General features: G+C 47.1%; 2 protein-coding genes across 2 annotated transcripts; both read right to left on the bottom strand.

The window, feature by feature from the left end:
- Nucleotides 1–34277: 34277 nt before the first annotated feature.
- CCDC34 (coiled-coil domain containing 34) lies at nucleotides 34278–51143 on the bottom strand. Its single transcript, XM_064163857.1, has 6 exons — nucleotides 50844–51143; nucleotides 46576–46708; nucleotides 45330–45437; nucleotides 38674–38832; nucleotides 35528–35669; nucleotides 34278–34743 (listed from the first exon to the last, which is right to left on the bottom strand). The coding sequence occupies exons 1-6, from the start codon at nucleotides 51029–51031 to the stop codon at nucleotides 34529–34531; spliced, it is 945 nt and encodes a 314-aa protein (XP_064019927.1). The 5' UTR covers nucleotides 51032–51143; the 3' UTR covers nucleotides 34278–34528.
- Nucleotides 51144–56004: 4861 nt separating this feature from the next.
- On the bottom strand, nucleotides 56005–140884 carry LGR4 (leucine rich repeat containing G protein-coupled receptor 4). The gene is made up of 18 exons (XM_064163856.1): nucleotides 140212–140884; nucleotides 105183–105254; nucleotides 87588–87659; nucleotides 85870–85941; nucleotides 74088–74303; nucleotides 73000–73071; nucleotides 71224–71292; nucleotides 70598–70669; nucleotides 70440–70511; nucleotides 69785–69853; nucleotides 68894–68965; nucleotides 68217–68282; nucleotides 66080–66151; nucleotides 65108–65179; nucleotides 64712–64837; nucleotides 63294–63415; nucleotides 62355–62429; nucleotides 56005–59253 (listed from the first exon to the last, which is right to left on the bottom strand). The coding sequence occupies exons 1-18, from the start codon at nucleotides 140394–140396 to the stop codon at nucleotides 57977–57979; spliced, it is 2853 nt and encodes a 950-aa protein (XP_064019926.1). The 5' UTR covers nucleotides 140397–140884; the 3' UTR covers nucleotides 56005–57976.
- Between the last annotated feature and the right edge of the window lie 2974 nt (nucleotides 140885–143858).

Genomic DNA, 143858 nt, shown 5'->3' with positions numbered 1-143858 from the left:
CTCAGTCAAGATGTCCCTTAAAGTCCCCAAATATGCCTGAAACATTCCCCTTTATTGTTAACTCTAATGGCCTACAATCCCTTCAAGCTGTGTGCTCCTCAGCTAGGATAAACAATGTTGTGCCAATGGTTGGCTGATGAAAACCTCTAGAAGCATACCAGGAGCTTAAAAGGGAGACACTGTAATTTTGGGGAGGGCACTCCTCCCTGGGAATTACTGTTCTGTTCACATCCCACCATGCCATTAAGAGACACCACTCCAATACCAGCAGTAGCTGCCCTATGGCTTGTTTACAACAAAGTGCATTTGCTAAAGCATCACCACACCAACATCACTACTCAATTTCTACCCCCCACTACTATACATCTCTCAGAGCTTTGCTAGAGGGCAGGGATCCATCCAGAGGGAGCTGGACAGGCTGCAGAGCTGTGCTCAGGCCAACCTCAGGACATTCAACAAGGCCAAGTGTAAGGTCCTGCACCTGGGTTGGTGCAATCCCAAACATAACTCGAGGCTGGGTGGGGAATGGCTGAGAGCAGCCCTGAGGAACAGGCCCTGGGGGTCTGGGTTGATGCAAAGCTCCACAGGAGCCTGCAGTGTGAGTGCAGCCCAGACACAACCCTGTGCTGGGCTGCAGCAAGAGCAGTGTGGGCACAGGGCAAGGGAGGGGATTGTGCCCCTTGGCTCTGCTCTCCTCAGACCCCACCTGCAGTCCTGGGGGCAGTTCTGGAGCCCCCAGCACAAGCAGCACATGGAAGTGTTGGAGCCAGTGCAGAGGAGGCCACCAAGATGCTGAGAGGGCTGCAGCAGCTCTGCTGTGAGGCCAGGCTGAGAGAGTTGGGGCTGTGCAGCCTGCAGGAGAGAAGGCTTGGGGGAGACCTCGGAGTGGCCTTCCAGGATCTGAAGTGGGGTACAGGAAGGGTGGGGAGGGACTATTGACAAGATCTGGTAATGACAGGAAGAGGAGGAATGGATTTGAACTGGCAGAGGGGAGATTGAAACTGGATGTTAGGAAGTTGTTTGCAGTGAGGGTTGTGAGACACTGGCACAGGTTGCCCAGGGAGGTTGTGGCTGCTCCCTTCCTGGAGCTGTTCAAGGTCAGATTGGATAAGGCCTTGAGTGACCTGTTCTAGTGGGAGGTGTCCCTGCCTATGGTGGGGGTTGGAACTGGATGAGCTTTGAGGTCCCTTCCAACCTAAACCATTCTATGGTTCTGTGATTCTGTTACGCACCACAAAAGTTCCAGAGAGCCCTGGAATCTTCCAAAGAAGAGAGCAATCCAACAAGAGCACCCTTGCCCAGTACAGACACTGCTAAGTTCTTCCTAGGTGGCTTCCTGGAAGTTCAGGGCATTCACATCCCCTTCCAGACCACAGCTACTTATGCACCAGTTGACATTTTCCACTCTTAGAGACCAGTGTCTGGAAAGCTTGCCCCTAACACTCTGTTGTGAAAGCTCTCTCCTGGCTCAATGTGATCATATTTTTACAGCTTTTTTTTCTGTGGCAGTTTATAACATTACAGACTCTGACACCTACCTCATGGGAAACGCACTTGCAGCTGACACCCAAAGCAGTGCTCAGGGCATCGTGACAAGAGATGATCCCATTCCTCTTCCCCACCTCGCAGATGACTGCAGTACATGGCTGATTCTGTGCAGAAATGGAGGTCAGGATGAACCTCAGGATGAACCTGAGGGAAGAGACACTGGTCGGGCTGCTGGTCCCACTTTGGCTCCCTGGGGACCAGCTCTCACTAGGGGTTCTTAAGCATCAACATAGAATCATAGAATCAACCAGGTTGGAGGAGACCTCCAAGATCATCCAGTCCAACCTAGCACCCAGCCCTAGCCAATCAACTAGACCATGGCACTAAGTGCCTCATCCAGGCTTTGCTTGAACACCTCAAGGGACAGTGACTCCACCACCTCCCTGGGCAGCCCATTCCAATGCCAATCACTCTCTCTGCCAACAACTTCCTCCTAATATCCAGCCTATACTTTCCCCAGCACAACTTGAGACTGTGTCCCCTTGTTCTGTTGCTGGTTGTCTGGGAGAAGAGGCCAACCTCCACCTGGCTACAGCCTCCCTTCAGGTAGTTGTAGACAGCAATGAGCTCTGCCTTGAGCCTCCTCTGCTGCAGGCTGCACACCCCCAGCTCCCTCAGCCTCTCCTCATAGGGTTTGTGTTCCAGGCCCCTCACCAGCCTTGCTGCCCTTCTCTGGACATGTTCCACCACCTCAACATCTCTCTTGAATTGAGGGGCTCAAAACTGGACACAGTACTCAAGGTGTGGCCTGACCAGTGCTGAGTACAGGGGCAGAATAACCTCCCTTGTCCTACTGCCCACACTGTTCCTGATGCAGGCCATGATGCAATTGGCTCTCATGATGCTATAGCATCAACATGATGCTAGAGCACAAGGAGCAGCTGCTACTTTTCCACATCCCCTTCATGAAGTGAAGGGAGGAAGCTACAGGTTCACTCGGTGACTTCTGGCACCGGCTGTCTCTTTCCACAAGGATAACTGGAGCGCTGGGTGAACCAGGGAGTTGGTAATATGAGATAAAACACTTTAGACAGTGCATATGCTTCTGATCAGGCTTGCTTGGACTGCACTCCAGGGCTGTCATTGTTGCAGAACAAGGCTGCTCTGTGTTTATTTGTGGTTGGTAACGTGGAGTCAGCTAATGGTCCCAGCCAAAAGGCAGGACCATACCGCATTGAGCGCTGCTCTCTCAAACCCTAAGCTAAAACGTTTGTCCTCTGAAGCTTGTACAGGAGACAGGCAGTGGAAGGAAGGAAATGATATCTCTGTTTTGCTATGGCAACTGATGGAGTGGGATGTTTGTGCAGGGTCACATAGGAAATCTGTAGCAAAGCCAGAATCTGAACCTACATCTCCCGCGTGCGATTGCGGCACCAGCGCAACAGGTCCTTCCTTCCTCTCAGACATTTGGTATCTGACTTCTAGCTGAGGGCTTGAACCCAACAACATCAGCATGGAAAACAAGCCCTAAACAGTCACATTGAGAACCCTCTCCACCAGCAACTGGTAGCCAAACATTCCAACTACATTTCCAGACCAGGAGAGCATACTTAGCTGTAAAACCAGAGACAGCAGCTGGACACAACCTAGCTGCGCTTGTAGTTAGCTGTTCCACCAGAGACAGCAGCTAGGCACAACCAAGCTGTGCTTGTAGTTAGCTGTTCCACCAGAGACAGCAGCTAGACACAACTTAGCTGTGCTTGTAGTTAGCTGTTCCACCAGAGACAGCAGCTAGACACAACCTAGCTGTGCTTGTAGTTAGCTGTTCCACCAGAGACAGCAGCTAGACACAACCTAACTGTGCTTGTAGTTAGCTGTTCCACCAGAGACAGCAGCTAGGCACAGCCTAGCTGTGCTTGTAGTTAGCTGTTCCACCAGAGACAGCAGCTAGACACAACCTAGCTGTGCTTGTAGTTAGCTGTTCCACCAGAGACAGCAGCTAGACACAACCTAGCTGTGCTTGTAGTTAGCTGTTCCACCAGAGACAGCAGCTAGGCACAACCAAGCTGTGCTTGTAGTTAGCTGTTCCACCAGAGACAGCAGCTAGACACAACCTAGCTGTGCTTGTAGTTAGCTGTTCCACCAGGGACAGCAGCTAGGCACAACCAAGCTGTGCTTGTAGTTAGCTGTTCCACCAGGGACAGCAGCTAGGCACAACCAAGCTGTGCTTGTAGTTAGCTGTTTCACCAAAGACAGCAGCTAGACACAACCTAGCTGTGCTTGTAGTTAGCTGTTCCACCAGAGACAGCAGCTAGACACAACCTAGCTGTGCTTGTAGTTAGCTGTTCCACCAGGGACAGCAGCTAGGCACAACCAAGCTGTGCTTGTAGTTAGCTGTTTCACCAAAGACAGCAGCTAGACACAACCTAGCTGTGCTTGTAGTTAGCTGTTCCACCAGAGACAGCAGCTAGACACAACCTAGCTGTGCTTGTAGTTAGCTGTTCCACCAGAGACAGCAGCTGGACACAACCTAGCTGTGCTTGTAGTTAGCTGTTCCACCAGGGACAGCAGCTAGACACAACCTAGCTGTGCTTGTAGTTAGCTGTTCCACCAGGGACAGCAGCTAGACACAACCTAGCTGTGCTTGTAGTTAGCTGTTCCACCAGAGACAGCAGCTAGACACAACCTAGCTGTGCTTGTAGTTAGCTGTTCCACCAGAGACAGCAGCTAGACACAACCTAGCTGTGCTTGTAGTTAGCTGTTCCACCAGAGACAGCAGCTAGACACAACTTAGCTGTGCTTGTAGTTAGCTGTTCCACCAGAGACAGCAGCTAGACACAACTTAGCTGTGCTTGTAGTTAGCTGTTCCACTAGAGACAGCAGCTAGACACAACCTAGCTGTGCTTGCAAGGCTCCATGTCCCGTGTCCTGGGAGGCATCTTTCTGAGCCTGGAAGCCACCCACGAGGCAAAAAGGCAAAGCTTATTTTCCTGCTGTATCACAGAGCTAAGGGAGGCAAATTCAGACCTACTTCTGCTGGCAGGAAGAGCTGGATGTAGCTCAGGATGTTGTTCCACATCTCTGCTGCTTCTCTGTTCACTGCTCCTATCGTTGCTTTCATCACAGAGGTCTTCAGACATGACTTGTTCTCTCCCAGAGCACCCTGACAGTCACACTCATTTGGGGGAAGGTTTGCAGACGCAGTGTTGGCAGGGCTGCTGTCTTTTGGCTGATGTTGAGCTTGTACAGAGCAGGCTGCCAGTTCAGAGAACAAGAAGACTAACAGAAAAGACAAAGAGCAGAAAGGAGGGAGGAAAAAAAACACCAAGAAAATGGATAGCAGCAGATACTGTGAAATTGATAGCCTCAATTTGCTTAGATGTTATGGGAATGGAATACTGAGATTCATGAATGCACAGATGAGAATGGGAAAACGTGAGCTGGATTTAACCCACTGCAACCATAAAACTGAATTTGGATTCTAAGATCATAGAATCATAGAATCATAGAATCAACCAGGTTGGAAGAGACCTCCAAGATCATCCAGTCCAACCTAGCACCCAGCCCTAGCCAGTCAACCAGATCATGGCACTAAGTGCCCCAGCCAGTCTCCTCTTGAAGACCTCCAGGGACGGTGCCTCCACCACCTCCCTGGGCAGCCCATTCCAATGCCAATCACTCTCTCTAGCAACAACTTCCTCCTCACATCCAGCCTAGACCTCCCCCAGCACAACCTGAGACTGTGTCCCCTTGTTCTGTTGCTGGTTGCCTGGGAGAAGAGACCAACCCCACCTGACTACAATATCCCTTCAGGTAGCTGTAGACAGCAATGAGCTCTGTCCTGAGCCTCCTCTTCTGCAGGCTGCACACCCCCAGCTCCCTCAGCCTCTCCTCATAGGGTTTGTGTTCCAGGCCCCTCACCAGCCTTGTTGCCCTTCTCTGGACACCTTCCAGCACCTCAACATTGAATTGAGGGGCCCAGAACTGGTCACAGCACTCAAGGTGTGTCCTGACCAGTGCTGAGTACAGAAGAAGAACCTCCCTTGTCCTGCTGCCCACACTGCTCCTGATGCTGGCTAACAGGACAAACCCTAGCATCACACACAAACTAGCACAGCAAATCCTACCCAGGGAACTCAATTAAAGTGCATCTTGCATTGTTTTTACCCACTTAGCTTTTGCTACTTGTCTCTGAAATGCAAGACTTGCAATTTGCACCACCTTTTACAATGGAAGTTCCCCAAACCTGATCAGGTAGGTGCGTGGGGCAAAGCACCACTTGTTCTGTGAAACAAAATTGTTGCTCCACAGCCAGCTTTGCTGCCTGCTGGCCTAGGAGCACAGCTGCTGTAACAACATGGTTATGTCAATGCTGCTCAGTGGTTGTTGGAGAGTTTTAGACCCCTCCCTTCCCATTCCCTCACTGCTTCAGCTTCTGTCGTGTAGGGCACATAGACCTAAAATAGGCTTATACATGTTCTGTCTTGCCTGGACATGTGGTTCTGCCCACACCAGAGGTAAACACATTAAAGGGACACAGTACACCTGGCACCAGAAAGTCTGTCCTGCCCAGGGCTGAGGTTGTGTGATGTGGTTGTGTAAGGTGCAAACACTTGGCTTGTGCCTGCCCAGTGCAGTGCCCCAGGTTGTGTAAGATACACACACTTGGCTTGTGCCTGCCCAGTGCAGTGCCCCAGGTTGTGTAACGTGGTTGTGTAAGATACACACACTTGGCTTGTGCCTGCCCAGTGCAGTGCCCCAGGTTGTGTAAGATGCACACACTTGGCTTGTGCCTGCCCAGTGCAGTGCCCCAGGTTGTGTAAGATGCACACACTTGGCTTGTGCCTGCCCAGTGCAGTGCCCCAGGTTGTGTAAGATGCACACACTTGGCTTGTGCCTGCCCAGTGCAGTGCCCCAGGTTGTGTAAGATACACACACTTGGCTTGTGCCTGCCCAGTGCAGTGCCCCAGGTTGTGTAAGATACACACACTTGGCTTGTGCCTGCCCAGTGCAGTGCCCCAGGTTGTGTAAGATGCACACACTTGGCTTGTGCCTGCCCAGTGCAGTGCCCCAGGTTGTGTAAGATACACACACTTGGCTTGTGCCTGCCCAGTGCAGTGCCCCAGGTTGTGTAAGATACACACCCTTGGCTTGTGCCTGCCCAGTGCAGTGCCCCAGGTTGTGTAAGATACACACACTTGGCTTGTGCCTGCCCAGTGCAGTGCCCCAGGTTGTGTAAGATACACACCCTTGGCTTGTGCCTGCCCAGTGCAGTGCCCCAGGTTGTGTAAGATACACAAACTTGGCTTGTGCCTGCCCAGTGCAGTGCCCCAGGTTGTGTGATGTGGCTGTGTAAGATACACACACTTGGCTTGTGCCTGCCCAGTGCAGTGCCCCAGGTTGTGTAAGATACACACACTTGGCTTGTGCCTGCCCAGTGCAGTGCCCCAGGTTGTGTAAGATACACACACTTGGCTTGTGCCTGCCCAGTGCAGTGCCCCAGGTTGTGTGATGTGGTTGTGTAAGGTACACACACTTGGCTTGTGCCTGCCCAGTGCAGTGCCCCAGGTTGTGTAAGATGCACACACTTGGCTTGTGCCTGCCCAGGCAATGCCCCAGGTTGTGTAATGTGGTTGTGTAAGGTACACACACTTAGCTTGTGCCCAGTGCAAGGCCTGTGCTTTTCCCAAATTAGGGAAAAGCAGGCCTGTGGCCTTTGCCTATTATGGTATGCTTTGGCTAAGTGCCGAGCTGATTGGTCATTCTGGTGGCCAAAGGACCATTAATCTCAGCCCACACTTGGTAAATAGGGGTACACAGGTAAACAAAGTGCTCATGCATGCCTGCCTGCCTGCCTGCCTGCTTGCTCACCTGCAGTGTTCACCTGCAGTGCTCATCCACAGTGCTCACTCTAATGCCTGCTTAGCTGCTATTTGCCTGTGCTGTCTACTTTTCTTTATGGAGACAGAGTCTCCCATGGGCTCCCAGCCAGCTGTGCACACCTGCACACCACTGTGGTGAGCTATCAGGGCCAGATCCTGTATTGCCTGCCTTTATCTACAGAGCTCAGTCTCTTGTGCAGCTCTGCACCCCATTGCACGCCCCCTGCCTTAGCACTGCCTGGTAAGCTCCACTGCTGTGAGTTACCAGGAGCAGACCCTGGATGTCTGCATGCAATCAGCCTGTGTGGCCAGCGTGACACCGTGCTGAGACTGCACAGCATCCTGCACCTGAAGGTCCTGCCTAGGAATCCCTGGACAGAGCATCCAGAAGAAGCCAGGAGAACAAGTCAGAGATCATCTGCAATTTCCCCTGAAGCCAGGAGGATTCCAGCCTCGACACCCGCGGGCAGAGTCCCCTGAAGATTGGACACTGGCATAAGCTGTGACATAGCCCTGGAGGGTGATTGATAATTAATAAGGATTTGTGAGTAAATGCTTTAATGCCTCTGTAATCCTCTGCTGCCTTCTGCCATAGAGCAGGAAGAGCTTGGGCCCATCTTCTGGGCAAGCAGCATACTGACCCCAAGCAGCATTTGGCCGTGGGGAAAGTCCTCTCTCTGTTCATAGTTTGAATGTTTGCTAGTGATTAACAAGTTACTGCTTGATGTTATTCCCAGAATGTCTTCCCTAACCTGTAAGAACAGATACTAATATTAAAATTCAGTGGTTGGGGGTGGTGAGAGTTCAGAACATTGCAGTTAATAAATTACCTATTTTTATGGGATATCATCTCACACCAATTAATTTTCCCCCTCCACGACACCTAGCCCAAGACGTGGGCTTCTTAAGCTCTTGTCTCCTGGACGTCTCTGGAGATGCAACTCCTACAGCTTGGGGTGGAAAAGGTGGCCAGAGAATGAGGCCAGAGTCCAGCAGAAACCTTCCTGACAGGAGGTGTTTGACTGCTGGTTAAAAAAACAATACAATTCCATCAGTCCTTCCAAAATCCATCTCATGACAAACAGTGACCAACCCAGCAGCAGTCCAGGCTCTTGTTTTCACAGCAGGGAGTGGGAACCAGCCAAATGACCAAAGGGATGGAGCTGATTTGTTGGCCTGCCCTGCTACTGAAGATTTCAAGTGAAGATTGTCATGCAAAGCAAAACCCTCAAAACAGATGGATGAGAGGAATGTGGATTCACTGATTGTCCTGGATGCACTTTTGGAATCTTGTGGCTCAAGAAATCAACGTTTTCATGCTTGGAAGGTGGCAGAAAAGTTCACAGGAGCAAACCTGTGTGCGAAGCATCACACCGACCTCGCAGCTGGAAATGCAGATGGAGCAGAGGGTAACACAGTTAACAAAAACCCAAAGTGAGAAATGTTTAAACAGGGGAGCACTCTGTGGGCCCACACAGAGAAAGGAAAGGGTGCTTGAGGACAAAAGGACATTTTGACACTACTTGCAACAGCCTTTCCTAACAAACCAGCTCATTTAGGCAGCTTTACATAACCCTTTAAAATGCCTTTTCTTCGGCTATTTTGACATGCCTTTTCCATTAACGGAATTGGGAAGTGCAGGCAGATTAAAACAGTCCCCTCGGGCTATCCTAGGGAATGTTCTTTCCACTTCCACCATTGGCTCAGCTCCACCCACCACAAAACCTGTAGTCGGAGAAGCAGAGCAAAGAAAGCAGCAGGGAGCTTGTGCAGGCTGCAGGCACCTAAAGCAGAGCGTGCAACAGTCTGCTGCTGGAGGCTTGTGGTGAAGGGTTGCACAGGCCTCAGAATGACTGTGTTGGCCTGTTGCTAAGCCCTCATTTGAACAGAATTGTGGCTCAAAGACCTTCAATCGAGGAGTCAAAGCATTGCTCCCATCCACCTGCATGACTACAGCCGCTGTCCCAACCGCTGTTCTTAGCTGTGGGAAGATTTACTCCCCTAGAGGGGCATAAGCTGGAAACATGAGCTGTTGTTGTGGGAAAAGGACCTTGAGTTGAAACACTGTGAGCACCCTACGCACACCTGCTGGAGGCTGACCCCTGCCAGCCCCTGGGGTGGCACCACAGGTTGTTTTGGTAAAAAATAGCCTATCTGTGCCTTACACATAACTTTGAGCCAATCGGTATTGTTCACTTGTGTCAGCCCAAGTCTGGCTGGATACACCTCTTCTGGACACTATAAAAGATATTGCACTGACTTAATAAAGCACTTGCTCTTGCTCTTGCTCTTGCACTTGCTCTTGCTCTTGCTCTTGCACTTGCTCTTGCTCTTGCTCTTGCTCTTGCTCTTGCTCTCGCTCGTGCGCTCACACACACACACACGGCACTCGCGTTGTACTGATCGCACGGCTCGGCACGGTTACACAGCCGACTCATAGTATCACAGTAACATAGAATCATCAGGGTTGGAAGAGACCTCACAGAGCATCAAGTCCAACCCTTTACCACAGAGCTCAAGGCCAGACCATGGCACCAAGTGCCACGTCCAGTCCTGCCTTGAACAGCTCCAGGGACGGCGACTCCACCACCTCCCCGGGCAGCCCATTCCAGTGTCCAATGACTCTCTCAGTGAAGAACTTTCTCCTCACCTCCAGCCTAAATCTCCCCTGGCACAGTCTGAGGCTGTGTCCTCTCGTTCTGGTGCTGGCCACCTGAGAGAAGAGAGCAACCTCCTCCTGGCCACAACCTCCCCTCAGGTAGTTGTAGACAGCAATAAGGTCACCCCTGAGCCTCCTCTTCTCCAGGCTAACCAATCCCAGCTCCCTCAGCCTCTCCTCGTAGGGCTGTGCTCAAGGCCTCTCCCCAGCCTCGTCGCCCTTCTCTGGACACACTCAAGCATCTCAATGTCCCTCCTAAACTGGGGGGCCCAGAACTGAACACAGCACTCAAGGTGTGCTCTAACCAGTGCAGAGTACAGGGGCAGAATGACCTCCCTGCTCCTGCTGACCACACCATTCCTGATGCAGGCCAGGATGCCACTGGCTCTCTTGGCCACCTGGGCACACTGCTGGCTCATGTTCAGGCGGGTATCAATCAGCACCCCCAGATCCCTCTCTGTCTGGCTGCTCTCAGCCACTCCTAACCCAGCCTGTATCTCTGCATGGGGTTGTTGTGGCCAAAGTGCAGCACCCTGCACTTGGAGCTATTGAAGCCATCCCCTTGGACTCTGCCCATCTGTCCAGGCGGTCAAGGTCCCGCTGCAGAGCCCTTCTGCCCTCCAACTCAGTCACATCTGTCTCCAGCTTAGTGTCATCTGCAATCTTGCTGGTGACTGACTCCATGCCCTCATCCAGATCATCTGTGAAGCTGTTAAAGAGGATGGGGCCCAGCACTGATCCCTGAGGGACACCACTAGTGACTCGTTAGCTCTTCGATCCGCGTATCGCCAGTTTCTGGACCCGGCACTCAGCTCAGCCCGTACCCGCGGAGGCTCAGACAGTGCACTCTAATAATCCCTGAACTGTTCCAATCCGCGATAGTTGGGACCTCCAGAACTGACTATGGCCAGTGAGTAACTGAAAACGTGAAATAAGCCAGAATAATATCTCAATAAGCCTACTGGTGGAACTCTCAAGCCACAGACTCTCTTCCTAAATCTTTTCAAACCTTTGCTAAATTCCTAACTTGTTGCACTTAAACATTCGGTAACAGCAATCTCGCAAACCGCTTACAGAGAACTTGTGTGGGGTAGTTGCAAACAGGTTTGGGGAAGGGGATTTCGAGTGTTTATAATATTCAATCTTTACATTCTTTCAAGTTCGGCCTCGTATTTCATTCCCCCAAGCCCAGACAAGCTCCCTCCGAGACAAGGCTAGAGAGCACAGTGGTGGAATGCTGGCATTCAGAGCACTTCCAGCATGCTTACCTGGAGGTCAGCCTGGGAAATCCGAGAGGTTTTATGGAGCAAGGCAGCCAGAAAGGTGCACAGGCAAGAAAGGTGCATGGGCTGCAACCTTTGCATCCCCTGAGCTCCTCAGACAGAGGCCAATATCTGCCCATACCATACATGCTCATCGCTTCTGTGTCACTCGTGACTTTCAGTCCCAAAATGAGGCTGGTTCACCTTCCCAGTCCACTTGGCCACCAATATTTTGCCAGTCTGCACGCAGCAGCTGTTGCAAGAGAAGTTATTGTCACATGCTGGATGTTAGGAGGAAGTTCTTCCCATAGAGAGTGATTTCCCATTGGAATGGGCTGCCCAGGGAGGTGGTGGAGTCACCATCCCTGGAGGTGTTCAAGAAAAGACTGGATGAGGCACTCGGTGCCATGGTCTGGTTGACTGGCTAGGGCTGGGTGCTAGGTTGGACTGGATGAGCTTGGAGGTCTCTTCCAACCTGGTTGATTCTATGATTCTACGCTCAACAGTACAAACAGTCCCAGCAAAGCAAACAGCTCCACCTCTGCTGTAAGGCACCAAGATTAAACTTGGGAATGCAAAGCAAAGTCTGCTCCTAAACCTCAAGAGTTAAAATAGGGGGGAGGAAATGAAACATGATTCTTCAGTGGCTGTGAGACACTTCTCCTGTAGAACTACTTCTTCTAATCATCAGCAGTTAAGGGACTGGTTTGAAATCATTATTAAGCCAAGCGTTCAAGGGCTTGTTAGGGTACCAGACGTTTATACAGCCAGCTGTGTTACTCCCCAGTAATTGTCCTCTTTACTGTGGGTACAAAAGAAACTAAACTTTACCTTTTCACAGCAGCAGGACTGCTATTAGAACTGAGGAAAGGCTTGTTAAAGCATGAGCCTCTGGGATGATTTCTTTCAAAGTCAGAAAAACCAGCTGGACAGCTATAGATAGACAACACAATCTCACTAGCAGTAATCCTTAGATCCAGTAAAATTAAGACCTAACCCCAAGGATCTCACCTGAACAATAAGGGAGATTAGGTTTTGATCCCATGCCCCTGATGCTCATTTGTCACCCCATATTGCCTGGCAGTAAACAACTAAAGGCAAGTCTTGGGAGGCTGATAGGAGAGCAGGGAGCTTCATGCCTAGCAAAGATAAGGAAAGTATATTGTTTCCTGTTTAGACTGGACATGAGCTTTGTATAATTATCCTACCAGTTGGGATTAACCGGGCAATTATCCTGGCAAACAATGGGACATTGATGACAGCCAAACAAAGGCATCTCAGAGCAGCTCCTTTGTCAGCGCTGCTGCCAGCCGGAGCCCCTCGAACCGCCTGGGTCCTGGCTGCGGTCCCAGCGCTATCAGCCCTCGAACAAGGGCTGCACAGTTCCAGGGGCAGCAGCAAGGGAAACAGTTTTCCTAACCTGTCAGCTTTTAAGAAGTCAAACATTTTTCCAAACCACAAAAGGAGTTGAGAATTTGGAGGGGAAAAAACGCCCACAGATCAAGCCTGTGCAGCAGAACAGACTGGGTGGAGAGAGCAGCTTTGCTTTCCACGCTTCTGAAACGCTTCCTTCAGACTCTGACCTCCTTTATCTGAGTGAAAGCAGCATTTCAGCTCTGGAATAAGAGAAAAGACAGAGAGAGAGAGAGAATGGCAGAATGGAAATGTCAAAGGGCCAAAATCCCCTGTAAGCAGGCAACACATCTCACTGAGTCTTTCTTGGCAGCAACTTCAGTTCAGTGAACTGGCTCCTGTCATCAGAAAGTTTCTGACCAGCAGCAGCCAGTGGTGCACACAAGACAAAAGAGTAAAACAACAGCACCGTTCCCATGACTCTATTTCTAGCACTGGGGACTCTGTTCGGGCAGACACTGTGCTCTGGGCTAGCATCTCTACATCCCTTGCCACACCAGACCGAAACAAAGCCTGAGCCACACTTGCTGCAAGCACCAATTCCCACATTAGGTGAACCCTCCAAGCCCGAGCTGAAACCCAGCACAGTTTCTAGGAGTGAAATGAATCATTCCAAATTCTAACCCTGACCTTGTGCATTTCCCACCATATTTCAGAGGCATCTGAAGATGGCTCTGAAATCACAGAATGTCAGGGGCTGGAAGGGACCTCAAATGATCATCTATTCCAACCCCCCTGCCAGAGCAGGAACAATGCTCTGGTGCCTGCTTGTCCCTTGTTAACTCAAGAATCCTAAGACAGCAGAATCTTAGACCCAGTTCATAGAATCACAGAATCAGTCAGGGTTGGAAGGGAGCACAAGGAGCAGCCAGTTCAAACCCCCCTGCCATGCCCAGGGACACCCTACCCTAGAGCAGGCTGCACACAGCCTCAGCCAGCCTGGCCTCAAACACCTCCAGCCATGGGGCCTCAACCACCTCCCTGGGCAACCCAGTCCAGGGTCTCATCATCCTCATGGTGAAGAACTTCTTCCTAACATCCAGCCTGACTCTCCCTACCTCCAGCTTTGCTCCATTCCCCCCACTCCTGCCACTCCCTCACAGCCTCAAAAGTCCCTCCCCAGATTTTTTGCAGCCCCCTTCAGATGCTGGCAGGCCACAAGAAGGTCCCCTGGGAGCCTCCTCTGCTCCAGACTGCACAGCCCCAACTCTTTCAGTCTGTGCTCACAGCAGAGCTGCTGCAGCCTCTGAGCATCCTCCTGGCCCTGCTCTGGACACTCTCCAGCATCTCCACAGCCCTCTTGTAATGGGGGCTCCAGAACTGGATGCAGGACTCCAGGTGGGGTCTCAGCAGAGTGGACTGCAGGGGAAGAATCTCCTCCCTGGCCCTGCTGCCCACACTGCTGCTGCTGCAGCCCAGGCTCTGGTTGGCTTTCTGGGCTGCAAGTGCACACTGCTGGCTCCTGTTGAGCTTCTCCTCCACCAGCCAGTCACTGCCTGGCCAATTATATTTAGCCCTCAAGCTTTCTCTCCTGTACAGAGAAAAGGGCAAATTCTCCTTCTCTGAACACAGCTGAAAACATTGTGGTGTCTGTGGAACAATTTACACTGACTTTTTAAATAGCAACAATCTGAAGTACACAAAACCTGGAATCTTGAGACAGTGATTCAATACCCATGGCAAAAGTGACCTTTGCAGTCCCTTCTGTCTCTATAGCAATATCTACAACCATCATCTTGAAGGAGACCAGGGCTGAGAACATCCATTAGCTATGCAAGCTCCAGATTGTCCATGGCCAGTTGAACCACCCCCCAGTTTAGGAGGGACATTGAGATGCTTGAGCGTGTCCAGAGAAGGGCGACGAGGCTGGGGAGAGGCCTTGAGCACAGCCCTACGAGGAGAGGCTGAGGGAGCTGGGATTGGTTAGCCTGGAGAAGAGGAGGCTCAGGGGAGACCTTATTGCTGTCTACAGCTACCTGAGGGGTGGTTGTAGCCAGGAGGAGGTTGCTCTCTTCTCTCAGGTGGCCAGCACCAGAACGAGAGGACACAGCCTCAGGCTGTGCCAGGGGAGATTTAGGCTGGAGGTGAGGAGAAAGTTCTTCCCTGAGAGAGTCATTGGGCACTGGAATGGGCTGCCCGGGGAGGTGGTGGAGTCGCCGTCCCTGGAGCTGTTCAAGGCAGGATTGGACGTGGCACTTGGTGCCATGGTCTGGCCTTGAGCTCTGTGGTAAAGGGTTGGACTTGGTGATCTGTGAGGTCTCTTCCAACCCTGATGGTACTGTGATGCTGTGATACTTCACCTCTGCTGTGCTGTTGTCTGGAGCAGGAGATAGAAAATGTTTACTGGTGCCACTTCTCAAGCAATTTGAAGACAAGCATGTAGAAATCAGCACAGATGCTGTCAGACAGCTTCCAAAACTGATGTTATTGGTACTGTACACCTCAATCCTCACACATTCAAACTGCAAGTATGATGAACTCTTGAATCAAGTTTCAATTTGGAGCAGAGTAACAGTGATGGAAGGGATGATTTTTGCAGTAAAACCAACTCTCATCTCCTGATATCATCCTGAGTATTTGAACAGACTTGGCTACACCAAAACAGTCAAACAAGTTGAGAGCACACCTCTGCCATTGGAATGGGCTGCCCAGGGAGGTGGTGGAGTCACCATCCCTGGAGGTGTTCAGGAGAAGACTGGGTAAGGCACTTAGTGCCATGGTCGAGTTGACTGGCTAGGGCTGGGTGCTAGGTTGGACTGGATGAGCTCGGAGGTCTCTTTCAACCTGTCTGATTCTATGATTCTCTCTGCATCATGAGCAGCAGACGTTCTAGGAGGTGCAGGAGGCAGTGGAAACATGATCCTTTCTGTCACCTCACCATCTTCCCCTAGCTGGCCCTGCCTTCCATGGTTCTAGAATCATCCTGTAGCTTCTCATGAAGGATTTCAGTCTTTCAGTGGCCTCTGAGCACATTGCTGTGAGAGATGATGGAGGTCTTAGGACTGTAGAATCAGACTTCTGTTGGGTGCTTGGTTTGCAGTCTCAAAGGCTTAAACAAAGCCTGACACATTCACCAGTCTCTCAGGACTTTGCACCCACAGTTCCTTATACCATAGAATCATAGAATCATAGAATCAACCAGGTTGGAAGAGACCTCCAAGCTCATCCAGTCCAACCTAGCACCCAGCCCTAGCCAGTCAACCAGACCATGGCACTAAGTGCCCCATCCAGGCTTTGCTTGAACACCTCCAGGGATGGTGCCTCCACCACCTCCCTGGGCAGCCCATTCCAATGCCAATCACTCTCTCTGACAACAACTTCCTCCTAATATCCAGCCTAGACCTATCCCGGCACAACTTGAGACTGTGTCCCCTTGTTCTGTTGCTGGTTGCCTGGGAGAAGAGGCCAACCCCACCTGGCTACTATGTCCCTTCAGGTAGTTGTAGACAGCAATGAGCTCTGCCCTGAGCCTCCTCTTCTCCAGGCTGCACACCCCCAGCTCCCTCAGCCTCTCCTCACAGGTTTGTGTTCCAGGCCCCTCACCAGCTTTGTTGCCCTTCTCTGGACATGCTCCAGCACCTCAACATCTCTCTTGAATTGAGGAGCCCAGAACTGGACACAGCACTCAAGGTGTGGCCTGAGCAGTGCTGAGTACAGGGGCAGAATAACCTCCCTTGTCCTACTGGCCACACTGCTCCTGAGCCAGCCCAGGATGCCATTGGCTCTGTTGGCCACCTGGGCACACTGCTGCTTCATCTTCAGCCTACTATCTACCAGTACCCCCAGTCCCTTTCCTCCTGGCTGCACTCCAGCCACTCAGTCCCCAGCCTGTAGCACTGCTTGGGGTTGTTGTGGCCATTTGGTGTTTTCTGTTTTTATGTGCATTTATCTCTACTCTTTCTGGCTGAAAGACCTAAGCACACATTCCCGTGGGTCTCCCATGCCCTGTAACGTTTCTGCATCAGCAGCTCAGAGTCTTTACCCATCCACAGACACACAAAATGCAGTTGTGTCACGCTGCCATTTCACTCTGTTTTCAAAAGCATTTTCAGGAACGAGTCTGAGGCAAACAAATGCTCCCAAGTATTGAGCAGCTCCTGGTTTCCCAAATCCCACCACAGCATTTTGAAGGCCAATCTGTAAGCCCTGAGGCAAGTGTTCAGCACTGAGCCAACAAAGGAGACACCCACTCCTGCTAATGCTACTGCTATGTGACCATTTCAACTGTCACACACGTCTTGAAGTGAAGTCCTTGGAAATGTTACTCTTCCTCCCCCCAGGCACTCTGACGACAGCCTACATTTGGTGTACAGGTCTTCAGCCAGAGGTTTGAGGAAGTTCTTACAGTAAAAAACACAGAAACAAGAAACCCACCAGTTTCAATGATGAGCCACAGCTGGGGATCATTGGCACCAGAAGGGAATCCCTCTCCCACTCCATGTATTATTTATCACAGTATCACAGTATCATCAGGGTTGGAAGAGACCTCACAGATCATCAAGTCCAACCCTTTACCACAGAGCTCAAGGCCAGACCATGGCACCAAGTGCCACGTCCAGTCCTGCCTTGAACAGCTCCAGGGACGGCGACTCCACCACCTCCCCGGGCAGCCCATTCCAGTGTCCAATGACTCTCTCAGGGAAGAACTTTCTCCTCACCTCCAGCCTAAATCTTCCCTGGCACAGCTTGAGGCTGTGTCCTCTTGTTCTGGTGCTGGCCACCTGAGAGAAGAGAGCAACCTCCTCCTGGCCACAACCTCCCCTCAGGTAGTTGTAGACAGCAATAAGGTCTCCCCTGAGCCTCCTCTTCTCCAGGCTAACCAATCCCAGCTCCCTCAGCCTCTCCTCGTAGGGCTGTGCTCAAGGCCTCTCCCCAGCCTCGTTGCCCTTCTCTGGACACGCTCAAGCATCTCAATGTCCCTCCTAAACTGGGGGGCCCAGAACTGAACACAGCACTCAAGGTGTGGTCTAACCAGTGCAGAGTACAGGGGCAGAATGACCTCCCTGCTCCTGCTGGCCACACCATTCCTGATGCAGGCCAGGATGCCACTGGCTCTCTTGGCCACCTGGGCACACTGCTGGCTCATGTTCAGGTGGGTATCAATCATCACCCCCAGATCCCTCTCTGTCTGGCTGCTCTCAGCCACTCCGACCCCAGCCTGTATCTCTGCATGGGGTTGTTGTGGCCAAGTTATTAGTTATCAAACTAATCACTAGCCAGGTGGGGGTTGGCCTCTTCTCCCAGGCAACCAGCAATAGAACAAGGGGACACAGTCTCAAGCTGTGCCAGGGGAGGTCTAGGCTGGATGTTAGGAGGAAGTTGTTGTCAGAGAGAGTGATTGGCATTGGAATGGGCTGCCCAGGGAGGTGCTGGAGTCACTGTGCCTGGGGGTGTTGAAGCCAAGCCTGGATGAGGCACTTAGTGCCATGGTCTTGTTGACTGGCTAGGGCTGGGTGCTAGGTTGGACTGGATGATCTTGGAGGTCTCTTCCAACCTGGTTGACTCTATGACAAGGAGCAGTTTAGCCACTTGCAGCCCTCTTTGCTCTAAACTTCAAGCAATTCAGCGACAGTTGTTCTGAACCAGTTACTATGGGCTACAACAACACTAACTGCCTCGTTTTCCTTTTTGCCTCTGTCCTACCCCACAACCCACACCAAGTTTTGCCCTCTCCATTACCCACCACTTAGCTGCACTCTCCTTAGGTTAAACAGCCACAAGCTGCTCCCTTCCTTTCAGGTGCTCCAGTCTAAAAGCCATCCCAGCCCTCAGCCTCTGCTAACTTTACAACTTGCTGGATTTTTCTTGAAATGTGCCTATTCTTAAAAGCCAAACCCATGGAAAAACAACTGAACCCAAAGGCCATGTGCTCAGGGCCAACCATAACACACAAGAGCCCTAAAATAACAGGAGAGATGCTGCGGTAACGCCTGACCTTCTGAACCACACACAGGGGCTGAAGCAAAACAGCCCAGAGTCACCTCTTAAATGGGGCATGCTAATAGTTTATTTGCAATGCAGAGGAACCCAGTTTGACTGAGCCATGGTTTTAAAGCTTCAAGGACTTGCTTTAGATGCCAGAAATTACTTCACTTCTGGCGTGAGCTTAAGCAAGGTCACGGTTGAAGTTTATCAGCTTATATGGTCAAAATGGGTTCAGCAGGCAGTTTCAATGGCTGCAGACACTCCTGCTTCTCTCCTGTCATGTTTCCACCTCAAAAAGGTGAAAACCTACAGATTTTCTGTTGTAAACATCACTGAAACACAGAATTTTTCCAGCTGGCTTGAAACCAGCAGCTCAAATATTTTTGTTTGTTTGAAGTATGCAGGCAAGCCACACTTGAGCAAGGAGTTTCTTACAGAGATCATAGAATCACAGAATCAACCAGGTTGGAAGAGACCTCCAAGATCACCCAGCACAACCTATCCCCCAGCCCTAGCCAGTCAACCAGAGCATGGCACTAAGTGCCTCACCCAGCACAACCTATCCCCCAGCCCTAGCCAGTCAACCAGAGCATGGCACTAAGTGCCTCACCCAGCACAACCTATCCCCCAGCCCTAGCCAGTCAACCAGAGCATGGCACTAAGTGCCTCACCCAGCACAACCTATCCCCCAGCCCTAGCCAGTCAACCAGAGCATGGCACTAAGTGCCTCACCCAGCACAACCTAGCACCCAGCCCTAGCCAGTCAACCAGAGCATGGCACTAAGTGCCTCACCCAGCACAACCTATCCCCCAGCCCTAGCCAGTCACCCAGACCATGGCACTAAGTGCCTCATCCAGGCTTTTCTTGAACACCTGCAGGGATGGTGACTCCACCACCTCCCTGAGCAGCCCATTCCAATGGCAGAGGTGTGCTCTCAACTTGCTTTGACTGTTTTGGTGTAGTCTGGAGAAAAGTAGCCTGAGAGGGGATTGGATAAATGTTTATAACTATCTGAGGGCTGGGGGTCAGGGCAGGGGGAGGGGGGGACAGTCTCTGCTCACTGCTCCCTGAGACAGGACAAGGAGCAATGGGTGTAAGCTGCAGCACAGGAGGTTCCAGCTCAACACAAGGGGGAACTTCTTGACTGTAAGGGTCACAGAGCACTGGCACAGGCTCACAGAGAGATTCTGGAGTCTCCTCCTCTGGAGCCTTTCAAGGCCTGTCTGGATTTGTTCCTGTGTCATCTGAGCTAGACTGTATGGTGCTGCTCTGGCAGGGAGGTTGGACTGGATGATCTCTTTGGGTCCCTTCCAACCCCTGACATCCTGTGAGCCTGTGGACTGCCTTCATTGACATAAATAAGTATGACAAAAACCTGGAGTGAATTAATTCCTGAATCAATAAACTGATCAAGCTAATTATTTTCCCTATGGGCCTGGCAAACACAGTTCAAGCAATCTACTACCAATGGTTTCAAATACATCAGAATTGCTTCTTGAGGCTCATAAAACAAAGAGCAAGCAAATTAGTCCAGAGAGCAGAACCTCTGACATGCTGCCAGACAACCATGTGTGGAAGGATCCACAGGAAAGAGGCAATGCTGACACATGAATCACATTTGAGAAACAGAAACACATTCTTTCAAGCTGAAGAAATCATCATCATAAAGTAATGAAGGCTTTAAAACTACATTTTCTATCAGTGTACTGTAACAGGGTCACTATAAATTGCCAGGGTTGGTAACAACGAGAGGAGCTCAGATTGCTTGAAACTAGGAAATTAGGTCAGGTTCTCTTTTTGGTCTTTATCGTGCAGGGTTCTGCACTTTGGCCACAACATCCCCAAGCAGCACTACAGGCTGGGGCCAGAGTGGCTGAGAGCTGCCAGGCAAAGAGGGAGCTGGGGGTGCTGGGAGAGAGGAGCTGAAGAGGAGGCAGCAGTGCCCAGGTGGGCAGCAGAGCCAATGGCATCCTGGGCTGGCTGAGGAGCAGTGTGGGCAGCAGGACAAGGGAGGTTCTTGTGCCCCTGTGCTCAGCACTGCTCAGGCCACCCCTGGAGTGCTGTGTCGAGTTGTGGGCTCCTGAATTGCAGAGAGCTGTTGAGGTGCTGGAAGGTGTTGAGAGAAGGGCAGCAAGGCTGGGGAGGGGCCTGGAGCAGAGCCCTGTGAGGAGAGGCTGAGGGAGCTGGGGGGGTGCAGCCTGCAGAAGAGGAGGCTCAGGGCAGAGCTCATTGCTGCCTGCAGCTGCCTGCAGGGAGGCTGTAGCCAGGTGGGGTTGGGCTCTGCTGCCAGACAACCAGCAACAGAAGAAGGGGACAGAGTCTGAAACTGTTCCAGGGCAGGTCTAGGCTGGCTGTGAGGAGGAAGTTGTTGTCAGAGAGAGTGATTGGCATTGGAATGGGCTGCCCAGGGAGGTGGTGGAGTGGCTGTGGCTGGAGGTGTTGCAGCCAAGCCTGGCTGGGGCACTTAGTGCCATGGTCTGGTTGGTTGGGCAGGGCTGGGTGCTAGGTTGGGCTGGCTGAGCTTGGAGCTCTCTTCCAACCTGATTCATTCTATGGTTCCTTTTCTATATACGATTTGTTATTAAGCTAAGCAAAGATGCTTTCACCTTGAACACAACAGAGAGCATATCTTGGGTGTGCACCACATGTCTGTTTGTTTCCCTATGTATATTCCAGTAAGAAAAACACTCTTTCAAAAAGCAGCAGCAGGGCAGGATTGGACATTTTCTCTCTTCTTTTTTAAAAAGAAGTCTCTTCCAATCAGACTATTCCAATCCCTGTTCCATTTAAGACTATCCCAGCAGAGCACGAAGGTCTTAGAGGGAATTTCTGTATGCTAGAACCCCTTGAGAACAGGTCCCTCAGCCTTTACTCCTGCATTGGCCTCTTCTCCCAGGCAACCAGCAACAGAACAAGGGACAGAGTCTGAAGCTGTGCCAGGGCAGGTCTAGGCTGGCTGTGAGGAGGAAGTTGTTGTCAGAGAGAGTGATTGGCATTGGAATGGGCTGCCCAGGGAGGTGGTGGAGTGGCCGTGGCTGGAGGTGTTGCAGCCAAGCCTGGATGAGGCACTTAGTGCCATGGTCTGGTTGACTGGCTAGGGCTGGGTGCTAGGTTGGACTGGATGATCTTGGAGGTCTCTTCCAACCTGCTTGATTCTATGATTCTATGATTCTTGGTTTTCATGGCTCTGAAAGTATGACAGAACATCACACCTCAGTTCTTTGATTCCATGATTTCATGCAGCAGTCTGCTGAGACAGAAGCAGACCTTGTATGACCTACTGGCTGGCCTCTTTGCTGGTCAGCCAGCCTTGACCTGCTAAACTGCTTAGGGTTTAATTGCTTGGTTTAATTGTTTACATTTGACCTGGTATTGTCAGATTTTTTTGCTATGCTTTTTGTGATGGTGTGAGAAAGTTTTGGCTTGAAAGAACAGGGAACCCCAAAGCCCCCAAAACCATTCCATGAGATGAAACCAAACCTGAGGAACCTGTGGTTTTCCTGTTCCTCCAGATACAGTTGAGGAAAGGGAAGTCTGATTTGAACCAGCAGGTGACTTCTCCAAACTCATCCACTTTGAAGCCAGCAGGGCAAGGGAGGGGATTCTGCCCCTTGGCTCTGATCTTCTCAGACCCCACCTGCAGTCCTGGGGGCAGTTCTGGAGCCCCCAGTACAAGAAGGACATGGAACTGTTGGAGTGAATCCAGAGGAGGCCATGAAGATGCTGAGAGGGCTGCAGCAGCTCTGCTATGACAACAGGCTGAGAGAGTTGGGACTCTGCAGCCTGGAGAAGAGAAGGCATTAAGGAGGCCTTGGAGTGGCCTTCCAGGATCTGAAGGGGGCTCCAGGAAGGCTGGGGAGAAACTATTGATAAGGTCTGGTAATGACAGGATGAGAGGTAATGGGCTTAAACTGGCAGAGGGGAGATCTAAACTGGCTGTTAGGAATGAGTTCTTCCCAGTGAGAGTGGTGAGACACTGGCACAGGCTGAGTGTGGTGAGACACTGGCACAGGTTGAAGGTGGTGAGACACTGGTACAGATTGAAGGTGGTGAGACACTGGCACAGATTGAGGGTGGTGAGACACTGGCACAGGTTTCCCAGGGAGGTTGTGGTGCACAGAAGCACCCAATGTGATCAAAGATCACATTGGGTGCTTCTGTGCTCCACAACCTCCCTGGAGGTGCTCAAGGGCAGGTTGGATGAGGTCTTGAGTGACCTGTTCTAGTGGAAGGTGCCCCTGCCTATGATGGGCAGTTGGAACTGGTTGAGCTTTCAGGTCCCTTCCAACCTCACCCATTCTACGAGGCACAGCAAAAGCTGATCCCGTCAAGGGAAGGCAGCACTTAAAACCCCTCCTGAAAGCAGACATGAGCTGTGACCAGCTCTTGATGTTGCAAATCAAGTTGTGTTTGAAACCCATGACACAGGCTTTCATCCCTCCCCTCCCTTCTCCAGCAACGGGAAGAACTTGTCTTCCCAACAAGCTGGATTCTAAGCTGTGCCTCAGGCTGCAGTGAGTCAAGGTTTCACAGGGGGTTGCTGGAGCAGTTCTTTCCTTTTGCTTTGTGGGGTTTGGTTTGGGTTTATTTTTCCTTCCCCTAAAAAGCTACCAGAGCCATTTCAGGCAGACTTAAAGTGAAGGAAAGTTAACCTTGTTTTCTAACTGGTAAAAGAGAGGAAAGCATTTACCAAGTAATAGCTGCTCTGTAGACAGTATTTATTTGTGCAGGATTGGATCACAGTATCAGAGTATCAGAGTATCACAGCATCACAGTGTCACAGTATCACAGCATCACAGTGTCACAGTATCACAGTATCACAGTATCATCAGGGTTGGAAGAGACCTCACAGATCATCAAGTCCAACCCTTTACCACAGAGCTCAAGGCCAGACCATGGCACCAAGTGCCACGTCCAGTCCTGCCTTGAACAGCTCCAGGGACGGCGACTCCACCACCTCCCCGGGCAGCCCATTCCAGTGTCCAATGACTCTCTCAGGGAAGAACTTTCTCCTCACCTCCAGCCTAAATCTCCCCTGGCACAGCCTGAGGCTGTGTCCTCTTGTTCTGGTGCTGGCCACCTGAGAGAAGAGAGCAACCTCCTCCTGGCCACAACCTCCCCTCAGGTAGTTGCAGACAGCAATGAGGTCTCCCCTGAGCCTCCTCCTCTCCAGGCTAACCAATCCCAGCTCCCTCAGCCTCTCCTCGTAGGGCTGTGCTCAAGGCCTCTCACCAGCCTCGTCGCCCTTCTCTGGACACACTCAAGCATCTCAATGTCCCTCCTAAACTGGGGGGCCCAGAACTGAACACAGTACTCAAGGTGTGGTCTAAGCAGTGCAGAGTACAGGGGCAGAATGACCTCCCTGCTCCTGCTGGCCACACCATTCCTGATGCAGGCCAGGATGCCACTGGCTCTCTTGGCCACCTGGGCACACTGCTGGCTCATGTTCAGGTGGGTATCAATCAGCACCCCCAGATCCCTCTCTGTTTGGCTGCTCTCAGCCACTCTGACCCCAGCCTGTATCTCTGCATGGGGTTGCTGTGGCCAAAGTGCAGCACCCTGCACTTGGAGCTATTGAAGCCATCCCCTTGGACTCTGCCCATCTGTCCAGGCGGTCAAGGTCCTGCTGCAGAGCCCTTCTGCCCTCCAACCCAGCCACATCTGCCCCCAGCTTGGTGTCATCTGCACACTTGCTGATGACTGACTCCATGCCCTCATCCAGATCATCTATGAAGATGTTAAAGAGGATGGGGCCCAGCACTGATCCCTGAGGGACACCACTAGTGACAGCTGCCAGCTGGATGTGGCACCATTCACCACCACTCTCTGGGTCCAGCCCTCCAGCCAGTTCCTAACCCAGCACAGAGTGTTGCCATCCAAGCCATGGGCTGACAGCTTAGCCAGCAGTTTGCTGTGGGGGACAGTGTCAAAGGCCTTGCTGAAGTCCAGACAGAGCACATCCACAGGCTCCCCACAGCCACCAAGCAGTCACCTGAGCATAGAAGGAGATCAGGTTGGAGAGGCAGGATCTGCCCTTCCTAAACCCATGCTGGATGTTACAACTGGTTGCAATTTCCTTTACTGGCAAAGTGTGGGGGGATGGGGTGTCTTTTTTTTTGCCTCTTTTATTGTTTTCTTTACCACCCCCACCCCCACCACCTTTTTTCCCCTGCTGACCTTCTTGTGGCCTTCCAGTATCTGAAGGGGACCTACAAACACCTGGGACTTTCTAGGCTATCAGTTAGTGGCAGGACTGGGGGGAATGGAGCAAAGCTGGAGGTGAGGAGATTCAGACATCAGACATTGTTCAGCAGGAGAGTGGTGAGAGTCTGAAATGGGTTGCCCAGGGAGGTGGCTAAGGCCCCATTCCTGTAAGTGGCTCTGTCCAACCTGCTCTAGGGTAGGGTGTCCCTGGGCATGGCAGGGGGGTTGGAACTGGCTGTTCCTTGTGCTCCCTTCCAGCCCTGACTGATTCTGTGATCTTTTTCCCCCTCTTTTTTTTTTCCCTCTCTGAAAGGGCAAGCACTTCTGGCTTAACAATGTTAATTCCAGGCATTCTTTGAGCTGGGTTTATGCTCCACCAGTAAGCTTTCGTTACAGTTTTCAGCTTTTCAGAAGGTTCCCTCTGCCAAAGTGCACTTAGCTGCCTAGCAGAGCCTGCTTTTAACTCACAGGCAAAAACAACAGTGTGGCAGTAAAGACAGAAAGAAAATTAAAACAGAGTCATGGAAAACATGTAATGATCTGGCTGCTAGATAGCATTGAATGACCTCTGTTTGAGCCAGTGCCTCTTGCAGCAGTGGACCATCAGTGCAGCTGAAGCAGTACTGCACACACCAGGTGAAGCCAGGCAGCTGAAAGGCTCCCTTATCACTTGGCTGTACAGTGTGACTCAGCCTCCTATACCCTGTTTGCTAGCTGAAAACACACATAGGAATCAAGAGTGCTTATTTATCAAAGGCAGCAGCTTTCAGACACACTCTGACTTCATCAGAGAGAAGCTACTTACCTTGTCCCAGACCTCACAGAGTCAGCCTACCTCAGGGACTTTAAGTCAAGCTCTGTGTTTTCCTCACAAGGCAGCACTCTTTGCCCCACTGTATATTGTCCCCAGGTTAAAGAGCATACTGTGCAATTCTACAGACTATACACAGCCAGGCAGGTTATTTGTTGAGATCATGATTCAAAAGCTCATGGTTATTCATTTCCCTTCCTTTTTGGATCAGTGCTGGGCCCAGTCCTGTTCAATATCTTTATTGATGATCTGGACGAGGGGATTGAGTCCAGCATCAGTGAGTTTGCAGATGACACCAAGCTAGGAGCAGCTGTGGAGCTGTTGGAAGGTAGGAGAGCAGGCAGGCAGAGAGGGAGCTGGGGGTGCTGGTAGAGAGGAGCTGAAGATGAGGCAGCAGTGTGCCCAGGTGGCCAAGAGAGCCAATGGCATCCTGGCCTGCATCAGGAACAGTGTGGCCAGTAGGACAAGGGAGGTTATTCTGCCCCTGTACTCAGCACTGGTCAGGCCACACCTTGAGTGCTGTGTCCAGTTCTGGGCCTCTCAATGCAAGAGAGATGTTGAAGTGCTGGAAGGTGTTGAGAGAAGGGCAGCAAGGCTGGTGAGGGGCCTGGAACACAAACCTGTGAGGAGAGGCTGAGGGAGCTGGGGGTGTGCAGCCTGCAGCAGAGGAGGGTCAGGGCAGAGCTCATTGCTGTCTACAACTACCTGAAGGGAGGCTGTAGCCAGGTGGGGGTTGGTCTCTTCTCCCAGGCAACCACCCACAGAACAAGGGGACACAGTCTCAAGCTGTGCCAGGGCAGGTCTAGGTTGGATGTTAGGAGGAAGTTGTTGTCAGAGAGAGTGATTGGCATTGGAATGGGCTGCCCAGGGAGGTGGTGGAGTCACCGTCCCTGGAGGTGTTCAAGAAGAGACTGGATGAGGCACTTAGTGCCATGGTCTGGTTGACTGGCTAGGGCTGGGTGCTAGGTTGGACTGGATGATCTTGGAGCTCTCTTCCAACCTGGTTGGTTCTCTGAGTCTATGATTCTTTTTGTGCCAAGGAGCCAAAGCAACACGAACACTGAGCCAGCTGTTTCTCACGTGTATCAAAATACACACTTGCTACGAGTCCAAGGGAAGTGCATTTGAAATCTTCATGCAGACAAAACTCTGATTTCATACACACTTCTACTCCTGAAAAAGTTCCAGGATAAAACAGAAGGCAAACACTTCGTGGTGTCAGAAGGAAGAAAACAACAAACAGAACCCTGGGTATACTTTGTAGATTGCCTCATTACCTTGTGAGGGGTCTCTTTTGTCTACCTGTGATTTGCTCTAGAACACCTAGACTGCAAACTCTTCTTATACAGGCCACAAACATCAACTGTGATTGAATATGTGCAAAACTGAAAGGAAACAGTAGCATAGTTCTGCAATACCTGCATTACAAGGACAGTCAAAACACTGATTAATCCTCTTTCTTTTCCTACCTGTCCCCTCTGGTGAGCACAGAGGGGAAAAACAAGAGGCAGTGCACAAATACCAGTCCCCACCCATACATCAGTATCCTGCCAACCTGCACCTCCTTTGGTGTGCAGCTAAACCTTCACTGTGATTTAGATGCCAAGGGACATCATTGTAAAAATAATCAGGGCTTTAGCATCAGCAGAGGAACTACATTATTCCAACTCAATCCTTTCCCCAAAATGTCCTTCAACCTGCATCCAAAGCTAAGCTAAAGCTGTCCTTACCAAGATCAAAAGCCTAAAGTGTTGTCCACTCAGCATTCCACTCTTGACATAAACTCATTTTTCTTACTATAAGCAAAAAAAATAAACCCAGATTATTCTGATGACAAAAAAAAAAAGAAGTCATCACTTAACAGATTATTTCCATGCATCTTTTCCCACAGGTATTCAGGTGACTGACCCAGTGACCACTGAGGATGTTCAATCTCTTCTGCTGGAAGTATTTCACTTGACAAATAGAAGTAGAAGTTGAAGATCAGAGACTGAACCGGACACTTTCTAGGCTAGTGGCTTTGGAATCCTTCTTTGTATTCTATAAACCAGAGAAAAGCTTCAACAGCACTGTCTGAGGGGGCAAGGACAGTAAATTAATGATAAACCACAATTCAAAACACTGAGCCAGTGTACAGGGTTAACCCTCCAGGGAGAGTAACCCTGAACCTGGCCCTAGGTGGTCTTGCCCCTTCCCCGGGGGGGGGGGGTCTGAACACCACCAGAGGGTGGTTAGCTCACTCTCCCTTCCTGTCCCATAAAAGCAGGGGGATTGCCTGTTTCACTCTCTCTCTGCATCTCCCTGCATACCAGCATCACCATCTGTTCCTGGGTTCTCTTTATTCTACCACGTGGCCATCACACAGGAGGGGGACAAAGCCATCACCATCAGGGATCAGTGCTGGGCCCCACCCTCTTTAACAGCTTCATAGATGATCTGGATGAGGGCATGGAGTCAGTCATCAGCAAGTGTGCAGATGACACCAAGCTGGGGGCAGATGTGGCTGGGTTGGAGGGCAGAAGGGCTCTGCAGCAGGACCTTGACCGCCTGCACAGATGGGCAGAGTCCAAGGGGATGACTTCAATAGCTCCAAGTGCAGGGTGCTGCACTTTGGCCACAGCAACCCCATGCAGAGATACAGGCTGGGGTCAGAGTGGCTGAGAGCAGCCAGAGAGAGAGGGATCTGGGGGTGCTGATTGATACCTGCCTGAACATGAGCCAGCAGTGTGCCCAGGTGGCCAAGAGAGCCAGTGGCATCCTGGCCTGCATCAGGAATGGTGTGGCCAGCAGGAGCAGGGAGGTCATTCTGCCCCTGTACTCTGCACTGGTTAGACCACACCTTGAGTCCTGTGTTCAGTTCTGGGACCCCCAGTTTAGGAGGGACATTGAGATGCTTGAGCATGTCCAGAGAAGGGCAACGAGGCTGGGGAGAGGCCTTGAGCACAGCCCTACGAGGAGAGGCTGAGGGAGCTGGGATTGGTTAGCCTGGAGAAGAGGAGGCTCAGGGGAGACCTTATTGCTGTCTGCAACTACCTGAGGGGTGGTTGTGGCCAGGAGGAGGTTGCTCTCTTCTCTCAGGTGGCCAGCACCAGAACAAGAGGACACAGCCTCAAGCTGTGCCAGGGGAAATTTAGGCTGGAGGTGAGGAGAAAGTTCTTCCCTGAGAGAGTCATTGGACACTGGAATGGGCTGCCCGGGGAGGTGGTGGAGTCGCCGTCCCTGGAGCTGTTCAAGGCAGGACTGGACGTGGCACTTGGTGCCATGGTCTGGCCTTGAGCTCTGTGGTAAAGGGTTGGACTTGATGATCTGTGAGGGCAGAAGGAAGCCCTGGCTCAGGCAGGTCACTGCCAGCACACACAGCTCCAGCAGATCTGTTACATGAGCTCATCAAGCTCTGGCTTACAAGTAGCTAAGCTTCCTGCCCTGCTGTCGTTTTTGGAGCCCTATTATTCAGTGTGTTTGTGCCTATTTAGGACCAACTCAGGAGATATTTTTTGCCTGCTGTTGTTGTTCTGTTTCAGTGGCTCTTCTCACTCAGTGTTGTGCTCAGTGTTGAGCTCTGTGGTAAAGAGTTGGAAGTGACAATCTATGAGGTCTCTTCCAACCTTGGTGATACTGTGACACTGTGATACTGTGATACAACTGGGTTGCATTTATACCATTTTGTATTTGCTATTTTTCCTTCCCTATCCTTTGTAACTTCCCTACCTCAGATACCTCTTTAAGTCATTGTTAAACTTTTCTTTTTAACTTCCAAATCGAGTGAGATTGATTTATTTGGGTGTGCTTACCTTCCTCTCTCTCTCTCTCTCTCCTTCTCATCCCTCTCTTTTGGGAAAGGAGGGGGAAGAGGGAAGGGCACTCTACAAATTGTTATTGGTTCTACCCAATTTTTCTGAGTCTCTGGAAATCTACATTAGAACTGAGACAAGCAGGCAGGAAACACATTGAATATTTTAAGTGACTGCAAAACGTTTGAACCTGCTTACAAGAAGATTATGCTTTAGAAGTATCAAAGTGCTCAGGGTAAGTTGGAAGGTGCCATGCTGCTCCAAAACACCTGTTGTAGCTCAAGTGTTGCACAACCCTGATTAGCTTGCCACGGGAAAGGTGATCACAGATCAGTGTGATCAAAGGCAATACCACAGGGACTCCAGACCATTCAATGTGAATTATGCCATAGACCTTTACTGATCATTTTGCTCTCAATAAATACCCTCAGCCACAGGGCACACACACACACATTAGCATAATGTGTAATGCTAGGAGCAGCTGTGGAGCTGTTGGAGGGTAGCAGAGCCCTGCAGAGGGACCTGGCCAGGCTGGATGGGTGGGCAGAGGCCAATGGGATGAGATTGAACAAGGCCAAGGGCAGGGTTCTGCACTTTGGCCACAACAACCCCAAGCAGCACTACAGGCTGGGAATGAGTGGCTGAGAGCAGCCAGGCAGAGAGGGCCCTGGGGGTGCTGGTAGACAGTAGGTGGAAGATGAGGCAGCAGTGTGCCCAGGTGGCCAAGAGAGCCAATGGCATCCTGGCCTGCATCAGGAACACTGTGGGCAGCAGGACAAGGGAGGTTATTCTGCCCCTGTACTCAACACTGTCAGGCCACATCTTGAGCTGCTGTGTCCAGTTCTGGGCCCCTCAACTCAAGAGAGATGTTGAGGTGCTGGAAGGTGTCCAGAGAAGGGCAACAAGGCTGGTGAGGGGCCTGGAGCACAAATCCTATGAGGAGAGGCTGAGGGAGCTGGGGGTGTGCAGCCTGCAGCAGAGGAGGCTCAGGGCAGAGCTCATTGCTGTCTGCAACTACCTGAAGGGACATTGTAGCCAGGTGGGGGGTGGCCTCTTCTGCCAGACAACCAGCAATAGAACAAGAGGACACAGTCTCAAGTTGTGCTGGGGGAGGTCTAGGCTGGATGTTAGGAGGAAGTTCTTCCCAGAGAGAGTGATTGGCATTGGAATGGGCTGCCCAGGGAGGTGGTGGTGGCACCATCCCTTGAGGTCTTCAAGAAAAGCCTGGATGAGGCACTTAGTGCCATGGTCTGGTTGACTGGCTAGGGCTGGGTGCTAGGTTGGACTGGATGATCTTGGAGGTCTCTCCCAACCTGGTTGATTCTATGATTCTATGGTGCATTAACCAGACTAATTCCTAAGAAAGCAAGGCTGCCTGCAACACAGCTGACCTCTTACTCATCATATGCTCCTCTATGGCCTCTTTTGATCCACTTTGCTGCTCGTAGACTTCAAACCCTGAAACACGTGTGAAAATCCACTGTCAATTACTGAAAGGCCATGCTACTTTACAGAGCACCTACACAGTAATTTGCAAAGCCACTAAAAGCTCAGTGATGTGAGATGTGACGCTGTGAGGTCAAACATGACACTCTGGTTATGAGAGATGAAGAGGAGGAGAGTTTGTGAATCTTAAGAAGCAGCTGGGATTTGAAGTGGTCTGTGAATTCTTACAACCAGAAGGTCTGCAAAACCAAAGGGAAGAAAACAAGCTGAGGTTGGGTTTTGTATCACTTTTAGCAGCACAGACCTCAAGATGCAAGATCTCAGATTGTTTCAAGGGAGTAAGTTGAGATAACAGCAACTTGACCTACTGTGAAATTTCATGAGCAGAGAAATCCAGGAGAGAACTTAATAAGGGACTAGGAGAATGCTGGTTAAGCTACAACAAAGTGTTAAGATTTTATCTGACTAACATCTGAGAAAGAATGGTATAAATGAATTATCTGCCCCAACAGCATGAAATCAGCTTTCTGTAGCATACAATCTGCATGGCCCAGGCTGTTCTGTGGAGTTGATATCTTGTTGGAAAAAATCCAAGCAATATTTCTCTTTTTTATTCTGCAAAACCATTCTGCTGCTTGAACTGGAGCCAATATGTGCACTCATGAGCTATCCTTAACCTCACTTGTAATTTAGTTAGGCCAGAACTGCATTTACAGTGCTGTGGATAAGCTACAGCAAGGGCCTCGTCTTGAAGCTGTTATTTTAGGTGCAGCAAGTCCACTTAAAGCTTCCTGTCTCCTAATGCAACCTTGTGCTGATTCTGAAGACAGAATAAACCCTTCCACAGAAAGTCTGGTGGAGGAAAACCAACACCAGCTTTGCTTGAGAGGAGAAAAGAACAATGGCTTTAGATGTCTGTTGGTATTCTCTAAGATCTCTAAACCAGAATTCCAGTAAGGACTCACTTCAATTACTCTGGCTGAGGCATCTGCCTCCAACATCTACTGATACAATCCCCTTCTTGGACCAAACACAGAATATATCTGGTTGAAAGAGACCTCAAAGATCAGCACAGTAAAGATTCAGCCCTTCGGCCTGAGTGCAGACAGGATTGTCCTTCAGGGTTGCACGTTTGGGTTAGCACAGGAACTCTATTGCACTGCCACTTGTCACTGTTCAAGCCAGCAGAAATCCTGTCAGAGATGTGCTGCAGCAGAACCAAGCCACAGATTCTTTCATACTCTGTTCATGCCTGGTGAATGTGGGGCAGGCTGTGGATGTAGTCTACTTGGACTTCAGCAAAGCCTTTGACACTGTCTGCCACAAGAAGCTCCTGGCCAAGCTGGCAGCTCATGGCTTGGACAGATTCACTCTGTGCTGGATCAAGAACTGGCTGGATGGCAGAGCTCAGAGAGTGGTGGTGAATGGTGCCACATCCAGTTGGCAGCTGCCACTAGTGGTGTTCCCCAAGGATCAGTGCTGGGCCCAGTCCTGTTCAATATCTTTATTGATGACCTGGATGAGGGGATTGAGTCCAGTATCAGTAAGTTTGCAGATGACACCAAGCTAGGAGCAGGTGTTGATCTATTGGAAGGTAGGAGAGCTCTGCAGAGGGACCTGGCCAGGCTGGATGGGTGGGCAGAGGCCAATGGGATGAGACTGAACAAGGCCAAGTGCAGGGTTCTGCACTTTGGCCACAACAACCCCAAGCAGCACTACAGGCTGGAGACTGAGTGGCTGAGAGAAGCCAGGAGGAAAGGGACCTGGGGGTACTGATAGACAGTAAGCTGAAGATGAGGCAGCAGTGTGTCCAGGTGGCCAAGAGAGCCAATGGCATCCTGGCCTGCATCAGGAACAGTGTGGCCAGTAGGACAAGGGAGGTTATTCTGCCCCTGTACTCAGCACTGGTCAGACCACACCTTGAGTACTGTGTCCAGTTCTGGGCCCCTCAATTCAAGAGAGATGTTGAGGTGCTGGAACATGTCCAGAGAAGGGCAACGAAGCTGGTGAGGGGCCTGGAACACAAACCCTATGAGGAGAGGCTGAGGGAGCTGGGGGTGTGCAGCCTGAGGAAGAGAAGGCTCAGGGCAGACCTCATTGCTGTCTACAACTACCTGAAGGGAGGCTATAGCCAGGTGGGGTTGGGCTCTTCTCCCAGGCAACCAGCAATAGAACAAGGGGACACAGTCTCAAGTTGTGCTGGGGGAAGTCTAGGCTGGATGTTAGGAGGAAGTTGTTGGCAGAGAGAGTGATTGGCATTGGAATGGGCTGCCCAGGGAGGTGGTGGAGTCACCATCCCTGGAGGTCTTCGAGAGGAGACTGGCTGGGGCACCTAGTGCCATGGTCTGGTTGACTGGCTAGGGCTGGGTGCTAGGTTGGACTGGATGATCTTCCAACCTGGTTGATTCTATGATTCTATGATTCTATGGCAAGGTATAAAATCCCACCAAGACCTGAGCACAGAGCTGTGTGTCCTAAGTATCATGTACAGACTTCTGTGAAGCCCATGTTCTCCTGCTTACCAGAAACCCACCTGACACCTCGTGGAGTCCAGACTTCCAAGAGAACATAGTAAAATTAATACAAACACACAAAAGGGAGGACTGTATCAACCATTACAACTATCCTCTGCCTTTAAAACAAACCTGCAGTGAATCAGCAGCTTTACCTACTTTAGAATATGAAAATAACCTAAGAACAGCATTAAGAGAACATTCTGGTAAGCCTTTAGAAGAGCAGCTAAAGTGGTGAAGTGCCTTGAACACCAACTGTGTGAGCAACACTCGAGGGAACTGGGGCTGTGTAACCCTCAGAAGAGGAGGCTGAGGTGAGACTTTATCTACCTAAAAGGAGGTTGGAGTGAGGTGGGGGCTGGCCTCCCCTCACATGCAACAAGAGACAGAGAGGAGAAACTGGCCTCAAGTTGTGCCAAAAGAGGTGCTGGTTGGATGTTAGGCAAATCTCTTCACAGAAAGGGTTATCAGGCGCTGGAACAGGCTGCTCAGAGAGGTGGTAGAGTCACCATCCCTGGGGTGGTTTAAAAGTCCCATGGATGTGGTGCCAAGGGATGCAGTTTAGTGGCAGTAGCAGTGGGATTGTGAGGTCTAGACAAGCAGTTGGACTTGCTGATCTCAAAGGTCTCTCCCAACCTCAATGGTTCTATAGTAGTGGCCTTGATAAAAGATTCTGTTGTTTTTTTATGAGAGTTGCATTAGCTATCTTTACTTTATTTATGTATTAGAATAAATAGGAAGAAACTATTAATTAAATGCCACATTAAAAGTCAGCAGTTTGTAATCCATACGCCCCAGGACAATATTCTGGAATACTGTTGCCCAAAAGAATCCTTACACACCCAAAAGAATTCCTTCAACAACACAGAGGAAAGCAAGAAATAATTCTGTGAGGTTTATTGGTATTGAGTTACAGTCCCACTACAACTGGCTAAATTTCTTTACTACTAAATTGCAACACATAAAAATAAAACATTACAAAGCTGATTGCTGAGTGAGCTCTAAAAACCAAACCCACTCACAAAAAAATACTACTCACAAAAAAGCAGGCTGTTCTGGACACAAAACTACATGTGCATTGATATTTATGGGCCAGTTCAGTCAGGATTGTAAGAATAGCTTTGTTTTCTGTATTACAGCTGCTTTCTGTGCAAGGATCCAACACAAAGGTTGTTCTTGGGCTTATAAATTACTATAGGCAAAGAAGAACTTGACTGACAAGATACAGGTCTCTTACTCTTCTTCATGGCAAGAACACTGTCTTCCTTTGGAGGAGGCACAAGTACAGGTTTCCATGGAATGGGGTTACAATAGGCTGGAGCTGGATACCAATTCCCATCACCACGCCCTAAAACGTTTAGAAAACACACATAACTAACCGAGAGTATTTAAACCACAAGCTTTACAATGCAAACAGGTGTAGCAATCACCTGGCCCAACCAAGAACAGCAGAGACTTTGGAGGAAGAGAGCACAGGCACATCACATCATTTACATGCTTCAGAGTCAGAAATCTGCCATCTCAAAAAGGACAAAAACTAAGTGGGGCTCGCAAAACAGATCGACAGCATTCTTTTGTCTTTAAAACAAAGCAGGATTACAGAAAGCAAGAAGGTGTGATGCAGGAGCAGAGGAAAATGGAAAGGAAACCTGAGCTCAGAACACAGGTCAATTTCCACAGCTCCTTTTTCTGCCAGTCTCTTATTAATCTTTTGTGTCTTACAACTCCAGCTCTTTTCTAAGGGGGATTCAAGTGTGATAAGGTGGCAGACACCTTCTGTAACATGAACTTTACAAGCATGCTAACAGAACTGATTCACTTCACAGGAACCAGGAATTGCTTTTAGTGATCTCTATGCCTGCCAAAGAAAATGAGATCAAAGTAAATTACAATTTGCTATGCCACTTTATTATCTCAAACAATAGAATTTTCCTCCTAAGCAATGTGAAGGGCTATAAAAATAAGCAAAGGGTTTCCAAGTAAAAGCTTCTCTGACTTACTCCACACAAGATATTCGTTCCAATGTGCTGAAATTAGCTACTGATGAACATCTTAAACAGGATCCATTAGACACAAGAAGATGAGAGGGAAGGAACCACAAAGCAAAGTCAGTACACAGCAGCAGTACAAACCTGTAGAATTCCCATGTGGGAAGCCATAGCCATTTAAAACAGGGCGTGGTTTATTCCTAGCATTATGAAGCCATTCCTTAAAGACCTTCTCTGACCTTGCTTTCTTCTCCTGCAGCTCAGCTTCCCTTTCTTTTTCTTTTTCCTAAAAAGAAAAACCATCTGAGATACTTATAGACAATGCCCTGTCTGGTAGCCACAAGCTGATAAATAGGTTCCCAGATTGCTGCATGCATTTGAAGTGTTTTCAAGTGCAAATACTTTTTTTCTGACAACAGAAAAATTGAAAATAAAATGAAAGACACCAACCTCCACATTAATCCAGTAAAAGGTAAAAGCTCTGGAAGACTACATGTAGAAGAAACTCTTAATGCAGTGGGGAAATGACCAAGGCCTACTGTGTTGCCATTAACCCAAAGAGGTTCTCATTCACCCACATTCTCACAGCCCTATATCAGCCCTGACTGGGATGCCTCCAAGTCTGCAGCAGGCTTGGAAAACCATTCATCAGAAGTAAAACCTGTAGGTATCACAGTATCACAGTATCATCAGGGTTGGAAGAGACCTCACAGATCATCAAGTCCAACCCTTTACCACAGAGCTCAAGACCAGACCATGGCACCAAGTGCCAAGTCCAATCTTGCCTTGAACAGCTCCAGGGACGGCGACTCCACCACCTCCCCGGGCAGCCCATTCCAGTGTCCAATGACTCTCTCAGGGAAGAACTTTCTCCTCACCTCCAGCCTAAATCTCCCCTGGTGCAGCCTGAGGCTGTGTCCTCTTGTTCTAGTGCTGGCCACCTGAGAGAAGAGAGCAACCTCCTCCCGGCCACAACCTCCCCTCAGGTAGTTGTAGACAGCAATAAGGTCCTCCCTGAGCCTCCTCTTCTCCAGGCTAACCAATCCCAGCTCCCTCAGCCTCTCCTCGTAGGGCTGTGCTCAAGGCCTCTCCCCAGCCTCGTCGCCCTTCTCTGGACACGCTCAAGCATCTCAATGTCCCTCCTAAACTGGGGGGGCCCAGAACTGAACACAGCACTCAAGGTGTGGTCTAACCAGTGCAGAGTACAGGGGCAGAATGACCTCCCTGCTCCTGCTGGCCACACCATTCCTGATGCAGGCCAGGATGCCACTGGCTCTCTTGGCCACCTGGGCACACTGTTGGCTCATGTTCAGGTGGGTATCAATCAGCACCCCCAGATCCCTCTCTGTCTGGCTGCTCTCCAGCCACTCTGACCCCAGCCTGTATCTCTGCATGGGGTTGTTGTGGCCAAAGTGCAGCACCCTGCACTTGGAGCTATTGAAGCCATCCCCTTGGACTCTGCCCATCTGTCCAGGCAGTCAAGGTCCTGCTGCAGAGCCCTTCTGCCCTCCAACCCAGCCACATCTGCCCCCAGCTTGGTGTCATCTGCACACTTGCTGATGACTGACTCCATGCAGTACAGACATAGCATTTGGATTTAAACCAAGTTTAGTTGATCCTGTGAATATGGGTTTAAGAACATACATGCTGAAGGATGTATGTGGTTTAAATCTGTTTGATGACTTCCCTTTTCTTGGGTTTCATGGTCCTTGTGCTGCACATGTCAGAGACTCAGCAGAGACACAGAATCACTTTGTTAAGCAAAAAAGGAACACCACCAGCACAGAATATTTAAGTGAGTTATAATTAAATGGGAAATTATGAAACATTGCAAAACGAAGGTCATTAAGGCCTGCAAAGTGATCATATATAGCTTAAGCTATTTTAAAGTTAGTCCAAATACATTATTATATGCACTTGTGACATCCTTACAAGTGTGTTCTGCACTTTAAGAACAACTGCTGTAATTACAGGGGGAATAAAGATAAACTCCTCTCTCTTCAACCCTCCTCCACATTCAGCTACAACAACAATGTAGTAGTTCTATAATGTTACAAATTCTACTGAAAAATTATCCTGCAATTTTAAATAAATGAAAATACAACCAACCAGCTTCACAGATAAGGTTGTGAGGAGGTTGTAGGCAGGTGGAGGTTGGGCTCTTCTCCCAGGCAACCACTGATAGAACAAGGGGACACAGTCTCAAGTTGTGCTGGGGGAAGTCTAGGCTGGATGTTAGGAGGAAGTTGTTGTCAGAGAGAGTGATTGGCATTGGAATGGGCTGCCCAGGGAGGTGGTGGAGTCACCGTCCCTGGAGGTGTTGAAGCAAAGCCTGTCTGGGGCACTTAGTGCCATGGTCTGGTTGACTGGATAGGGCCGGGTGCTAGGTTGGACTGGATGATCTTGGAGGTCTCTTCCAACCTGCTTGATTCTATGATTCTATGATCTGGTCATACATTTCATGACCATTACCAATATGTGATGTTTCAGAGGAACTGTGGATGATTCCTGTAAAGGCAGCCTCGTGAGAGCATTTGTTCCAGTGAACTAGAAGACCTCAAAGCCTGTGTTTTAGGAAGCTTACAATAAGAGGACCTCTGAAGCTCACTATAAAAATACTGAGTGATTCATTTGAAGTAACATTAAAATTAGAACTCCTAGCACCAGGTATGAAGCAAAATGCTTTTAATCAGAAATCTGTGCAACAGTGGAGCTGGGAGAAAAATTTGCATAATGATGACTGTTGTCTGTCTGGGTCAGCCTGCAATGGACTGAGTAACAAAGGCACACTCTGTGCTTTGAGTTTCTCTTTCCCTTATCACAATTTCAGTGGATCCAATGGACTGAGTAACAAAGGCATACTCTGTGCTTTGAGTTTCTCTTTCCCTTATCACAGTTTCAGTGGGTTTGCAAAGACTCTTAACAACAACCCATTAATGTGCATCTTGCTTTGCTGACCACATCTCAACATCCTCAAGGCATGCTACAAGTTTTGAAAGTTTGAGCCACTTGATAAATTCTAAGCAGATTAAGCAACTAATTCTTCACTGAGAGAGTCATTGGGCACTGGAATGGGCTGCCTGGGGAGGGTGGAGTCGTCGTCCCTGGGGCAGTTCAAGGCAAGGTTGGATGTGGCACTTGGTGCCATGGTCTAGCCTTGGGCACTGTGGTAAAGGGTTGGACTTGATGATCTGTGAGGTCTCTTCCAACCTTGGTGATACTGTGATACTGTAATGCATTTAATGCACATCAAGTAATCCCACCCAAATAAATGACTCATTGATGAATACCTTCTCTTTCTTCTTCTTCTCTGCTTCTTCAGCTCTCTTCTTCTTTAACCATTCTTTATACTTTACTTCTGCCTTTTCTTGCAACTGCATTTTTTCTAGTTCCCTTGTGGCTTTTTCTGCCATTTCTTTGCTCAGCTTTCGTTCCCTTTCCCTCCTTTCCTAAACAAAACAGACCAAAGAAACAGAAGAGAAACTTTTCAGCGTATTTCCATGAGCAATTATTTTGAGGAATACAGTTCATTCAATGATGTAATTCCAAATAAATTATCATACCCCAGAAAAAAACCATTGTGCTGTAAATTATTTGAAGACAGAACTTATTAACTGCTAGGCTCCATGAAAACATAGTTTTAAACATATAAACTTGTCACAAAATAAGAAGATAAAAAATTAATTTTAGGACTGCTAATGCTATTAAATTTGCTACTGTCCTATACACACAAATATTTTTAAAACACTTCAGACACTTCTCAAAATTGCTGAGAAACAAGTAAGAGTTGCAGCTATTGACAGCAGTGTGGTAGTTGGACCTTTCAGAGATCCAAAGCAAACCACAGTTGCAAAGAGAACTCAGGCAAACTGCCCCCTTCTAAGAGCTATAATCTCTGAGGTGTTTCTTCACCTAGACCAAATGTCACTGGTGCTGGAATGTGTCCAGAGAAGGGCAACAAAGCCAGAGAGGGGCCTGGAACAGAAACCTTATGAGGAGAGGCTGAGGGAGCTGGGGGTGTGCAGCTTGGAGGAGAGGAGGCTCAGGGGTGACCTCATTGCTGTCTACAACTACCTGAAGGGAGGTTGTAGCCAAGTGGGGTTGGTCTTTTCTCCCAGGCAACCAGCAATAGAACAAGGGGACACAGCCTCAAGTTGTGCCGGGGGAAGTCTAGGCTGGATGTTAGGAGGAAGTTCTTCCCAGAGAGAGTGATTGGCACTGGAATGGGCTGCCCAGGGAGGTGGTGGAGTTGCCTTCCCTGAAGGTGCTCAAGAAAAGCCTGGATGAGGCACTTGGTGCCATGGTCTGGTTGACAGGTTGGACTGGATGATCTTGGAGGTCTCTTCCAACCTGGTTGATTCTATGATTGTTGGGGTAATCTCTTGTCAAACATCCTCATCTGACCTCACAAAACCATGAGCCAGTAACTACATTATTTCACTTCTAAGGCATTCCAGGGAACATCAGCTGAATCTGTTCTGCAGCACAGGGGAAGTGAGCAGATACGAATGTGGTCCAACGCACAGTCTGCAATGTAAGACTTCAGAGAACTACAAAATGATGGAAGTATTACTAATACCATTTCACAACACTTTGTAGGGCCTGCACATCTGATCAAATTCTTACAACTAAGACCAATTGATTTCATTCTGGGGAAAAAGTAAAGTTGAGGTTATGAAATGCTTTCACAAAGAACAGAAGCAAGATCTCCTTTTATGATCAGGTTACCCGCTTGGTGAACGTGGGGCAGGCTGTGGATGTAGTCTACTTGGACTTCAGCAAAGCCTTTGACACTGTCTGCCACAAGAAGCTCCTAGCCAAGCTGGCAGCTCATGGTTTGGACAGATTCACTCTGTGCTGGATCAAGAACTGTCTGTAAGGCAGAGCCCAGAGAGTGGTGGTGAATGGTGCCACATCCAGCTGGCAGCTGGCACTAGTGGTGTTCCCCAAGGCTCAGTGCTGGGCCCAGTCCTGTTCAATATCTTTATTGATGATCTGGGCAAGGAGATTGAGCCCAGCATCAGTGAGTTTGCAGATGACACCAAGCTAGGAGCAGCTGTGGAGCTGTTGGAAGGTAGGAGAGCCCTGCAGAGGGACCTGGCCAGGCTGGATGGGTGGACAGAGGCCAATAGGATGAGATTGAAGAAGGCCAAGTGCAGGGTGCTGCACTTTGGCCACAACAACCCCAAGCAGCACTACAGGCTGGGGACTGAGTGGCTGGAAAGCAGCCAGGTGGAAAGGGATCTGGGGATACTGATAGATAGTGGCTGAAGATGAGGCAGCAGTGTGCCCAGGTGGCCAAGAGAGCCAATGGCATCCTGGCCTGCATCAGGAATGGTGTGGCCAGCAGGAGCAGGGAGGTCATTCTGCCCCCGTACTCTGCACTGGTTAGACCACACCTTGAGTGCTGTGTTCAGTTCTGGGCCCCCCAGTTTAGGAGGGACATTGAGATGCTTGAGCGTGTCCAGAGAAGGGCAACGAGGCTGGGGAGAGGCCTTGAGCACAGCCCTACGAGGAGAGGCTGAGGGAGCTGGGATTGGTTAGCCTGGAGAAGAGGAGGCTCAGGGGAGACCTCATTGCTGTCTACAGCTACCTGAGGGGAGGTTGTGGCCAGGAGGAGGTTGCTCTCTTCTCTCAGGTGGACAGCACCAGAACAAGAGGACACAGCCTCAGGCTGCACCAGGGGAAATTTAGGCTGGAGGTGAGGAGAAAGTTCTTCACTGAGAGAGTCATTGGACACTGGGATGGGCTGCCCGGGGAGGTGGTGGAGTCGCCGTCCCTGGAGCTGTTCAAGGCAGGATTGGACGTGGCACTTGGTGCCATGGTCTGGCCTTGAGCTCTGTGGTAAAGGGTTGGACTTGATGATCTGTGAGGTCTCTTCCAATCCTAATAATACTGTGATACTGTGATCATACAAAAAGCAAGTAAATATAGGAAAAGTGGAAAAAAAAAAGCCCCCCCCTCCCATACCTACAATTACAAGCAGAAATAGACTGAAAACCTTTCTAAAGACTGCAGTTAAATGGCAGGGAAGCCTCTCCAATTATATACCTTTAATCACAATACTTCAGGTGAGTTCAGTTACTCTCTAGGCTGACCCAAAGTTAAATTAAGTTCTATGTAAGCAACGATCTGCCGTGCACACTACCATGAAAGCTTGAAAACCTGCTGTTTTCTTTCCAGTGAGACATGCTTAAGACAGGGAGACTCCCTGCACAACTGCAGACTTTGCAGCTGGCTAGAAATTGTTCTGCAGACAAATCAGAAGCTCTTCCTCTTTCCTGCACAGAGCAGCTTTTCCTTCATAGAGTTAGCGTACACCACATTCCCAGCTGCTTTAATAACCTGGTTCATGTCAAGTTCCTGTCACCCTGCCTTTCCCAGCTTCCCCCTATTCTCATTATTTTCCCTTATACAAGCCCATCAAAAATGCTAGGAATGTGCATATTAATGTAGATGTTTTTCAACCTTCCCTTCACTCTCCTTCCATGTATACGTGGGGGGAGGGGAATGATACAATTCGTTTATGCTTGCTGCTGTCAGATTGGGTTTTTAACATGCTCTTTGATCTTGTGTTCAAAACAGACATGATCTATTCACTAAACCACTAGTAAATTCACACACACTTTAAAATATGATTACAGGTATTACATAAATTAAGGTATTGATTGTAAAACACCCAACTCCTCAGTGCAAGAAAGGCTCGTTCTCCTGCCACCCCACCCAAGCACATTATTAAGGAGAAAGGATAGAAATCTACCCTGCAGCTTGACTGCTCTGGGCTGTGATCCTATCACAGCTTGGAAGCTAATGAAGCCCGAGCTAGGTCAGTACTTGAAAATCTCCCACCCAAAACAAATCCATCTGTCCCACAAAGATGGTGACTCAGTAGACAACGTGTCTGAGTCAGTACCAAACTGATGTCTCATGGGCAAAAGTACTGACTTGTGAAGAAAATTCAGACTTAACTATACATGGAGAACCAGCAGAGGAATTTAAAATTTCAAGCAGCATCCCATTTTCTCCCTGACAGAAGGTAGAAAATATCAGTTGGAACAAGGTGAACTTTAAGGACCTTTCTAACCCAAACCATTCTATGAATCTACAAATAAAAGAAGTGAAACCGTCAGTGAACAAAAACAGTGCTCAAGCTTTGCTTCCTAAGCTGATCCCTAAAGAATGAAATTTAACAGCCAGAGCACCACAAGTGACATGACCATGCATCAAAATGCAAGAAAACTGGTTTGGCATACAGAAAACCAGCAGAACTCTTTCATGAACACACATTAATGACACAAGTTTATCTCACACTCACAGTATGAAGATTTTTCCACCAGTGTCTCCTGGTTCTGGATGCTTAAGATGAAGGCAAAGGTTTCATGTAGGCTCAAGCATCCCTTCCATTAGTACTCAGCAATGACAAAAGGCTACAGACATGAGACAATAGAGCTAACAGCCCACAAAAATACTACCCACTGCCACACAAGGTATTTCTGCAGTCTACACACAAGGCTTACACTCAGCAACTGGTGAGCGCTTCATGCCTGTTTCACAGAATCACAGAAACATCCAGATTGGAAAAACCCTTCAGGATCACCAAGTCCAACCTATAATCCTACTCTACAAGATTCACTTTAAACCATATCCCTAAGCACCACATCCAAATGACCTTTAAACACATTTCACTGAGGAATCACAGTATCACAGTACCACCATGGTTGGAAGAGACCTCACAGATCATCAAGTCCAACCCTTTACCACAGAGCTCAAGGCCAGACCATGGCACCAAGTGCCACGTCCAATCCTGCCTTGAACAGCTCCAGGGACGGCGACTCCACCACCTCCCCGGGCAGCCCATTCCAGTGTCCAATGACTCTCTCAGGGAAGAACTTTCTCCTCACCTCCAGCCTAAATCTCCCCTGGCACAGCCTGAGGCTGTGTCCTCTTGTTCTGGTGCTGGCCACCTGAGAGAAGAGAGCAACCTCCTCCTGGCCACAACCTCCCCTCAGGTAGTTGCAGACAGCAATAAGGTCTCCCCTGAGCCTCCTCTTCTCCAGGCTAACCAATCCCAGCTCCCTCAGCCTCTCCTCGTAGGGCTGTGCTCAAGGCCTCTCCCCAGCCTCGTTGCCCTTCTCTGGACACGCTCAAGCATCTCAATGTCCCTCCTAAACTGGGAATTTTGTCTCAAGGAGCATATTTTGATGCTTCTAGGATGAAACTGATCAAGTTTTCCCAAATAGGAGATATATACACACTCCCCAAGAAAATCCTAGCAGCCAGCAGTGCTTATGCAGCTAACCCTACAGCTCATGTGAAACCTCCTTTAACACCTTACTGATCACTGACCTGCCATATTTATCCTTCAGTCTCTGTCCAGATCCACAGCTAATCTTGTGAACATTTGAAGTGGTAAGGCCTGGGTGGCACAAATGTTAATATCCCAAGGCTTTTGAGTTCAGTTTGTTCTTGATTTGAGTGCAGTTTACAGAAAACACTAGCGAATGAATCATCTGATTTAAATGAAAATCAGATTACTTTTGGTAAAAGCTTGGGACACAGCCTAAGGATGACCTTATCCTTCCAAAATATAATCTGACAAAGTTGAGACGTGAATATATTTTTTCCACTGCCCTCTGGATTCATACAATCACCATAAAAAGACCTCCTGCTCCCATTGGCAAGAGAAAAGCAGCAGTTAATCAGTAAATCCACAAAGAAAAAGGTCTTTGGAAAACTCAAACAGGTAGAGGTGGTGGCAGGCAGGGGAGAACAAGAACTTTCACTGTTTTGAACTGTGAACAATTTTAACAGGCAGCCTGAACTCTTTCAAGCCAATGAACAGTTACAGACACCTACAATTTAATTTGCATTTCAGAAGAGGGAAATGACATTTTTTGTGCTGAATAATAAATCTGCTTTTTGCTGTGTATTTTAACAGGGGAAGACCTTTGCTATATCATAATAAATGCTTAGAGCAGGCTTGGTTTGGGGGTGGGTTTATGCCAATCATCCAGGCAGAAATGACTAACAGCAGGTAGGTTAGACCCAAATGCAGCTTCCTCTAGTGCTTCTGGATGAATGTAAAGCAGTCCTGAAATCACACAAGGTCTGGAGATCTAGTCCAGCTGGTGTTATTGGGATATTTTTAATTCATTTTCATCTGATTTTATTCAGAACTGAAGTACAGAAGAGTAAGCAACTGGTATTGCTACAGACTGTAAGACAACAAATGCACATGTCCACAAACCACCAGAGGCTGAAGAAGCCCAAGCTTCCCAAACATTCCCATTTTTGCCACTCAGTACATGTCTGCTTTGTGCAACATGGAGCTGTACAGTGCCCCACGGAAGTCAGGATTCTGTCTGCTTCTAAGCCTGGACTTAGGCATTCATCTTGAGAGAGCTTAAAACATTTTTGATCCCACTCGGAAATTACTTTCTGGATGAAGGAATTCCCAGTTGCTAACTGTGGTCTACTGAGAATTTCCTGAATGTGGCCTCACACCTCAATTATCCTTCTAAGCTTTACCACACCATTTGCTAGCCCACAGTAGTACTTAACTAAATCCTCTTTCTGGCTCTCCTTGGTCTACAAGACTTTGCAGACAGCTAAAACGTACACTTTACCCAAAATGCTCGGGCACTGAACCTAGGAAGTCACAAAGTTGGGCATGCAGAAGACCAGAACCTCAGCTATAATTAGCAGAAGGCTACTACACAAGATGTAAGCCAATTGTCAGTTATCTGACTACTCAGAAAACAAATCTCTTTATTCTTTGTGAAGTCTTGAACAATGTATAACTGGGTTGGAGTGGCCATTTTCAATTAAAACACTCTTTGATGCAGCAAACTACAACCATGGTTGTCCAAACAGCTGAAGTATATTTTACACAGGTTTATTCAAGAGTAGTACGTGTTAGAACATTTGCAGCCAAAGCAATACTTACCTCCTCCCTTTTTTTTTGGGCCCATTCTTTGTGCTTCTCTTCAGCTATTCTTTTCCTCCTTTCACATTCTTGCTTTTGCTTCATCTTGTCAAGCTGTATATTCTTTTTCTAGTAAAGGAAAAGCATACAGCCTCAATTTTGTAGTACCTGCCTACAGCAATACCGTCAATACTGGAAACAGTGATGTAGTTAGCTCAATGGAAGCACTGGATTTGGGAATTATCCTTTCATTAACATTTTTTAAGAGATGGATGACAGCACAGAAGTAATATGAAATACAATCAATGGAAATGTGTTGGGTTTAGAATACAAACTGGAAATGTGTCTTTTAATTAGGCTTCAGAAGCAATTCAATGCAACAAATTACTCCTCAGCTTAATGAATCAGAGTCATATACCCCAAGCTTAACAAACTATCTTGGTATTATGCTGACTCCAAAAGACTGTTTCAAAACCTTCTAGTGGTGAGTACATGAACTGCTTGAGGTAGCCCGTGTAAAACAGGTCTGTTTTAAACTGTATTCACTTTATCTGTAAAGTGAATCACAGAAAAGTTAGGACACGCTCAAGGTGAAAAAATAAATCAGTAACTAAAGTGAGAAATGATCCAACTTTGATGCAATTGTTGTAACCACTATCCAACAGTTCCAATTTGATTTTAAACAACAGTAGTATTTTATCAACTGCAACTACAAACATACTAATCAAGATAAGATACAGCTCTCTCCATTCTTCCCTAGCCCCAGTATTCAGCAACTGTTCATTTGCAAGGGGGAAAATAGACAGAAGTAGTGGTGGGGAAATGCTGTGAAAGGGAAGCTTACCCTGGGAAAGGGCATGAAACAGTTGTGTAACTACACACTAAGTGGATAACAACACTGGGCCTTATATCTAACCCAGCAACTTGGCACACTTACACCCAGCACACGCTCTGTCGTGTTTTACTACCTACATGCAGGCATATGTAGCCATGATGAAAATCAAGGTACTAATTATATAGCTATATTTTAATCCTTTAAACTCAAAACCATTACCTGATAGTTGCACAAAGTATTGTACAGTACCACTTCAATGAAACATAACATTTAGCAAAAGAGAAAGCATGTAGCATGAATGATGTCAGCAGTGTCATGAGGTCATGGAGACCCAAGATGCTAAAACATAATGGATAGACCAGAAGCAAACAGATGATGCTGTGCTTGCTATCTGTTACTAGACTTAACACCAGCCCAGCTGGATGGATTCACCTCTGCAGCTCTAGCTTGTAACTGGGCACGTAGCTCCTTCTCTTTGCCAATGAACCATTCTTCCCACGGTGAAAGATTAGCTTTCAAAGGTGACTCTTCTTCCCTCGCTGCTACTTCAGAGTCTTCAGCCTTTCTGAATTAAAAACAAGAAATGCAGAAGAGGATTATCTGTGCTACTGTCTTTTAAATGATGTCCCTTTTATGGTATATTGTGACAATGACATCTTTTTTCTTCTTGCTTAGTAGACTCCTTAATGGATAAATATATTTTATAGCACACCTCTGACTATCCCCCTTTCATTCTACTCATTGAACTCTAGCTTGTTAGTGGGCTTTTTCCCCTCTCTGTTCCAAACTGCAGAAGATTCAAGGACTACTTTGCATGAACTAAAGAAAATCTAAACCAGAAACACCACTATCACCTTTCTCCTTGCATGTGAAACCCAAGGGAAAACAGAGATTTAACATTAACATCCTGTCCTTGGTCACAGAGAAGCTCCATGGATCAAATAGCCTTCAGCACAAAAACCTAACAATCAAGAACATTTTTCTTGTTTCAAGCCCTATAGATTTGGTTTCACAAACATGAAGCAACCTCTGCATTAAGGATCCACTCACTCTAAGAGGTAAAGTTTTCCACCCTAAAAAGCTTTCACAGGAAACACACTTAAGAAATATGGCTTGCATACAATACCTGGTGATATTATAAAAGGTTCTATTAGACTTTTAATAGGATACCTTGCATAAGTGACTCATAACTTCTTCACTCATGAATAACACAGCAATCCTAGCCTCAGGTCAGAAATATCCTCTATAATATTCGATGGATGTACTGTCACATAAGACAACCAAAACTGAAAACATGCCAATATATTTCTTTGGGAGATTTTCCTACCTTATATGGATTTTCTTTTCTTAACAACAAATCAGTTGAAACTTCACTTCAGGATTTAATATGGACGTTAGGGTTCTGAAAACACCTACTTATATACACACTTCACTAAGGTAGGTTGTTCTGTTTGCTGAATTGAAGCTACAGAAGATGCATCCAAACACATATGTTAATGTTCCTGAAATAAATCTTTTGAGCTTATCTGGTTTTCATCAATACAGAAGCATTACATCTTCACACCAAAGAGCAATGCTCTGTTGCAAAAGGTTTCACATCCCAGTAACATTTTTAGAACGTACTTCTGTGATGCAAAGCATTGGGGGGACAGTATCAGTGCTAAGGAATTTTGTCCTGCTCTTTTCCATTACTGCTACTCACATTTGTGTTCACCAACGTCTCTGTTCGCTGCTCAAGCCATGACATGTCCAGGGAAACTGATTCATGTTGAAAGTGACCTGAAAAGGGATTCTTTCCCCAGCCCCCAGCTCCCTTTACACTATGCTGCCACAGAGATGTGACACAATGGAATGGACAGGAGACCCTGGCACGCTGACAAGGCAAGGACAGAAAGCAGCACCAGCCAAGGTTACTAAGCTCAGCATTGTCCAACACATTCTGATGCACCCTATATAGCTTTTATGCTACACTGTTAACAAAGACCAACAATTCATCAGTTTTAAAGCAAGAACACATTAAGAGATGCAACTTAAGAATGCACAAACAAAGAACCCTCTGAAACTTTATCAAAGATAAGGAGAGAAGTACTATGCATACAAATTCAAGAAAGCAACACCAGTTTTGTCCAGACTTGCTATTTTGGGCAGGGATTTTTTTTCTTCCTGCTGTACATGATTTGCATTATGACACCTTGTACTAGAAGAATGCTGATGCAAGAGAAGGTATGAACTAATACACAAAATATTTACTACGTATTTGCTTGTCATTACAAAGCTCAAGCTGTTAAGTTCTCAAAAAAATAATTCCCAGTAGTAAATTTTAAAACTTATACAAGGAAAAAATAACAGAAAATAAACTTGAAACAGAGAAAAAAAATGTAAAAAGAAACATTTCTTCTCTTCTGCAGTGCTGTGTCTAAAGCTCTCTGATTGTGCCAGAGGACAGAAAGGAACCCAATGCTTTCCCTTGTGCCATCCAGCCTGCAGTCGCACCCCCCTGGCACAATGATTCTGTATCTGGAGCCACACACAAGCCAAATTTGATGGGACCATCTTAGAATCATAGAATCAAGCAGGTTGGAAGAGACCTCCAAGATCATCCAGTCCAACCCAGCACCCAGCCCTAGCCAGTCAACTAGACCATGGCACTAAGTGCCTCACAGAATCATAGAATCAACCAGGTTGGACCTCCAAGATCATCCAGTCCAACCTAGCACCCAGCCCTAGCCAGTCAACCAGACCATGGCACTAAGTGCCTCACAGAATCACAGAATCAACCAGGTTGGAAGAGACCTCCAAGATCTTCTGAAATGCTGGCTTGTTCACAGCTATGACTCTCCTCTGAATAGCTACAATAGCAACCTACTTCTAGTACCACCTTCTCAAGGGCACACTTAAGTACCTTAGACCAAATGAGGCACACTTGGCACTAGAACTGAAGCCTGACAAAAAGACCACGGTTATCATTTGCCACACACTCACTTCAGTCACACCATCAAACCTAACGCTGATCCAAACCAAGAGAACAACGATGCCTGACACCAGTTGCCAAGGCCTTGTTTTCAGCCTTTCTCTTTCACAAGTACTGCTTTCCCCACGTTCAAATGTCTGCCTCCAGCTCATCTGTGTGGAGCTTTAGGAGGACAACAACAAAAAGGCTCTTTGAGGGAGCGTGTGTATAGGTAGAGGGGCAGTGGCTGTGTAAGATGTGCTTTTGATTATACTTTTGGGAACTTGGCAGCTACACGAGGAAGCTGCTACAGGAACATCTGGCAGATGCTTATTACAAGACAGGATCAGTTTTATTCAGATACAGTGTCTGCATAAGTTAAGTATATATTGTGCCCAAGGAGTTTAAGGAGATTGGTTCAGCTCAGGCCCTAACAAAGGTCATCTCTCGTTGTATCCTACTGCTGCCAGGGAATACTGCAGCAACAGGCCCGAATACTGAGCTGTTTCAAGTGGCATCTCAAGCTGCAAAGAAACTACATCGTCTGAACTGAGTGCTGCTCAACTTTGGGGTAAGTAAACAAAAACTGCTTACTGGGAAGAAGAAAAGGAGAAATAACAGAAAAGGTATCACAGTATCATCAGGGTTGCAAGAGACCTCACAGATCATCAAGTCCAACCCTTTAGCACAGAGCTCAAGGCCAGACCATGGCACCAAGTGCCACGTCCAACCTTGCCTTGAAGTGCCCCAGGGACGGCGACTCCACCACCTCCCCGGGCAGCCCATTCCAGTGTCCAATGACTCTCTCAGGGAAGAACTTTCTCCTCACCTCCAGCCTAAATCTCCCCTGGCACAGCCTGAGGCTGTGTCCTCTTGTTCTGGCGCTGACCACCTGAGAGAAGAGAGCAACCTCCTCCTGGCCACAACCACCCCTCAGGTAGTTGTAGACAGCAATAAGGTCTCCCCTGAGCCTCCTCTTCTCCAGGCTAAACAAGGTGAAGTCCGAGGGGCCATAACTGGCTATTACCTGTTTTCTCTCTGAAGTCTGTGTTTCTGACTGCATGTGAATACTGTCCCTGGACTTCTGGCACCTCCTTTGCAGCTCTCCAAAGAAGCCTGAGACCCCTACCAGACCGCTGCAGCTGTGCCTTCCTTAGCCCAGTGGCACTTCCAGCTCGGTTTTTAGCTAGCTGCATGCCCCATCGGTTGCTGCACAGATCTGCTAAGCTCCCAAGGCAAAGGTCGTGTTCCAAAACGAGACAGGCACTGCCTGCTCCTCTCTCTTCTCTTTTCAAGGGAAGAATAACGCTTATTTACGCTCCTGTCAAGCAGAGGTCCCAAGGGAAAGAAGACATCTTTAAGTTTGCATATAATGAAAATGGAATTCAGCCACAGAAACAAGAACTGTGCAATGCATACACGCAGAACTGGCGCTGGCTATAGCTACACACGCTAAGCAGTCTCAAAGAACGCTTATAAGGGTGACGGGAACGGCTTTACCTCTTTGAAAGATACCTATAAGCTGCTGACCTGAGCTTTGCATTCTACAGGCACACAAAACCAATCAACTGCCCGCTGAAAGGAGAACTGCAGCTTCCCAAGGCACCCTAACAAGGGAAGCTGCCTGAAGCGTTTAGCTGTCCAAACAAGTTTCTCAGTGAAACCATCTTCCGTCCCCAGCAAAGGCCTCAAGCGGAGTGAGGCATCCCCCAACTCCCTGCTCGACTCCAGGCCCAGACGCAGGAGTTACCTATCGCCTCGCTGGCTCCGGGGCGCCGCCGCCCGCTCCTCCTCCTCGCTACTCGGGGAGCTGGGGCGGGACGCGGAGGAGTGCGGGGAGCAGCCGGAGAGGCTGAGGGGCTCCTCGGAGATGGAGGAAGCCGACGAGCTGAAGCGGGCGGCCCTCCTCCTGCCGCGGCCCCCGGCACCGCTGCTCATGCTGGCGAGGGGCACCCGAGGGAGCAGGCGCTCGCCGCTGCACAGCCACCACCGGCACCCACCGCCGGCCCGCACCGGCCCGGGCTGCCACTGCCGCCCCGCCCGCGCTCCCGTCGGCCCCCGCGCTCCCGCAACCGCCGCCGCCGCCACGGCAACGCGGACGCGGAACCGCCAAGCGCCTGGGCCGCCAAGCGCCTGCGCCTGAGCCTGCGCCCTGCGCACAGCCCGCGGCCCGGCCTCCGCTGGGGCCGCTCGGAAAGCCACAGGGCGGGCACGTTCGGAGCGAAGGACAACACAACACGACACGACACGACATGACATCGTGTGTTGCCTCTCCTCTTACCGGCCTGCCCAAGGTGCCCAGCCAGCGCCGCAGCCACGGTGCTGTCGTTCACACAGGCGAGACAAGAGCCCAAGCCACTTCCTAACCCCAACTGCAGAGACACGGCTGCAGGGCACGGGCACAGCTCCTACGGCCAGGGACAGGCTGACAAAAGGGGATAAGCGGCTCGTTGCAAGGACATGCTTCATGGAAAAACCTTCGTTCTGTCACTTGGGTGCCGGTGACGGTTTGGGTGTTCCACACCCCCCCCCCCCCCCCCACACACACACACTCTATAAATCACCCAGACTAGACTCAGCCAGCTCTGGAAATACGAATGAAGCTTGTATTTACAGCTGGCACAATACACAAGCAGATATTTACAGTCTACACAGTTACAGACAGAAATAGACAAGGTAAAAGGTAATACAGAAACACAGCTCCCCTCCCAGAAACCTGAGTCCCCAGGAGGGGCTCCCAACCGCCCCTGCACCTTCCCCCTGCCCCTCTCAACCTTACCCCAGTCCCAGGGAAGAATGGAGGTTGGGCCAGGGGGTTAGGAAGCAAAGTGGATTAGCCCCAAATGGAGGGTGTGTTAGAGAGATGCAGCTCAGCCAGCAGCCCCAGTGAGAGTGATGGCGAGAGTGTTAGCTATGGTTTTGCTTCTTGTTCCTGTACTTCTCAGCAAGGCTGTGAGCGAAGCAGACACCACTGTTTTCTTTCCACAGCCTGTCATCTAATTCTTCTCACCAAAACATTCCAGCCTGCTTCAAACCAGCACAGTGCCGTGATGGGAAAAGGTCCCTGAAAAGCATTTGCCCTGGCAAGAACACTGCTAAAGCCTAGAGGCAAAATCGAGGCGGCACAGGGAAGCACGGAACTTGCTGCGAACAACTGAGCGCGGTGCATAAATCCACCTGCACCCCCATGGCTGTCGCCACGCTGCAAACCCAACCCAGCTTCTCAACAGGGAAACCACAACACTGCACTCAGCCTTGCAGTGCCGACTGAACCAGCCCCATCACAGGCTATGGAGCAAGCAATTACTGCTGTCTGGAAACAAGGATAAAATCAGAGCGAAGCGATACAGCCACAGAGCTGCACTTTGTGTCTGCTCGGTGCTGCCAGTCAGCGTGTCTGAGCATCCTGCTGCTCCTGACAGATTGCTCACGAGTAATCCCTAACTGCCACGCACGGTACTGGGAAACCCGTTTGACACAGAAAAGGATGTCAGGAAAGCAATGTTACAGGTAGCAAAACGTAGGAATTACTCAGATTCTAGGCATAAATCACTAACTGCCTTGATGTGTCGAGTCTATGAAAGGTTCCTCTCTTCTTGAGGAAATAGTTGGATTTTAGAAATGCAGCTGGAATCCAACCAGGTCAGTCCCCAAAAACGTAAGAACCACCAGAAGGAAACCACTCAGAGAACCACAGAACATCAGGGGTCAGAAGGAACCTCAAAAGATCTGAGTCCAACCCCCCCTGCCAGAGCAGGATCACCAAGAGCAGGTCACACAGCAACACATCTAGGCAGGTTTTGAACGGTTCCAGACAGACTTCACAACCTCTCTGGGCAGCCTGCTCAAGGGCTCTGTTACCTTCACAAAGCTTTTCCTTCTGTTTGTGTTGAATCACCTCTGCTCCAGCTTGCACCCACCGCCCCTCGTCCTGTCATTGGACACCACTGAGCAGAGCCTGGCTCTGTCCTCCCAACACTGCCCTGCACTTCATCAACATGAATGAGGTCACCCTTGGTGCTCCTCCAAGCTAAAGGCACTCAGCTCCCTCAGCCTTTCCTCCTAAAGGAGATGTTCCACTTCATCATCTTCACGGCTCTATGCTGGACTGCTCAGTTCACTATGCATAACAGTACCCAAATTTAATCAAAAGAATCAGCTAAGAAAACTTTCAGTTGCAAGGTCTAGTTCCACACTTGCATTCGAGAACACAGAAAAAGTATAAAAATAATCCTACTGAAAAAAAAACCCTAAAACTTATTTAGGGAAAAAAAAAAGACTTGGACACCATGCCATAACCTTGAAAAATATAGATCTTATTTGTAACCTGGGGGGAAAAGAAGAAGAAATTAGTAAAAGTAAATAAACAGAATATTTCAACCAAGTGTGAGTCTTCAGATTTGCAAGCATGGGGGGAACTGGTGCAGCGGGTACAGGAGTGAGGATGAGAGCTCCTTGGCTCAACGCTCAGTGTCAGAGCTGAGCAACCACAGCCTGTACTTGTCTGCTGGGCTGTTCCTGTGCCTGCATTTGAAGTTCTGCTCAGCTGGTGGCTATGAAGTCTGAGAGGTCCTGGACTGCTTGTCTGCCTTTATGGCATGCTGGCCTGACTTCAGGTTCTGTGGATTGCTAACCTGCCTTCTACTTTCAAGGAGTGCAGCCTTAAGATGAGAACTTCTCCTTTGGTTGGGGCAATGTACAAGGATGTGTCCAGTTCTGGGACCCTCAATTCAAGAGATGTTGAGGTACTGGAACATGTCCAGAGAAGGGTGACAAGGCTGGTGAGGGGCCTGGAACACAGCCCTGTGAGGAGAGGCTGAGGGAGCTGGGGGTGTTAAACCTGGAGGATGCTCAGGGCAGACCTCATTGCTGTCTACAACTACTTGAAAGGAGGTAGCCGGGTGGAGGTTGGTCTCTTCTGCCAAGCATCCAGCAACAGAACAAGGGGACCAGTCTCAAGTTGTGCCAGAGGAGGTATAGGCTGGATACTAGAAGGACGTTTTTCCACAGAGAGAGTGATTGGCATTGGAATGGGCTGCCCAGGGAGGTGGTGGCGTGGCCGTGCCTGGAGGTGTTCAAGAAAAGCCTGGATGAGGCACTTAGTGCCATGGTCTGGTTGATTGGATAGAGCTGGGGGATAGGTTGGACTGGATGATCTTGGAGGTCTCTTCCAACCTGATTCATTCTATGATGTATAAACCACATTTGTCTTAAAACACCATCTTTTCGAACCATTAGCAGGATCGCCAGGCAGCTCAGTTAGTGTTAGGTGGCCATCAGAGCCCTCCTGCTTTTGAACAGCCCTGGCCTGCTCAGCTAGTTTACACTTCTTCATGAAGTTCTGTCCTCTTTTAAGCTGTCAGTAACAGATTTACTTCCACATTTCTGGGCTGCAATTTTTAACACATGTAGAGGCTATGGTTTTGTTACTGGAAACTTGTGAGACACTTGCTCTTTTCTTACCCTTAAGCCTAAGTAATTTCCCTACAGGGAAATTTACTTTTATTTACTATAGTAAAGGCCACAGTGACCATTAACTAATATTTACTGGGTAGAAGCTAAAGGATGAATCATAGAATCAACCAGGTTGGAAGAGACCTCCAAGATCATCCAGTCCAACCTAGCACCCAGCCCCATCCAATCGGCTATGATATGGTATTAGTAGTGTAGTGCCAGGAATGCAACAGGCAGAATGTGTCCATTTGCCTTCCACGTTCTTACAGGACACAAGGGTAAACAAAACAGTCATCAGTGATGTGTTACCCCATTTCAAATTCAATTAATTTCCTTATTTACTGAATTATCTTCAACAAAGAGTAAATCAGCCAGCTCCTCCTGCACCCTATGCAAAAGGCAGCATTAAAAAGCTAAAAATAAACTACTTATACAAGCAGTGAAAGATCAAAAGCACCTATGTAATTAAAAAATTACTAAACTGAGAGTACATATGAATCAGGCTCTGCATTGTGCTTTTAATTAAAAATATTACCCTGTAAATTAAAACTGAAGGCTCAAAAATAGTAATAGATGTCAGAAGAATTCTTGGGAGTAAAGCGTCTCTGTGCAACTTTGAAACTTCCAAGTAATGACTAAACCCAGGGAATCCTACTCATCTGCAAAAGAGAAGAAGAAATAAATCCATGCTCAAGAACATTGTTTGAAATCAAGAGCTGGAATTCCTTCCCTCCCAACCTTTATTGTTCTCCTGTAGAAGGCCACACTTTGAGTACTGTGTCCAGTTCTGGGCTCCTCAATTCAAGAGAGATGTTGAGGTGCTGGAAGGTGTCCAGAGAAGGGCAACAAAGCTGGTGAGGGGCTGGAACACAGACCCTATGAGGAGAGGCTGAGGGAGCTGGGGGTGTGCAGCCTGGAGGAGGCTCAGGGGTGACCTCACTGCTGTCTACAACTACCTGAAGGGAGGTTGTAGCCAGGTGGGGTTAGGCTCTTCTCCCAGGCAACCAGCAACAGAACAAGGGGACACAGTCTCAAGTTGTGCTGGGGGAAGTACATGCTGGATGTTAGGAGGAAGTTCTTCCCAGAGAGAGTGATTGGCATTGGAATGGGCTGCCCAGGGAGGTGGTGGAGGCACCGTCCCTGGAGGTGCTTAAGAAAAGACTGGATGAGGCACCTGGTGCCATGGTCTGGTTGACTGGCTAGGGCTGGGTGCTAGGTTGGACTGGATGATCTTGGAGGTCTCTTCCAACCTGGTTGATTCTATGATTCTACAAGTATTTGTGTTAGAAGTACTCTCTTCACCTGTGACTGGTTGGCCAACAGAGGGAGGGCAGAACAGACTGGGACCCCTACAATGGCAAGAAATCCCCCACAACCCTCAGATTGTTAATAGTCCCCACACCAAAGTCATCACCTATGTGACTTTCCAGGGCACACCAAAAACATTTCAACTCAAATACAGTATGTAACAAGATCTTTAATAAAGAGATTGCTTTGTAAGAGGGCAAAAGCTTCTCTCAAGTATTTAACCTCTTGCATGCCAAGAGTCAGACCATAAATCCACTCGCACACTGGAAGCTTTCTTACCTTGCTGGCAGCTTTTCCCCAAAACTCTCACCACAGTGTAGTGGAGAGCAGGTGGCACATTACTTAGGCTCAGTAATTTTACATGTGCACAACCTTCAGCCTTGACTTTTGAAAAACAGAGATTGAATAACAATCAATCATTCATGTACCCTTTATTTGCTTTCAGTGAAACATACCATGCTAACTGCAGATGTAATATTCATGAGTCTAAATAGCAGAATTAACGACTCTGGGTTGGTTTTCTTCTCCTTTTGTTTTTAAGTGTGAATGTTTTTGGCTTACAAAATTGACAGCATACAGCAAATAATCCTCCCCTACTTTGTACAAACTACATGATTTTGATATACAAGGAGTCTAGGTTTATTACAGTGACAATATACAACCATGTCTATTTACAATGCAAAAAAGTATATAAACCACTTTTTAAACATTCTGCTACTGGCAGCCACTATTGTTTAGGAGGTAGCTTTAATTAACAAAATGAACTGAAGCCACATTTCCCATCATGTGTTCTATCAAATAATTTACAATACAAAGATAAAAATTCATTGTTATGAACAGTATATACAGTTTAATTCTCAAAACAGCAATCTAGCTTTAAATCTTAACCAGAATGTCTCCAGAGGAACTGGGATGGCAGTGGATTTGCTTTTGATTTAGTGTATTGTTCAAGAAACAGGTATGATTACTGCATTGTGGCATTCATAGCTTTATAGCAATCAGATTTCAGACTCAATATCTGATAGTACTTAAATCACTTGGGTCTCAGGATTCAACTGGTTTAAAGATACTGCACTGATTGACATGAAAATCAGTGACTACACAGAGTGTACTTCACTCGGTTGGAAGGATGCTTCTCTTTATTGCAAAATTGCTTTCTGGTTTCCCTCCATTTGCTAAAATCTCAGTTTATTCCTAGGTATTACTGGGGCACTGTAACATTCAACAGACTGCAGAGTGTTAGGCGATCTTTCTGGGAAGACTTGAGCTGTAAGCACTGGCAGCACTGCTATGCACTGATACTCCTTCCAGCAGTGTGACCCAACTGCATAACACTGAAGAATCTTGCTGTGGTTCACCTGAAGTAACAAATCATCACTGGAAGAAAATGAATGTGTTCAACCCTATTATTCCTGACAGCTGGCAATAGGCTTATTTCATAGTCTGCAGATACTGTGGATTACAAGTGCTTTGTTGTAACAAAACCTTTCAGTTCAAATACAAAACAAACACAGCATTCCTGTATTGCTGTCACAGTTATGCATGGGAGAATGAATCCCTTTTTTTTTTGGCCCTGCAGTAAAAAAAAATCATCCTGAGATTCGATGCTGAAGACACTATACAAAGCTAGCAAGAGAGGTTTGGGGTTTTTTTTTGCTTAATTATAGAAAAGTCACATTTAAAAATAATTTCTTTGATATGAAACAACTGTCCTTTATATTGTGCTTTGGCAGAGGGGAAAAGAGAAAAATAAAGGGGGAAAAAAAAACCAAACAACCCCAAACCAACAGAACTTACCTTGCCAACAGCAGAAGCAAAGTACAACGTGGAACCACACCATTACCATGTAAAAAACTGTATAAAAGGAACCACCATTGCGTGGAGAGAGCAAAACTATGGAGTAACAAATTTGGTGTACAAGTTGTTTACAGTCAGGGTGATGGATTTAGTTGTTGAATTCTTTCTAACTGTATGGCTCAAAGAAGTTCCTGCCTGCTTCCCTTCTTTACCAGTGATGCTACACGACCATTACAAAAGTGCTTCCTGCTCCGAAGGTCCGAACAGGCAAGGGTCTATGAAGCATCGCAGCTCTCTATTATCGCAGCTGATGGCCCAAGGCCTTCAGTCTTTAATCCTGGGGATGTTGTAGGCATAGCGAACCAAAGGGAATCCCCGGCTTTGGTAGAAGCAGGCGCGGCCACAGGCCTGCACCTGGTCCGAGCTGTCCGACACGAAGGAGTCATCCTCGTCCGCGTAGTCGGAGTGAGCCGACTGGGTGCCGCAGTCCGACCAGTAGCCGTCCGGCCTTTGGCAAGGCACCACTGCCAGCGCGGGGCAGCTGTGGGACTTGATTAAATGTTTACAGGGCACGGGCTTGGACAAGAGGAGCGACTCGCAGCACTCGCACACGGCGATGTTCCCCTGCAGGTGGCTGTACACGCCGCAGTCGTAGTAGAAATCCTGCGGCACGCAGCCTCCTTGAGCGTTGACGGCGATCGCTACCGCTCCGCTCTTCCTGGTCATGTGGCGCCTCAGCAGCTTCCAGTCTTCCTTGAACTTGGGGTTGAAGAACACATAGAGAACCGGATTCAGGCAAGCAGGTAATGGGAAGAAGATCAAAGTGACAGACTTCATGATTTCAGGGCTGATAGAAATGGCGGTGATCAGCGGCGCAAAGGAGAAGAAGGCGACGGGGCAGAAGAAGATGCAGTTGGTGAAGATGAGCCAAGCCACGTGCTTAATCATGCTGGACTGAGAGTTTTCAGAGAGGTCCTCCTTTTCCAGGTTGCAATACAGCTTAGTGTAGATAACAGCCATTAGCAAAAATGCTAAGGAGTTCAGGAGCACCAGAGTTACTGTGAAGCCTAACGAAGGTGTTTCTCCGGTGGGGAAGGGCAAGCAGAGGGGCGACGCCGAGTACTCCGCTTTGTAGAACAGCGGTAAGCATCCGGCTACCGCAGCGCACAGGAAAGCAAACACTGCTGCCACCTGAAATTGTTTGTGGTGATTGCTCTTCCCCTTTTTGATGATCTCCTTTGCAGAGAAGCTCCGTTCAACAGCTGCCAGCATCAGGAAAAAAATGGCACTTTCTGACGAGAAGACTGCAAGAAAGCCAGCAACTCTGCAACCACTGCCGGTCTCCCACCATATGCCAAATTCAGCAAATCTTCCCCAGGAGACAGCATCCAAGAAGGTTAGAATACCAGTATAGACTCCCATAAATAAGTTAGAGACAGAAATCAGGCCTATAAACAGTTTGGAAGATGGCAGTGGAGCACAGGATGCAAATATCGTTAACATCACGAGGAGGTTGAAGAGCAAAGCCACCAAAAAAATAAACCAGACAGTCAGTCGAATCATCCAGCTGCCCAATAAATATTCACATGGCTTAAAAGCACCTAGAAGAAAACAAAAACAGAAGGACAACCAGTTTAGGGGGAGGGGGAAAGTAATAAATCATGCCTTAATAAGCAAGATTTTCAAAAGGTATTACAAGAACACTCCTCATTAATTCCTGAATAGAGTACACAGCTGAACTGCTAAATAGGTCAGTCGAAAGTAAACCACTCTGGCTCAAACTATTTACTAATTAATTATGCCTGAAATAATAATTACTGTGATGAATGGTCACTTGAGCATTCTTTGTATAAACAAGCTAGCTAAACAAACTTAATTACCTTGCAGCTGCTCAAAATAGCTTTTATGAGTGCCAACTAAATGAAAACATAGAATCAAGCAGGTTGGAAGAGACCTCCAAGCTCATCCAGCCCAACCTAGCACCCAGCCCTAGCCAATCAACCAGACCATGGCACTAAGTGCCTCATCCAGTCTTATTTTCTTCAGATTTCATGCTCTGTAAAAAAAGCTGGTAACAAAACAAAAGCCAAATGTTCACAACTGACTTCTAAGGGCAAAGAATTTTTCAGAGGTAACCTATTCTCTCAAAAAATGCCTTCTGGAGTAACTTTTGGTCACAAGGAAGCATCTGTAAAACAGCTGACAAATTCGATTTAATCAGTTTTAATAGGGACAGGAATTCACTGCAAGCCCTCTCCCCTACCCTCAGCACTGAGAGGCACTGTGGACTTGGAAAGTCAGATAAGGAAAATGATTTTTTTTCCCTCCTCCTTCTTTTTGACACTTAAAAAAGCTTTAATAATAAAAAATGTCCAAGAAGCAAAATAATATGGGGCGAGACAAGGAAAAGGTCACTACTACTGCTTACCTTTCTCAGTGCTATTTATTCCAGAGGGCAATCCCACTGATTTTAAGCAAGAATTAGAAGAGTTTAACCTTTCCTACACCCCCATTAGGCACTGCTAATTGTCTGAAGCATAATAGCTGGGGATCTTTGCCTGCAGTCAGGCACTCTGGGAGGTGAAGGCAGAGCAGAAAAATGCCAAACTGTGCTGCCACCTCGGGCTGGAGCTTCCAAGCCAGGTTCAGCCCACAGCTCCTGTCTCTGTGCAGCTTATGCCCACTCTTTAGGCAGGTGAAAGGCAACTACAACCCATTCCTGTCATGGGCTGGAACAGCAACTGCAGAGAATGATTAAATGTCAGCCCAAAAATCTCCCAAAGGCCTAAAGCAACTTCCAGAAATGACTGAACTGACAAGTTAAAAAGAGGTCCTTTTGCTTAAGCAAGCAAGCTTCTTTCCTGGAAATGGTGGTGCTACCTGGATTATCAGACCAGCAAAATCAACTCTTCTTTTGCAGGTATTGCTGAGCAAGACATCCTTGCCAGAGTAGTTATTATTCCTACTACATTCACACAGCATGACCATACCTGCTAAGACGAACCAATTTTAAAACAATTTCCCACTTAGGAAATTTAGAAGTATCAACCCTATGCTTCCAAAATCAATTTGCAGTCCGTTTCTTAGTAGCTGTACAGTAAAGTATCTTTAGACAAACAACATCCATCACACTTCGCTGTCTTTCTCCCAAGGTCTTGCTGTCCTCAGAGTTAAAAGTTGCCCTCTCTTGCTAATGTCCCTGGCCCAAAGAGGGAAATTCATGCTCAAAGGATGAGCCTCACAGCTTTCAGTGCTACACTACCTGAGCAGCACTGTTCAGCAATGCATCCCTGCCATTAGGCAAAGTGGGAAGTGGATCTACGAGATGAGCAGTGATTCCGAACTTACATGGTGGGTGGAGTGCCCTACTTATGACCAGGCGACAGCATGGCATAGAAAACAAGTTGTTAGTTTGGGAGGGACTGGTGAAAAACAAGGCAAATTGTGAACTTGTAAAACAAGCTCTTCATTCCTTGCAGAGCTACAGCACCTCTGGCATGGGCAAAAAGAGCTGAAGGCTTTAAAATTTAACCCTTGTACCACACCACCTGAATTGACATTCTGTGAACAGGAGATTAAAAGCAAATAAGCAGCACTGGTCAAATTAGCTGTCAGATCATGTACAGTTACATTAGGAATTGATTTGACATTCTGACCACAGCTTTTTTTGGCTGTGATCAAGAAATCCTTGTGATGTTCTGTACACTACAGCTGGAGTTAGACCAAAAGATGAAGAGAGGCAAGATTTTCATAATGGATATAAAATACCAGTTGAGGGGAAGAGAACAAAACAAGACTTGGACAAACCCCTGCTCATCCAGAACCCCACTGGAAGCATACTGCTCCCCCACTGATGTGTTTTATGCTAACAGGAGGTACAAGACATAGAGAAGGAAGCCTCTGGAAGAGCCTGTGGTAAAGTCAAGAAAGTAGCAGGCACCACAGCAAGCACTTTAGGACCTAAGTGGAAACGTGTGTGGAAATTTGGAGTTTGAGGAAGATAAGCAGAAGGGCAGTAGCAAAGCTGCCTAGGAATGAAAAACATTCATTTGCAAGACTGAAGACCTTCAGCAGTCCTGGACTGTTCAAGGCTGAATTGAGTAGTTCTGATGTGCCAGCAAGACTCTTACGGCACAAGTATCTGTAGCAGCTACTTGTAACTGCTCTCTGCTTTCAGTTAATGCAGGTATAGCAGGGCTGGGTAATATCACATGAACGTTTCTAATCCTTCTCTCCTGCAAAAGCAACCAGCTTAGTTAAACCTACCGATGACAGCAGTTTGAGTTCAGCTTTTAAAGCACAGGCTGACTTCTCACAGAGAGATGAGCATTCCTACAGTCTGCTCCACGGACATTGCTCTGGCAAGGCTAACAGAGAATTAGGGAGCAGTGCATTAAACACAGCAGGCTCCAAATAGCACTGCTGCAGTCCTGATTGTTCTGCTTATGGAAACAAACTTGGTCTTTTTTTCCTAGCATAGCTCTTCAATATAGTCCTATGTGTCTAAAGCTCAGCCAAAACTCTCTGATTGCTCATCCAAAACAACACTGACATCAAATGAAGTTTCACCCAAGCATTGTAGAATTTAATCTGCTGTGTGCAGAATGACTATGAGGAATGAAACTTGTAATCTGCAGACAGCTATTTGCATAACACCATGCCTCAAGTTCACAATGTGGCTAGAGCACATTACAAGATTTACCTGTTGCTGGTGTACAGTGAATAATAGTTTGTCCCAGTTCCTCGTTTTCCTCATTTCTTAGAACATCTGTGTCAGCTGTATCCAAATGAAAATGAAAAACAGGTTAGTTGTAGGAAGGGGAAAAAAAAAAAGGTGAAATGCAGTGAAGCTGCCTAGGATGGAAGCAGTGCTTTGAAAGATCAAAGGTCTAACACTTCAGCAGCATTCGAGCCTTTGAGAAGCGGAGCCGATCTGGTTTGCCGCAGAAGGTGGCTCTGTGCAGAGATCGCTGCAGCAAGTCGAGTTACCACTGACAGTCCCAGCCACTCACGACGCTTGAAAACAAAGCAGCAACACCTTTCATCACTGGGGAAAGATCTCTGGGCCTTGGAGAAGACAATGGAACGAGCCCTTTCTGAGCAGGAAGGTAAAAATACCTTGAAACATTTTCTGCTGTGGCTGCAAATGACAGAAGCAGTACTGACAGCTTAGAAGGAAAAGAAAGGAAAAAAGGATTTTAAATATACTTTTTTAGAAAAGCCAAACCAACAGAGAAATCTTAGAGACTCATCACAGAATGGGCTTAGATGGGAAAGGACCTTACAGATCACCTACTCCAACACGGGCAAGAACTTCTCTCAACTAAGCTCAAAGCCTCATCCAACCTGGCCTTGGACACCTTCAGGGAGGAGGCATCCATAGCCTCCCTGGACAACCTATTCCAGAGGTTCATCACTCTCATACTGAAGAACCTCTTCCTTATACTGTCAGATAAATCCATTTCACATGTTTAGAAGAAACATGGCACTGCCAATCTTGAAGTAAGTGCTAAATACTTTCAGAGACAGCTTTTGTGTCCCTATAAAGATATAGGTCTTGCACCTTACCTTATTCAAAGACAATACCCAATTTAGTCTGGCCCAAAAGAATGCTGCCAGTTCAGTAGGATGACACACTTACCTTTCTCACCATCCACCAAGGCACCTTGATCTTGGTGACTGGAGTCTTCAGCATTAGAGTTTAAGTAAGAATCACAACCCCAAAATGCACAGCACTGGTAAGCATATGGTACAGAGAGGGACCTGAAAAACAGGCAGAAGAACAAAGTGTTGCTCACCAAACTTAAGATTACCATCTACTGAAATCATTTCAGTGGCACACTTAAGTGCTAAGAGCAAAGCTTTTTGTTTGGCACAGTTGCTTACTTGTTGCTAACATCCAATCTAAATCTCCTCTAATCTCAAACCACTGCCCTCATCCTGTCCCTGCAGGCCTTTGCAGTTTCTCTGCAGCCTTCTTGTAGGCCTCCTTCAGGTACTGGCAGGCTGCTCTTAGGTCTCCCTGGAGCCTTCTCTTCTCCAGGCTCAACAAGCCCAGCTCCCTCAGCCTGTCCTCTTGCAGAGGTGTTCCAGCCCCCTGATCATTTTTGTGCTCCTCCTCTGGGCCTCTTCAATCGGGTCCTTGTCCTTGCTGTCTTGAGGGCTCCAGAGCTGGAAGCAGTACTGCAGATGAGGTCTCAGCAGAGCAGAATAAAGTGGCAGGATCACCTTTCTTGACATAACTATTATTATAGTGAGGCAATAGCAGGCCAGAAGCCTTTCTTTTCTGGCCTAGGTTAGAATACTTACTACTGTCACTATTATCTACAGTGCAGACTACCAACTGTTGACCATTGTTCCTGACTTCTGTTCTCGTAAGCATTTAAGAGGAACGTCTGTCTAAGGGAGTTCTCAAACAGATCAAACCCTACAGCCCAGTCTGTTTCCACAGGACTGCTGAGGCCTGACCCTAACAGGACACAGATTCCTGCCTTTGGATGAGTCAACAGGATCCTCATCTCCACTTTTATCATCGGACAGTACGGGAAACAATTTTTAACTGCTTCTCCATGTGCAGGAAGAGCTCTGAAAATGCAAAGCAGGTAATCACTGTCTGATCAGAACCAACTTCCCATTGGAATGATTACTGTTTCTCTTCTCCTTTGCCTCCAAGAGCAAACAGCACCCGTGTAAAGCACGGCGGCTACGGAACCAGACACCTGCACGCCTGCTCCCTTTTCCACGCTCCCAAAGGCAGATGTGCTCAGCTCGGTAACAAATGGAATCCACCCAAACCACCGCTCCAGAGTCAGATGATATCTGCCTGAAAAGTGGTGAAGGGGAAACATAAAAGGTTCCAAGAAAGTTGCCTGCTTATGGCTTCCACACCAGCACAGTCAGACAGATGCCCTTTCATATACGCCACCATTAAGGCACCAGAGGACTCCACGGGCGTGACCATTTGTCACGATTATTACCTACACTGCCTGCATTTATTGTCACAAGACTCACTACTGCCAAAATAGGAGAGGCTCTCTGTGGTGCTATCTACCAACATACCGGAGCTTTGCAAAGTTCTTTGCTGCCAAAGCTTCTTTCATCTCGGAATTGCCTGCAAGTTTAAGCTGGTTCAGTCCACTCAATCCTTCGCTTGGAACTGAAGTGAGTTCATTGAAACTCAGGTCTCTGAAACAGAAACGTTATGACAGTGTGACAAGAAGGAAGTTTGAAGATCCTAAAGCATACATCTCCTTCAAGTAGAAAGGCTTCTAAAGTCTCATACTGAGGCTGTGCTCTGTCAAGTGCCCACCAGTGCAGCAGACATTTAACATATATTCAGCTAGTGAGAGCCTTCTTGATTGATGAAAGGCACATATTATTTTAAGCTAAAAATATTTACTATCTCAGCAGTTGAATGACAGAAGAAGAGATTGCTGCACAAAACAACCTACTTACAGGTTAACAATAGCTCCAACAGTGGTGAAAGCTTCCTTGTGGATCTGATGGATCCGATTCCTACTGAGGTCACTGCAGTGAATATGAACATGATTATTTTAACAGGTTCATCCAAACTCTGCAACAGCCACTGGACTGGCAATCAGGCTAAGGTGGGAAATCCCTCATGCCTTTCCCAGAAAAGCTGAACAACCCTTCCATTTCCTCCTCCTCCCCAGTCAGACAGCTGCACTAGCAGCCAGATCCCCTGGTAAGCAGCTGTGTATGCTGCTTCACCTCATGCCCACAGAGAATCCACCTCCCATTTCTGCATCTCTTTCATTCCTTCCTGGTATCAGCAGCTCAACCTGTGCTGCAAGGCAGAGGCTGGCATCATCCATTCCCAAGCTGGAAGTGCCAAGGGGACCCCTTCAGTGACAATCACAGCTGTGGCAGGGCACGTTGGCAGGGGTTGGGGAAGACAGGGAAAGGGCAAGCAGAAGACCATCTGCTTTGTTGGCTTTCAAAATCCAGCTCCAGCTCCTGGACCACTGTGATTTACATTATGACATTCCTTCTACAACACCTGACAATTTGTGGACTTCTCTGATCATTTCAGTGTTCCTACATAATCTTCATATAGCTTTAGACATAAGGGGAGGAGATAATTTTGTTTACTGGTCTCTTCCTCCTGAAGAAAACAGAGAGGATCTCTCCAATGAATACAGTGTAACAGAATCATGTGGTAATAATATAGTGCAAAATAGCTGACTACCCAAAAAGTCTTTTCTTTCTTTATAGGTTAGAAAAACAAGATGGGAAACAGAAAGCAGGGGACTGAAACTTCAGCTGCTCCTGTCTCTTGCACATGGTTTATTTCTCCTTATGATCCAGCATATCTGGGCTTCTGCCATCAATCAGATTTAACATCAGTTTACATGGGAATCAAGAGCATTATCTTGCTTTACTCAAAATGCAGCTATGTGCACTTACAGGATACGAAGAGCAGACAGTCCTTGAAAGGTATCTTCTGTGATTTCATGGATTTGATTATGCTGTAAGGAACTGCAAAGTGAAGAAGCAGAAACAGAACTTCATTGTCTAACTGGCTTACCTTTAAACCAAGGGATAGCTCACTGCCTGCTAGTACACAGATTTAACATTACCAGTGGCAAGAGCTTCCTCTTAAACCAGGACAACCCTGCAGGCAAACTGTTTAAGTATGTTGTATTAGCCATGTTAATATAACCATGAAGCTCTTTCCTGGCACCTCTGCCCAGTCTCAATTCAGAACAAATGTAATTTAGAAGAGTCCTTAAAGTGCAGAGTAAATTATTTTCAAGCTAAAAGTAACACTTTGTGAACTTTGAAGAGTCACACTGAGATGTAAAACCAATCATACTTCATTCTGCAAGGAACCTTTAGGCATATTCTGACCCTGGGTGCACTCTCTTTACTAAAATATTGATTTATGAAAAGAAAACGTTGAGAAACACCTCAAAAGCTAGTGAGAAAATTATACTGCCAGTTCACTGCCTCCCTTGACAATGAATCATGTTTATAGGAGCCCAAAGTTATCCAGAGTGTAACAGCAAAGCATAACTGAACGTGAGAAGTCCATCAGCCTCGCTCTGTTTAAAGGGGAGAGAAGTTTGAGTACAATGGAGGCAGGAAGAGGAGGGACACATGCAGGTGGAAAAATTTTGCACTATCATAGAATCAAGCAGGTTGGAAGAGACCCCCAAGATCATCCAGTCCAACCTAGCACCCAGCCCTAGCCAGTCAACCAGACCATGGCACTAAGTGCCTCATCCAGGCTTTTCTTGAACACCTCCGGGGATGGTGACTCCACCACCTCCCTGGGCAGCCCATTCCAATGCCAATCACTCTCTCTGACAACAACTTCCTCCTAACATCCAGCCTAGACTTCCCCCAGCACAACTTGAGACTGTGTTCCCTTGTTCTGTTGCTGGTTGCCTGGGAGAAGAGGCCAACCCCACCTGGCTACAACCTCCCTTCAGGTAGTTGCAGACAGCAATGAGCTCTGCCCTGAGCCTCCTCTTCTCCAGGCTGCACACCCCCAGCTCCCTCAGCCTCTCCTCATAGGGTTTGTGTTCCAGGCCCCTCACCAGCTTTGTTGCCCTTCTCTGGACACATTCCAGCACCTCAACATCTCTCTTGAATTGAGTGGCCCAGAACTGGACACAGCACTCAAGGTGTGGCCTGACCAGTGCTGAGTACAGGGGCAGAATAACCTCCCTTGTCCTACTGGCCACACTGTACCTGATGCAGGCCAGGATGCCATTGGCTCTCATGGCCACCTGGGCACACTGCAGCCTCATCTTCAGCCTACTATCCACCAGTAGCCTCAGGTCCCTTTCCTCCTGGCTGCTCTCAGCCACTCAGTCCCCAGCCTGTAGTGCTGCTTGGGGTTGTTGTGGCCCAAGTGCAGAACCCTGCACTTGGCCTTGTTAAATCTCATCCCGTTGGCCTCTGCCCACCTATCCAGCCTGTCCAGGTCCCTCTGCAGGGCTCTCCTACCTTCCAACAGATCAACACCTGCTCCTAGCTTGCTGTCATCTATGTAGAAATGAAGTTTAAGAAGCTTTAAAGCAATGAAGCAAGGGAAAGCAAAGACATGTTTTGAATGTGTCTTACAGAGACCAGCAAGAAAAACATTTCACACAAGCATAGGCTGATGGCTGGGTGGGAACTCAAGAAGAGTTGTGAAGAGGTAAGAGACAGGAAGGAAAACATAAATGCTCATTCCATTTGTGCATATAGCAGCACTGCTATGAAATGCTACTATCACAGGACCCCTGTGTCCTTCACTCTTTTTTTGTGCCCTAGCTAATTGAGGAAAACACAAGTAGTTGAGTGTTGTTCAGCATATGCCTCATGCAAGAGGGTCATAGTATCTCTCTCTGTCCTTAAACAGACAAACTTATCATGGGATCACAGGATGTCAGGGCTTGGAAGGGACCTAAAGAGATCATCGAGTCTAACCCCCCTGCCAGAGCAGGACCACACAATCTAGCTCAGGTCACAGGGGAGTGATCAAGTTTCTAGAGACTTTAACTCTTCAAACTAAGGAGGTAGGAAAAGGTAACTAATACGTATTTCTACTTACATTTCTTCCAAGAAGTGGCAGCCTTTAAAACTTGGGAGGTCTTTTATACTGTTATAAGACAAGTCCCTTCAAAACAGAAAATGAGAGAAAGGTGATTAATTCAGCTCGTTTCTGCTTGAAGCATCTAATTACTGGCAACCATGAAATGGATAGGCAGGTTGGACGAGGCCTGGAGCAGATGAGTCTAGCTGAGATGCATCCCTTCCCATGGTGGGGAGGTGATTTCTGAGCTCCCTTCCAACCTAAACCATTCTGATTCTTCTCTTCTCTCTTGCTTTTGTATTACTGGCCTCTTCCTAACCCTCATCTCCATTTCTCTTGGTTGCTGATGCTCTCCCCTGCATTCCCAAACACAAGTCAAAGCACTGTAACAAAACACTTCCTTAACCTCTGAACATGGGTGACCACTTGTGTGTTACGGAGTGGTGGTAGAGTGAGTTTGGAGAGGCAAAAGCTCTTTTGCATCAGCAACCTCACATGCATTTTATAACACAGAACAGAAATACAGTGCATCTCTCTTAGGAATACAAGGCATTACATCATCTCTGCTGTGAGTTAGGAAGAATCAAGAATCAGATTTCCAAGTCTAAGCGAACTACCAGGATGAGCAGTTCTGATCAATGCTTTTGCTTTAAATTAGGTTTAATTTTAATTTGCTTTTTGATGTGGATACTCACAGAGTTCGTAGCACCTTTTGCTCTTGACACAGATTACCAGGAATGCTGCTTATCTTGGTCCCTGTGAGAGTCCTGTGGGAAAAAAAAACAAGCATACACATAGAAACGTTTGCCTTCTTGACAGGCCACGGCATCACAAGCACATGGAAGAGGCTGAGGGAGCTGGGGGTGTGCAGCCTGCAGAAGAGGCTCAGGGCAGAGCTCATTGCTGTCTGCAGCTGCCTGCAGGGAGACTGTAGCCAGGTGGGGGTTGGTCTCTTCTCCCAGGCAACCAGCAACAAAACAAGGGGACACAGTCTCAAGTTGTGCCAGGGGAAGTGTAGGCTGGATGTTAGGAGGAAGTTCTTCCCAGAGAGAGTGATTGGCACTGGAATGGGCTGCCCAGGGAGGTGGTGGAGTCACCATCCCTGGAGGTGTTCAAGAAAAGCCTGAATGAGGCAATTAGTGCCATGGTTGACTGGCTAGGGCTGGGTGCTAGGTTGGACTGGATGATCTTGGAGGTCTCATCCTACCTGGTTGATTCTATGATTCTAATAAGGATGGGGTCTCAGCTGTCTGGCTGCTAGAGTCACCCATCCAAATCATTTTTGGTTTGGGTTTGTTGGTTTGATTGGTTGGGTGGGTTTTTGTTTTGCCTTTGGAAGAGGTTACATTTTCTGGGTTTCAGTTCTGCAAGAGGTCAGTATCAGCAGCATTTTCATAAGCTGTTCTCAGCTTCTCCTATAACAAAGTGATTCAAAAGGCACCAAGGAAAAGCTATATAATGGCATTTAGTGACAGGAAGAGAACACATCTCCAGTTGCTCTCTGGATCAACTAATCACATTTCAATCATTTCAGAGAAGGCAAACCCAAGAAACTGCTGGAAATGGTTTCTATAGAAGTTACTCACAAGCTCTCCAGATTAACAGTTCCTGTCAAATTAGGAAACCACTGCACCATGCTGGCACCCCGAATGACCCTAAAAAAACACCACCAAACAGGAAAATTAGCTGTAAGTTATTATGCAAATGAATTGTGACATTCAGTCCTGCTATCAGGTAGGTATTTTCACTAAGGAGACATTCTAACTGAGCAAAGTCATTTGCTTAATAAATTACTCCACCAGCAGCAAATAACATCAAGCTAGGAAGAGTCATATCAACACAGGTATGAAAGGGGCATGAATTCAGAGGCAGTTTGTAGCTCAGTTTGAAGTCTCACTCATCACCCCCAGAACTGGTATCTTTTGAGAGCGTGCATGCACTAACCTGCAAAACATTCTCACTATGTACATCCCTGTTCAAAAACCTCTTAGGACATACTGCAGTTCAAGTAAACCTGAGCACTTGGCCTGAGGTTATGAGTCTTATGCAAGGTAATGAATGTTAGAAAAAAAAGCTGTAGCACACATTTACTGGAGCTTCTTAAGAAACTGGATAGCCACAACAACCTTTATTAACACTTCCTGAAAAAAAACCATAAGCTAAGGCTGTCAGAAAATGTAGTTATTTTGAGTTCTTTGCTCTTACCCATTTATTTTACTACGTAGCTGAGAGGATACTCACAGGGAATGCAGGTCTGACAGATTCTGAAATGCTGAGTTCCCCACAAAAGACAAAGGATTATCATACAAATGTCTGGGAAATGAAAAACACGTTTCAATGGTTGCTCTTACAGTCACTGTCTGCTAACAACTAAAAATAGATGCAGGAAAATTACTTACATCGTTCTTAGAAGGGGGTTCCCTGCAAATGCACCATCAGGAATTATGGAAATGTAGTTACTGTGAAATCCCCTAAAGATATTAACAAAGAAAACAACCACCACTTAACAACATACTGCCAGCAGATTCAACCAATAGTCCTTCTCCCCACACCTACTCAATTCCCAAACCCGCAGAGAAACAGGACTAAGTCCAAGTGTAAGAAGAACTTTCAAAGTATGATTTCTGTCTACTGCACATCAGGTAAAACTGAAAACATTTCTGTCCCCAACATCATCCTGTGCTTCTCCTCCTCCTCCTCTCTCAGGGAGGGGACAAGGAAAACATGTGTCAATACTTCATTGTGCTACTGGAGGCCAAACCCAGCTCACGATTAAGATCTACACTAATGGTTCTCCTGAATAAATTGCTTGCTTATATAACTCCAAAATCATCTTCAGTGGGTTCCCTTCTCTAGCTGATGATTACATTTTCCTTTAATTACAGCTTCACTTAGCAGAAGTTAATCTGATATAGATCACTGCATAATGAGATAAGCTTTCATAAATTCAGGAATTTGTTCTTTTATTTATGAAAGGGAGGGGGGAAAAAAAGCCCTGCTAACAAGGGAGAAGAAGAATACTCACAACTCCTTTAGATTTGGGAGTGCTTTTATGGCTTCAGGGAACTCTACCATGTTATTATAGTTTAAATCCCTAGAAGAAACAAAGCAAGGGAATTATAAAACTCTTAATAATGCTCACGAACTGTCAATATAATTTTTAAAACAACTCAATGAAAGTAAAAAGTTCTCAGAGCATCTTTAACCACTTTCACTTAGATGTGCTCTTCTGATACTTTATATGCTTTATAACCAGCTAATAACTTAGGCAAGGTATTTAATATTATCCAGAGGATTATTCATATTCAGTCAAATGAAATTTTCTTACAGCAAGGCTCAGTGTTTTTTCAACACCTCACAGATTTGTTTCTTAAACGGAATTTACATGGAAATGAAGGAAAGTGCCCAAGTTTTTAGAATAGAAATGACCACTTGACTTGCTGAGAACACTTTTCTTTCAGGTTTTACTTAACAAACAGTGACTGAGCCATTAAGTAATAGCAAAATCAATTCTAAACACTAAACAGAAGCAGAGGGAAATCTCACCACACCAAACCAGTACACGGTGGTGATAGGGATCTGCTGAGATCTCGGTTAACTGCCACCATCCCAGCAGGAATGTCAGGAGCTGATACAGCCCTTTTTTTTTCCTGCAAAAAGGACTCTTTCTGAGCAGCAAAAACATTTTGACAACCTTACATCACTTGTACATATTTACAGAGCATCTAATTATTACTTGAGGTTCTAAGGGAATGACAAGACAGTTGCAGTAAGCAGCACTCCTGAACTCATCCAAACTCCTCATGTTAACAGAGGCTGTTGCTGGCTTGCCCTTGCCCTCCTTCACTTGTTTTATCCATTCAGCATTCTCTTGAGCATTACAAAAGGTAGCACTAAAGGAGATACTACTTATTAGGCATTCACTGAGTGAGCCAGAGAATGAGGAATTGAAGGAAATGAGGAATAGAATCCAAGTGGCTGAAAGCCATTCCTTGCCAAGGAGGCACTTGGAAGGTGAGGAGGACTGCAGAGCCAGGACCTGACCACTGCAGCTTGGCCAGTTCAGGGAGGAGTATGACTTGTTAGTAGGGACAACGGGTGAGGGGAAGGTGATGCTTCCTGACCCCATCCCATGTTTCTGTCCAAAGTGGCACAAGATTGACTGTTTCAGATAAACCAGTACATCTCATCTTAGCATTTGCCAGCAGTTGAAGTGAAATCAGGTGAGAGGCTAGGAACCAGAAGTTAGGCTGTTTGCCACCAGCCTGAAGAGCATCGGTTCGGCAGCTGCTGGGATGCATGAGCAAGCCTCCTCGGCTGCAGTAGCGCCTGTGCAGCAACGGGAGGGGCAGTGGAGAAGCAGCCCACCAGAGCTCTCTGAGAAACCTCCCATTCTCACACACCACTTGCAGCAGTGTATTAATCCTACAGCAAATCTGAGAAACAAATATTTGTCCCTTATCGCCCAGAGGGCCATTCAACCACTTCTGATCTATCCACCTGACTCAGTGGTGTGCTATGCAAAGATACCCGAGCTACATCAGGGCTGAGAACATTAAGAGCCACATCCTCCAGCATGACATTTCACCCAAGCTAATATTTACCTGCTTCTCAACATAGTTAATTAGTTTTGGTGGAGCACTGCACTGATAAACAGCCTTCAGTCCTGAAACCCGAGCTGGACCTAAAGACCAGTGGCAAGCATTGTGCAGTGCAAAATCTTCACCAGACCAGGCAGATAACCTTGAGTAAGCTGGGAATGAGACACTGAACAATACATTACTTTAAGAATCATACTCACAAGGTTTCAAGGTTGTCCAATCCATCAAAACAGTGCTTTCCTATAGTTTTTATTTTATTATTATGAAGGTGTCTGAAAAACAAAACCAAAACCAAGCATGAAAACAAGTGAAAGCTTCCACAGGCAATTTGCCACATCAGAAGACATTTCAATGGAATCAAGATGGTTAAATGGTTCAGAACAAGCATTGCATGGGGTGGACTACGCAGAAGAATGTCTTCCACATGGACACAGTTCACCCTTGTATAGGAATAGAACAGATTTCCTGCAGTTTAGACAACCTATTTTAAACCTATCAAGGAATCTGACAAAAAACACACTGCTAGAACCTCCAAACACACTTTAAATATATAAATCAAATTAATTTCTTATATTAATCCTTGGAGATATTCGAGACTACATAAAAATAGGTCTGTAGACAAGAGAAGACTCCAGGGGGACCTTAGGGCTGCCTTCCAATACCTGCAAGAATCCTACAGGAAGGCTGGAAGGGGACTTTCCATAAGGGTGTCTGGTGACAGGACAAGGGGGAATGGTTTTTAAGCTGAGGAGGGTAGGTTTAAATTGGATCTTAGGAAGAAGTTCTCCAATACGAGGGTGGTGAGACTCTGGAATAGGTTCCCCAGGCAGGCTGTGGATGCCTCCTCCATGGGGGTGCTCAAGGCCAGATTGGATGACGCCCTGAGCAGCCAAGTTTAGTTGTGGAACGTCCCTGCTCACGGTGGGGAGGTTGGAGTAGATGATTTCAGAGGTCCCTTCCAACCTAAGCCATTCTATGCTTTTGTCCTTTTCACATCTCTGAAAGCTTTCTCTGACAACCACTAACTTGACCTCATTTATTAGCGGAACGAGAAGGTGAGAAAATGTACCTTAGTCTCACTATGCCTAACCTGCTTCCTGTTGAATACAGCCTTCAGCAAACCTTCAGGCAGGTAATACAGAGAGCAGCAAATCTTGGTGGTGGTATAGGCTGTTACTAGACAACTGGGATGAAACCTAACAAAAGCCCAGGTGCAGTGGCACACTACGTTAACCAGAACCGAGTAAAGAATCCAAGCGACCTGTGAAACACGGTCACAGATACTCACAGAACAACGAGACTGGAAAGGTTGGTGAATGCATAGTCAGGAATGTGTGTTATTTTGTTCAGAGCCAGAGTTAATGCTTGCAGAGAGGGGAGATTGCTCAGAGGGTAGATGGGAACTTCTGTCAGGCTGTTGTCATCCAACCAAAGGTGACGCAACTGCACCAGACCCTCGAAACTGTCTTCTGGTATGGCAGTGATGTGGTTAGCATCTAAACGCCTACATTAAAACAGGGAGAATGCCCACAGTAAGCTTGCAAGCTCCAGCTAAGGACACAAAAAATCGAATCAGCAACTAGACAGCAGTATCAACGATGCAGCAATTCAAATGTCACTCCTGAGTCATTTATTCTTTAACTTAAATATGCTTTATCAAAACCATGACATATTGCAAAGTTTGAAGGTTCACCCTTTCAAGGCAAATGAAAAGGCCACCCCCATCTCCCCTCATACAAAGTCTCACACAAACCTGCTTCACAGACATTTTGAATAAACATCTTAACACCTTCATATGCTTATAACTAACCTAAAGTCAATTGGTACCTCTACAGACATCTCCCCTGCACAAACCCCCCAGTTGCTAATACTGGAAGTAGTCTTTATATCGGTGGCTTGATAGTCTATCAAGATGGGGGAGGCATAGGCTGGATGTTCAGAGGAAGTTCTTCACAGAGAGAGTGATTGGCATTGGAATGGGCTGCCCAGGGAGGTGGTGGAGTCACTGTCCCTGGAGGTGTTGAAGCAAAGCCTGGATGAGGCACTTAGTGCCATGGTCTAGTTGACTGGCTAGGGCTGGGTGCTAGGTTGGACTGGATGATCCTGGAGGTCTCTTCCAACCTGGTTGATTCTAGGACTGCAGAGGCATTTACACTTTGTTGTGTGGTACTGCTACACACCTGCTTTAGAGAGTAAGATTATTAAGAGCAGCTCTTGAAGCAAGTCCGGGTTATGAATCATCCTGACACACACAATGTTACATCACCAACTAAAACTGACAGATCTCTTTTTCTCTTGCACCTGATCTTATCCAAATGCTTGAATTGAAAAAGGAGAAGACAAGCTTCATCAAGAACTACTACACTCCATCTCTTTCTGTAAGAGTTACTGGCTTACATATTTTGTGGCTTACATATTTCCAGTGATTAGCAGAGAGTCAGCAGCTGAATTTCCACGTGACATGAAGTCAAGAAATGCATCAAATTAAGCAACACATACATCAGTGCAAGAAGTTACAGAAGTGTCTGCTGTCAAAAGCTGAGGTGCCTATAGTTCTAAAGGTACACATCAAAGATCTAATTCCCATGGATCACATGCTGGCATCCCCTTATCTGCCCCATGGTTTGACAGGTGTGCACACTACGCTCTACGAATGCTTTCAGGCTGCACTGAGACTGCAGCCTTTCAGAGAAATTGTCTGATGATAATAAAGACAAAATGGGGGGGATGAGGGGAAAGAGGGAAAAGCCTGAGGCTCTGTTTCAGAAAAAAACCCAACTAGAAATTACCTGTCTTTCTTCTCTCCTGAATTCACACACCTCCCTGAAGATCAAAGGAATTATTTTCCAGTGGAATAAACATATCCGAGTCTTCTCCAACTAATCTGCCTGCCTCCTCCCCCCCATCCCTCCCTGCTTGGCTTCTTTAAGAGAGGCAGCCTCTGTCCCTCTGACTACTTGCCTGCATCCATACCTGGACCTTCAATGTCCTCCTTGCTAAATTCCATTTAGCCTAGCAGACTCTGGAACACAAAACCACAATGAAGCCCCAAGCCCTGCTCCTCCTGTCACACCATTTAAGCTTAAGATGAACAGAGGAGGTTGTGGAGTCACTGTGTTGGAGGTGTTCAAGACAAGACTGGATGAGGCACTTAGTGCCATGGTCTGGTTGACTGACTAGGGCTGGGTGCAAGGTTGGACTGGATGATCTTGGAAGTCTCTTCCAACCTGGTCGATTCTATGATTCTATGACTGCAGAGGCATTTACACTTTGTTTTGTGGTACTGCTACACACCTGCTTTAGAGAGTAAGATTATTAAGAGCAGCTCTTGAAGCAGGCAGGGAGAACAAAGAAGGTCATGAAGAAGATGAATGACCTTCATCCCTAAATTGTTTTGCCAAGATCTGTCCCCCAGTGCAGACAGATCAAGTACCCAATTAATTCTGCATATTAACCTGATGGCAGCCCACAGCCATCAGCCATCCAAGTCTGTTGTGCTCATCTCCTGCTCATGGCAGTGAAAGGGAGGAGGGGAAGAAGACCACCAACAACTGTTGTCCTTGAGTAAGGAGGTCTGGAAGGTGAAAGAGGACACTTCCTTGACTCTGTCACTTCGTTGAAATTTTTGGCATCATCTCTACAAAGGTGGTGTCTGAATAGAGCTGAAAGACATTAGCAATGCCAAATCATAAAGGCAAAGTCAAGCAGAAAGACAGGACATCATGCTGTGATTATTTGTGTGTCTCACTCTCATTTACATAGTCACTTCCTGGTCTCTGTGTCTGAAATGCACATAATGGAGCATTTTGTGAAACAACAGAAAAATAACCCTAATCTATTTGACAGCTTCCATGCAATATTACAAGTAAGGACCACACCTTTCTTTCAGAAAAGGCCTAGGGTGATAGGATGAAGAGCAATGGTTTGAAATTAGAGGCGATTTATCTTGGGTGTTAGGAGCAAGTTCTGCACCATGAGGATGGTGGAACACTGCAACAGGTTGCCCAGGGAGGGAGTTGAGGTCCCATCCCTGGAGATATTCAAGGTCAGGGTCTGAGCAGCCTGACCTAGTGGAGGATGTCCCTGCTAACTGCAGGGAGGTTGGACTAGATGACCTTTGTAAGTCCCTTCTGACCCAAACCACTCTATGAGTCTATGATTCCCTAGCTCCAAGAACTAGCAAAGTACAGTTAATAGCCGTGCTTGGAGTGAACTGTCCCTTGCCATCAAAGTGTTAACGATGATGTTCTTCAGATCAGAGCTTGCAGCATGTACATTCCTTAATCTTTCAGAAGCTACTCCAATTCTAGCTTCCCTATAGGCATTGGCTTGTGACAGACCTCTGCATTTTAGCCTATAAATTCAGAGTTCACTTGTGGAGCTGTCATCTTCACTTTTATTACCTGTCAGGTTCCCTCCTCACACAAACTCCATCTCCACAAGAAGACAGAGCAGGAGGCTGATAGAAACTTCTACATTCATCAGCTCTTACTGAAGTATTTGACATATTGTTAAAACAAGTGAAGAACACAGCAACTTAAAGGTCTTCAAACAATCAACTCAGCTTTAAGGAAACTGTTAAATTAACATGAACTCTAGGCAGTTCAAATGAATGAAGGTCCCAAAGCCTGAAAGTCCCAAAGCCTAACACACACATAGATGATTTTGTAATATTCACATAAGAATACAAAGAAAAATAGCATGCAGACTCCAACATATTTCAGACTTTCATAAAGGTTTCCACCACAGACAAAAAAAAAATGGAGAAACCATTGAAAAATGTCCTCGTTGCTGGGGCATTGGGAGCTTAACCAAAAATACAGCACCCAAACTTGTCAGCCTTTCCTCAGGGTGTGCTAGCAGCCAGCCAGGCCCTTTCCTCCTCTGCTCTCAGCAGCAGTCCTGCACCACACAAGCAGGGTCACCTCACAGCCAAGCTGTGAAATCGGCACCTTGGTATGACTGCAACTGATCTTGAGGGATCAGGAACATGATGGGGAGAGCTGGGCACAAAGATCAGTAGAGGGAGGGGGGGAAAAGACCAGACTGTGTTTTGTACTCATGCCATGGTCTCTCCAGGCATGTTATGGTCAACTCATTCTCCTGGGAAAAAGCACCAACAGCATAGCATGCCTGTGGCTATCACTGTAAATGCTCCCCAAGGAGCCTGGCCACACTACTCATCTTGAAACCCACCTGGATGCTGTGGATATGAGATGCATCTCATAAATGTCATCTTGGTAATAATTACCCCAAGTAGTGCTACAGGCTGGGGACTGAGTGGCTGGAGAGCAGCCAGGAAGAAAGGGACCTGGGCCTACTGGTAGATAGCAGGCTGAAGATGAGCCAGCAGTGGGCCCAGGTAGCCAAGAGAGCCAATGGCATCCTGGCCTGCATCAGGAGCAGTGTGGCCAGCAGGACGAGGGAGGTTATTCTGCCCCTGTACTCAGCACTGCTCAGGCCACACCTTGAGTGCTGTGTCCAGTTCTGGGCTCCTCAACTCAATAGAGATGTTGAGGTGCTGGAAGGTGTCCACAGAAGGACAGCAAGGCTGATAAGGGGCCTGGAGCACAGCCCTGTGAGAAGAGGCTGAGGGAGCTGGGGGTGTGCAGACTGCAGAAGAGGAGGCTCAGGGCAGAGCTCATTGGTGTCTACAACTACCTGAAGGGAGGCTGTAGCCAGGTGGGGTTGGTCTCTTCTCCCAGACAACCAGCAACAGAACAAGGGGACACAGTCTGAAGCTGTGCCAGGGCAGGTCTAGGCTGGCTGTGAGGAGGAAGTTGTTGGCAGAGAGAGTGATTGGCACTGGAATGGGCTGCCCAGGGAGGTGGTGGAGTCACCATCCCTGGAGGTGTTCAAGAGAAGACTGGATGAGGCACTTAGTGCCATGGTCTGGTTGACTGGCTAGGGCTGGGGGATAGGTTGGACTGGATGATCTTGGAGGACTCTTCCAACCTGGCTGATTCTATTTTAGTCTGCTCATTCTGAATGCACTGCCACACATTTTGTTAACACTATTTGCCTGAGAAGAGGACTGCAGCTTTGCTCTCTGTGCCTTGCTAGCTCTCCTCTATGACCACGCTCAGCCTTCCAGGCTTCAGCAACTGGAAGATTTTAACAGCCTTGAACTAACAGCAGCAATTTAATGTTGATGGTAATAAAAGGGGGGGAAAAAAAATCCCTCCCAACTCTTGTGTTAAATCACTTCTGCTCAATAGCAATCATTAAAGAACTTTGCTCTTTAAAGTGCTCCTTCAAAAACCACAATGAAATCACTCACCACTAGAGTAGCTTTTTAGGTTTTGAAGTTGAGTACTGATAAGCCTGGTACCTCGGAAATTCACTACAATGCAAGGCAACAACCCCCCCGTGTTAACAGAGGCACTTTACACACTCGGCGCCTTGGCTCACTGCATCTCGGGTGTTGAGAACATCAATGCGAGGACTTGCTTTGCTCAAAGACATATTTACAACAGCTCTCAGGAACTAGTCATACCTGCCAAAGCTTTTTTTCAGCCACCAGAACTGATGTACCAGTACATCTATTCCTCCATTGAAACACTCTGTGCTAAGAACTGGCTGGAGGGCTGAGCCCAGAGAGTGGTGGTGAATGCTGCCACATCCAGCTGGCAGCTGGCACTAGCAGTGTCCCTCAGGGATCAGTGCTGGGCCCCATCCTCTTTAACATCTTCATAGATGATCTGGATGAGGGCATGGAGTCAGTCATCAGCAAGTGTGCAGATGACACCAAGCTGGGGGCAGATGTGGTTGGGTTGGAGGGCAGAAGGGCTCTGCAGCGGGACCTTGACCGCCTGCACAGATGGGCAGAGGCCAAGGGGATGGTGTTCAATAGCTCCAAGTGCAGGGTGCTGCACTTTGGCCACAGCAACCCCATGCAGAGATACAGGCTGGGGTTGGAGTGGCTGGAGAGCAGCCAGACAGAGAGGGATCTGGGGGTGCTGATTGATACCCACCTGAACATGAGCCAGCAGTGTGCCCAGGTGGCCAAGAAAGCCAGTGGCATCCTGACCTGCATCAGGAATGGTGTGGTCAGCAGGAGCAGGGAGGTCATTCTGCCCCTGTACTCTGCACTGGTTAGACCACACCTTGAGTGCTGTGTTCAGTTCTGGGCCCCCCAGTTTAGGAGGGACATTGAGATGCTTGAGCGTGTCCAGAGAAGGGCGACGAGGCTGGGGAGAGGCCTTGAGCACAGCCCTACGAGGAGAGGCTGAGGGAGCTGGGACTGGTTAGCCTGGAGAAGAGGAGGCTCAGGGGAGACCTTATTGCTGTCTGCAACTACCTGAGGGGAGGTTGTGGCCAGGAGGAGGTTGCTCTCTTCTCTCAGGTGGCCAGCACCAGAACGAGAGGACACAGCCTCAGGCTGTGCCAGGGGAGATTTAGGCTGGAGGTGAGGAGAAAGTTCTTCCCTGAGAGAGTCATTGGACACTGGAATGGGCTGCCCGGGGAGGTGGTGGAGTCGCCGTCCCTGGAGCTGTTCAAGGCAGGACTGGACGTGGCACTTGGTGCCATGGTCTGGCCTTGAGCTCTGTGGTAAAGGGTTGGACTTGATGATCTGTGAGGTCTCTTCCAACTTTGGTGATACTGTGATACTGTGATTTAAGACGGTACCAGTCAGACCATACAAAGCTTGTTGCAAGTTACCCACAGAGGATTCAGCTGATCTTTACCTGCACACTGTGTAACTTCCACCCAAGTTTCTGATCATTTTGGTTTGAAGTATTTCCCTGCTCTGTCTTTTTTTTCTTTAAACATTACCAATTCCTTAAGCAAGCCCAGACAGCTTAAGAAAAGAAAGGCTAAAAACATCCCAGAGATTCCTGAAGCTCACAAGAACTACTCATTCCAAGAAAACCTTCTTAAAGGTGTACATGGCACAAAAAAGAATTACTCTTGTCACTCATCAAGTTCATGAGCAGTACATTTAAACTGCTGCATAAAGACCTTTCAGCACAAACATGCTCAGGACAGCTCTTGCATTCCATTGTTTGAGAAAATGCAAGGGAGAAAAAGCACATTCAGCATATTTCTATTTGTGTTGGGTTTGCAGGTTGAAAAGTAAATGTGTGTCTGTCACGTTTGGGTGCCTACAGTTTAATCCCATAGTTTAACAGAGTCACTTGAGAGCTGGTCCCCTTTAACAGGCAACTAAAAAAAGAAAACCAACTTTGGAGACAACCACTGAAAGTTGATTAGGTGAATGATAGAGTCACTAAGGTTGGAAAAGGCCTTTAAGATCATTGAGTCCAACTGTACTGCAAGTACCATGACCACTGAACTGTATCCTGAAGAACCACTTCTATGCACTTCTCGTGCACCTCCAGGGATGGCAACTCCATTACATCCCCACACAGCCTGTTCCAATGCCTGACCACTCTCTCCGTGAGCAAGCCTTTCCTAATCTCCAATCCAAACCTCCTCTGGCACAGCTTAAATCTATTTCCTCTTGTCCCATGACTAGTTACTTGGGAGAAGAGATCAACACCAGCCTCGCTCTAAACTCCTTTCAAGAAGCTGCAGAGAGCAATGAGATTTCTCAGCCTTCTCTTCTCCAGACTAAACAACCTCAGCTCCCTGAGCCACTCTTTGTGTGCCTCGTGCCTTTTCCAACCTTAGTGACTCTATCATTCAACTAATCAACTTTCAGTGGGTTGTCTTCACCGTTGGTTTTCTCTTTTAGCTGCCTGCTAAAGGTGACCAGCTCTCAAGTGACTTCAAACCCCTTGCCAGCCTTGTTGCTGGTCTCTGGATTTCACTTGGGTATTGGTTATTTCCTATAAGTACAGAAGTAACTTGATCCACACAGGGAATCTTTCCTGAAGAGCAACAAAGTTGGAAATGCAAGGCTGCAGCAGGCAATGTGCTGCAGCAACTCCTTTAGATGTGTCCTGACTGACTGGCAACGTCTCTGTCCTCTCTCTTTACATAGAATCATAGGATCAACCAGGTTGGAAGAGACCTCCAAGATCATCCAGTCCAACCTAGCACCCAGCCCTATCCAATCAACCAGACCATGGCACTAAGTGCCTCATCCAGGCTTTTCTTGAAGACCCCCAGGGACAGTGCCTCCACCACCTCCCTGGGCAGCCCATTCCAATGCCAATCACTCTCTCTGGCAAGAACTTCCTCCTAACATCCAGCCTATACCTACCCTGGCACAACTTGAGACTGTGTCCCCTTGTTCTATTGCTGGTTGCCTGGGAGAAGAGGCCAACCCCCACCTGGCTACGATGCCCCTTCAGGTAGTTGTAGACAGTAATAAGATCACCCCTGAGCCTCCTCTTCTCCAGGCTAAACACCCCCAGCTCCCTCAACTTCTCCTCATAGGCTTTGTGCTCCAGGCCCCTCACCAGCTTTGTTGCCCTTCTCTGGACATGTTCCAGCACCTCAACATCCTTCTTGAATTGAGGGGCCCAGAACTGGACACAGTACTCAAGGTGTGGCCTGACCAGTGCTGAGTACAGGGGAAGAATAACCTCTCAATCCTGCTCTCATTTCTTTCAACCCCACACTTTGGGATTCACTTGGGGTCCATTAGGAGCCTTGGCCACGCTGATTCTCTCACCCAAAAAATATAACCACATCCCAGGGAGGCAGAAGCTATCACAGATGAGTACCACACTGGCATGATCCCGACACCCACAATTTGGGAATCTGGCATAACAATGTTGCTGCAGTGCTTTGAACTACTGCTGCAGAGCAATCTATCATTGCCTGCTTGTGGGCATGTGTGCACATGTGCAGGGACAGTAACTCAGCAATTACAGTAAATTGCCTCTGATGCATTAGCAGCTATTGACAGGCTTTCCAAAAAACAACTCCTGGATTTGGTGGCAAATGCCTGCTAAAATTAAGAGCAATGAGGGGGGTTTGAGTTTAAATGGAACACATTTCTCCTTTCCAAAGCACATGAAAGGCTCTGCTTGAATTACACAGCTCCAGCACTTGTCACACGCTGAGGGCTGCACTAGAATATTCTGTGCTATAACTTCAACTTCATAGGTAGCTGGGTTTCTGGGGCAAATAAAAGCAACCCCAGAAGCTGCTGTGGTTTAAAGAACCATTTGATAAATCTCCATATTCAGAATGAAAGCTCAGAGGGAAAAAAAAGTCACCACAGTCACTTTGCGTTCAAGCCCTTCAGCAAGTGACCCTCTGAAAGAGCTCTGTGGTCCTGCCAGGCCCTGCAGAGGCTGCTGGAGCAGCACACCACTTTACATCCTCCAGCTCTCCCTGCAACCTTTGGATCATCAATAAACTTCACCACCATCCTTTTCAGAGCTAAAGCAGGAATTACACCACTTTGTTACTTGGTGCTAAGGCAAACACACCGCTGACAACGTGTGGCAATTGAAACGCACTGACGACTACTGATTGTATTTGGGAGGCTCCTGAATGTTACATCTGCTGCTGCCAAAAGCTCAAGCCTTCTGTTTCAGTAGTGCAGACCCACACTCCTAGATACCACAGCTCTTGCAATGCAAGGATACATCCTGCCAGACAAACTTCTCCAGGGAGCCAGACAGCAAGTTTCCATCAGTACAAGTCATTCATTTTGCTGCATTTCACCTCCATAAACAAGGACTCTATTCTAACTCTCTTTCAGAGCCCAGGGCTGGGAAAATATCCAATACAAACAGAAAATAAAGAGCTGTCCTTTAGTATCCTGAACCAGGCTGGCTGTTTTCCAGCTGTAACATAAACACTGGAGATCATGAAGCTCCTGCAACCATCTTCTCTATTTCCACCCAGGTATGCTCACTGGGCTCCTTAATACATACGGTGTGGCAACCACCTTCCTACGCAGCCAGAAACTGCAGCACATCAAGAGAGAAACCTGATAGTTCTACAGGAGTTGCAAACCAAATGATCATCAATACACTATAAAGTTTTATGAGCAAGTAATTTGTGTCTTTAAGGGGAAAAAAAAAAATTCCCCCTAAAGCCTACTTCAGAGCAAACTGGGAACCTGCCAAAAGAGAGTCAATGAGGCGATGTTTAAACTTGCAGGTTTTGGATGGAGATAATATATTCAGGAGGCAGAAGCAGGTTTTCTAACATGTATTCTGCAAAGAGTTATTTGTTTCAGAGGAAGGTCACAGCAGCTCAGGAGCTTTAAATCCATTTTTGACACCAATTCCTTTGGGAAAACAAAACAAAAACACTAACAAAACCACACAAAAGTCCCCCAACAAAGCCACAACACAAGCAAACACTTTTTCCTTTTCAAATGAGTAAAGGAGCACGCTGACACTTAAGCTTCCATGCTCAAAACACAACATTCAGCTTAGTCCTACACTGCTTTGCAGAAGGTGCTCCTTACTTTAGGAGGGGATATGCACAAGGACACTCATTTGATGAGTGATCCCAGAGACTGAAAGCCTCTTCTGAAACTTAAGACAGAGGCGTTCTAATGAAGTAGACATAGCATAGGAAAAATGCTTTCCACTTCTCACTACACTTGTCTCAACCCCCATTTATCCTCAAATTGCTGCCAATTCTAACAAATTATGGGGACCTTGCAATGCAGACAGACATCCTTCTTGAGAAGAGAGGGAAAGATCCCAAAGACTGATCCACATAAAGAAATAGAAACCTTTCTGAGCTTCTGATGTTGATGACTTCCAGACAGGATTTGCCCACCTTGTTTCCAACAGCTATTCAGTCTCCATTTGGTTCTCACCAGAAAGAGAAGCAGCAGCTTGTTACTTATTAACCTAATTTCTTCCTTGTGCAGCTTTCTAAAATTGATAAAGTTCAGCCTTTGCCTATTTAAGGGGTCCCTTCCAACCCCAAACATACTGAGATCTGTGAGATCACAGTATCACAGTATCATCAGGGTTGGAAGAGACCTCACAGATCATCAAGTCCAACCCTTTACCACAGAGCTCAAGGCCAGACCATCTGTGTGCCCCCAAGTTTGCCGTCACACACAGGAGATGCTCACTGATAAGCAGCCCAGCAGAAGCAGGTCCATGGCTGCCCTGGGAGGTGACCCATCCCTGTACTGTCCAGCTTCTCGCTTCCCAGAGGGATAATCTGCAGCCAACCTTGCTCTGCCCTGTGCTGCTTAACTGGGTTTTTTTCAGATGGAAAAGGTGGGAAACTCAGAGCAACTGTGAGAAAGAAATGGCCAGGATCCAAGTCTAGGGAACACAGACAGCACCTCTGCAAGAGTTGCACAACACTTTGCAGAGCTGTTTTGCCAAACTGATCTTTTATGGGTGGTTTTTTGTTGTTGTTAGTTGGGTTTGGGGATTTTGGTGGGGTGAGGTTTATTTTTGGGGGCAAAACTATTCCATCATCTGATGCAACACCAAAAGAAACAAGAACTTCGCCCAGAAACCTTGATTTTGGCACAGAGGGAACAGATAATATGCCCTCTCTCTCTCTCTGAAGGAAAGAGGAAAATTTTTGAGGCCCTTCCCCCCTCCCCCTCTCATCAGTGATAAGCATCTACCACCTAGAGAGCTGTAACTAGCTATTAAGGTCTGCTTAAGATGCTTTATAAAACATAATAAGCCCTGAGATAGTATAAGCACATATGAAATACCTCATAAGCAACTAGCAATAATGGCTGAGGTGTTCCTAACTGTCTGTGTGATTTCAACACCTTCCAGTAAAACCAATACTATGCATGGCTCAGGCAATGCTTCTTCCCAGAATGCCCTTTTCCTCCTCCAGATACAAAAGACTTGAGCATGATTCATTTTTTTTTTTGCACAACGTTTTAAAATTGCTTAAACACCTTAGGACATGCAAGAAGGATGATAAACGTTTAACTTCACCACCATGGCACTTATACAGCAATCTTCTACCTGTGTTTGGGTTTTGAAAGAGTTTGGATTTGGGTCACCCCACCAAAAGATGACACAATTCCTCGTGAACTTTACTTGGGAAAGTTTGTTCCAGCTGCAATTGCAGCATCAGAAAGGCCAGGTACTAATGTACATGCACACAGTTATACTTCCAACCTCTGTAGAAAGAGGCAAACGTGTACAAAGTGACTGAAAAGTGAAACCTGAAGAACACAAGACCAAAAGCAAACTTACAAGGACTGCAAACCGCTTAATCCTCTGATGGCCTCGTTAGGTACAGTCTTCAGCTGGTTGTTCTGCAGGGTTCTGTAAAAAGCCACTGTGTCAGTAAAGGAGACTTTTGACAATAATCTTTATCAACAGCAGAGGTAACAGGTCTTATAACAGCTTCACAAACTTCCAGTGCACATAAAACCATGCAGGATTATCAAGAGCAGATAGCCAAAGGCAACGATGAAACAAGAAAAATGCTCTATTTTGGGGTTATGTACAACTCCTTAATTAACTGCATCCATTTGCAGAGACATAAGAGGATGAAATTCCCCTGGGAACTCCCTGAAGAGGTGGAATAACTTAACACCAGTACAATCTGCTACAATGAATGATATTTGATTCTGTTTCTTGTGAAATCATCCCCTCTGTGCTACAAAATACACAAACCTCCAGCTTTAACTAAAGCTGCCTCAATGTGCCAAGCATCCACAGTGCCATTTACAAAGTCTGTTCACAACTACCCCCCCTTGGGACACAACACTGAAAAGACACAGCATGAAATTAGAGCCCAACTGATTTCAGTTGCACTGGGTTTGGGTTTCCCCACCCCAAGAACTTTTCTCCCATGTTCAAGAAGAGAGGGGATGAGGCACTTAGTGCCATGGTCTGGTTGACTGGCTAGGGCTGGGTGCTAGGATGGACTGGATGAGCTTGGAGGTCTCTTCCAACTTGGTTGATTCTATGACTGCATGCTGAGGAGGATGACCATAACTGAGGCCTCACACGTTAGAAAAACCTTACTAGATTGTGGTGCACACTGAGGTAAAATGCAAGTGGATGAGTAAGTTAACTGTTAATTGAGATCCAAGTCCCACAGTTTGCAGGAGCTGCTAGAATTTCAGGGCATCTCCAACGCTGAGCATCCCAGTGGAGGTTCCTTTGAGAGACTTGATGCTCTGCATTAACTTTACAACAACATCACATGAAGCAGTACTGCAGATGGGCAGGTTTCTCTTAGCTCTTCCTTGCTTATGCTGTCTATGCTTTGTTTGTTTATGTGTTTGTTTTTACAATTCCAGGCTCCTTTTCCACTATGACTGTAATTAAATCTCTTTAATTATCTGTTACCATACAAGCAATTGGCAACATTTACATGAGCATAAATGCTACAATTTCTGGATACACGTTTTTAAAAGCCCAAATGACAGAAAGCTCTTTTTAATCTTAGCTATGGAGGAAAAAAACACCAGGATGTAAGAAACAGGGCACACAGTTATGACATGGGGTGGTTATTTATTTATAACCTTATTTCCTAATAGTAAGTTATTTTTTGCCTAAAGAAGTACCAAACTTCAAATTATTTCCATCACTGGCAAAGGACCATTTAAAATCTAAGTATTAATGCTACCTGATAATGTCAGGGCAGCTCACAGTAGATCAACTGAGGGAGTGGAGAAGACAAAAAGCTTTACATGTCCTTTTAAGGAGTTTTCCTTCCTAGGATTCCTTTGCTCCAAGATACACTTCAGAAGTGTCCTAATGAAAGGCAGTAATTACAGTTCAGTGGAGTTCTCCACTGATCATCATCATCATCACTTACAGTAGTACAAAAACATAACTTAAAAAGACCTGTAATTTGGAGGGGGTGGGAAGGGGGGCAAAACATTTCCTCCAGCCTAGTAGTGAACAGGCTGACTGTGAACTAAGACAGCTAGGAAGTTTAAAACCAGATTACTTACAGAACTTTGAGCTCTTTCAACCCAGCCAAGGCCTTTGGATGGATAAAAGAAAGGTCATTGCCAGCCAGCCGCCTGGAAAAGAATGGCAGTAATAATTTCAGTCACAAAATACAGTACACTTTTGCAGCCACCTAACAAGGAAAACCACTTTGCCATATTCATCATCTTCCAAGTTTTCAACAGGTTGAGTCACTGCACGTTTTTAACAGTGAGAGCACAGCCTCATGAATATACTTTTGCAAACAAGCTAGGAAAAACAACTCACAACACAACGTAGAATGATGAAGCATTTGCTTATGGTACCAGGCTTGAAAAGTGAGTTTACCAACTATTGACACGATCCTCCAACTTGCAGCATTGCTCAGCTGAAACACATGCTCTGCTAGCCATCTGGTTTTAATCTACACAGCAGTTTCTAAAGAAACTAGCCAGTCAAGGGAAAATGACTGGATGCTAGCACAAGGCAGGGGAAAGTTCCTATGCAAATCCTGAATCTGAAGGCAATATTCCCAAGGAGAGGGGATGCTCACAGTGCTGACAACTGACAGGATGCCTGCTGACATTACTGAGACAATGTCAGGAAAATTCCACCTTTTTGCTCAGCTATTTGGACAAACTTTTCAGGAAAGAAAACTGTTTTGGTAGAGGGAGAAAGGAAATAGGATCCTCAGGCGCACTCCCTCAATCTCAAGATCTTGGCAGTTTCAGACTTGGACTGCTAGGCACTAACACAAAGTAAATGGTGAAAACCACCATGCTATTAGAAGTAATAAATACAGGAGATACTGCAGAACACAAAGCAGGAAAGCAGAAACAGGGGCCCAAACAGCTGCTTCCAAATAGCTTATTCCCCCTTCCCCCACTGCTTTTTTACTTCAGCCTTTTTCCCCCACTCTATCCTGCCCAGCAGCCCCTGTGTGGTCCCACTTTTGTTGCTCTGCTAATAGTTGTGACAGGTGATATTTTGTGAAGACAGTAACTAGGAGCACCTGGTAACCCAGAACTGCCAAAAGATGCCCGCATTTCAGCCCAAGAATTCACTTTCTGACTTGGTTTCACATCCAAGATGAGCAAAAGCAATGCTAGAGAAGGCTGCACAGTGAAGTCATCTGGTGGGAATGCCATGTACAATACAGAAAGTGTTAAGCACTAAAATAGGCAACGAGCTTTAACAAAGGTTACAGAACATCAAACCCCACCTCTGCTGATACAGTGCACCGTGAAGCAAGTCAGCCACGCCAAGAGGAAACCAAAGAGGCAAATGAAGGGAGTAACAAGGCCATCTGATGAACCAGTTTGCCAGAACACTGCACATTATTATGCTTTTATCTCAGTCTCTACTTCTAACTACATTAAAGAGATTACCCAAAGCATCTGATGCTTACGTGAATCAATCTGCAACAGAACTAACAACTCAGTAGAATTCTGTGTGCTAGAGAGGATGCTAGTCATGGTTATCAAACCCATCTGCCAAAGGTGAGGAAGAAAAGGATGGCTTCTCAGGAACAAGAAGGTGACAGCAACAGCAGACACCATCTGACTTGAAGAAACTGTATTGTTTGTCGAGGTAAATCTTGGTATTAAGTCCTTGCATTCTCACTCACATCCTAATCACCATAGCTACAGCTCTGATAGCACTATTACAGGCTCACAGGATATCAGGGGTTAGGAGGGACCCAAAGAGATCATTGAGTCCAATCCCCCTGCCAGAGCAGGACCATACAAGCTAACTCAGGTCACAAAGGAAGGCATCCAGACAGTCCTTGAATGTCATTGATGAAGATGCTGAACAGCACCGGACCCTGCACTGATCCCTGGGGGACTCCAGTGGTTACAGCTCTCCAGCTGGGCCAGGCACCACTGATTACCACTCTGAACTCTGCCTTGAAACCAGTTCCTAATCCACCTCACTGTCCATATGCGTAAATCTCAGCTTAAAAAAAAACCACCCAAACATCTCCTGATGGCTGAGGAAAGTTTTGTCTGCATGACTTGTGAATGACCAAACAGCCCCGAAACCAGAAGAAAAATAAAACAGATCAATGTATACTTAGTCTTGCAACCCTCTGTTTGCAAACAACCTCAGGACTTCAGAGCTGTGATAGGATTTTTTTTCCAAATACTTTGAATTTTTTAAGTGAATGAAAAATTCCAGATGGCAACTAAACATTCCCCTAAGGTTGGTTTTGTCAGTAGCTGCCCAAATCAGCTCTATTGCGGGGGGGGAGGGGGTAGGGAAGTCAATGTGGAGGAAGGTTTGCAGTATTTCATTGCTTGTGTTCATCCATTTCCTAAGCAGCTCTCTGTAAACAGAAATATTGATGAAAGAGGCTGGTGTCTATACCAGAGAGCAAGTGATCTGCTAAACACATTTCCTTTCAAATAAAACATCAGAATAGAAATCCTTAAATCAAGCAAAATTTAGCTTAGGCTACAGAGCCACATGGTTTTGGCACTCAAACACTACTGCTGATGGCCTGGTACATGTGCGTCAGGCAGCTCTGGCTGCAGCTCTGCCAAGGTTCCCCATTCACTGGGCTGGTGCGTGGCTCCTCAGGCATCTGCTCTAACTACTCCCTCCCCCTGAGGAGGCTGGGGATTATGATTTGTTTTAAAAAAGGCTAAACTAAATCTTAGCTAAAGAGCCTCCCCCAACCTCACTGAGTGTCACTGATACAACCTACAGAGCCCTGGAAACAAAATCCAGCCGAGCCAGAGCACGGCTTGCGTGACTTACCATAGCAAGACTTCTCCTACCTCAAGGCAACTCCTGTTTGTTCAGCCTTTTTGCAACCAACCAACAGAAAAAAAAACCCCAACAACTTTGCAATTCATTACATTTCCATTTCTCCTCCATCTGGCAACCCTCCAGGAAACAGGATACAACTAGCCAAGTGTGCAAAGGCTTTACTAATCAGATTGCTAAACATACATTTATCATTCCTGTCCCAGCCTTGGGGAGCGAGGCTGCTGCTTAGCAGGCTTCAGCTGCAGCTCTCCAGCAGGCAAAGACCAATGTAGCACACATCACTCTCCACACACTTCCCTCTGCTGCAGCATGCAGCACTAGGGAGGGTGGGATGACTTCTCTTTACAGAACAAGGTTCATTTGAAAGAGAAGAATGAAAAATGAAGAGCATTTAATACACGATGTATAAATGAACATGCCCCTGAAACAGCCCAGTTACATTTCCCATGCTATCTCCTTTCAGCATGTCTCATAGTCACTTTCATAGGGGATGTTTAAAATAATCAACAGTTTAAAAGCACTCTTCTTCTGCCTCTCTCATGCATGATAAATGAACTAAGAAAAATTACAGCTTTACTGAGCCCCAAACTCCAGCACAACAGAAAGGCAGCTTCATCTTGCAACAAGACTCAGTAACCTGCTTGCAGCCATCCCACGGAGGGACAACTCTACACTGCTACAGAACTACCTGAAGGCAACTCCTATGGCTGAATACACATCTTTCCCTTCATTTTGAGTGAAAACAGCCTCAGAGACCTGGCTTGAATGCCTTTCTGTAGTTACTGAGTCAAGGTGCATCACTGTTAGTTAGAGCTCTTTCTCCAAAGGGCAGAGGACTGTAAAACAGATTCATCCACTAGCACAGTAAAGACTTAATTTAATAGGCCATTGTAAAGCTCCCTGCTATGCTCCAGGCCACACAAAACTTAATTTGCTCTCTTTTTCTTCTCAGGGTACACAGACACAGTAGGAGGCACCATCTGAAGTGGGGTGTAAATGTGCATCACACTGATCAAGAGTTTTCCTGAGTCACAGTCCACTTTGTAAGGAATGAGATACAGGCAGGGGTCGGAGTGGCTGGAGGGCAGCCAGACAGAGAGAGATCTGGGGGTGCTGATTGATACCTGCCTGAACATGAGCCAGCAGTGTGCCCAGGTGGCCAAGAGAGCCAGTGGCATCCTGGCCTGCATCAGGAATGGTGTGGTCAGCAGGAGCAGGGAGGTCATTCTGCCCCTGTACTCTGCACTGCTTAGACCACACCTTGAGTCCTGTGTTCAGTTCTGGGCCCCCCAGTTTAGGAGGGACATTGAGATGCTTGAGTGTGTCCAGAGAAGGGCGACGAGGCTGGGGAGAGGCCTTGAGCACAGCCCTACGAGGAGAGGCTGAGGGAGCTGGGATTGGTTAGCCTGGAGAAGAGGAGGCTCAGGGGAGACCTTATTGCTGTCTACAACTACCTGAGGGGAGGTTGTGGCCAGGAGGAGGTTGCTCTCTTCTCTCAGGTGGCCAGCACCAGAACGAGAGGACACAGCCTCAGGCTGCACCAGGGGAGATTTAGGCTGGAGGTGAGGAGAAAGTTCTTCCCTGACAGAGTCATTGGACACTGGAATGGGCTGCCCGGGGAGGTGGTGGAGTCGCCGTCCCTGGAGCTGTTCAAGGCAGGACTGGACGTGGCACTTGGTGCCATGGTCTGGCCTTGAGCTCTGTGGTAAAGGGTTGGACTTGATGATCTGTGAGGTCTCTTCCAACCCTGATGATACTGTGATACTGTGAAACTCTGCCCAGGACTGCAGGTTCTTTTCCATCAACCCAGCCAGCTTGCAGCAGAATGGCACCTGTAATGTGTGACCACATTATATACATTCCTTCTAGGTTGGCAACTGCTTAGTGCTGAACACTGCAGTTCTCTGGTTTTACTTTAAAAAAAATTAGTTTCAATGGAGTGAGATTTCTTCAAAATTGGATCAATTCATAGCCAAAATAATTTTCAGCATAGCAGAATAGGGCATATGGAGGACAACATATTTCTCCTTCCCTGTTCTATCTAGGTGAGCAATACCCTCTAATCACTATTTCAAATGACACAGGAAATGATCTCCAGATGTAGAAGCCACTTTGTTGTTATTACAGAAATCAGGCTACAATCTGGCTGGGGAATAATCTGCCTTAGACTCTCATTCCTGAAGTACACAGCAAACATCAGCTTCCTGCACTAGAACTCTTCTGAAAACAGCAAAAAAACTGTCTTCTCTCTTCTGGGAAATTAAACCTTCTGCAATTATGAATTTGGCAACCTGCATGTTAACCATGCCAAGTTAATCACTGCTGTCACTCCAAAATCAAGGAGGATGTCCCAGGGATACATTTTTGTCTGTAACAATTAAAACCATCACTCTCACTTTGACGGGAAGGAACACAATATTCTTGGAAACCTCTCTGCTTGCCTTGCATCCCAGATGGTGGTGAACCTCAGGTTCCTTGAGTAAAGAATTAGGTCTCCTCTTATTCTTCTCACCAAGTGGTGCTGCTGTGGGGGCTTTTTGTTCCTCTTGGTCACATTCTGGGATCCTCCTAACCTTACCTGCCCCATCTTGTCTCACATAATAACACATTGTATACTTTTTCCAATCTGTTATCTGCAAACTTCATTCCTCACTGAAAATTCAAACAGTGACACAGCCTGTGATCCTGCCAGGTCACAATAAATCACCTGGTTTACTCTATTTCTACATTAGTTGCTTTTTCCTGCTAAAAGACAGGACTCCTAATTCAAAATCTAGTGAAGGCTGAAACTTCCACATCCCTTGCAGACCATTCATCATTGCCTCTGCCCACTCAACATCTCCTTTTAGCTCTCCTACTTTTACCTACCTATTTTCATGCCATTTGAAAATATTCCATTGCTTCCCCACTTGCACTTTAGTAATATCTTGATTTTTTTTGCAGTCTTATATCAAAGTATTCTGCTGTCCCTACATGCCTGTCTCTGACTTCAGCTTTCCCAGGGTTCTTTGTGCTTTCTATACAAACCTTTATTTTGCTTCACGTTCTTCTGCAACAGAAGTAACCTCTGTAAAGCTTTACAGACATTTGCTGGCCATCATGGGTTACATTTTCTCATACTTCATGCTCCACTTATGGCAGAAAGGCAGTCACACTTTGGAAGAGAATTCTGTTTTCTTAAGAGAAATAGCTGTGTGCTACAATTCATTCACTGAGGTTTGAAGCTTTATGCAAGAGGTAGAGCCATTTGGGGCATGCTTCTTCCCCAGAGCAGAGCAATCCTGCCTGGCAAGGACCTAGGCCTGTGCAGAGAGCTCCAATCCATGCAGGGCAGCTGCAGAAGTGGAGAGCTGGTAAAATGCAAGCCATAAAGCAGGACCGAACTTGGCTTTGCTTATCTCTGACCAGCAAACAGCCCCTCTGGGGCTTTCAGCTGCAGCCTGCTGCACCTACGGATCACCTTCAATTCTTCCATGCTGCTTCAGCAGAACTAAAGGAATATTTTCTTTTGCTGCTGCTAATGGAAAATGTGTCTGTCCCCTTCTCTCCTTGCAACAGTTTCAGCATTATACAACCTCAACAGCTATTTATAAAGTCTTATGTAAGCCAAGACACACCAGGACTGAGAAAGCAAGCCTGTAACTACAACCAGCACTGAATGCACCCACTCCATCCAGCCCAGCAGACACTCCTCAGCCTCAGCCTTGCCTTTCCAGCCACTGCAGCTTTCTCAGACTTACACTAACTCCAAGGTAACAGCTCATTTTCAAAAGAGATTCCTAAACTGGTTGACTAAGTAAAGTCTAAAGCCTGCCCTTGAGTCCTACAGGTAAATGATCAGCACGAATCAGCAGCACGCACTGCAAGACAAAATATGGCTCCAAGGTACTGTTCTTCATGGACACTCAATACTCAATAACAGGGAAAAAAAGGATGAAGGGCTTTAAAGAAAGCAAGCATTCCCATCCATGCTAAATATGCTCCACCACCCAATTTGCAAACAGGATCTGTGCTGGGGCAAGGTCTCCTGGAAGTAGAGCCTGTAAGTTACAACACACATGCGTGGAAGCACACAGCATGGAAACTGACTGAATCTGTGTATATTTGGCAATTCATTCCCAGTTTTCTAATCATTTCAGATACATGATGACAGAAGGCATCAAGACACAGGTTTTTGGGACAACTCCAGAGAGAATGACCTCAGAGAAGTGGGAGTAATTTTCAATACAACTCTTTGTTTGCCATGTAGGTCAACTGCTACCTTTCTCCAACTGAAAAAAAAAGGGGCAAATATTTTACCATAATCACCTAGAATTTCAATTCTATAAAGGAAGGGCAGGAAAATTAGTTTATATGAGTACTGTTTACTACTTCTGTGCCAGGATACAATTTGCTGATGCTAACTAGGCAAGAGTACCTTAATCCTCACCAAAAAGAGATAACCAAAATACAACCACCCAAGAAGAGGGGAAGAAAGGAGGCAAAAATTACTTCATTCCAATACTTGAAGGGATCCTACAGGAAGGCCAGAGAGGGAATTTTCATAGCAATAGGACAAAGGGAAATGCTTTTAAGCTGAGGGAGAGTAGGTTTACACTGGGTCTTAGGAAGAAGCTCTTCATTGTGAGGAGGGACTCTGAAATAGGTTGTGGATGCCTCCTTGTTCAAGGTCAGGTTGAATGAGACCTTGAGTCTGGTTGAGAGATGTTCAGCCTGGAGAAGAGGAGGCTCAGGGGCAACCTCACTGCTGTCTACAACTACCTGAAGGGAGGCTGTAGCCAGGTGGGGGGTGGCTTCTTCTCCCAGGCAATCAGCAGCAGAACAAGGGGACACAGTCTCAAGTTGTGCTGGGGAAAGTACAGGCTGGATGTTAGGAGGAAGTTCTTCCCAGAGAGAGTGATTGGCATTGGAATGGGCTGCTCAGGGAGGTGGTGGAGGCACCATCCCTGGAGGTGTTCAAGAAAAGCCTGGATGAGGCACTTAGTGCCATGGTCTGGTTGACTGGATAGGGCTGGGTGATAGGTTGGACTGGATGATCTTGGAGGTCTCTTCCAACCTGGTTGATTCTATGATTCTATGTCATTGCCCATGGCTGGGAGACTGGAGCAGATGACCTCTGAGGTCTCTTCCAACCTAAGCCACTCTAGGATTCTGTGATTAATTCCTCACTAGGGGTTCTTATGATAGCACTCCGATGACAGAGCATATTCAGCTCACACTCAGAGTATGGAGATAATGCATTTGCCTCCAATGTACAGGATTTGGTGGTTCTGCTTTTTGTTTGACTGTCTGAGGTTTTTTGCAGAGCTATGTGTGACTCCTCTCAAGACTCAAGCCTGGAACTGGCTACCTGCTCCCTTCTACACCTACAATCCAGTTCCTAAAACCAAAAGGAGGTGGTGGACTGCACTGTGCAATTACTGTTTGGGAGACTCTACCTGGAGAGCCTGAGAACTTCTCAGATTACCACTCAGCCTCCAGAAGTTTCTTATCTGGTTTATAGTTCAGGTAGCCCCAACCCAGCAGCTCAGGTAGCATAACAAATTCAGGCTTGTGAGACGGGTCTTGAAGCGTAGCACCACAAAGTGCAGCCTCCAGGCCATCGAGCTGAGCCAGCTCCCGCCTGCGCGCGCAGGGGCAGAGAACGCCGAGCACCGAAACTCAAAGACAAGAGATAAGGCAAAATTTTAGTGCCTTCTGAAAGTACTTGCAGCAGAACGAGCAGCCTTGGGTTCCTTAGACACAACCATGCTGACTTTGGAAATGGACATGTGGGAACAGAAACTGGAAAGCAGCTTCCTGGGTTTCTAAAAGCAAATGGAACTCGCTCAGCCTACCAGCATCTGCCCCCCAAACACCAGGGGAAACACGCAACTGGTAAGCACAGCAAGAACCTTCCAGGCTACAGAAATACTATTCTTGTACTAGCAAGATTGAAACTCAGCCAGAATCAAACTGATTTAGCACTCACACAGATAAGAAAACATTAATTAAACACAGGTTGGCCAACGTGTTTTTAAACAGCATTTAGCATCTAGTGCAGACCGAGATGATGTTTGAAAGTATCTTAGCTGACTGTGGTTAATTCTACTTGGGAGTCTTTGCCTAAAGGTTTGGCTTGACTAGAATTTGCAGGTGCGTGTTATAACATGCCAGCAGACTCTGTAAAGCCCCAGCACACATAAGGCAGCAAACACTCCTAATGTATGCTAGCTGGTCAAGTCAGAGCTTAGGCTCTCAACTTGCTGCCACATGTGAAACCTACACCTTGCATTTTCTTCATCAGAACTTCACCTCTTGGAATTCAAGCTGGAGCAACTGAGGAAATTGCCTCCTCCAGCTGTTCAAATGATGGGAGCTGGCAGATGAAGAGCACTCATCGGCTTCCTACCCAACGTCAGCTGGCTCCTTCTGAAATACCAACAGAAGAGGTCTACACTGTCTTGATAACAAAGCAGCCACAGAGAGCTCCTGGCTCATTCCTCAGTTTCTGCTGGTGGTGTTGAATGGACAGATACTGTGTGATAACATCCCTAATCACACCAGCTAGTTTCATGAAAGGATGCTTACAGCCTCAGTTACTACATGCCAGGTAACTTAAGGCATCAGCACAGCTTTTCTCATGAAGATTCACCCTCACCTTGCCCTTTGGAGCCAGCTTCTCACCACAAACCCTCAGACCACTCATGTTTATGAAAGGGACAGGAATTGCACACACCACTTTGGAAACACTACTTAAAAAGACCTAGCACCGAAGAACAAAAAACTTCCTTCCACCAAATGGACCACAGCCAGGTGAGGAAAGACTCTGCATCCCAAACTAACAGCTCACCCCTGGTGGCCCTGGCTGAACTCCAAGACATGTCTTATTCATAAAATTCAAGTCATAAAATAGACAGAAACTCCCTCTCCTTCCCCAGGGATAATACAATTAGTGCTGATGCAGAAATCAGAAGGCAGGAGACCATCTAAATTCCACACTGAAACAGATACTACAAAAGCAAGCAGCTGTGTCATTTCAGCCAGGTGGTCATCTTCAGCTGCAGGCAGAAGGAAAAATAACTCTGAAGACATTTCCCTTACTTCCTGATTACAACCTTATGGCAAAGCCACCTCGTTTTCACTGGCAGCATTAATTAATCCTTACGTTCCAGAGGTAGCCTTTGGCAATTAAAAGCCATGTTCAGAGACTGGCTGAGGGGGGAGCAGGGTGTGTGCCATTTAAGCAGCATCTCCTAGCACTGTAATCAGCATGGATACAATTAACAGTCAAGCAAATTCTCAGCTGTACCTTTTTTTCTGTCTCTCTTGCTCACTATTCACTCATCTCTCAAAAAGCAGATTAGCATTGTCTTCCAGGAAAAAAAAAAGAAAGCTTCTATTGATCTAAATATATTTTTATCACTCTATTTCCTTAACCATTTTCACCAGCCATTAAATAAAAACCTTAATAAAGTTTTGCCCTTGACTAATAAAAAACATACATAAATATATACAGGAAGGCAGTGTCACAGAAGAGAGACTGTTTCACATCATAACTGAACAAAAACCAGAAGAACAACAGACCCTGACAGCAGATCTTGGCATCAGCATGCATCTGGAAGGTAATCCAGTACTGCTCTCTTGGTGCTTTCAGGAGGGATTATTTTCCTTGCAGTATTACTGGGTGTGATATTGTCTTCTGAACCACAACAGAGAGCAGAGAACATCCTCTCTAATCATTGCAGGAGGCCAGTGGCCTGACCCAAAGCTGACTGGGTGGGCAGTGACTGGCATCGCTCTTTGGACCATCACAGGCAACTGACAGACACAGCAGGACAACCTTGCTGCCTTCTGCCTCCCTGCCACCTCCTGCATGGACTGACAGCCAGCCAAGACCTTAGCACCCAAACCTTACCCACTGCTGTAGGGCCAATAAGATGACAACACTCGAAAGGGTTAAGAGTGGGGATCCAAACAGGGTTAGGAGGTCATTAAGTCATTGATGTTGAGGTGCTGGAAGGTGTCCAGAGAAGGGCAGCAAGGCTGGTGAGGGGTCTGGGACACAAACCCTATGAGGAGAGGCTGAAGGAGCTGGAGTTGTTTAGCCTGGAGAGGGGGAGGCTCAGGGCAGAGCTCATTGCTGTCTACAACTACCTGAAGGGAGGCTGTAGCCAGGTGGGGGTTGGTCTCTTCTCCCAGACAACCAGCAACAGAACAAGGGGACACAGTCTCAAGTTGTGCCAGGGCAGGTCTAGGCTGGATGTTAGGAGGAAGTTGTTGGCAGAGAGAGTGATTGGCATTGGAATGGGCTGCCCAGGGAGGTGGTGGAGTTACCGTCCCTGGAGATGTTCAAGGAAAGACTGGATGAGGCACTTGGTGCCATGGTCTGGTTGACTGGCTAGGGCTGGGGGATAGGCTGGACTGGATGATTTGGAGGTCTCTTTCAACCTGGTTGATTCTGTGATTCAAGGAGACTTTTGCTTTATTCAATTGGTTCAAGTTTCTGAAGCCAGACAGGAAAAGTAGCCAAGAATAAAAACCTATTTTTATTTGCTTTCCTTGCTGAGAGATCCTTTTGAATTAATCCAACAGATAGGGTGAATGGAAACCATACAGTTAAAAACCTTCTCCCTGCTTCAGAGAACTTCAAATATGAGAAAGCACTGCAGCTTTTTGTAAGAACATCAGAACACAACCTAGCCTGGCTCTTCCAGTTAAGAATTCACCCTGCCTTCTAAAAACACTGCATTATCTAACTGTATTTCCCTCTTCTATAAATACTTGAAGGTGTGGTTAGAAAACTGTGGCCAAGTTCCTCAAGGATTTTTAGTTTCCCCTATCATGTTCAGGGCTGCAGCATATTTACATTAACATTTTCTGGAGAATACACTTCATTAACTGCTGTGGCAAAACCCTTGGTGGTCTGCTCCTTGCTGACTCTGGCAATTGCCATTTCAATCATTTGCAATTACTTCCAGATGAGTATCAGTTACACAGAGATGGAGAATTTTTATAACATGTATAAATAGTGCAGGAATCCTACAGACATATGATAAGTGTGCTATGCAGTGACACACACCGTGAGGCTGTGAACAGGGGCATGGAGAGCACATAGCCTAGCAGGCAGCTTCTGCCCACAGACAAGCTGGAACCCCTTTGCTTGTACCCACAAATAGTAGTATCTCAGAAGGTATGAACAATGAATGCTCAGATTAAACCTGCAATTTCATAGAATCAACAGGTTGGAAGAGAACTTCAAGCTCATCCAGTCCAACCTAGCACCCAGCCCTAGCCAGTCAACCAGACCATGGCACCAAGTGCCTCATCCAGGCTTCACCTGAACACCTCCAGGGACAGCCACTCCACCACCTCCCTGGGCAGCCCCTTCCAATGCCAATCACTCTCTCTGCCAACAACTTCCTCCTAACATCCAGCCTAGACCTGCCCTGGCACAACTCGAGACTGTGTCCCCTTGTTCTAGTGGTGGTTGCTTGGGAGAAGAGCCCATCCCCACCTGGCTACAACCTCCCTTCAAGTAGTTGTAGGCAGCATTGAGGTCACCCCTGAGCCTCCTCTTCTCCAGGCTAAACAACCCCAGTTCAACTGCAAGGGAGTTAGCTCCCTAAATGTTGCCATGTAGTGTCATTTCAGATGCCTCTTCCACCTGGCCCCAAGTGCCACTGCAGACAGCCATCTCCTCTCTGCATCAGGCCTGCAGGTCTCACACAGGTGTCTCGGGTAGCCCAGCACACCTCAAAGCAGCACAGCTCACCTCCTTTGTGGTGATGTAGAAGGCACCTTGTAACCAGCAGCCAGCTTTCTCAGGCTGGTGCACTGCTTCTTGCACGTGGATTCACTAGAGCACATTTTAGGGCTCAGAAACTGATCCTCTGAAGCCTCTCCAGACTCCCAGATAACTCAGTGCAGTAAGGAAATGCCAACCCTCATTCTCTACAGCTCCTACTGCATTTATTTCATCCCAGCCCCTTCGTAGCTGCGCTGTGCAAGATTCAGTTGCCTACATAACACTTCTAATTGCCTTCCATTTACATGCAATTAAATCCTGTGATACTGTTTTGCAACATTAATTAACTAACTCTGTCAGTGACTAATCTCCTGGAGCATCTGACAAATGCCAGGGCTAAAGCAGGGTAGGGAGATTGGGGCTGTCTCCTGGACAAAGAACTACCAGGGTCCATGGTGGTGTGGGTCCTTACTGCATTCCCATCAGTCTGTGGGATTTTTGTTTGCTTCAGACATGTAATTCTTGGAGAAAGTTCTAGATGGAAAAGTCATTTCCAGCACAGATGCCAACACCATTTGGCTTGTCTCTTTTTCTTTGGTATGGAGGCTCACACCCAGGTTTCTCTGCTGAAAAAGCAACTTTGCTAGTGCCTAGCAGTCAGAATTTGTGTTTGGCCAGCTATAAATAAAAGTCAGCCAGGAACAAAGTTTGAAAATCATTTTAGGGTGGAGAGGAAAAAAATGTGGTTGGACAGTGGGAAGGAAGTACAACCCTTTGGTTTTTTAATGTCCACAAACTGCAAAAATTTAGACTCAAAATTTTCTGTGCTCTGTCCCACTGAGAAAAAGGACCAGGCAGAACAAAGGGAAAATGTCTCCTGGCTGGTGCTGGTCATTTCTATTAAGGAGGGAAACTGCTGGGGTTTGTATCTACTTTACTGCATTATATTCCCTCTAGGAAGAATGTGACCTGAAGAAAGGGACCCTAGAGATGACTTGTGCACAGATGACCACAATCACATAGAATCATAGAATCAACCAGGTTGGAAGAGACCTCCAAGATCATCCAGTCCAACCTAGCACCCAGCCCTAACCAATCAACCAGACCATGGCACTAAGTGCCTCATCCAGTCTCTTCTTGAAGACCCCCAGGGACGGTGGCTGGAGAGCAGCCAGGAGGAAAGGGACCTGGGGGTACTGATAGATAGTAGGCTAAAGATGAGCCAGCAGTGGGCCCAGGTGGCCAAGAGAGCCAATGGCATCCTGGCCTGCATCAGGAACAGTGTGGCCAGTAGGACAAGGGAGGTTATTCTGCCCCTGTACTCAGCACTGCTCAGGCCACACCTTGAGTGCTGTGTCCAGTTCTGGGCCCCTCAATTCAAGAGAGATGTTGAGGTGCTGGAAGGTGTCCAGAGAAGGGCAACAAAGCTGGTGAGGGGCCTGGAGCACAAACCCTATGAGGAGAGGCTGAGGGAGCTGGGGGTGTGCAGCCTGGAGAAGAGGAGGCTCAGGGCAGAGCTCACTGATGTCTGCAACTACCTGAGGGGAGGCTGTAGCCAGGTGGGGTTGGGCTCTTCTCCCAGGCAACCAGCAACAGATCAAGGGGACACAGTCTCAAGTTGTGTCAGGGGAAGTCTAGGCTGGATGTTAGGAGGAAGTTGTTGGCAGAGAGAGTGATTGGCACTGGAATGGGCTGCCCAGGGAGGTGGTGGAGGCACCGTCCCTTGAGGTCTTCAAGAAAAGCCTGGATGAGGCACTTAGTGCCATGGTCTGGTTGACTGGCTAGGGCTGGGTGCTAGGCTGGACTGGATGCTCTTGGAGGTCTCTTCCAACCTGGTTGATTCTATGATTATATGACTACTGCAAAAATGTTGGGTTTGGGTTTTCTTTTGTTGGGTTGGGTTTTTTCCCCAGAAGTTTCATGAACATATCAAGTAAACATGCTAGGGAAGATTTAAAGGTTCTGAATGCTCACATCAAATTCTGAGCTTAATGCTAGCCTATTTTTTGGTGAAACTGAAATGCTGGAATTTAGGGGGGCAATGAGGAACGTGTAGCAAAATGGCTCTTAGGCAATAAGCACAGCAGATGATGGCTGAAGGCTCTGCCTTTTCTCTTTACCTCCTGCCACACCCCAGGGTTTATGGAAGTTACACAATATGCACACCCACCAGTTAGGTTTTATTGCTTAATTACTTGGGGGGGGGGTAAGAAATGAAGCCTCCCACAGCTATCTGAAGTTGGGAAAACAGAATTGTTTGTGGGTTTTTTTTCCAAGTTTTTGTGTCAAATATAAGTAAAAAGAATTTGGGGGAAAAAAAAGGACTACAAATACAGTCTAACAAAAGGTAGAAAGTATATAGAAGGATCTTGATAGGCTTGAGAAGTGGGCCAGTGACAACTGTAAGAGGTTCAACAAGTCAAAGTGCAAGGTCCTGCATCTGGGTCATGCCAATCCCAGGCACAAATGCAGGCTGGGTGCAGGGAGGGTTGAGAGTAGCTCTGAAGAAAGAGACTTGGGTGTATTGACTGATGAGACACTTGCCATGGGAGGACAGTGCCCTCAGGCAAATCGTGTCCTGAGCTGTATTCAAGAGGAGTGTGGCCAGCAGGGCAAGAAATGGGATTCACTCTGCTCTGTTAAGACCCCACCTCAAATACTTTCTCCAGTTCTGGTGTCTCCAGCATAAGAAGGGCACAGAGCTGTTGCAGCAAGTCCAAAAGAGCCCACAAAGATGATCCAAGGGCTGGAGCACCTCTGCTAAGCGGACAGGCTGAGGGAGCTGGGCTTGTTCAGCCTGGAGAAAAGATACTTTGGGCGACCTTAGAACTGCCTTCCAATACCTGCAGGAACCCTAGAGAGGGCTGGGGAGGGACTTTCCATAAAAGTATCTAGCAGTAGAACATGAAGGAATGGCTTGGATCTGAAGGAGAGTAGGTTTAGACTGGATTTTAGGAAGAAGGTCTTTGGTATGAGGGCGGTGAGACTCTGGAATAAGTTGCCCAGGGAAGGCTGTCAATACCTCCTGCTTGGAAGTGTTCAAGGACAGGTTGGATGAGGCCTTGAGCACCAAAGTCTAGTCGAGAGGCATCCCTGCCCATGGCAGGGAGGTGGAGGTAGATGATCTCTAAGGTCCCTTTCAAGCTGAGCCATTCTATGACACAGGAGATGTTGGCTTATATATATATTCTGAGCCAAGCAACACTTTCCAGGCTTCTACCTGGTTGGTCTTCTAATTAGCTTTTAAAATTGACTACTTAAGACACAGAGCCTCTCTTCAACTGTGTCTATTATACACATGCACAATCTGAAACTCTGGTAAACCTTTCTTCCTTCATGAGGGATTCTCAACTATATTGCACATTTAAGCAATATTGAAAACCAGTGGGGATAAACCAGACCCTGTTGAGCATGAAACAAGATATCACACTCAATTCATTGGACATAAATAAGCTCAACTGTGCTTCAGAATTGTACTGATCTGAGTCAAAACTACTTAAGAACCAGGGAAAAATGGAGCTGCTGAAGTGTATTAGTAATGGTAGATGCTACATTAGCAGGACATAAGGGAGATCAAAATTTTAAGGAGGTAGATGACCTTATTAAACCAAGCAATGCTGCTGGGGTGTGAGGAGGAAAACCAGAGCAGCTTTCAGGAATGCAAACCCTTCCCTTCAAGGGCAAGTGATCCATCTCTTATCAGTTTCTCAACAGCTTTGTTCCAGTGAACTACAGCGATCACACTGGTTAGAGCAGATCACTGGAGTCAGAAGGGCTTGGACTTTATCTGCAGTTTTACTGCAGGGTTCATTTATCCTGATGCCCTCCATAAATGGCTTTCATTCTTTGCTTCAGTTTCCTCATCTGTAAAGGCAGAAGAATGCTTCCCTGCTTCCTAAGGGTTTGCCTGTTTCAGGAAGTGAGCTGTTCTTTCCCCAAGGTGTATTTATTGAAACAATCTCCCCCAGTTCCAGCCTAACCAAAGTACAGCCTAACCATGGATTTCAGCTGCTCTTTGCTGTGAGAAGCACTACACTGATATGGAAAATGCAAAAAACCACAGCAAATTGCTTTTGCTTATCTACTGCTTATTCCTGGAAGTTCTCAGTGCTTTCTGGCAAGGGTTGAACAATTACCCCTCTATTCATTAATATGTGAAGGGTGAGTGTCAGGAGGACAGAGATAGGCTCTGCTCAGTGATGCCAAATGATAGGACAAGAGACAATGGGTGCAAGCTGGAACAGAGGAGGTTCCAGGGGAACATAAGCAAAACCTTTTTGCACTGTGAAGGTGACAGAGCCCTGAAACAGGCTGCTCAGAAAGGCTGTGGAGTCTCCTTCTCTGGAGACATTCAAAACCTGCCTGGATGCATTCCTGCTGTGGCAGGGCAGCTGGACTTGATCTTTTGTGGTCCCCTCCAGTCCCTAACATTCTGTGACTCTGTGTGACTCTCTGCTAAGGCGACTGAGGCACTCATAAGTCACTTGTCACACAATACTAAAGTAGTAACTGAAAGTCAAACCTTCCCTGTTTGTTGACTCTGAAACCCATTCTAATCTAGGGTTATGCTGCAAAAGGTTGCTTCAACTTTATAAAGGCATCTCAGCTAAGACTTCAGCCCAGCAAAACACAAGTTGAACACAATGCACCTTAAAAAAAATAAGCCAGAGGAACTAAAACCAAGAAGCTCTGTACTACAGAACCTGAATTTGTGATGCAGGTCAGGATGAGCTTGTGACCATCTGCAGCCTCCAGGGGCAATGGAAGCAAGCTGCTGGGTGAATGAAACACCACACATTTTATGGAACTTATGCAATAGCTATACTGTAGCTCCTTTAGAAACAATGGTACTTCCATACCTGCCCTGTTATCTCTGGATAGCATTATAATTAGTGTGTGTCATCACTCTAGCCATGATTAAAATAATTACCCTAAAAAGTCCCTTGTAAGTAGCATTTACTGTTCCGGTTTCCAAACACGTACATGAGTTTTTGTTCCCTTTATTTTAAGTGTAATTGCTTTCTGTGTTCACAGCTCAACACTGTCTTCCCACCCACCTTCCATTTTACAGAGTCATCTGGTGTTGTAGCAGAACTTTTAATGTGTGTGCAACACTTACAGCTCTTCCAAGTAGGGGAAGTTCTTGAATGCATCCTCTGGTAGCTTTGTGATGTTGTTCATGCTGATATCTCTGCAGAAGGAGAAAAAAAAAAACAACACAGATTGATCAATAAAGAGGAAGGGATTTTTACACTTCAGGGAAAATGGGAGAAAAAGCCTAATCAGATGGTATGAGAGCAGAAAAACCTAGCATCACACATTAACATCTCTTCCTAGAAATGTACATGCTACACTCTCATGGAATAGAATCACAGAATCAGTCAGGGTTGGAAGGGACCACAAGGATCATCTAGTTCCAAGCCCCCTGCCATGGGCAGGTGTGCTAGTTTGAAGCAAGCTAGAATGTTTTGGTAAAAGAACTAGATAACAGGCAGTGGAATGAAAACAATTAATGTCAACTTCTCTCACAGTTACGCTGAGAACTCTGGGAAGAAGAAAGACTTTTTCTCCATTTTGTCCTTCACTTCTGCCTTTGCCTTCAGACCTGGTCACATCTCATTAACCCTGCTCCTACTAACCTTGCTCCCTAACCTCTTGGCTGCACCTCTCTTCTTCCTGAGAACTGGGGTAAGGTTGAGAGGGCCAGGGGAGGTGTTGGGGTGGTTTGAGAGCCCCTCCTGGGGACTCAGGTTTCTGGGAGGGGAGTTGTGCTTCTGTATTGTTTATCCTTTCTTTATTTCTGTATATAATTGTATATAACTGTATAGATTGTAAATAGCTGCTTGCAAATTCTGCTAGCTGTAAATAAATTGCTTCATCTCTATTCCCAGGGTCCATCTGAGTGAGCTGGGGCAAATACAAAGTGTGGGGGGCAGGTAAGAGCCCAAACCATCACAGCAGGGCTCTCAAAGCATAACAATCTGAGAATCCAGCAGCAAAGGCCTATAGAATGGGAAAGTTGATAGCAATCTTTCCTGACACCTCCAAGCAAAAAAAAAACTCCTGTGAAACTAGAGGGTGTAGCCCCACTCACACATGGAAAAGGCTCTACAGTACTGTTATCCCCAGGATTAAACGCTCCCAACTTACACATGGCATTACCACTGTAGCACAGACAATTAAGACTGTTTTAAAACCACAACATATGCAAAAAATATTTTAAAAAAAGAAGACCTAAATTAAAAAAAAAAAAAAAAAAGACTGACCACCCACCAAGCAAATTTTCATCCTGCAATGTCTTTAAGAAAGAAAACAAACCAAAGAATATATGCATTGGGACTTTATTAAAGGGCTCCTGGCAAATGCAGCTTCTGGAACAACTGACAAGAGTAGCAGCAACGTGTCCTAGCTCTACCACAGCTGGGTTTTTTTTTCCCCTACAAAAGCTATAGAAGTCCTCCAGGTAATAGTTTTAAGCAGATTTCACTCTCAGGCCGTGAGCAGAGACAGGCTGGCAGCAAGTGCTTACATGATAGGTATGCAGAAGTGCTCAGCTTGTTACTTTCCAAAGGAGCACTAAGTGGCAAAGCGGTGCCATTGCCTCAGTTCACACCTACATAACCATTGCAGATAATCCACTCCTAAAGCAAGCTCTTACTCAAGGTGAGTAAAAGTAGCATGAAAACAGTTCAGTTTGATAATTACACTAATAACTGCCTAACAGTTCATGACATAACCCTTGACTGCCTGGACAGATGGGCAGAGGCCAATAGGATGGCATTCAATAGCTCCAAGTGCAGGGTGCTGCACTTTGGCCACAGCAACCCCATGCAGAGATACAGGCTGGGGTCGGAGTGGCTGAGAGCAGCCAGACAGAAAGGGATCTGGGGGTGCAGACTGATACCTGCCTGAACATGAGCCAGCAGTGTGCCCAGGTGGCCAAGAGAGCCAGTGGCATCCTGGCCTGCATCAGGAATGGTGTGGTCAGCAGGAGCAAGGAGGTCATTCTGCCCCTGTACTCTGCACTGGTTAGACCACACCTTGAGTGCTGTGTCCAGTTCTGGGCCCCCCAGTTTAGGAGGGACATTGAGATGCTTGAGCGTGTCCAGAGAAGAGGCTGGGGAGAGGCCTTGAGCACAGCCCTATGAGGAGAGGCTGAGGGAGCTGGGATTGGTTAGCCTGGAGAAGAGGAGGCTCAGGGGAGACCTTATTGCTGTCTACAACTACCTGAGGGGTGGTTGTGGCCAGGAGGAGGTTGCTCTCTTCTCTCAGGTGGCCAGCACCAGAACGAGAGGACACAGCCTCAGGCTGCACCAGGGGAGATTTAGGCTGGAGGTGAGGAGAAAGTTCTTCACTGAGAGAGTCATTGGACACTGGAATGGGCTGCCCGGGGAGGTGGTGGAGTCGCCGTCCCTGGAGCTGTTCAAGGCAGGACTGGACGTGGCACTTGGTGCCACGGTCTGGCCTTGAGCTCTGTGGTAAAGGGTTGGACTTGATGATCTGTGAGGTCTCTTCCAACCTTGGTGATACTGTGATAACCCAAGTTCTTACTTTCCACTTGGTTATTGCATTTCCCCCTCCTGCCTGTGAGATGTAGTTTGATGAGCAACTCAGTGCAGCTCACTTGTACAGCCCTCTCGGCTTCCTTCTGCTTGACATCTTCCACACGCTCTCCAGAACCTATGTGCCACCTTCACACATATTTTGGGTGAAAAGAAAGCACACAACATCAAACCATCCCCTTCATCTCACCCTCAGCAAGTAACACTGAAGCTCCGACACGAAGATCTGAAGGGCTGGTAACTGCATGCAGGACAGCAAATTTTGTTTGCCATCTAAAAAGGTAGACTCTGGAATAAAGCATCAGCCCTTGCCTACTGCTGGGGCAGAATTTCTTAGCCCATCCACAGCCATCACTGGTTTTCAAACATCTGCCTCAACTGGGGTTATCACTTCTGATAAGGAGGCAGAGAAAGGTCTATTCAGCTTCTTCCTGCTATACATGAAGGGCACAAATCCCTGAAGAACTATTCTGCAGCAGCAAAAACAACCTTCATGAGAAACTACAGTTTCATGTTCAGGATATCTTCCATGTCTCCCACCCACGACAGCACTAGGTGATGAGAATGGGCGCCCAGGGATGTAGTGTAGACTCCATCCCTGAAGGTATTTAAAGCCAGGCTGGAGGAGGCTCTGGCCAGCTGAGGCAACCAACAATAGAACAAGGGGATGCAGCCTCAAGCTGTGCCGAGGGAAGTATAGCCTGGATGTTAGGAGGAAGTTGTTGGCAGAGAGAGTGATTGGCATTGGAATGGGCTGCCCAGGGAGGTGGTGGAGGCACCATCCCTGGAGGTGCTCAAGAAAAGCCTCGATGAGGCACTTAGTGCCATGGTCTGGTTGACTGAATGGGGCTGGGGGATAGGTTGGACTGGGTGATCTTGGAGGTCTCTTCCAACCTGGTTGATTCTATGATTCTATCTGGCCAATGGGTAGGGTGTCCCTGCCCGTGGCAGGGGGGTTGCAATTAGATGATCCTTGTGGTCTCTTCCAACCCTGACTGATTCTATGACCTTAGGAAGTGCAGAGTAAGACCCCTAACGGAAGCAAGGAATATGCAGAAGGGTTGATGATGCTTCTAAAGACATAGTGTCTTGGAACATTTGTGCCTTCTTTCATGTTGTGACAAACCCAATATCATGTTAGTACCTTATAACTTACCAAAAATGCTGCAGCAGCTAATTAAACCACTTTTTGCAAGAGTACCCATGTTATTCCTCCATCTGCCAGACCATAATGTCTGATGCAGCTCATTAAAGTAAAAAAGAAGTTTCCTTATTTATACTAACAACAGAATGCACTAAAAAACCACTCTCACAGTTACTGGGGGCAGGGGGGGAAACCAACAGTATTTTTTTCCCTTATAGCAGTTGGCAGTGTCAAATGATGCCAGAGAATTTGAGATGAACAAATAGCTGCAACCAGTCTGCTGTGCTGACCAAGCAGCACAAGCCCCCAAGCCAGCACTGACAGAACATTTCTCTCACATCAAATCTACATGTAACTATTTCTTTAAACGTTTACTAAACAGCAGCCCAAAACTTCACTCCTCAGACCCCAGCGTAAGCCAAGAGAGGATTACTCCTCAGCAGCTGGGCAGAGTATGCTAACCTAACTCAAGAGCAACGGAGATGAAAATCAGGTTCAGCACATACAAATCAAGCCCAATGGTGAAAGAAGACCAAGAAAATCCACTGCAGCACCTCCTGACTGAGCTCCAGAAGGAGCTGAAGGGGAGATGATTTATGCCTGAACTCCACAGCCCACGTGCTTTCAGAGGTGCTTTGTGTCTCGGCAGCAGCCTGGGTACCAGGAGATGCTGCAGTTGCCGTGGGGGACATTTTTCTTCTTGTGCAGGAAAATAAAGAAAGGTATCAGATACATGAATTGTCAGCTGTCTGCTCCACAGGGGACTGCAGCCTTTATTCTCCCTACCCTCATAGACATTTTTCAAATTGTCATCAATGCAAACGTTTCACACAACCAGGCCAAGCCCTATCCTGTCCAAAGGGATACACATCCCCTTCCAGTATCAACTGGGAAGCATTTACTAAGAGGGCAGCAGAGTAAGAGAGGAGTGGAAGCCCTGCACAAGTCCTAAGCAACAATAACCTGAGTGAGAAACCCACAGCTCTATCAAATCCTTGCCCAGATGATATGAACCCCTGCTATTACCAAAACCATGTTGTTAAATGGTGGCAGTGAAAATAATGGAAACCACCCAGACACACAAGACGGCTCTGACACCCAAAACTGACATCATGGTGGCTTTTGAAATGTCAGCTTTGATAACCTGGGGATCTGAAATTAGGAGATGTCTTTGCCTGTAGCTCCAGGTGCTAGCATCGACAGTTTCAGGCACCATGCCTGGAGGTGTTCAATAAAAGCCTAGCTGAGGCACTTGGTGCCATGGTCTGGTTGACTGGGCAGGGCTGGGGGATAGGTTGGACTGGATGAGCTTGGAGGTATCTTCCAACCTGGTTGATTCTATGAATATGCTCTCTTTCTCCAGGCACTACTAAAGGGACACGACAGCATCCAGATGGGAAAACTGAGGGCAGCTGTGCTGTGGTTTCACGCTGTAGACTCATCAAGAAAAGGAAGGAGAAGCCAGGGGCAGAGCTGCACCTTTCAGCAGTTAGCCATTAACCAGGCTTATCTGTACTGAGCAGCCAGGCTAAATCTTCACTTGCTAACCAGCTTTAACCGAGGCAGGTCGGGGCACGATCAGGCAAGGAGCTGGCATCGAAACCAAACAGATGAGCAGCCCAAGGTGGTAACCTCTTTAGCAAAAAGGAGGCTGCATCTCAGGGCTAGCATGAATCACAGTCACAACCAGTTTCGCCATTTCAGGCAGGAGCGATGTAACAGCAGAATGTAAACAGCAGCACCCTGCTCCCTCCCGCAGCCCCAGCGCTGCCCTGCCAACAACAAACACAGCCCTCACTCTGGGGCACAAGGTTTGTCTGCTCCCACCAAGGTGCTACAGAAAACAACCAAAACTAACCAACCGACACAAATGGCAACAAACAAATAGGGAAGAAAACTAAAGCGAGAAACCCTATGAGGAGAGGCTGAGGGGGCTGGGGGTGTGCAGCCTGGAGAGGAGGAGGCTCAGGGGGGACCTCATTGCTGTCTACAACTACCTGAAGGGAGGCTGTAACCAGGTGGGATTGGGTTCTTCTCCCAGGCAACCAGCAACAGAAGAAGGGGACACAGTCTCAAGCTGTGCCAGGGCAGGTCTAGGCTGGATGTTAGGAGGAAGTTGTTGGCAGAGAGAGTGATTGGCATTGGAATGGGCTGCCCAGGGAGGTGGTGGAGTGGCTGTGCCTGGAGGTGTTCAAGAAAAGCCTGGATGAGGCACTTAGTGCCATGGTCTGGTTGGTTGGGCAGGGCTGGGTGCTAGGTTGGGCTGGCTGAGCTTGGAGGTCTCTTCCGACCTGGTTGATTCTATGATTCTAAGAAGCTTGAAGAAACCAGCTAAAAAATGTTATTACACCATGCCAGGCACTGCAGAGACTAATTTTTACAGGACAAAGTTTTATAATCAAGCCAGAGTACTCCAACAGTCATTTGTTGTCTTCAGACAGCTTCAAGTAGATCCCTTCAGGTTATTCTGGCAGTTATTTTAATCTTTACTCCCAGCTCAGTTTGCTCTCACCCAAACACACACAAATATCTTTAAAAATACTTGGACCTATACTAACCAGCAAGGACACTACAAAACCCTTTGTTGGAAGCAGGCATTAAACTTGGGAGAGGAGAGTGCCTTTGCTGGACACAGTAAAAACATACAGCACAGCACTTCCTCTCTTTTAAACCACTCTTAAAGCACCCAACAGTAGAAGTTTCAGAAACCAAAACCAGGCAATATAATTCACTTGAACTTTATCATACTCCTCCTGTGCAAGAATTCCAGTTCCTGATGAAAAGGTTGGGGTTTATTTTTACTTTAAGGGTTTTTTTTACTGTAAACCAAAGTCAAACTTCCCCAGACTTCAGGATGAGCAGAAATATTTCTTCTCCTGAATGACAACTTATTCATTCTCTCACATTTAGGAGAAAAACAACACAACATACAATAATTTTTGCTTATCTTTAGGAAGGGGCTGCAGTTACACCACACATCAGTGATATGTCACAAAGGAGAATGTAGAACAAACGCCCAGGTTGGCAGAGCATCTCCCACTGGGCATGGAGAGCTTCCTCTCTCATTTTAAAGTATTGCCTCTACCATCAAGTAGCCTGATCCTTGTTAGCTTAACCCCAATCGTCTTTCTTACCAGTGGGATCCTGGCCAGCAAAGGAGAGCTGACTAGAGATGACAGAAATGCAAGCATTGTTGTCCCTTTCCCCTGTGAGAATGAAAGCTACAACAACAAAGCAGGACCACGAAATGGGAAACAGACTTCCTGTAGAGGCCTCAGAAGGGATAGGCAAAAATGATAAGTAAATTAGTCCAAGATATAGGCAGAGAAAGAAAGCTAACGATGGGCATGGAAAACCAGATCACCCTCCCTGGACTGAAGGACATTCAGCTGTAGCAGCCCTACTGCTCCCCACTGCATCCTGCCAACCAAAAGCTGTGCACATTTGAGACAGAGCAATCTCCCTGGCTACACAGCTCGGAGGTGCTGGCAGGTCTCCTAAAACACACAGGAGATGCTGAGGCTACACTTTCTACCCTGCACTGCTGCCTCAGCTCTCAGCACTTGGATCTGCACCAAACTGGGGGCACATACCCTTCCCACCACATTTCTGCCCTGCACTCTAATGACCTAAAATATCCCATGTTATTAAAAAGATCTTAGGCTGCAAAAAAATTAAGTATCTAGCTACAGAACAGGAAAATTAAATCTGTGGCAATCACATTGGAGAGCTGGAACAGATGATCTCTAAGGTCCCTTCCAATCTAAACCATTCTTCTACTATGCCAGATCAGCTGTTTAGAAAATGGAATCAAAATATTCCCCTGTGCTTCCCTGCACATCATTAACAGATGTAAGGCCAGAAAGAAGTCAGCTCGTTTCTATCTTTTATGAAGCTTATACAGGAAGGGGAAGAGGGAAGGGGAGGGAGGAATAGAAAGAGGGAGAGAGAAAAGTGTCTGTTGAAGGAAAGAAGATCATGTTTCAACAAGGCACCTTTAAATCCTATAAAATACTCCCTCTGAGCAAGCTTAACCTGTTTGCTGATAGATAATAGCATGTAATACTGTAGGCTCCATTCAGTCTTTTCCAAGGTCTGGGCCCTCTGCCACCGAGTTGTTTAATTATAACACTTACAAAATGATTTAGGCAGAGCTATCTATATTTGAATAAAGCCCTCCTACCTACTTGTACAAAACCATTAGGTAAAAGGTCTTCATCTTAGGAAAAATTCCACAGGTAGGAACTCCAATCCAGCTTCAGTAGTGCTAGGAAAAGCTGGAGCTGGAAATACTTTGAGAAACTACACTAAGTCAGGACACTGCAAATGCAAATCAGCAAGACACTGGCAAAACCTCAGCAACAATTAGCCACCCATTAGCACTGGGGCCGTTGATACATGGATAATGTCCTGATGAACATCAGTGAGGATCAGTAAGAAAAAGCAACACATTTCTGTCTTAGTATACCAGACCAACAACTGTTTTTTCAATTATCCCAAAGACTGAGTAGAAAAAGAAGTAGATGTAGCTGTGAAGCGATGGTCACTGCTTCAGATTTGGTCCAGGAGGCATTAACCAGAGTAACTGCCCAGTGGTGTGGCTGCAAACAGAGGAAGAGGAGCTGAAATAAAGTCCAGGTTTGACCAATCTACTTTGTAACTGCAGCATTATGGTCTTGAATGCACACTTTGGGTACAGGGAGCTGGCTCACTTGATGAAAGCCATGTAATTGTCAACCAAACTTTCACCTGAGCAGCCAATGTCAGGGAGGACCAGAAGCTGAATTACAGCCCTGGTTGAGGTCTACTTTCCCATCCAGCCAGTTCCTCTGGGATGAACATAGAAACCACCAAAGGGACAGAGTAAATTAGTTTGCATGAATACTGTCCCACATCTTACTCACGTTCAGTATGCCACAAAAGCACAAAAAACACAAAGAATCAGAAAGGAAGTTCTAATGAAATTCCTTCAATTAGAAAAAGTACAGCCAACGTGTTGTGTTTGTTGTTATCAGGAAGATAGGGTAAAACAAGGACAAGGAGTAAGCAATTCTCATCCAGAAGCACCACCTCACAATGACTGCTTTGAACAGTAACTGCCTGCACTGTGAATCCAACAAGTGAAGGGCACGAGTTAAAATGCAGACGTGCCAACTCAACAATTAAAAGCCATGAACAGGAGGCAAAAGAACAGCAAGCACAGGTAAGATGATCATAGAACCAAGCAGGTTGGAAGAGACCTCCAAGATCATCCAGCCCAGCCTAGCACCCAGCCCTAGCCAAGCAACCAGACCATGGCACTAAGTGCCTCATCCAGGCTTTCCTTGAACACCTCCAGGCACAGCGACTCCACCACCTCCCTGGGCAGCCCATTCCAATGCCAATCATTCTCTCTGCCAACAACTTCCTCCTAACATCCAGCCTAGACCTGCCCTGGCACAGCTTCAGACTGTGTCCCCTTGTTCTGTTGCTGGTTGCCTGGGAGAAGAGCCCAACCCCCACCTGGCTACAGCCTCCTTTCAGGTAGTTGTAGACAGCAATGATGTTTACAGAGAAGCCTACACCAGGGAAGAGTTTGAGGGGTTTAGGTTTAAATTTCAAGTAACATCCTGAGTAATTATTTTTTTACCTCTTATGTGCTGCCTACATCTGTCACTGCAAGGTTTGGCAACCTTGGCCCAGGCTATCAAGCTAACATTTGCGTATGTGAACAGCACACAGATGTCCCAGGATGTTAGACTGATAATGTATCTGAAATTTACCTTCTCCCAACTTCTGACAAGGTCTGCACAACAACCACTCCCAGCAGGAAGGGCCCAGCTTGAGGGCACTCCTGGGAATGCCAATGGCTCCGTGGTATTAATTAGCTACCCAACACCCTCCAATTCTTACTGCCATGCCCCAACACATTTCTCTGCTTCTGACCTTCAGCTACTGTTCCTTTTAACATTGACCACATTGTCAATGGTGGGAAAAAACCCTTGAAAATTTGAAATCAACTTTTGCATTGATGAAGGCTTTTCTCCTTGTGCCTCTGCTCTCTCCAGCAATCTTAAGTATGGTCCTGCTGCCCCACACATGACGACAGAGACCTCCAAGACTTAAAAAGCACATCAACCTGTTCTGTGTGCACAGCCCATTTCATAATCACTGAAAGCCTATCAGCCATCTCCTTTTTCTCATTTGTGAGCATGCTTCCTTTTCCACTTCTCCTAGGAAACATTCTTGTACAAGAGGAAATATCCAAATCCTTAAAGCCTTCGTCAACATCTGCCGTGAGCAGCTAAATGAAACTGCAGGTTGCACTCCCACCCTGCAAACACACTTGCCATTTCCTAAGTACCCATGCTATCTCTCTAATGAGCACCACATCTTATCATCCCTTGTTTGTATTGCAACAAGAAGCTAAGGGCCCTAGTTCAACATGTCAACGTGATTGCTGCTGTACAAATACGCAGCTGGGGACACTCCTCACCTACAAGAGTTTGCAGCTTACAGGGACAAGACAAACAACACCGGAGGGAAAACAGGCACAAAGGAGGGACCTGCCCAAAGTCACCAGTGGAGCTTGGGAGCCCCCTCCAGTTGCCCAGTGATGCTGCCATGTGCTGTGCCCAGTTATTAGCTGCCATGTCTTTTTTCAAATCTAATTCATTACCTTTGTTTTTCCTTACTTATTTTTTAGCAAGGAAATAGCAGAGGAGAATTGTTCTGACAGTTTCTCATTTGCTAGGTATGTAGGGTTCACTCCATTTGGTAATAGTGGAAAGAAATTACACTCAGCTAAGCAACCAGCTCATATGCAACATTTCCATTCACTTTTCTGTGCCTTAAATTATCTGGAACTTTTGTGTGACCACTCACCAGAGGGTTCATAGGTTCACAGAATGGCTTGGGTTAGAAGTGACCTTAAAGATCATCTAGTTCCAATGGCCCTGCAATGGGCAGGGACACCTTCCACTAACTCTCAAGGCCTTATCCAACCTGGCCTTAACATCTGCAGGGAAGGGGCATCCACAGCCTACCCTGGCAAACTGATCATAGAATCAAGCAGGTTGGAAGAGAGCTCCAAGCTCATCCCTCCACCCTACCACCCGGCCCTGGCTAATCAACCAGACCATGGCACTAAGTGCCCCAGTCAGGTTTTGCTTCAACACCTCCAGGGACAGCGACTCCAGTCCCAGCTGCCATCCTGGGCAGCCCATTCCGATGCCAATCACTCTCTGCCAACAGCTTCCTCCTAATATCCATCCTAGACCTCCTCTGGCACAACTTGAGCACTTAACCTGCTTCTTCACAGAAGCAATCACATTTCAGACTATCCACCAGCCCTGGCTATGAGGAGGGATTGTAACATTGAGAAGTTTGAGAAATTGGGCTAATTAGGAGTCCTTTTTCAGCACCAAAAAGAACCCAAACCAAAACCCCCCAACACTATATAAACCCTGTTGATCCCAGTAAGCTTTCAGCGTTTTGTTGAAGCAAGATCTACAACATTTCCACTGACAGCCACAGAAAGGCTGAAAAATTTCAGACAGGTCGGTTCCTGCAGGAGAAATAACATCCCACTCTTCCCCCCACCATATTTCTCCTGCCTCCTCCTTCCCATGTCACATCAACCTGTTGGGTTGTTTTTTTTCCTCCTTCCAACGTGATGTCTTAGCTTTCTTTCAGACATAGTAACTAGCTCTAATGTACCCTATTCATGTGCCAATCAAGCCATCATCAAGATCTTAGAGAGAACAATACTTGTATGCAAAGACCCATTTTGAAATGGTATTTGAGTCACTGCGGGCCAGCCATTAAGCAATCACACATACGGTTAATGGCCTCTGTTGACACATGGTGGGGAATTAACCCAGAAAAAAAATTCCACTGCCTTCTTATGAAAGAGCTGCACAGGAATACAGCCCAAGTTAACCTGCAATCTTTAAGGGCCACACGATTGAGGCAGATTTTGGGTGAAAGAAAGGCTGGGTTTGGGTTTTTTTTGAAGCTGGAGGAGGAAACAAAATCATTTCAGTGCAAGAGTATTTCCATGACGTGGTTAAGAATTACTTCTTGCAGAGAGAGAGAAATGATACATTATTCATGGGCTTATAATTATTTACTCTCTGGAATACAGGAAGCCCAGGGAATTGAGTACAAAGGATGGGGCTGTGAGTGGACTGGCATGTTAGGCAAGCAGTCTGAGGACAAGCCTCTGGCAAGGTACTCACAGAATCAGAGAATGATTTGGGTTGGAAGGGACCTCTGAAGGTCATTCAGATTGTCCACTAGATCAGGGTGCTCAGAGCCTTGTTGAGCTGCATCTAGAATATCTTCCAGGGATAGGGCCTCAGCTACCTCCCTGGGCAACCTGCTGCACTTTCATGGTGCAGAATTTGTTCCGAACATCCAATCTCAATTTCCTCTTCACAGGCTCACAGGATGTTAGGAGTTGTAAGGGACCCAAAGAGATCATGGAGTCCAATCCCTCTGCCAAAGCAGGACCATACAATCCAGCACAGGTGACACAGGAACGCATCCAGACAGGCTTGGAAAGGATTCAGAAAAGCAGACTGGGTGCTGGGCAGCCTGTGTCAGGGCTCTGGGACCCTTACAGTCAAGACCTTATTGCTGTCTACTACTACCTGAAGGGTGGTTGTGGCCAGGAGGAGGTTGCTCTCTTCTCTCAGGTGGCCAGCACCAGAACAAGAGGACACAGCCTCAGGCTGTGCCAGGGGAAATTTAGGCTGTAGGTGAGGAGAAAGTTCTTCACTGAGAGAGTCATTGGACACTGGAATGGGCTGCCCGGGGAGGTGGTGGAGTCGCCGTCCCTGGAGCTGTTCAAGGCAGGATTGGACGTGGCACTTGGTGCCATGGTCTGGCCTTGAGCTCTGTAGTAAAGGGTTGGACTTGATGATCTATGAGGTCTCTTCTAACCTTGGTGATACTGTGATACTGTGAAGTTCCCCTTTGTATTCAGCTTCCTCCTGTGCTGCAGCTTCCATCCGTTGCTCCTTGTCCCATCTCAGGGAGCAAGTGAGCAGAGCCTGTCCCCCTGCTACTGTCCTATCAAAACAGGCCTTCATAAACAGCCTCTACTCCTACACCTGTGAGAATCCACCACAAACCATGAACAATCAACCTGTGCAAGACCATGAAGTAGTCAATGGACAACACCAAGCGGGCACCATGATCATCCATGTGCCTGATCTGCAATGTGCAGCGTGTTCTGCTGTCAGCCAAACATCTGCCAGGGAGGCTCTCAGCATGGTTACATCACAGCTGCTCTCTGACTCACAAGGTTTAAAAATCATTTCTAAAAAGCAAAATTGGTTATTCAAGAGTAGCTACAGACTGGGTGCTGCAGTAGAGGGGAGACACTGGGCAATGAAGCTTGTGAAGGGTCTGGAGAACAGATCCTCTAAGGAGCAGCTGAGGGAACTGGGGGCACTGGAGATGAGCCTTCAGTCTGCCATTTCACTTGAGGTGGGAGAGGGTGACAAGACTGTCTGTGGCAAGTAGCAGGAAGACACACCAGGGATAGAAGGATGGGCCTTCAACCTGTTGCCCTGAGGCATGCTGTGAACACTGCAGCAAAGGCCCAGGTGGCAAAAAAAGCCAAGAGCATCCTGGCCCAGGTCAGAACAGTGAGTCCAGCAGGAGTAGGGAAGTGACTGTGCCCTGGTGAGGCCACAGCTTCAGTAGTGTATTCAGTTCTGGGCATCACAGGACAGGAAAAACACTGAGGTCATGGAGCACGTCCTGAGAAGAGCAACGACAAGGAGTGGCTGAGGGAGTTGGGGCTGTGGAGCCTGGAGGAGGCTAAGGGCAGATCTTATTGCTCTCTACAACTCCCCGAAAGGAGGCTGCGGTGAGGCTGGTGTTGGTCTCTTCTGCCAAGTAATTAGTGACAGGATGAGAGGAAATGGGTTTAAGCTGTACCAAGGCAGGTTTGGATTGCACATTAAGAACAATTTCTTTACTGAGAGAGTGGTGAGGCACTGGAACAGGCTGCTGAGGGAGGTGATGGAGTCACCATCCCTGGATGTGTTCGAGAAGTGTGTAGATGTGGTGCTTCGGGGTACAGTTTAGTGGTCATGGCAGTTGGGTAACAGTTGGACTTGATCTTAAAGGTCTTTTCCAGCCTTAATGATTCTATCATATGGTAGTAAGAAAGAGGAAAGGTACTGAAAGAAAGCAACTGTAACATGCAGCTTTGCCTGCAACTGAATCAATACCAGATTCCCTAAAGCAGTTTTGCAGAAGAGTGTTTGTCATGTTAAGCAAATACAGTTCAACCCTATGTTTGTAATCAAGTTGAAACAGGGGCACACTGCCAGTTGCAACAGCTGTCCTTATGTAGTGAAGTCATCATGAACCATCAACCACTATGGTAACTATGTCATTTTTAAATGACTTTGATTTTTCTGTAATGAGTTCAATCAGCCTCAGGTTAGACGCATGGCCCAGTTTTCATTTAAAGCACATACTGCTGCACAGACACTTCACACATGAGCAAGCCAAGCTTTTGTTCCTTGCTATTAAGGAACTTCTCAAGCATTTTTTCCTTATCAAAAACTGGTGTGAACAGCCGTTGCTGAAACACCAGGAGCATCGTCAAACGATGCCATCTAACCAGTTTAATGAGATCGGGGTGTCCCCTGCCTCCAGTCTCGGGTCCCACGAGCACCTACGAGGCATGTTTTGTTCCATTTAACAGCTTCAAGGGCAATTCCATAAAACCTAAACTGTCTCACCAGGAGCACAGGCAGCCAGGCTCACCCTTTGGACTCCAAGGACACCACATCTTTCTCCACCTAGCAACACAGTATTTACTACAACAAACACTCCACACCAAAAGCTCCCCGTTACAACTGTAGACACAGACTCGCTGAGGTTCCGTTCCGTGCCCGAGTAAAGATTCATTCTGTGGGTTTGGACAGGTTGCTTTCCCTTCCCAAACCTCAGCTCAGAGAACAGCATTTTCTGCTTCTCTGTGGGGAAGGGGGAGGGTCATGCTGCAGAGGCAAGCACTTCAATCTGCTCGCAGTGACAGAAAAGCAGCGCTGCCACTGCACATAGATGTTCATCTAAGAATCTCCCCTTACATTTTCATGCTGTGTTTTCGCTCTGTTGCAAAACAAATAGAAGTAAATAACTACAAATCTCGCTTCACAAAAATGCCAGCTTTAGTAACTCCAAGTCCTCTGAATTTTACTCGTTTTCTTCTGGTTTATTTTGGTCTCCTAGTCTGTCCCACCCAATGTTTAGAAAGCAACCTGAGCCTCCAAAGCCTGGGTAAGTCCTACATTTTTAGAAAGCTAAAAGGAAAATAAAAAACCAAAAAGGCAAAACAAAATCGGTGTAGAAAGGCAGTCACTGATGGGATGAAGTCAGAAGACAAAATGTAAACATCTCAATCAGTCCAAACCTATACCAACAGCTTCAGCGTTTAAGAACTTTTTTCCACTTACATCCAAGTTATATGTTAAGTGTAACTAAAAATTATTCCTGAGCTGGGGGGACAAAGTAAAAATTACCTTTCACTGCAATACAGCATTATAATTATCTATGTACTGTGGGAAAACTAAAAGCACAGTACAGCTTTCTAGTGTCAAAATAGATTTCATGGCAGCACCTGGAATGGCCTTTATAGAACCAAACATGCTTTTACGTAGAGGCATCTTAAAGTAGCTGACAAAGCACAACAGTTTTGATAAGACTTAAACCTCAGGTTTCAAAACTCCTGGTCGTCGATTATCAGACAGCACTTTAACAGGAGAGTAATTTCCACTTTATGACATCTGCAGGATTAAAGTCTGCCTGAAGCCTTCTGAAGTCTCCCGCGTGGCAGCGTTCAAGCGTGCTAACATATGACCCCTGTGCTTCAACCAGCAAACAGGACCTTCAACAAATAGTAAAGCAGGAGTTGCTGCCTAGTGGCAAGCTGTGTAGCCAAGTACCAGAATTCAGACAGCCTCACCAGCTTCACATGAGCTTTTGAGTCATACTGGTTTCAGGACCATTCCTCTTTTTTATTTATTTGAGATGGATGGCCAAGTCCATCACGTGCATGAAGACGTGGGTTGAGTATCCACCCGACCTTCCAGTGAACCTTAGACATGAACTAAAATGAAATCTGCCCAAAATGTCTGCCAGGACACCCTTAGAAAAGAGCTTCAGCTTCTACTTCAACAGCACAGGACTGAAGAAGAGATGTCAAGGCGTTGAGCAACCAAATCTAGTTGAGAGGTGTCCCTGCCCGTGGTGGGGAGGTTGTAGTAAATGATGTCTAAGATCCCTTCTCACCTAAGCCATTCTATGAAGTACTCAAAATCAATTTCACTTCTTCTTGTGTAATAATAGCCTCAGTAATTATCTCTTATCTGACTTGACACAGAGCTAATTATTTCATTTCAAGAAGCAAAACTTCCCCTATGCTTTGTCTCATGAAAAAAAAACACACACTTCTTTCCTTGACACTCAAAGTTGTGGGACCTTTATTCTCCCACCCCCAAACTACATTTGCTGTTAAGCAATCCAATATGCATCAAAGTTCAGGTAGTACAGCACCTGTGGTGTACAGGCACATAACAGTGGGGCTTCTCCCCCAAAGCTTGCAGTAAAAACCCACATAAACAAATAGCTGGTGTTAACAGAACCTGGAGACAGCCAAATCTAGCCAACTCGGTCCACCACCAACCCAGCCTTTTCACACTATACCTAGAGGCTCAAACAAGGGGGGGGAGAGAAGGAATAAATTTTGAATTATAAAAGCAAGAGTCGTGGGAAATGATTGTATAATGTACTGAAGCAACCATCACAGACATGGGAGAAGGGGTGGCAAGTTTCAAGCATACAGAGACATGCAGACAGGTATTTTGCCATTGTAAGACATCCTGCTAACCTGCAGAGCTGTCCCTCCATCACTACGGCACACAAAGCAGCCAGCACAGCCTGAGCTGGCTGCCGTAAGAGGGTTAATGCATGCTGCACACCAATTAGAAAATCCCTACAGTTAAAATTAACTGCAATTGCAAAGAAAAAAAAAATGATAAGAGGGGGGGAAAAAAGAGAAACCCAAAGCCCCTCACTCTCACACAGCCAAGTCCACAGCTAGTGTGGGGAATCCAGCTCTTTACAAATTCCCATTCCACAACAGCGTTATTCACTGTAGTTTTCAATAAACATCTACACAAGTCACTGGAGGGGGAAGAAAAAAAAAAGAGGAAGAAAAAATCTGTTTTCTTTCATCCAATTCCACAAAAATAACCGTCATCACAAGCATCCTTGTGGCAGAAAAGTCCATATTTGCCCGCAGTGAAATCCGTCTGCAGCTGCCCCATGGAAAAGACAGCCAATAATTGGCTTCTTTCACCTCTGTTAACCACGAACAAAAGTGTCATTCAGCTCCCAAATGGACAGAAGGCACCAATGGATGGTCAGCTCCCTGAGCCAATGGGCTGGAATAACAATAACCCTGTAGCATTTTCTTTTCCCTTTTGTTTAGTCTTTCAAAGCCCTTAATTAAGACCCTCACAAAGCACCCCTACAGGCTTCTTTCAATAAGGCATTACACGCCTGTTTTCTTGTATTTAAGGAAGAAAAGTAACAGGGATTTCTGAAACACATTAAGCAGTACACACAATTTCCATGTATTCACAACTGAAATACTGTTACATTTTAGCTTTTAAATATTATCCTCCATAAAAAAAAACTACCCAAACCACAAGTTCAAGCTTCCTGTGCCCACTCTTTGCTGCATGTCCCTTGCTACATCAAGACTTAAAATACAGAAATAGAGGCAGTCATAAATCTGGCAGAACCACAACAGCTCGCCCAGAGCCATGGCAAGGCAGCAGCTCCCCAGAGGAAGGCAAGCAGAACAAGGCGCGCTGATGGAGCATCCCTAGGCATTCGGAAGCAGACAGCTGAGAGAGGATCGGGTAAGGCAGGGAACTAATCTGTTGAGACTGCACATGACACCCTGGCATTGTCTGAAAGTCAGAGCTTGAGAAGGCAAAGGTGCGTCTATACAAATACATATATACCCACACGCTGGCTGGGTTTGGTGGCTTCACGTAGTGAGGAGCATCTGCTTGTACGCAGCACCCACGGAGGCAACTCTGCGCTCCATTACTCGCAGCTGGCCTCATGCAGCACTGCTGTTTGTTTACTAACCAGGACACTCGAGGACGCCGCTTGCAGCACCGGAGGCAGCCTCTGCTCGACAGAAAGGCTACGGAAATGTGCCATGTTTCTCCTTCCTGAAGGATTTCTCCCCCCAGCCACAAATAGGAAACAAAACACCCCATAACTATCATGCTCTGGGGTAACCTCGTCACCGAATCCTCTCCTACCTCAAACCAGCCCGAGGGGCGGGCGAACTGTTTTGTTCGTGGGGCGCCCGGTGAAGGCAGTGAGGGGGCAGGGGCGGGCAGGGAGCATCAGGTACAGCCACCACCTAACAAAGCCATCACCCAGCCCCGACGGTCCAACCCCTCTGCAGCGTGCTGCCGGCTCTCTCCATTGTCTTGTAAATGCCCTGAGCCTGTGAAAGGCTGCACATGGGCAGCTTCCTCGCAGGAGACCGGCGCAGCAATAGAAGGTGCAGCCAAAACCTACCAAAATCATTAGCAGAGTGTATTTTTCACGTCAAAGAACCACAAGCTGAGGCTCTGGTAATCTCCAAAATGCTCTCTCCCGTGCAAGAAAAGGGGAATAGCCTTTTTATGACTGACAGAAACCTCACACAACACAAAGAGAGAACGGAACAAAGACGTTTTTATTGCTAACACCGATCCGAGCAAAGAGAAAAGCAATCGTTTCAAATCCTTCTCCCTGCGCTGCCTGCCTACCCACCCAGCGTTCTTCAACAAGCACCACTTGCTAGGAGGACAAATTCGCGTGGTTTAAGGTAAATGCATACACGCCAACAGAATCTTCCATAGAAACTCTTAGACACACACACGCAAACCCCAAACCCTGATAAGCATGGATTACTATGATAAATAAGGAGCCAAGGGAGCACTTATTACTAGTCACTTGCTTGAAAAGAGCAAGTTCTCTTCAGATTAACTCCGTTCTCAGTATTTACATGACTACACCTATTTAAAGTTGAGTAAATTTTAATCACTAAACTGTCAAGAAAAAAAAACCCAACATACTGAAGGCAAGCCTAACCTTACAAGTATTTACATGAAAAACCAAGACCTACCACGTTAGCTATCCAGCCCACACTCTTAGCAACACAGATTAAGGCTTGTCAAGTGTAATCATGCACACAGGATCAATTTTTTTTTCTATAAACACATCTAATGCACAGTGTGTTGGAAAAGTAAGCGACCCACAAAAGGCAATCAAGTAATCCACCTACTTATGTCTGTGTCCAGTTCTGGGCCCCTCAATTCAAGAAGGATGTTGAGGTGCTGGAACATGCCCAGAGAAGGGCAACAAAGCTGGTGAGGGGCCTGGAACACAAATCCTATGAGGAGAGGTTGAGGGAGCTGGGCCTGTTTAGCCTGGAGAAGAGGAGGCTCAGGGGTGATCTTATTACTGTCTACAACTACCTGAAGGGACATTGTAGCCAGGTGGGGGGTGGCCTCTTCTCCCAGGTATCCAGCAATAGAACAAGGGGACACAGTCTCAAGTTGTGCCAGGGTAGGTATAGGCTGGATGTTAGGAGGAAGTTCTTCCCAGAGAGAGTGATTTCCCATTGGAATGGGCTGCCCAGGGAGGTGGTGGAGGCACCGTCCCTGGAGGTCTTCAAGAAAAGCCTGGATGAGGCACTTAGTGCCATGGTCTGGTTGATTGGATAGGGCTGGGTGCTAGGTTGGACTGGATGATCTTGGAGGTCTCTTCCAACCTGGTTGATTCTATGATTCTATGGCCCGCTTGCAGACAGAACTAGCACCTGCATTTTCCCAGTAACATGCATGTCACAGATGAACTCCAAGGAGAAAATCAGGCTTTTGAACCCTTATCTCCTTGGCTTTATCCACCCAACAAACATGGACCTATTCTGACTTCATCACAGCTTTCCAATAGGCAAAGCGATACACTCTAGCTCTTAGCTAAAGGCCATCAGTCAATGTAAATTCCTTTTGGATGTATAAATCTAGGTCTGAGTGAAAACAACTGTAAGGGACGCAAGGTGGACAAAGAATACCCCTCCCAAGCTCCACTAATAAAGAGATCTGGTTTTTCTTGTTCTCACTTGTTTCAAAGAAGTCCGGTTTCTTCTGCCTTGAAAGACTATGGGCTTTACTGAATCAGTAAACTGGGGCCAGTAAAACCTGCCATGCGGCTCAAAACCTGCCCTAATGTAGCCAGCTTAGTGCTACTCACACTCTCTTCCTCCCTTTACCAGCTCCATCATTCACTATCATCAATACACCAAGTTTTTCCAATCTAACAGCAGCAAAATCCTGCCTATACCACTAAAAATAAAGCCACTAACCCCCTGAAAGCTCAGAGGGTGAAAAGGTTTTTACTGAAACTAGCAAGCCACATTATCTTCTCATTTTTGCTAATACACCTGGTTAAGATCAATATTTAAGCTCCCAAAAACAAAGCAGAGCTCTGCAACTACAGTGTCAGACCCCACAATAAATCCCAACGTATCTTTTATACACTATCAAACCCAAAAAGCATAAACCAGATGCAGGCATTTAGTTTAACTTGTAGCTGAGGTACAAGCAATGGATCAGAAATTAGAGCTCCAACAGACTACCTTAAAATAAAAGGTAAGAAAACACTCAAAATATGATCTCTCTTCGTTTGTGTTTAAGCAAACATCAGGGTATAATGAAGGCAGTGTAATTTAAAATATACATAGCTCTGGCATGTTCAAAACAGCTCATTTTTTTTTCCACATAGATGAAGACAGTTGATTTTGCAGATATATTTACCTACTGTGCCATTAATAGTAAACGATTATCCCATCTTAATAAGAGCACTAAACACTCAGAGGTCTAAGACAAATTGAACTTCTTGCTGCTTTTCATTACATTTACCACAAAAAGAGTTAGAATAATGTAAGGACTATTTACAGTAAACATGGCAGAGAAAGAAGCATCCCCATCTCTTTGGTGTATTGGACTGCATTTGGTATGGCATAATAGATTCACATATGACAGAAGACAAGGCTTTTAGAACTAATTATGCACCATCCATTCCAAGTAATGATCAATCCTATCTCCTCTACTGTCAACTTACAACAAAAAGGACTTTAACCAAGAATGTATGCACTTCACTCCTTTGGGACTTTACAACTCATCTTTTCTTTCTTCCATATGACAAAGGACAGACTGAGGAGCAAACAGGAGGATACAATCCTGAGAAACTTCCACAAGATGAAATATGTATTTCTTTGCTATCGCAGAAGCAATCAGTCTGGCAGCATTGCATCACACTCATCTCATAAGGAGTCATTCTCTTTTGACATTTAAATAGTGTATGACTAAACAACAGCTGCTAGTAGAAAAGAATTGGTTGAGTTTTTCTGCCAACTTAAATGTCCTTTCCTTTCTACCTGTATTGCCCCACCACAGTACCAAACTGCAGTGCAAACTGGTGCTTTTCTGCTGAACTTGTGCTATCTTTAAGGAAGAAATGTCCAGAGCTTGCTAATTCAGTACATCTTGTAGCTGAGTTTCAGCAAACTGAAGCTTAACATGCCATGTAAAGGGTATAAATTATGTTTCCAAGAAAGCTCCAGGCACTGCCTTGTTTGGAGTTGCTTACTGGGCAACTACGTTTCTCCAAACAAACTAATGTGCAGAAGGGTAAAGGGCAGTGAAGGTAATTATTGGAAGGAAATCTCTCCTTAGGCCAGAAAAGAGTAGTTAAGCTTGTGCACGTTAAATCACACAGGGGAAGTGAACACTGAAGTCATCAAGTACAAGCCATACCAAGACCTATCTACAGTCTTCTTGAGAGGAAATTAAGGCAGGGGATAATGTGAAGTGGGATTGTTTGAGCAACATGAAGGTAGGATGCCCAAACTTCATTCATGGTTCTTAGGATAAACGCACACATGCACAAGTACCCCTCCAATGGCAGAGTAATTAAGAGAGTGCTGTGCTGAAACCTAAAGCAGTTAAACTGCATTCTGCAAGCCTGGATCCAACATAGTTCACTTACTGCTCATTAACCTCTCTGCAGATACTATCTTTTTACCAGTTGAGAAATGCTTAAAACATGACCAAGATTTCCAGCATTTCAGATGTCTCTGGTGCATCCACCATCACTGAACTGTGGAAGCTGCCTTGTCAAAACGAATGCAACATATGGGAAGAAGTGTGGTAAGTGCCTGGTCTAGTCCTTCCTCAAAAGCCTTGGGCTATTGTGTAAAAACTTAATGAAAGTAATTTGCACAACCCTGAAAAGCTGCTGAAGAAAACCTGCAGCAGAATCTCCTCCTGAGCTTCTGAGTTGCGTATCTGGGGGGAAAAAAGACACCAGCAGTGCTCTGTTGGTGCTGCCAAGGCAGCATCAGAAGAGGGGCTGTGTGCGGTTTTAGTTTCTTACACTCTTGGCTATTATTTGCTGAAGCTTATTAGAAGATCTGTGTATATCCTCTGAAAATACACTGGACATGCTTACTGTTTTTAATATGTAAAACAAATAGAGAGCAATACTCTGTATTTCTAATGATGGATGCACTTTGGGGAGACCTAAACCAAAATGAGACTGCTTCATAATGACAGGTTAGGAAACAATCCCATTTAAGGCCACGCTTGTGTGTTTGAGCTCCAAAAGGAGAGAAGCAAAATGTGTAGCACAATAGGACCTCAAGGCCTTCCTAATAACGTTGCAGCCCTGAGTTACTAAGAGATATGCTCTCAGCCTCCAAAGAACCACTGTTGTGCTCTGAGAATTCTCCTGTCTCCTTTACCAAACATTAAAACTTTCTAACTAGTCTCCACACAATTTCAAAGCCCATAGATGAACTTTCAGAGCTAGGTATCTCTACACACCAGCAGATTTCCATTGATCACAAGGCTGAACAGAATGGTGTCTGGGCAGGAACCTCACCACTATCATAGATCAAGACTTGGGCTGCAATGCAAATGTAAAGGCAGGGCTCGAACCCTGGAGCATGTGCTGCTTTCTTAAAATCAGAGATGCAAAGGACCTTTGGAACACTGGAAATGGTCGTATACAGAAATACCCCTGAATCTTCACTACACAATTCACCTGTTCTCTTACAATCAGAAGCTACTTTTCAATTTGGCACAGTAGTTTAAGAGAGGCACCAACAATTCAAACTCACTAGCACATGGGATGAGCGATTCTATGCACTACAGACTTACCCTTTTCTTCTAACAGCACTGAGGTACCTCCTTCTGAAAGAAGTGGGGTTATTTGGAAAAGGTACATTTATCATAAACACTGTGTATAGTCCTCAGCTTCTCAAGCATCTCCAAGGTTTCAAACATCAAGCAGGAACTGGTCACACAGGAGCTATCAGTGAAACTCCCATATTCTACCAGCTGGGGTTGTTTATCCCAGAGAAGAGAAGGCTCAGGGGTGATCTCATTGCTACCTGAAGGGAGGTTGTAGCCAGGTGGGGTCGATCTCTTCTGCCAGGCAACCAGCAACAGAAGGAGGAGACACAGTCTCAAGTTGTGCTGGGGAGGTCTAGGCTGGATATCAGGATGAAGTTGTTCCGAGAGAGAGTGATTGGCATTGGAATGGGCTGCCCAGGGAGGTGGTGGATTTGCCGTCCCTGAAGGTGTTAAAGACAAGCCTGGATGGGGCACTTAGTGCCATGGTCTGTTTGATTGGCTAGGGCTGGGGTTGTATTGGATGATCTTGGAGGGCTCTTCCAATCTGGTTGATTCTCTTCTATGACGAGCACTCTGGGATAACTCTTCATTACTGCCATCAGTCCTGAACGTGGCAATACCCAAACGGGGCAGGAAAAAAGGCACGAGCTCTTGTTTTAAAAAGCCAGCTGAAGTTCAGAATACTACTTGCTGCTTGTCTAGCCATTCAACAGACCCAGCTCCATGGAGGTGACTCCACATCCATTTTTGCCATGACTAATACTTACCACCCCAAGATTGCAGAAAACAGCTCAAAGTCCAGCTGTAGGCTCAGCAAACGGAGAGGAGTCCAGTGAGCATAACATGGGTTTATCACACACAGCAAAACAGAGATGATCACAAGCTCCCATTTGCACAGTATTCTGTAAACCAGCCCCAAACCAGAAGGGCTTGCCAAGCTATAGAGCAGTGCAGGCATGATGTCCAAGCCCCAGGTGTCAAGTACACATCTCAGAGTCACCAGGATACAAAGCACCTGAACTAAACATTGCCCTTTCACAGGTACGTGGCCTGCACGGGCACAAGCGAAGTTCACAGTTCTGGCATGGCAGAATTGCTCAGCTTGGCGATTGGTGGCTCCTTATATTCCTTACAGTTGAAAGTATTTGTAAATGAGAGTGACAAAGCTTACACAGGCAACAAAATATTAGCCTGGCACAGACATTAAGACAGCAAGCAGGCTCAAAAGGTACCAAGCTCCCCCAGCCCACCCAAAGATCTCACACAGAAAAGCCTCCCAGCGCCAAACTGCAGATGAGGAGCAAGAACCAAGCTGTGCCTCCTGCCAGGCACTCACAGGACAGAGATGACACAGAAGCTCCCATTGAAGATGCCCAAGGACAAACTGGTAGGCAAAACAGTGAAGCTCCCTACAATATCCATCTGACTCTTTTAGAGTGAAATAAATCAGGCCAGACACAAATCCGCTGAGCCCAATTCACTGATAAATGGCACTAAGGAGGAGTATCTTTTTCTGTTATCATTCCACTATTGTCTGTTTATGACAGCACTGAATCAAATGAGACCAGGTGAGGCTCAGGGGTGATCTTATTACTGTCTACAACTACCTGAAAGGGCATTGTAGCCAGGTGGGGGGTGGCCTCTTCTCCCAGGTAACCAGCAATAGAACAAGGGGACACAGTCTCGAGTTGTGCCGGGGGAGGTCTAGGCTGGATGTTAGGAGGAAGTTCTTGCCAGAGAGAGTGACTGGCATTGGAATGGGCTGCCCAGGGAGGTGGTGGAGGCACCGTCCCTGGGGGTCTTCAAGAAAAGACTGGATGAGGCACTTAGTGCCATGGTCTAGTTGATTGGATAGGGCAGGGTGATAGATTGGACTGGATGATCTTGGAGGTCTCTTCCAACCTGGTTGATTCTATGATTCTATGATTTTGCCTGAAGGAAACGAGGACTGTATTTGGTGAGATAAATTGCCAGGTTATTTGCAAATATGCATCAAGCTGAGGTATGTCACAGAATTTCTCCCACTGACAGTTAGTTATCAGGGAAACAAAATGATGTCACGTCAAGTGAAAACAGTGCCAGCAGTCCCACTGATGAGCAGGATTTCTAATGCATTGCTGTTCAAACAACAAGCTTCTTCTCTGAACATGCTCTGGATTTTATGAGCATAATTACTTAGTTGAAAAAAAGTATTTTTAAGGAGGAAAACTGGTCTTGCTGCACAACTGCAGAGGCTTCTGCTAAGGCTGTAAATAATTCCTACTATCCCAAAACCAAATCAAAACCCTGCTTAGAACTCCTGAACATCAAGACATTATGCATTTTTGGTCTGGAAGCTAGAAACTTGTCTTCATAGGAAGCAGGTTAAAAAAAACCCAGATGTAAACAAACCAGCTGAAGTTTCTGAAGATGAGATGTCAAGTAGAAGCAAATCAATTCTACATAAATGATTAATTGACCTGGGTACTGAAGAGATTTGATGTCCTCACTAAACACTTAACCCAGAGCTGGATTTGCCCTTGGAGAAGACATGGATATTCTACACATAGCAAGACTCACACTAGTTCTGTAAAATATTAACAGTTTGGTCAATATTAGCACATTCTTTTTTTTTTTCCCCCAAGTGTTAAAATCAACAGCAGTAAAAAAAGTTCCACAAAGCAGAAATCTGACAGGTCCAAACCACCAGCAGCTGTGTTCTCAGCATAGGGCCCCTTACACAGGACTACTTCCTTTTCTGTTTCCAGCTCAGCTTTCCCTCCCCAACTCCATGAAGGTCACAAAGACCCCATCCTGAGGAAACACATCACGGGGAGCATTTAGTCCCTCAAGAGGATGGCCACCTGGGTGAAAACTGCAAGTGGAAGTGTGTCTGTAGACTGCTGCTGGCAGCAGCTTTGCAAAATTCCCTTAGAGAACATGTAAGTCTGGAGATGGATGTGTTTATGTCTAAACAGAGCAGGGTTCCCTCAAGTAAGTTCAAGGACTCCTAATCTCCAGGAGCAGCTCAGAGAACTGCTGAGAGTCGCTAGCATGTTTTCTGCTCTGGACAAGGTTTACCCTATTAAAAACAGAACACATTTCCAGGGCTTTCAACCACAGCACCTGAAAGAGAAGATGGCTCCTTCACAGCTTTAATGTGCAAGAACTGAGTGAAGGCCAGATTCACCAACTCCATCAAGCACAGAACACCACACAGAAAGACTCTCTGCCCCAAAGGGAGAGCACCCACCAAAGTCATAGGTTTCAGAGTCCCTTTGCTCTTCAAGGTGAATTAACTACATCCAAAACTAACTGTCTGAGGTCAGCATTTAGAAAAGCAGCAAGGAAACCTCTGGAGAGTTATTTTTAAAAACATATGAAAAGAAAAGTCTAAAAAGGACAGCCAGGACATTCCTTACACAACATTTTAGTAACAAAGAAAGGATTGAAGCTAGTCACCATCAAATCCTTTTAAGCAACATGGAGCAGCAAGCTCCCCCAAATGTCCTCCCCTGATGCATATCATCCTCTCTCCCAAGGTGGTGCTGCAAGACGAGTAGACCATCTCTGCTTTCCTGCTACAAACCCAAAGCTCTGAGTGCAGAAAAACCAAATTCAATTCACTAGGTAACACACTGTGGTGTCCTGTTGGGATGACAGGGAAAAGTTGGTCCCTTTTTGTGCTCTGAGAAAGAGAAACAATGGGCAGAGAGGGAGACAGGCATCAAGGAACATTGCAATGGGACACTACCATCTGCACTCCTATCTTCTGCACCTACCAGCAATAGAATGAGGGGACACAGTCTCAAGTTGTGCCAAGGGAAGTCTAGGCTGGATGTTAGGAGGAAGTTGTTGGCAGAGAGAGTGATTTGCCATTGGAATGGGCTGCCCAGGGAGGTGGTGGAGGCACCATCCCTGGAGGTGTTCAAGAAAAGCCTGGATGAGGCACTTAGTGCCATGGTCTGGTTGACTGGATAGGGCTGGGTGCTAGGTTGGACTGGATGATCTTGGAGGTCTCTTCCAACCTGGTTGATTCTATTTCACTATTTCTATTTCATTTCATTACTGAACACCAAAAACCAAGCACCACAGCGCCCAAATGGTCGAGTAAAAACATGGCTCAGTCTCACCTATAGGGAAGAAAGTGAACTTTACTGCACAGTTAAATGGCTGCACTCTACATCTGGGGTCTTGGTCCCATGGCAAAATACAGCATCATGCAACACACAAGGCCTTTTGATGGCTCACAGCAAACCTCGTGGCTAGCTCACGAAGCCTGAGGCCCCCAGCCCTCTGCCCTTCCAGCCCTGGACACTGCTTGCCAAGAGGGGAATGAGATATTCCATATGTTTCCTTTGTCAGCGACACGCCTATTGAAAGCACAGCCACACCGCTCTCCCGGCTGGGGCTATTCATCCCTAACCATGCAGATGTCAAGAAGGTAATGGGAAAGCTCCCAAACAAAAACACATTTTCACTGAACGAGGTTATAAAATACACAACTGAGTTTGCAGCCTTATTAAGCTAAATTAAACAGGTTTAGGCCTCCCCTGCATACCTCTGAAATTGCACATCCATTTATGATTCACTGCTAATTGTGTACCATTTAAAAATCCAAACACATTTGCTCACAGATTTTAGGGTGGAAAAAAAAACAAAGTCCCTGCAAGACCTAGCATTCTTTCAGGATTGGTTGGGGAGAAAGGAAAGGAGGAGACACATCATGGGTTTTTAAACAACTTTGTCTTACAGAAAGCTAATGCTCCCTGGGAGCTGCAAAGACAGCTCTTTACTCTAGGAGGGTCTGACTCCTTAGGGTGCTCTCCAGAGTGCTCATAACACCTTCACCTGACCTTGGATTTTAATTCCTCTTTTTTCCAAGATAGAGAATTAGAACTTGCTCTCTTGGGGAAAAAAAAAACAACACCAAACACACACACTCCAACAAACCACTTCTTTTCTACCCCAAAGACAGCATCCTCTGAGGAACTTCTATCCCTTCTTCCAGACCGTGTTGATGGTTTGAGGCTCCTTCTGGATTTTAAATGCCAAGCATACAGTAATTACTTTCTTTTAAACTAAAAGTTCTTCAGCTTTGGAGTAATTTTCCTACCAAAAAAAAAAAATTCAACTTAATTATTTTATTAACTTCAGATTAAAAATATCAGGCTCAAAGATTACTTCACTTGTGTCTCCACTGTGCCAAAATCACGAGGCTGAGTCGTTCAAATCCACCGATTGCTCCAAGTTAAGGGGATGCTACAAATCATCCATTTTTAATGACCTGGGTATTTATCAATATTAGATTTGAACCACACCACAAAATAACACTGATGCCCACTAAGCATCAGATTTCAGCAATAGGATTTACATGTGTATGCCATGCTACAGCAGCAGATTAGTTAGCCAAGTCTTTGAATCCAACCATTTGCAGACACCCAACGTAAACTCGTTGTTGAGATTGCTATAATCCTGTTGTTTTGCAAAAGATGGGCATTATTAATGATAATGAAAGCTGCCTGGCTCTATGTAGAATGTGCTGAAGCTGAAATACTGATTTCTCCTAATCTTTAAGCCACAGTAATATGCTTCTGGGAAGTGGAAAGTTATGACCCCGTCACAAGCCTGTAACGGTTCAATCATTCGACAGTACAATAAAATGCACTCTGCTATTCCAGCTATGTGTTTTTAAAGAAATGACATATGATTTGGAAATATTGGAAGCTTGCAGCGTCAGTGAAACTCACTGACAGCTGCAGCAACTCAGCACTGGGAAAACAAAAAAGGCAAAAAGGTCAAACTGTTTTGCCAGGTAGATCACATGCCACTTCTGCACGATTTCATTACGCTTTCCAGGCACTCATGTAGCCAGGGCTAGGTTTTTCCCACTTGGACATATCAGCTGCAGTTGGAACACAAAATTGGGCCTAATTCTGACACAAAGGCTTTCAAACATGTTTATAGTAAGGACAATATTTAACAACACCAAGGTCTTCCTCTCCTGTGACACCCATTGCTGTGTGCAATTCTGCATCTGCTGAGCCTGTTGCCTATCAGTAAAAAAATGCCAACAGCTGCCTCCACCTTTGAAAACAGCCTTTTGCAGGGCAGGCTGGTGGTGGTAGAGCATTAAGAACCAACACCACATGACCAAAAATTCATTTTCAAATCAAAGCTTTGAGAACACCTTATCAAAAAACTGCAGCGGTGCCTGAAAGGCAGGTATGAAAAAAACACAAGGAGTGTTCTCCTGCAGCAAAATGCTAGGTCACCACTGAAGCAGGTGGCAAGGATGGCCAGGGACCTCTAGCTCACAAAATGCTGTGGACACTTCTGTTAGCAAAGGTCTCGTAACATTTAAATCTCTGTTGCTGCAATTTACAGGTTTCTCCAAATGGGTATGGTCCCTTCTCCTCTTACCCTCTCTTATATAACCTCTCCTACCTTTGTCTTCTATTTCTAGCACCAAACAGATCTCTCACATTCTTCCTCAAGCTATTTTTGACTTTCTGCTTCTTCCATAAAGAACCCCAAAACCACAACTTGGCAGCACAAAGCTGCTGCCTGAAACACATACATCCCTTAATAGAATAACTGCTGGCCATGAAGTCCCATGCGGCCATGCTGAAGCTAACCAACCCCATCCATTTCACTCCCTTGCTCGTTTGCAAAACAAGGAGCAGGCAAACCTGAGCTGCTGCAAATCGTCCTGAATGCAAACACGATTCAACATCAGCTCCTGCCAACACCCAACAAGACGACCACCTTCAGGAACAAGGATGAGGGTGGCTGAGAGAAGGGAGAGGAAGGCCTCTGACACTGAGAGATGCTCCTAGAACCCTGCAGCTCCCATGCCCTCTAAAATGAGATCTGGGTGCTCAGCCCTTCTGAAATCTAGGCCAGTAATTTTCTCTGGGTAAATAAGAGCCTGTGTTCTGCAAAAATTGCTGGCTTAGATGCAGAATACAAAACAAATAAAGATCCTTGCGGAGGAGGTTTCTTTGGGGTTTGTTTTGTTTTTCAGCCCTTATATTACAGCTTCCATATTTCCTTCTCGAGCAGAGAGTTACTAGTAAATTCCTCTCCAGAACTGAAAAGGTAATTATTTACCAGCATAAACTTGCTTACACTAAAGTCCAACTTGTTTCCACGCTGCAGACTTATCTCAGTATTTATTCCCTGAAGTCACACTTACAAGCCCCTGCCAGCAAGCATCAAACAAGAAATGACATATTGCTGATACAAATGAGCTCAACGTACAACATAAATGCCAAATACCTGACAAATTACATGCTATGGCAGGGCACACGTAGTTTTGGGGGGGAGGAATAAAAGGAACAGAGGAAAACACCAAATCTGTTGCCAACAGAGAACATTAAAAGGGTAAAGGAAAAAAAAAATTAACAAACTTTGAAACAGCAACAACAACTCCACTTCTCTGTGCACTACCTAAGGTGGCTACTTCTTAAAAAGACTGACAAATCAATAGACCAGCTTAAAACAGACCACAAAGACTCCAGTCCTCCAGCGAAATCTGCTGCAGAGGCTGCCACTAGAGCCACTGGGGCCAGATGCTGGCCTCTGCCAAAATCAAGTAGGATTTCACAGACCTCTACAAAACTACACTTCTGCCAACTGATACAAATACTCACATGAAAATGACACGACCACATCTTTCCAAAAGCAGTGTGGAAAGCATTATTTTCACAAGACAGAATAGGCCTTTTCTCACTTGCCATCACATCACCAGCATGGAGCATAGGTGAGTGAAAAAAGGGACAGTGCAGCTGCAAAACCTTCAAACTTCTAATTAGGTAAGATTTTTTTCAAACTCAGGAGGACTGCAATTATGCCACGTTTTCCAGACTCAAGGTCGTGTCTGGACATCTTTACTTTTCATCATCATAACCCTGCTAGATGGCATTCACAAAACCTCTGCCAGGTCCTTACTGTGCTTATCTGACCATAGTGGGATGCTAAGCATCTGTGTGTTCAGAGTGCACATAAAAGAAGACATCTCACATCTACCTGATGTGTTACATCACCATTCTACAAGTGAAACGACATAAAAAAAAATGTGGAAGCTCTCCTGAATCCAGACAAAACCATATCATTGTGCCATTTATACACAAACACAGCAGGACATCTAACTCCAAGTCAGACGTGAGACACCTCCAGACAGTCCATGCACTGAAACAAAGGTAATCAACATTCTACAATTGCTGAAACAACCAGTGATGTGGAACAAGTCAAAAAAGGATTCTTCTCAACCAGACATCTTATGAAGCTAGAGGCATAAGCACACAGAGAGACACCCAGTATTAGTTAAATGAGTAATGAAAAACAAAAGATCATGATGACCAAGGTCTGTCCTCTAGGGCAGCTGGGTCTAGCAGGCCCTCCTTTCACAACCAAAGTTCAGGGAATTGTTACTCCCTAGGAATACAAGTAATCAGCATTAGAAGGAAAATCATCTCCACTGTTTCTGTATTTCAAGAGCCAAAACTGTAATAGCAAGCACTGAAGAGGGACTACATTCCTCGTGGTTGTCAGGCAAACCCCTAAAACAGCCAGGCCCATGTAAGATGTTTCCTGAGTCATTATCTAGAATTATCTGCTATTTGCCTCCTGATCAAGCCTTACCTAAGTGTCAAATCCCCCCAAACTATAATTTGAGTTCACAAACTGGCAATCAGGAGAAACAACTTTCTTCCACTACCATGGATGTTTGCTAGCATGTGGCATGTAAAATAGCATAGCAAAGATCAAGAGCACACTGCTTCTGATTAAAAATACACAAGCAACCAACATTTTCACATTCTTGCATAGGCATCTCAACTTGCTAGACAACAGTTATTTTGCAACAAAGCAAAATCACAACCTTCATAAACAGAAAAACAGGCAGCTGGTAATTAAGAGTTACATAAACACCTACCTAAATTATACAGAACAAATGGCTGCCTACAGTAAGAGTATCAAGTAATTATCCCTGGTCATGTCCTTCTGACTCTCTATCTTCCACCCCAGCCCCTCAGAGGGTCTGGATCTGGTGTTACCACCTCTTTTTTCCAAGCACTGTGTACCTTCCAAAAGCCTCTCCACCAAGATGACTGTGGCTGGGGTGACATACTCACCTTTCTTTAGTCAAATTCCATCTCTCAAAGCATGCTGATGACTCAAATCATGACCAGAAACTCCATCTTTCCAAGCTGCTTAGTCTGATGCAACTAACCTCAGGTGACTCCATCGCACTTTGGTGATCATAAAATCTCCCCTCCTTCTCTCCCTGCACCCCAGTGTTCAGTCAGGTATGAACACAGCAGAGTGCAACACACATTCCACATTAAAAAAAAAGCAAAAGTCTGTGTCTGAAGTATGACAGTAAGCAAGGAATGAGCAAAGGGTCAGTAAAGATCTGAAGAAGGAGAACTCAAGAGAAGGGGAATCTGAACAGACATGCTTTGTGGCTCCACAGAAAGGATATGCTTTACTGCCTGGCCATGCCCAAGAAACATGGCTGCACTTTAAAAACACACCTTGGCAGTTAAGTTACTCAAATTAATGCATAGAAATCAAGAATGCAGGAAAACATACATAGTAAGAATTAAATACCAACCCACTCCCACAGTTCTCAGCTGCCTTGAAACTCATCCACTGCCAGTTCAAGTTAATTGTGAGCAACGTTTTCTTCAGTTGCTCTCTCCCAAAGCCAAAAAAGTTTGGTTTAATATCACAGAACATCACTTGCATCTCTCTTTCAGCCACCTCTATGCTATGGACTCTCTGCTGCTATGGCTATAATCGACAAAAGCCCCGTAGCAATGCTAAGGGGATTTCCTGGCATCGTTATGCTGCCTGACACCAAGCATAGAAAAGCTTTCTTCTCTTCACGTAGCTAAGACGCTTTGCCATGACACAAACATGTCAGTTGAGGGGCTGATTTTATTCTCTTTTTTTCCCCCCTCCATACAACCCAACTCAGCTTCTCTGCCAACACTATACCTTGCCCAAGCAAGTCAGAAATTAAGTGTACAAAACTGTTTTCTACATACTCTAAAAATCCCAATGGCCTCACTACAACAGAGACTATTCAAGTGCAGAAGTGCCAACAAGCCACCCGTGTTTTTCCTTCTGTAAATAAGGAAACAGGAACTAAACACAAATATGGACCAAGAGTATCCTCCATTGCCACAGAATAAGACAGCTGAAAAGTTTCTCCTCCAGTTTAAAGAATGCAACACCAACGGTGACAAAAGCTCACGCCAAAACACACTGAAGTGCACGCAGGTCTCTTCCCACTTTTGTCCTAAGCATTAACTCAGGTTCTGGAAATTTACCTGCACAGTGAAGAGGAACTTACAAACTGAAACTCTTTGGCAACCTTATCTCTAATGGGTGTTGGCTATGACAACTTGTCCCCATTAGACAATGAATGCCATGTTGCAGACACAGGGATGTACCTAGCCGATTTTACAAGGCAGCCAGACAACCCAGTGGCCATAAAACCTTGTGCTTAAACACAGCTTTTAGCAGATGGGCTCCAAGTACTCTACGACAGCGGGTGACTTCCCTATTTCATCTGTGGAGGAAAGAAAAGACAGCTCACCAGCAAGTTCAAGGCTTCATGAGCACAGCTCCTGACTCCCCACCCCACTCAGAAAACACCTTTCTGCCACAGAAAAACCGCCACGAAGTCAGCTCCCACGAACACTGTACGAGCACAAAAGGGAACGAAACAGCTAAGCACAGGTAACAGCCAAGACACATAACTTGTGCCATTCCCTACGCAGTACACAAGCGAAAGGCCCAGCAATCCTTCTCCACCCAGCTCGAACGATTTAAAACCTAATCCAAACAGGTAAGAGAAACTGGAGACCTGCGCAGTAAACACAACCTCCAGTAACTCAGAATCAGACTCCCTTTGCATGTTAAGTAAGCAAAGGCGAACAAAGAAGGGCGTAAAAAAGAGGGACATTTTGGAAGGCACCCCAACACTGCTGTATTTTGACAGTGCAGCAGTTCAGTGTTCATCTGAAACCACAAAACATGATTTGCTGTAGCACGCTCTGTATTCTCCTCCTAAATGCAGCGAGGCTTTAGCAGCAGCAGACCTGACCCCTGGCCGTGCAAGCCCTTGCTCCAGACTGTGAATTCTCCGTGGCCGAGAATCGGGGTGAAACTGACAGGTTTTATTGTGAAACTTCACAGGTCTGCGGATTAGCAACATTACCACACCGAGAGCAGCAAATCCTTCTTCGGTCATGTCTCTACAACCTCAAAGGTTCATTCCTCAATTAAAACTATTATTAAAGTCACTAGAACTCAACGCAAGACCCACCAGTTCGTGCCTCCTCTACAACAGGATCAGAGGACACTGCTAAAAGTGATTTAGAGTTTCTGTTTTCTTCATTCACAAGCAAAACTCAGTAAAGCTCCCAAGACTTGTTTACGTTCGTTTGTTTCAAGGTTCAGCTACGCATCCCGTATGAGCGATTTTGTAACAGCGAAGAGATCTTTATTTAACTGGATTTGCGCAGGCTGCGGGCTGAAAACGCCTTGACTCTGGGGAGAGGAGCAGCTAGCCCGGGAGCTGGTTTCTGAGGACAAACTGACGTGCGAACACACCGCGTAGAGGCACACACATGTGCAGGCGGCGGTTCCTCCCCGACCAGGACTGGCCCGCACCCCACCGGGATCTCCCCACTCTACAGAACGCAGGCAGCTCCCCACGCCTCACCCCACCAACCTTCCAAGGCCTTTTAAATAACCGAGGCCAATTCATTTCGCTGTTCCAGAGGACTCTGCCCGCCCGCATCACCTCCGCCCGCCGGAGACCAGGGGCGCCCGCCAGACCGGGCCGGGCCAGAACCTCGCGGGGCTCCGAAGAGCTGCAGCCAGGTGCCGCCTCGGGCCCTCGCCACCTTCACCTGCCTAGGCGAGACAGTGGGGTCCGGCCCCGCATGCGGCTCGGCGGACCCTGCCGCTGCCCACAGGCCGCCCACCGCGGGCCGGGCCGGCGGGGAGCACGGCGGCCCCAGGGGCGGCCGCATTACACCCGCGGCAGCGTCGACAACAAATGCATACACACGCCATTATTAGAGTTGTTCTCAAATAAAAAGGGGACAAAGCACCCGGCCCCACCGCGGCTACCTGCCCGCCCCGGCCCCCGCCCCGACTCACAGTGCGTGTGTGAAGGCGCTGAGCCCGGGGGGCACAGCAGACAGTCCCCTCCCGGAGCAGTCCACGCCGCGGTCGCCGTCGCAGCTGCAGGAGGCCGGGCAAGGCGGGGGGGACGCTCCGCCGCTGGGCCCGGCCCAGCTCCCCAGGCCCCAGGCGACGAGGCCGAGGAGAGCGAGGCACCGCATCGCCGGCCCCGGCCGACGGCCGGCCAGCCTCCCCCGGCTCGGCCTGCCGCTCTCCGCTGGTGCTCTCCGCGCACCGAACTCTCCCTCCACCGGCTGGCAGAAAATCAGATGAAAAAATACGAACGGCAACAAATAAATAAAAAGGCGGCTCCGGTCGGCGCGGTGCGGCCCTGGGGCTGCCTCAGCGGCGCGCCCGGGAAGCCAGCTCTCCGCCGCCTGCCTGCCCCATCCACCGCCCGCAGAGCCCGTCGCTGTCGCTCATCTCAGCCCAGCAGGTACCGCGCGGGGGCGGCCATGGCCGGCTCGCCCGCGCCGCTGCCGGCGGGTGGCGGTCCCCAGGGAGCTGCAGGCTGCCGAACACCCCGGCCCTTGCTACTGCCTGCGGCGGGGCTGCCCTCGGCGCCCGCCTGCCCTCCCCGGCACTCGGTCGCTGCGAGCCGCGTCGGCGGCGGCTCTGCGCTCAGCCGAGGTGCGGATGCTAATGAGACAGCCGCCCCCGCGCCCCCATTGGAGCGGAGCGGGCGCGGGGCTCGTGAATATGCAAAGCAGGGCACGGCCGCAGCCAATGGGCGCGGGGCGGCGGGGCCGACCGGCGGCGGGGCCCGCTGGCGCCCTCGGGGGCGCGGCGCAAGCGGGGCCGGGACCGTCCGAGACCTCCCAGGACCTCTCGACCCCTGCCCATCGTAGTGATCCTGGTTACAGAATCGCGACTGCATGACCAGAGGAGTCGCGGCTGGCACCGTGAATCAGGGTAGCACCTCCTCGCCACCCCAGGGCGCCATTTCACTCCGACCTTGGCCGCTGCGGGACCTGTGCCCGCTTCCCATTCCGCAGACTCCACCGGCATGAGCTGCGGCGGTGAGAGGTGACACAGGCAGTAGCCATGTCTTGTGCCCGGTGCGGGATCCTGTACAATGGGATCGCGACTGGCTTTGCTTGTCCCTCCTCCCGGGGCGCGGGCAGCACGCTGACTCCCTTCCTCACTCGCCCTTCATGCTCCTGCTGCCAAAACAGAAGAGCCTGCATCACACATTCTTCTCCACACCGTTTTGCTTGGAAATAACCATTTGCCTGGCACACAAAAACACCAGTCAGGACTTCTCACTGACTCCCTCTGCTCTAGACCTCATAGTAGGCTCTAAGCCAACAGACCTGGCTGAAACAAGTAATGTGAAGGCACCGGAGCCTGCCCCATGGCAAACCCTCACTCCATCCACTTTACATGTCTCGTTTGGACGCTTTGAACCTGCCTAGGGAGTTGCCTGCCTGGCTCTGCCATCAGCACAGCCTCCAGCCGTGTCCTGAATCACCACCAGGCAGGTGCCTGCACAGCCTAAACAGCACAGATACCCAGAGAGCCTGCTGAAGATCAGCTCTTCTGCTGCTAGGTGGGCAGGCAGGTGTTATTCTGTTCATTTCATGATAGCTGGTGGAGGAGCACAGAAACAGGCAAGCGACTGACCGCCTGCCTCCACTGTAGCAGGGAAACGAGATGAACCACGCTGCTGAGCACACATCAAGCTCTAGCAGTTTCCCCACAACCAGGAGTGGATTTGCAATGGTGACTTGAGCCCTCTGTCCAAAGCAAGAGCAATCGTGCAAGGGTTTCACACAGCAGACACATAGTGAAGAGGCAGCAGTCACAGCAACCCTGGCTTGGCACTGATGCTCCTATGCACTCGCAAAGAGGCTCATAGATTCTATGTGAACTTACCATCGCAGAGGACAGTCTCCACATCAGGCTGAGCCCTTGTGCTGACTGAGGTGGGGGGAAGGAAGAAAAGTATCAGTTTAAAAGAGGGCATTTGGTGAGATTTGAAATTAAGGCATATAAATAGTAGAGACCTGAAGGTTTAAAATCATCTGCACTCCAGAAGGTTGAGTACACATTGAGGATCCCAGAAATAGAGATCTTCCAGCCACCACCTCCACCTCTTAGTTTCTCACTGCTTTTGCAACTGCTAATTCTGTCCTTATGTTACCTAGCCATTAAAAATATTGTTCACTTTCATACTGGGAGTCCTGCACCACATGCATGGGTTTTGCATGAATATCATCACTCATTGCTGCACAAATTAGGCCATTTTAATAACTCACCATGTACTTGTCCTGCACTCTGCAAGCAGTACCAAGTTCTCACCAAAGCTGAATTTACTGTCATATGCTAAAGCTTTGCCATGCATATATAGAATCATAGAAGCAACCAGGTTGGAAGAGACCTCCAAGATCATCCAGTCCAACCTAGTACCCAGCCCTAGCCAGTCAAACAGACCATGGCACTAAGTGCCCCAACCAGGCTTGGCTTCAACACCTCCAGGCACAGCTACTCCACCACCTCCCTGGGCAGCCCATTCCAATGCCAATCACTCTCTCTGGGAAGAACTTCCTCCTAACATCCAGCCTAGACCTCCTCTGGCACAACTTGAGACTATGTCCCCTTCTTCTGTTGCTGGTTGTCTGGCAGCAGAGCCCAACCCCAGCTGGCTACAGCCTCCCTTCAGGTAGTTGTAGACAGCAATGAGCTCTGCCCTGAGCCTCCTCTTCTCCAGGCTGCACACCGCCAGCTCCCTCAGCCTCTCCTCATAGGTTTGTGTTCCAGGCCCCTCACCAGCCTCATCGGCCTTCTCTGGACACCAACATCTCTCTTGAATTGAGGGGCCCAGAACTGGACACAGCACTCAAGGTGTGGCCTGAGCAGTGCCAAGTACAGGGGCAGAATAACCTCCCTCATGCTGCTGGCCACACTGTTCCTGATCCAGGCCAGGATGCCATTGGCTCTCTTGGCCACCTGGGCACACTGCTGCCTCATCTTCAGCTTACTCTCTATCAGTACCCCCAGGTCCCTTTCCTCCTGGCTGCTCTCAGCCACTCAGTCCCCAGCCTCTAGTGCTGCTTGGGGTTGTTGTGGCCAAAGTGCAGAACCCTGCACTTGGCCTTGTTCAATCTCATCCCATTGGCCTCTGCTCACCCATCCAGCCTGGCCAGGTCCCTCTGCAGGGCTCTGCTACCTTCCAACAGCTCCACACCTGCTCCTAGCTTGGTGTCATCTGCAAACTTCTGATGCCAGACTCAATCCCCTGCTCCAGATCATCAGTATGTATGGCTGTCTCTTGTCCTTCTCCCTGGTTGATTTTGGCCAGGAAAATGTGTCAAGCCAAACCCATGTTGTTTTAACACCTGTCGTGGCCAAAGACAAAGCACAATCATGTCACTGTGCCTGCGCTGGGGGACAACAATGAAGGAGTAGCAGGGGTGGGGGGAATTAAGAGTCATTATTTTCTAGACATACTTCTAGAAAACACACCCAAAACGATGTGGATAACAAAAGTGTATTTTCCCCAACTGGCAAAGAAAAATAGCAAAGTGCTGATACTGACTCTGCAAACAGTCTCACTTCACTAAGCAAAGATAATGGGAGCAGAAATGGCCCTGGGTGCCTGCATAGCATTCAGAAGACAAATA

Source organism: Pogoniulus pusillus, chromosome 24 (assembly GCF_015220805.1).
Source record: "Pogoniulus pusillus isolate bPogPus1 chromosome 24, bPogPus1.pri, whole genome shotgun sequence".
Classification (NCBI taxonomy): Eukaryota; Metazoa; Chordata; class Aves; order Piciformes; family Lybiidae; genus Pogoniulus; species Pogoniulus pusillus.
Note: the sequence above shows the minus strand (reverse complement) of the source record. Positions and strands in the feature narration are given on the sequence as shown.

What these genes read in the sequence shown, in the direction of transcription:
- CCDC34 (XM_064163857.1), bottom strand. Translation starts at nt 51,031, where the DNA reads ATGAGCAGCGGTGCCGGGGGCCGCGGCAGGAGGAGGGCCGCCCGCTTC. An exon ending in TACAAGCTAGAGCTGCAGAG is followed by an intron (nt 45,438 to 46,575) that starts GTGAATCCATCC and finishes TTCCTTTACTAG; the next exon opens with AAAAAGAATATACAGCTTGA. An exon ending in CCCACATGGGAATTCTACAG is followed by an intron (nt 34,744 to 35,527) that starts GTTTGTACTGCT and finishes TAAACGTTTTAG; the next exon opens with GGCGTGGTGATGGGAATTGG.
- LGR4 (XM_064163856.1), bottom strand. Translation starts at nt 140,396, where the DNA reads ATGCGGTGCCTCGCTCTCCTCGGCCTCGTCGCCTGGGGCCTGGGGAGC. An exon ending in TTGAAAGAGCTCAAAGTTCT is followed by an intron (nt 85,942 to 87,587) that starts GTAAGTAATCTG and finishes GGCTTTTTACAG; the next exon opens with AACCCTGCAGAACAACCAGC. An exon ending in AACCCCCTTCTAAGAACGAT is followed by an intron (nt 70,512 to 70,597) that starts GTAAGTAATTTT and finishes TTCATTTCCCAG; the next exon opens with ACATTTGTATGATAATCCTT.